Source organism: Dromiciops gliroides, chromosome 6 (assembly GCF_019393635.1).
Source record: "Dromiciops gliroides isolate mDroGli1 chromosome 6, mDroGli1.pri, whole genome shotgun sequence".
NCBI lineage: Eukaryota > Metazoa > Chordata > Mammalia > Microbiotheria > Microbiotheriidae > Dromiciops > Dromiciops gliroides.
The window spans coordinates 247,973,098-248,117,276 of record NC_057866.1 but is presented as its reverse complement, the minus strand read 5'-3'; the positions used below and the strand labels follow the sequence as shown (position 1 = coordinate 248,117,276).

General features: G+C 36.5%; 1 protein-coding gene and 1 pseudogene across 1 annotated transcript; one reads left to right on the top strand and one right to left on the bottom strand.

Moving 5' to 3' along the window:
- Positions 1-43,472: 43,472 nt before the first annotated feature.
- GPRIN3 (GPRIN family member 3) lies at positions 43,473-125,155 on the bottom strand. The gene is made up of 2 exons (XM_043971486.1): positions 124,667-125,155; positions 43,473-51,950 (listed from the first exon to the last, which is right to left on the bottom strand). Exon 2 carries the CDS (start codon positions 51,837-51,839, stop codon positions 49,767-49,769), a length of 2,073 nt encoding a protein of 690 aa, XP_043827421.1. The 5' UTR covers positions 51,840-51,950; positions 124,667-125,155; the 3' UTR covers positions 43,473-49,766.
- Positions 125,156-131,974: 6,819 nt separating this feature from the next.
- On the top strand, positions 131,975-132,530 carry LOC122732264 (annotated as a pseudogene).
- The last annotated feature ends 11,649 nt before the right edge of the window (positions 132,531-144,179 follow it).

Sequence of the window (144,179 nt, the reverse complement as noted above, 5' to 3'; positions counted from 1 at the left end):
GGTCACACAGCTAGTAAGTGAGAGACACAGAGTTAAAATAAGGGATTGGAGGAGAATCTGTTATGGTTTAGCTGAAGTAAAAAATATAGGGGTGGCAATTGTGACCTCAGAAAGGAAAAAAGTAAAAATCAAGCCAATTAAAAGCAATACATGTGGATATAACATTTTATTAAAAGGTACCATAGATAATGAAGTAATACCAATACTAAACACACACACACACACACACACACACACACACACACACACACACCCCTCAATGATAAACAGAGCATCCAAATCCTTAGAGGATAAGTTAAATTAGTTACAGCAGGAAATAGTGGGGGATCTTAACTTTTAACTTCCCCTCTCAGAACTGGAGAAATCTAAACATAAGATAAAAAAGAAGTAAAGGAGATGAGAATTTTAGGAAAGTTAGATATGATAGACCTATGGAGAAAACATTTTTCTCAGTTGTACATTGTCACCTCCACAAAAAGAGACTATGTATTAGGGCAAAAAACCTCACAAACAAATGCAGAAAAGCAGAAATAATAAATGTACCTTTTCTGACCATAAAGCAATATAAATTACATTCAGTAAAGAGCCTTGGAAGCAGAGATTGAAATTTAATCGGAAATGAAATCATCTAATCCAATAGAATGAACATGTCAAAGGAAATACTATAGAAACAATTGCATTAAAGAGAATGACAACAATGAGACAACATACCAAAATTTGGGGGATGCAGCCATAGCAGTACTTAGGGTAATATTTATATGTCTAAACTCTTACATCAAGAAAAGAATGAAAGAGTAGATCAATGAATTGGACATGCAATTGAAAAAAAAACTAGAAAAAGAATAAATTTAAAATTCCCAATTAAAGACCAAAATACAGATCCTGTAAATCAAAGAAGAGATGAATAAAGTTGAAAGTAGATACAATATTGAAATACAACTAGGATCTGGTTTTATGGGACAAACAATAAAATAGATAAACCTTTGGTTAATTTTAATAATAAAAAGGAAAGTTTCAAAAATGAAAAGGGTGAATACAAACACAATGAACATGAAATCAAAGTAATTATTAGGGACTGTTTTGCCTAATTTTATGCCAATAGAACTGACAATGTGAATTACAAAAATATAACTTGTCCAGATTAACAGAAAAGGAAATAGAATGCTTAAATAACTCTATCTTAGAATAAGAATTTGAATAAGTCATAAATGAGCTCCCTAAGAAAAAAATCCTTAGGACCAGAAGGATTTACAAGTGAATTTTACAAAACATTTGAGTAAATTAATTCCAATACTATATAAAATATTGGAAAAATAAATAGTTAATTGTTAATAGTTAATAAATTGCATCTATGACCCAAATGCAGTCTTAATATTTAAATTGGGGAGAGAAAAAAGAAAACTACAGAGGCCAATCTCCCCAATGAATACCAATGCAAAAATTTAAAATAAAATACTAGCAAGTTGATTACAGCAATATGTCACAAAGATCATACACTCTGACCAGGTGGGATTTATACCAGGATTGCAGGACTGCTTCAATATTAGGAAAACTATAAGCAGCATAGAACATATCAATAATAAATGCTTAAAAATAATGTGACTTTATTAATAAATGAAGAAAATTTTGACAAAATGCAATATCATTTCCTACTAAAAACCACTATAAAACAAATGAGTTAACTGATTTTTTTCTTTAAATGAAAAGTAGTATCTAAAACCAAGAGCAAGCCTTATGTGTAAGGAGATAAATTAGAAATCTTCGAGATAAGATAAAGGGTGAAGCAAGGGTGTTCATTATCACCACTATTATTCAGTATTGTAGCAGAAATGCTAGCTATATATTTTCCAGCAAGAAGGCAAGAAAAAGAAAGTAATAAGAATAGGCAATGAAAAAAACAAAACTATCACTCTTTGCAAATGATATGATGGTTTTCTTAGAGAATCTTAGAGAATCAATTAAAAAGCTATCTGAAACAATCAACAACTTTAGCAGAGTTACAGGATATAACCCACATAACCCACATAAACCCACATAAAACACTTGAGAGTTCACCTGTGATGAGAAACCTGGGAACTATATGAATAGAACTACAAAACACTTTTCACACAAATAAAGACAGATCTAAACAACTGGAGAAATGTTAATTGCTTCTATAAAAATGACATTTCTACCTAAATTAATTTACTGAGTGCCATACTAATCAAACTACCAAAGAACAGAAACTGATGATATCCTCACTAGAGGTGCATTAATTTTTTGTGGGATTATGGTGTAAAATGAGAATGAATAAAAGAAGGGAAGGGGACAGGGATATATAGGGGAATGTGTGATGTGAATAGGTCAACTCAAGGGCTAGTAATGAGGAGAAGATGACTTCTGTAGTGTCATGAAGAGAAAAATCTGAAGGGGAGTGGGTGAGGAGGAGAAAAGGAAGGATTTAAAAAGAAGTGGGAAAGGAAAAGAGGCTTTGCTTTTGTATTGGAAGGGGCTTCCACTGTTGAATATTTTTTTTATAATTCTTTTTTTTATTTTTTATTTTTGGTGAGGCAATTGGGGTTAAGTGACTTGCCCAGGGTCACACACCTAGTAAGTGTTAAGTGTCTGAGGCCAGATTTGAACTCAGGTCCTCCTGACTCCAGGGCCGGTGCTCTATCCACTGTGCCACCTAGCTGCCCCACTGTTGAATATTTCTATAAGTGAAGAGAGATGATCTGTAAAGGGAGACAGGAACCTTGTAATTGGTGTGGTCTGGGGATTTGGTGCTTTAAAAGAATACTTATCTTAGTTTGGGAATGGGGTGGAACTCCTGAGGGTACCTGCTTCCTGGGAGAGTGGGAGGCTTATGGACCCAAAGAGGAGATTTTGAGGTAAATGGAGAAAAGAAAGAAGGGAACATATAGATCAGTTATGGAAGATGTCCTAAAATGGGACCTTCTGGACAGCAATTGGCTTTGTTCTGGAAATAAGGTCCAATGGAAAAAGAATCATTGGGACCAGGTTTATAAGGCAGTGATAAAAACTGCCCAGAGGGGAAAGCCCAGAATGGATACCGTGGAAGTTCTGATTCTGTTAAGAATATAAAGAATTAAGAGAAAGCTAAAGAATTAAGGAGATTATGAAGCAGAAAATGAGGATCTAGCGTAGACAGAAAGGATGGATGATGAAGAGATTGAGAGAAACTTTCTGGAAAGGGGTACAAAATGAAACATAAAAGATTAATGAATTGGATGAGTTGAAAAGGAGAAAAGGAAGGGGGAATATACTCAACTGAGGTGGAAAAAAAGGGGGAGAAAAATAAAAAGAAAATCTGATAAAGGCAGGAAAGAAGAAAGACCTAATAAAGTCCTAAAAGGAAAGTAGTCACAAATGGGAGGCGGGGGGGGGGGGGGCGGGAATCAAAAGTAAGGAGAAGAGAGCTTTTGGGAATAGGAGCACTTGTAAAAAGAATAAACTAAAGTAATTGTTACTTTGTTTACTGAAAATGAGTTATTTTAGTCTCTTCTCTATGTTTAAAGAAGAGAGAAAAAAGCATAATTTGGAAAAGACACAATATTAGAGAAATGGAGGATAATATAAACCTAATATAATTTTAAATTAGATGTGGAGATCATTTTCCATAATAAGTCTTTTGGCATTGTCTTGTATCATTGTGTTGCAGCAAAGAACTAAGTCTATCACAGTTGATCATTACACAATGTTGTTGATACTGTGTAAAATGTTCTCTTCATCCTGCCCTTTTCATTCAGCATAGATTCATGTAAGTCTTTCCAGGTTTTTCTGAAATCTGCCTGCTCATCATTTCTTACAGTACAATAGTATTCCATTACATTCATATACCACAACTTGTTTAGCATGGGCATTAGTTTAGGGATCACAAACAAAAGACCCAGACCCAAATGGAGATTGAATAATAAAACCCTCACAATGAATAGATCAAAGAACAACAGTAAATATAATAACATTAAATAATTAAGTGAAAGTGAAACAATCAAGATGAAACAGGATACCAACATTTCTAGAATGCAGTTAAAGCAGTCATTGGGAAGAAAATCATCTCTCTATAAAGATATTTTAATAAAATGGAAAAAAGGAGATTAATAAACTCCATGTGAATTTTAAAATTATAAAACCAATAAATAAACTTAAAATAAGCATAAAGAGATATTAAAATTAGAAAACAAGGGGCAGCTAGATAGCACAGTGGATAGAGCACCGGCCCTGGAGTCAGGAGTACCTGAGTTCAAATCCGGCCTCAGACACTTAATACTTACTAGCTGTGTGACCCTGGGCAAGTCACTTAACCCTAATTGCCTCACTAAAAATAAAATTTAAAAAAATAAAAAAATTAGAAAACAAATAGATAAATTGGTATAAAAACCCAGAAATGATAAAGGTAAAAGCTGATTCTTTGAAAAGGCTAATAAAATTGACTAATCATTAGCTAATTTGATTAAAAAGAAGAGGGAAGAAAATAAATTAAAATAAGCAAATGAGCAAGATAAATCAAAACAAAAGAAATAAAAAGAATAATCAAAACATTATGCATATATACATGCTCACTAAATTGAAAACAGAAAAGAAACAGAGGAGTACTATCTAAAATATAAAATACCCAAACTATCAGAAGGCTAGATAGAGATTTTAAGTAACTAATCTCAAAAAAGGAAACAGATCTAGCTGTAAAGGAACTAGCAAAGTGGGGAGGAGGGACTTTCTGGTCCTAATGAATTCGCAGGAAAAATTCTTTGAACTTTTCAGGAACCTAATTAGTACCAGTACTTCATATATTCTCAAAAATTGAGAAAGAATGCACACTAGAAAAATTCCTTAATGATCAAAAGATAAAACTCAGGTGGAAAACTATTGGCCAATATAATAAATGAATATTTACTAAAATTTTTTTTAAACAAAATCTTGTCAAAAGAACTACTGTGATATATCCAAGAAATCACTAAGACCAAATGAGATTCATACTAGGGATGGATAGGAAAGCTATTGATTCTCATAAATTGTGTTAGACACCAAAACATCACAAACCATCTTATCTCAGTTGATGCAGAGAAGCCTTTGACAAAGTATAGCACACTTTTATCCTATAAGCATAGAGGGGCCTTAAAAAAATACCATGATATTCATCTAACTAAAACCAAAAGCAAGTATCATATATACAATGTGGATATACAAGAACCTTTTTCAATAAATATAGGAGTAGAGCAGATATCCTATCTCCCAACTACTATTTGATAATAGTTCTGGAAATCCTAGCAACAGCATAAGACAAGAGAAAGAAAAGATCTAGAATATCAAGCGAAATTATGAAAAGAAATAGGGACACAGGAGGACTAGCAATTCTTCTGTATTAAAATAGCAGTTATCAAAAACATCTGATTCGGTTAAAAAATTAAGAGCACATAATAAATGGTAGAATCAGGAACAATGGAACCCAATAAATCAGTGTTTGATGAATTACCTAGGAAAAATCTTATTTTATTAAAAAAGGTTCTGGGAAAACTGGAAATCAGTCTGGCAGAAATTAGACTTAGATGAACACTTTATACCATATTCCACAATACATTCTAAATAACCTTAATATTAAAGGTCACAGTTTAAAAAATCAGAAGAGTTAATCTCAGTTATTGGTAGAAATATATTCTTAACCAAAGAGATAAAGGCAATTAAAAAAATAAAACAGATAATTTTTATTACATGGAACTAGAAAACTTCTGCACAGAAAAATTAATGCACTTAGATAAGAAAGGAAATAGTTGATTGAAAAAAATTACATGAAGTTTCTCTGATAAGAGTTTGTAAACAAAAGTATAGAAAGAATTAATAATTATGCTTAATACAAATAGCCATTCTCCAGTAGATAAGTGGTCAGAGGATATGAACAGTTTTTAAAAGAAAATCTGCATATTGTTTATGACCATATAAGAGAATGCACTAAATCACTGATAATGAGAAAAATGTAAATTAAAATAACTCAGGGTTGCATGTCATACTATGTAAATTAGCAAGGAAGAAAAAATCAACAATAGTCAATATGGGAGGGTTTGTGGAATGATAGGTACACTAATACATTGTTGGTGGAGCTGTGAAATGGTACAGCCATTAGGAAAATATTTTGGAATTATGCAAATAAATTAACTAAAATGTCCATAATCAGAGACTTCATAACTGAGTTTATAGCCCAAGGAAACCATTAATAAGAAGAAAAGCACCAAATATGTCAAATATTTCTAAGGGAACTTTTTGTGATATCAAAGAATCAGAAACAAAGTAGATGCCTAACAGTTGGGGAATTGCTAAACAAATTGTGGCACATGAATACAATGGAATATTACTATGCATGAAGAAATATGAATGTGACAAATGAATCAATATAACAGAGCCAGAAAATCATATACATAATAATTACAACAATAAAAATCAAAAGAACCACTACTCACCAAAAAAATCAAAAGTGAATTTAACAAAATGTAAGTATCAAACATAATTCTACTGAAGAGATAAAAAAAGACACTTTGAACCCACCCCTTCATGAAGGTTGGAGGCCCACATACGTTAAAAATGTTTTCAGGCTTACATAATGTATTGATTAATTGTGCTGATTTTTTTCCTTTTTAAAGAAAAAACCCCATTTCTTATATTAAAATTTCTTCATTACATCATATATCATAATTTGTTCAGTCATTCCTCAATTGATAGGCATCCTTTAAGTTTCTAATTCTTTGCTAACACAAAAAGAGCTGCTATAAATATTTTTTGTATATATGGGCCCCTTTTCTCTTTTTGGATCTCTTTTGGGTGTAAATCAAACAGCTAGGGTGAAAAGGTATGGTGAAAGGTTTTAATAGCATTTGTGGGGCATACTGACAAATCGCTTTCCAGAATGATTAGACTAGTTCATGGCTCCACTAACAGTGCATTAATGTACTTACTGTCCCACATCCCTTCCAGCATTTTTATTTGTCATATTAGACAGTCTGATGGGTATGAAATGGTACCTCAAAGTTGTTTTAATTTATATTTTTTCTAATTATTAGTGATTTAATGCAGTTTTCATGGCTATTAGTTGCTTTGATTTCTTTCCCTGAATAAATTCATCCTCATATCTTTTGACTATTTATCATTTGAAGAATGGCTCTTATTCTTCTAAGTTTAACTAAATTTCCCTATATATTTGATAAATGAGACCTTCATAAGAAAAACTTGTTACAAAGAGGGTTTTCCGGTTTCCTACTTTCATTCTAATTTTAGCTGCATTGGTTTTGTTTGTGAAAAACCTTTTAAAATCATGTAATAAGATTTATTCATTTTACCTCCCATTAACCTCTTCATCTCTTGTTTGGCTATGATCTCTTCCTCTATTTATAGATCTGACATATTCTCCTAATTAGCTTATGATATCACTATGTCTAAATCATGTAACCATTTTGAGTTTATCTTCATATACGTTGTGAGAGATTGGTTTATGCCCTGTTTTTGCCAAACTACTTTCCAATTTTCCCAGCAGTTTTTTTTCCAAATAATAAATTCTTGCCCCAATAGCTGGGATCCTTGGGTTGATCAAACACTAGGTTACTATGTTCATATATTTCAGTATATTGTTTATCTAAATTGTTCCATTGATCAAACTTTGTATTTTTCATACAATCTAATAATGGGAATATAAAAAAGCATGAGTTTATTTTTCAAAGATAAACTATCTCCCTTCCTAGACATGTATTTCCAGTTTAATATTATGACACTTAAATAAATGATAGTGTTCATAGTCATACCACACAAGGTGGCAGCACATGATAACTTTATGACTTTTAATATAAAATTCAACCTGGCATTATGGATTTTATGTGTAAGATGTAAACTGTTTCAAAGAGGATACTGAAAAAAACTATTCTTAGTCTTTTCAACAAAACTAAAAATTTTTCTAAAACAGTTTTTAAAAATCATAACCCTTGGCTCATCTCAGCTAATTTTCATGCTTTTTAATAAGTAGAAACTATTTAGGCCACATTCAAGATTTTTATTTATTTTTTTTTTTTAGTGAGGCAATTGGGGTTAAGTGACTTGCCCAGGGTCACACAGCTAGTAAGTGTTAAGTGTCTGAGGCCAGATTTGAACTCAGGTACTCCTGACTCCAGGGCCGGTGCTCTATCCACTGCACCACCTAGCTGCCCCCAGGATTGTTTTTATTAAGTAAAAGAAACAGCATATTTTAAAGGAAAGGTCACTGGATATGGAGTCAAAGGTACTAGGTTGAATCTAAGCTTTGTTACTACTACCTTGTAACCTTTATACAAGTAACTTCACCTCTCTAGTCTCAGTTTCCTCATCTGTAAAATGAGATAATTGAAATCCTTTTTATGTTACTAATATTTTAAACTTTTTATTCTGGAATTCAAGCCCCAACAGTCTTGCCACCCTCCCTTTTTAGCCTTATTCCATACTACTTCCCTCCACATACTCTATGCTTTTGGGTAATGATACTACTTACTACTTTCCATTTTTCAGTCCCTGCCTTTCATTGCTCACATTTCCAGTGCCTGAAATGGTCTGCATTATTCTCTACCCTAGTTATTCCTTCAAGTATGGTCTTCCTTGATCTCCTTAGTCAGTAATGATCCTCCCTTTCCTCGCACCTCACATTGCATTTTGCTTCTAAGTCTGTTGTAGGTGCAGTTCTAAAGCCAATGAATGACCTCTTAGGTCCAGTTTGATTTTCGAATGAAATTACACACTTGCAAGACATTGAACATTTAATAAGGAAAAGTTTAATTTGTCCTTACACAGGAGATAAGGCACGAGTATACAGTGGCATTTAGCTTCCTTGGACACTCCCTCTTGTCTCTGTCTGGAAACGTGCCCTTGTTAGAAAGTTATCAGGATATAATGACTCATGTAGTATAGGGCACTGACCAAATCTGAGAGGTAGCAACTATGTGTACCTTTCATGGCCCAAGACCAGGAAGCTCTATCAGGGAAAGTAGGGCCACTTAGGTTGTAGAGGGAAAGGAATCTATAGTAGGGTCAGGAAAGTTGTGTTAGGAAACTGCTGTCGTACTATAACATCTGTTATGTATGTTTGTTTATTCTGAATTGTATCTAATTTAAATGTGATAAAGTCCCCCTCTACAAAAAAATGACCTCTGATGCCTTAGAGGCCAACTGAAATATGCCAGTGAATAGTAAGTCCCTTCAAGCTGGAAAGGTTTCAAGTATCAGCCTGGTTGGTGGACTATTGTCTACTGCTTGAAAATGATCCTAGATAAAGTGGGAGAGACTCATCATCAGCAGGTTTGCTACAGGGTATTTGTGACTATATGAGAGGTTTTTATTTGTTTTTATTTGGTTTTTGTTTATTTGTTTTTAGCTATAGCAGCTCTAAAACCAATCAAATTTTAGAGGGATAGTGAACACAGATTGTTGAAGGACTTCAGTACAGTAAGTCACAGTCCCTTACTTGAGTGTACATTGCATGATGAGAAGACAATGCCTTTTATAAATATTTGCCATTTACATCAAGGCCCTCACAACATGCTTTAGAGTATTGGGGCAGAATCTTAGAATAAGCATCTTATTAAAAATGCAACTGAAGTAGTGTCTGAAAGCCTTTCTTTTCATTTGAAACAATGACCCCTTGCCATGCTGGGATAGGGCCAAGCACTGCTAGAAAATGACATAGCCCATTAAAGAGACTCATAGAACAGATTCTCTCTCCTCACTGCTTCTCTTAACATCATTTCACAGAGGGAAGATACAGAAATGTACCCACATCAGTGAAGCTTCTCTTGGAAACCCAAACAATGCGGTTCTTTCCACGTCTGTGAGAATCACTGGGGTCTTACTGTTGCTCTGTGAAAAATCCAAGCTATCAAAAGGAAAGAATTCTCTCTAAATAGCCTCAGTAATACCACACCAGAATGCTTATGCTTTGATGCCATTCAGCTGTTAGGGGGCTCAGGCCTGTTTGCTATTTGAGTGATGATCAAATCATCTATGCTCAGCTACTCCATAACAGCTGGCCATGGTGCTAATAAAAACAGGTTCTAACACTTTCACCCCCAAGGCATAACACAGAGATTTGCATATGAAAGGACAACAACCATTGGTTGAATTGAATAATAGGGCCTCAGAAATAGTTATGGTCACATAAAATTGTAAGTAGAGAGAACCATTTCTCTTTCCACCAATGTCACTGAGTTATCAATCAAGCAGCATTGGGCTATCCCATAATGGAATTAAGTGGTTATTATGCTGAATGGCTGTTCTGATGTTGATTGTCAGATGACTCAGTTTTTGGTAGGGGATGTAAGATTTATTCTATTCTTCTTTCCTTTCTCCATTCTGTGATTCATGACAAGAAGTTCTCAGAGTTGCCCTAATGATAATTTCATTCTTCAAGAGGTAGAGGAACCAACAATTGTATATATATATTAGAACTGATTTACATTAATAGGAATTGATCACTGTGGTGAAAATGATGGGAACACTGGAGAAAAATGACCACTACGCCTTTAGAATTTGTGATAGAGAAAAAAGCTGGGCATCATTTCACATGAACGAGTTTAGGAAAACATATTTCAAAGTGTTCATGGGAAGGATAAGAAGGATCTTAAGGACTAAGATTCTATAGGAAAGGCACAAGAAAGGAGGGGAAAGTCTCAAAAAATGAAATTCTGAAGACACAAAGGGAAATAATTCAGTTGAGGCAAAAACCAAGAGTTGTCTGAAGAGACTTTTGTGGGTATATGAGCAAAAACCAACCAGCATAGATTTAAAAAATCTAAGTACCAAAGATGAAAGCAAGTGCAGGTAACAGAGGATTATATCATTCATTGATCTTATTAATATAGTGTTAAAACTCAGGATGAACTGAGGCTGTTGAGAGAAGCCAAGTAGAACCAAAAGGAATTTTTTTATTCATATAAGAATTGATTGATCAACTATCCCATCCTAGGTGATAAGATGTAATGCCCTGTGGGTAAGAATGTCTCTATTAAAAAATCAATCAATCAAAGGCTTTAGACTAAGTTAAAAATTCTCCTTGAAAGCTACTGGATGGGGACAGCTAGGTGGAGCAGTGGATAAAGCACTGACCCTTGATTCCAGAGGACCTGAGTTCAAATCTGGCTACTTGATAGCTGTGTGACCCTGGGTAAGTCACTTAACCATCATTGCCCTGGAAAGAAAGAAAGAAAGGAAGGAAGGAAGGAAGGAAGAAAGAAAGAAAGAAAGAAAGAAAGAAAGAAAGAAAGAAAGAAAGAAAGAAAGAAAGAAAGGTCTATTAAGTAGCAGTTTATAAATAAGAGTTTGGAGCTAGTGTTGAGCAAGGCGAGAGTGTTCCACCCAAATCCCTAAAAAATAATTATTTGTACAGGAGGTATAGGGGAGTAGGAGAATGATTCAGCCTTAGCCTGGGGTTCTTCCTCTTTGGTTTGAGGATTTCAATTTTTTATTGGCATCCTCATAGCAGTGACTGTCAGTAGTTTTTGTATGGGGAGCTGAAGATTATACTGCATATGATAAAGATTCAGTGCCCCCACGAGGAGACCAACAGAAAAGCTACAACACATCTAACCTAACTTTCCCCTGGACTCTGTCTGTACATGTAGGGGAGTGGTTACAGACATTATTTTTAGGGAGGGGGGAAGAGGGGTGTTGGCCTTATGTTTTATATCAGCTGTACCATTATAGTAAATACCCATTTCTAAAAGCTAATTAAATCTGGCTGACTAATTGATTTCACTGACAATCATAACAGTGAGAACACAGTGGTGGAGGCTCATTAGCTACCATACTAGAAAACTAGCCCTATCCCTTAGGAATACCCCTGGAATCTGGAGGTGGGATATAGTAGCCACCTTCTAGGGGACTGACTTACCAGTCTGCAAGTGGGTTGGAGACCAGCTCAGAATATGCACTTAGTATTATTAGGGAAAAGAGGAAAACATTTAAAAGAGATAGAATTATTCTTAGAATGAAAGAGAATGTTCATATTGTATAAGGACTATTTGTTCATATCCTTTTGACCACTTATCAATTAGAGGATGGCTTTTGGTCTTGTCAACTGAGAACAAAACCTAGAACTGAAATAATTTAGAAAGAAGTCTATTAAGTCATCCAGCAGAAGGGAGAGTCAAAAAAGGAGTGGTTCAGTCCCAGCAAGTGACTATAATTTACATATATTTAGGATTCAAACAAAGGAACAAGGAAATAGTCACTGATTAGCTAGTATGGAGACAGTTTGCAGATAAAACACTTGGATTTCTTGAGATGTATAATGGCAGAAACTCCTCACATTCCTTGCATTAATCTTTGGATCTGACTGGGTTTCTGGTCAGCATAACCTGAAGACCCGAGTTAAGCATTAAAGAAATCTGGTCTCTAAGCAACAGGTCTGGTTTCTCATCCAAGCAAGGTTAGGTTCAAACAATACCATAAAGTTTCTGCAGTCTCGTATTTCTATATATTTTATATATCAGGCCTTAATCAAGGAAATTTGATAAAAAGATTTGCTCACATTTAAATATTTCCTTTCTTATCCTAGTTGTCTTCATTTTGTTCATGCAAAAGCTTTTGATTTAATATAATCAAAATAATATATTTAATCTTTTGTGAACATCTCTATTCCATATTTGGTTAATAATTCCCTGCCCCCGGCAAAGCTAAAAAAATATGATCTGCTTCTTTTCTCATTTTATATCATATGATCTTTATTATTCAGTTTATATATCTACTTTGAATTTATTGTGATGCAAGATGTGGTCTAAAACTAATATATGCTAGATAGTTTTCCAGTTTTTCCTGAAGTTATTTTCAAATGGCTAATTCTTTCCTAGATGATTTATGTTTTGGGTTTATTGTACACTGGGTTGCTGAGTTCATTATTTCTGGCTCTTCCTGTCTAGTCTGTTTCATTGATCTACTTTTCTATTTTTTAACTAATGCCAAACAGTTTTGATGATTGCTATTTCGCAGTATAGTTTGAAGTCTAAGTGCTATTCCCTAGTTGTAGGCCAGGTCTGATGAAGTTGCTTCCAGTATGATTGGTTGAATTGGTACTTTGGGCTCAAAATTGGAATGAAATAGCCCACTCATAGTCCATCTAACAGCTAACAAAAGAAGGGTTACTTAGTCATTGCAGGGGAAGGACATTCAGAGCAGGGAAAGGGTATTTATTAAAGCAGTAGCCTTGATTCAGCTGATTGCATCTTTCCTACGCTAATATTAGTTATGCTACTGGCACTTAGCCAAAAACTTTAGGGAGGAGCTTTAGCCCTTTATGTCTTACTGTTTTAGAAAGGTACATTAATGTAGTCTCTTGATCCTATTAAATTCTTCTTTGGAGAAATGTTTGTCCAGAGGAACATAGCCAAGATATTGGAGAAAAGGCAGGGACTCATCCGAACTCTCCCAAATTCCTCTCCAAAGAACTTTAAATAATTCTGGAGCAGCAGAACCCACAAAAGAATTGAGTGAAAGTTTTCTAGCCCAAGACAACATAGGTCAGCAAGAAAGCTCTACATACTGGGGTAAGAGTGAAACACAGTACAGTGCAGATAGTGCCAATACAGGCCAAGACACAGAAAAGCAGTAACAGACCTTGCAGGTGACTGAATCAGTGGCTACTTTAGGAGCTCTCAGCCAAAAGATAGTAAGGGGGGGGGGGGTCAGACAATAGGTTAGAAGGAGATTACACAGGTTCCTTTGTTGGCACTGGGCTTAGATCTGTTGTATTATCCATATTCAAGGATAGTGCTATGTCCACACAGGGAGTAGAGCCCAACTTTAATATTATATTAAAAGTCAAGAAACAGGCTTGAAAATGAGCAACATCCCCCACCCCCTGGCAAACAACAACAAAAAAAGATCCTGACTATAGAAAGTTACTATGGTAACAGAGAAGACCAAAATGGAGACTCAGGAGAAAACAACATAGTCAAAAACTGATACACTCATAGCCTCAAAGAAAACTGTAAATTGCTCTCAGGCTCAAAAAGAATTCCTGGAAGAGCTCAAAAAGGATTTAAAAAAATCAAGTAAGAGAAGCAAAGGAAAACTTGGGAAAAGTAATGATAGTGATGTAAGAAAGTGATGAATAAAGAGTCACTAATTTGATAAAGGATGCACAAAAAAATACTGAAGAGAATAACACTTGAAAGAACAGACTAGGTCAAATGATAAGAAAGGCACAAAAATCCAGTGAAGAAAATAATTCCTTAAAAAGTAAAATTAGCCACATGGGGGGAAAAGATATAAAAATTCATTTAAGAAAATAACTCCCTAAAAAAATAGAATTCACCAAATGGAAAAGGAGGTACTTTTGTACCTCAATGAAAAAATAATTCCTTCAAAATTAGAATTGGACAAATGAAAGCTAATGAGTACAATCAAGAAGCAATAAAACAAAATAAAAAGAATGAAAAAAATATAAAATGTGAAATATTTCATTTGAAAAAGAACTAACTTAGAAAATAAATTGAGGATAGATAATTCAATAATTATTGAACTACCTGAAAGCCATGATCAAAAAAAGAACCTAGACATCATCATTCAAGAAATTATCAAGGAAAATTGCCCTGATATACTAGAGCCAGAGGGTAAAATAGAAATTGAAATAATCCACTGATCACCTCCTAAAAGAGATCCCCAAATGAAAACTTCTAGGCATATCATAGCCAAATTTCAGAGAAAATATTACAAGCAGCCAGAGACAATTCAAATATCATTGAGTCATAGTCAGGATGACACAAGATTTAGCAACTTCTACCTTAAAGGATCAGAGAGTTTGGAATGTGATATTCCAGAGGGCAAAAGGGATAGGATTACAACAAAGAATCACTTATCCAATAAAACAGCACAATCCTTCAGGGGTAAAAATAGACATTCAATGATATGGAGCACTTTCAAGCATTCCTGATTAAAAGACCAGAACTGAATAGAAAATTTGACTTTCAAAGATAATACTCAAGATAAGCATAAAAAGGTAAACAGAAAGGAGAAATCATAGAGAGATCAATAAAGTTAAATTGCTTACATTCCTACATGGGAAGATGATACTTTCAACTGCTAAGAACCTAATATTTCTTATGGCAGTTAGAAGACAGACATATAGAGACAAAGGGTATGGGTATGAGTTGAATATGGTCAGATGACCTCTAAAAATAAAATTAATGGGTGAGAAAGAAGAATGTACTGGGAAAAGGGAAAAAGGGAGAGGTATAATGGAGTAAATTGCCATGCATAAAAGAGGCATGAAAGAGCTTTTACAGTGGAGGGAAAGATCAGGGAGTTAGGTGGGAGTGCTTGAAGCTTAGTCTCATCAGAATTGACTCAAAGAGGGAAAAACACACACTCAGTTTGGTATGGAAATCTGCCTTACCCTGTAGGAAAGTAGGAGGGGAAGAGGATAAGAAAAAATAAAGGGCTCGTAGAAGGAAGGGTAGATTGGGGGAGATAGAGGTCAGAAGCAAAACACTTTTGATGATGGACAGAGTTAAGGGAGAGAGAGTAGGCTAAATGTGGAAAATAGGATGGAGAGAAATACATAGGTTAGTAATTATAACTGTAAATTTTTTTTACGTTTCTCTGTTAAAAGCCTCATTTCTCAAATATATGAAGAACTCAGTCAAATTTATAGAAATAAGAGCCATTCCCCAATTGGTAAATGGTCGAAAGATATTAACAGGCAGTTTTCAGACAAAGATATCAAAGCTATGTATAGTCATATGAAAAAAATTATCTAAACCACTATTAATTAGAAAAATGCAAATTAAAACAACTTTGAGGTACCACCCCATATCTATCAGATTGACTAACATGACAGAAAATGAAAATGACAAAGTTGGAGGGAATGTGGGGAAATTGAGATACTAATGCACTGTTCTTGGAATTGTGAACTGATTCAACCATTCTACAGAGCAATTTGGAACTATGGTCAAAGGGCTATAAAGCTATGAATATTCTGACCCAGCTATAACACCATCTGGTCTGTTTCCCAAAGACATAAAAACAAAAAGAAAAAATGAGCTATATGTACAAAAATATCTATAGCAGCTCTTTTAGTGGTGGCAAAGAACTGGAAATTGAGGGGCTGACTAGGGAATGGCTGACTAAGTTATGGTACATGATTATGATGGAATATTATTGTGCTATTATAAAAATGCTGAGCAGGATGACTTCAGGAAAACTAGAAAAGACACAAACTGATGCAAAGTAAATGAGCAAAACCAGGAAAACATTTTATATTGGTTTTTGTTGTTGTTGTTGTTGTTGTTGTTGTTTTTTGGTGAGGCCATTGGGGTTAAGTGACTTGCCCAGGGTCACACAGCTAGTAAGTGTTAAGTGTCTGAGGCTGGATTTGAACTCAGGTCCTCCTGACTCCAGGGCCGGTGCTCTATCCACTGCACCACCTAGCTGCCCCAACATTATATATTGTAATAGTAGTATTGTATGATGATCAGCTATGAACGACTTAGCTATTTTCAGCAATACAATGATCCAAGACAATTCTGAAGGTTATCCACCTCCAGAGAAAGAACTGATCGAGTCTGGATGCAGATAAAAGTATACTTTTTTGCTTTCTGTATTTTTGTGGGGTTTTTGTATGTTTTCTTTCACAATATGACTAATGTAGAAATATGTTTTGCATGACTGCACAGTATAACCTATATCAAGTTCCATGCCTTCTGAATGAGGAGGTAAGGAATTTGGACTCAAAATCTTTAAAATGAATTTTAAGAATTGTTTTTACATGTAATTGAAGGGAAACAAAATATTAAATAAATAATTTTTAAAATAAAAAGGAGAAATGTTTGCTCATATGATTGGCCATTTATCTATTTGGGAATGACATTTGGTTCTATATGATATTTATGAATAATGCATATGCACTATGCATATATACACATGTACATACACGTGTGTATGTATACACGCATGTACATGTTGTTCAGTTGTTCAGCTGTGTCTGATTAGAGTAGATTGCTATTTTCTTTTCCAGTGTGTCTCCATTTTACAGATGAGGAACTGAGGCAAATAAGGTTTAAATGACTTGCTTAAGGTCACACCAATAGAAAATGTCTGAGGCTAAATTGAACTCAGATCTTCCTGAATCTAGGCATGGTGCTCTTTCCATGGCAGCACCTAGCTTCCCCTAATTTGTATATGTATATCATATTATTAGCTGTATATATACATATATATTTATAAATATATATATATATGTAAAACATACCAAATTTCTCAGATAAGTGTTTGGTATTTATACACACACACACATATATATATACACACACATATACATACATATGTGTGTGTATCTCAAACATTGTATCAAATTTATTAGGTAAGTTTGTTATTAAATATACATATATACATATATACCACATATAATTGCACATAGCATGTAACATATTTATACAATCTTATATGATATAAGATATAACATGCAATTATAATACATATAATACATCATAATTATTGCACACATTATAATTATATATCATATATCTGTTGTATATATGCATGCTATATTTTAGAATAGACAGATATATTATGTATCTAAAGTATATATTTTATACAAATGTCTTTGGTGAATTTCTCCTTCCCAACCTTTAGCTAAATAAATTTCATAGATTATCTTCCTGACTCCAAGTTCAGCTTTTTATCTCAAAAAGTTTTCAAAGTATTTTATATGCATTAACTCAATTGATCCTTACCATAGATTATCTTTTACTTTCTTGTACCCTCAGCGCTTAGCACAGGGCCTGGCACATAGTAGGACCTTCATAAATGTTCATTGACTTACTAATAATGCTTTGCAAAATCTTGTAAATTTATCCTGATTTTTCTTCTCCTTCAGGTAGAACACTCCTATTTCAAATGTTCTTTCAATTTTAGAAACTGTTGCTTTTCCTGAGTGAATATCAAATCCAACTGTTTTCAGGAGTGTTAGAGACATCACATATTTCTAATAGTCTCCTTCCAGTTTTCACTTTCCCAGACCTCTAGCTCCTCTTCCTAAACTTTCTGTTCTCTAAGGCATCATAGATTTACAACTGTAAGGTACATAAAAAGTCATAAAGCTAAACCAACTCATTTTACATGGGAAAAACCTGATGTCCAGAGTGATTGTGAGTTTCTCCAAATCACTTTAGTAATAAATGAAATAGCTGGTGTAATGATTGGAATGACACCACCTACTGGAGACTTGCTGTGGAGAGCTCCACCATGAGGAAAATGCCTCAGAGGCATTGTGGCTTTTCCTTGGCGTCAGGAAATGACGTTTGCTCATGGGTGCTGTCTATCAAGTCTACCAGCCAATCAACTGGAGGAGCCTCCTATGGTCTGGGAGGAGACAGGAAGGAGGAAAGGGAGCCTGCGCAGAGAGCGCGGGCCTTTTTTGGCTTCCTGACTTGATGGTGGTGGCGGCAGAGGACTTCACAGGAAATTTGAGGAAAGATAGGAATGCCAGGCTGTTAGAATTCTGTTCTCAATCTTTTTCTTTCTATTTTCCAATAAACCCTTAAAAACCTAAACTCGTTTTATCAGTGATTTTTAGTCAGTTTCCCCCAAACTGGGGAACAGATTAGAATCCACATTTAGAATCTTAAATTACACACTGGGATTTAAATCCAGCCCTCTGATATCAAATCCAGTGAGCTTTCTATCACACTGATACTGTTTTTGAGTGAAAAGTTTGTTAAGAATGGAAATGTATTTACTTTCAGTTGGTGTAGAGAAGATTATTTTAAAATTAAGAATGTTGTGGAAAAAATTGAACTTTTACAGAGCTCTTTGAAGATCTATTACTATCAAAGGTCAGAAATCTCTCAGTTATATACATCCTTGAAGGTTCCAGACAGAAAGAATTTACAAGATAGACTATTTGAGCCAAAGGATCAGAGATCCTTTGGTTCGATGCACATATGAGGGAACTGAGGGTCTGAGAGGTAAAGTGATTCATCCAAGGTCACACTGGTTTAGGGACAAGCTTAACCTTCACAAAGTGAGGGGTGAATAGTTAAAAGTTGTATGTGAATATTGGGGAAAAGTTAGTTTACTCATCTTTCTGATATTGTTAAGAAAAAGAACACGAGGACTTCATTAATGTGCTTAGGAAAATCACTGCATGCAAATGTTATTAACATTTTCAAAAACTGAAATTCCTTAAGAACATGCAAGATGTGGGAGAGAAGCAACCTGAAATTATAAAAGAAGGTATTCTCAAAAGATCTGTCATATGTGAGAAAATTCCTCTGTAGGTTATTTAAGTTCACATATACTAAATGGGGACATCTTTGGGGAAGGAACATGACACTCATTTTGATAGGTATTTTGCTGGTAAATTGTGACATTGACAGATGTGAATTGATGTATCACCGTGTGACCTATTTTGAACTCAAAGGTAAATAAAAGACTTGAAAGAACATTATTAGAATCTCAAATTCTTTATATGAACTTCCAAAGGGACCAAAACTTATATCCATTCCACTATTTCCTAATATTTGGAAGACACCAAAGTTTAAAGTATTCATCATTAAAATCAGTTTTGTTTTATTATTCCCCCCATCCCATGAATAGTAAATATAAATCACAAATCTATTATTTTGAACTCACTTCGTAATTACGAATAGCTTAACCAGGTGGATATTGCTGGTTATTTTGGAGATTTTCTGCAAATTTCATTAAGGCAGTAAACCTAAATGTGTTAAAGTGTATTTTCAGAATTTCTATTGCTGTGAATTGGAAAGATGTCAGAGAACATAAGAATGAATAAAAAAAGATGACTTACTTTTCCACTGGCTAAACTACATTTGAAGGGGTTAGCAAATGAGGATTACTATAGCATCAAGCCTATAGAATAGCATCATTCATTGGTAAATTTCCACATAGTTGTGTGTATATTTCTGAATTGCCTTCAAATGACTGGGTTTAGTTCTTAAGTCTGATATTTTTCTTTTTTGCAATAAGCGTCTTCTGCAGAAACCTGTGTCTTACCTGGTTTTTTCAGTCACTGGGTTTGTGATGAAAATAGCAATAGCATTCACCATGTATGCTTCTGTGGCATGCCAGTATAATGAACACATTTGATGCTGTTCAGATGTAGAAGAAGGAAAACAAGTCTGCTTCTGGGAGAGTAAAGAGGGAAGTGTCAGGGACATCACTGGGAGATACACAGAAGTACATGTAGATATTCTGTAACTGGTTCTAGTTTTCTGGCCACACAATTAGAAAAAACCCCTTTCATTTGGTTCTTTAGCCAGAGATAGGGGTGTCTTCAAAAAACTCTTGCCAACAAGAGCTTTAGTCATTGTCTTTGATTGCTCTCTCTTAGTTTATTCCTTCACTGATTGCATCTGGTGAGAGACATTACTATAAAGGGGAAGGTCTTGGGTCTTCTCCCTTCTGAGGCTTCTATGTAATTCTATGAAAATACGACTAGGTCATTTCATCTCACTTTATTATTTTCTTTTTAAGGTGAAGGAGATTAATCTAGAAGTTCTGACCTTGTGAATTTTGAAAGATGAGGAGAACAAGACTCTGGGAGGATGGGATTCTGAGTACATGTTGAGTTTTTAAGCCATTGAGGAAGGAGTGACTTTCAGAAATGACATTTAGGGCTCTGCACAATGGTAGCTGAGACAAAAACTAGTCTGGAAGTCATCACATCTGGATTGAACTTCGTGGGTCAAATGCTATGTCAAGTCTGAGACCATGCCCCCCAGAGGTTAACACAAAACCAAGGAGAGCATGGTCTCAGGTTTGGGGGGGGGGAATGTCCATTTTTAAAATTGCTATATCTTTAAAGTAAATATCCATTTGTTGATTGATATTAACAAGTTCAATTCAATTCTACAAACATTAAGCACCTGCAATGTGCTAGGCACTGTGCGAAACACTAGGAATACAAAAAGAGACAAAAGACAGTGCTTACCCTCAAGGAGCTTACAGTGTAATGGGTGAGACAAAATACAAACAAATATATACAATGCAAACTGTATACAGGATAAATATGAAAATAATTAACAAGAGAAAACACTGAAATTAATCAGGGTTACAGAAAATTTCCTCTAGAAGGTGGGATTTTAGTTGGTACTAAAAGGAAGCCAGAGAGTTCAGGAATCAGAGCAGAGCAAGCAGAGGATTCCTAGGAAAGAGGGATAGCAAGAGAAAATTTCTGGAGCTGAGAGATGAAGTATCTTGTTCATAGTACAGCCAAGAGGCCAGGTAACTGGATCAAAATTGCGTATGTTGGAGATAAAGTATAAAATGACTGGAAAGGTAAGAGGGGGGTAGTTTATGAAGAGTATCATGAGGCAGAGCCAAGATGGCAGAGAAAAGGCAGAGAATCACCTAAACTCTCCCAAATTCTCCTCCAAACAATTTAAAATAATACCTCAAAACAAATTCTGGAGTGGTAGAACCCACAAAAGGACAGGGTGAAGCTATTTTTCTAGCTCAGGACAACATAGAAGGTCAGCAGGAAAGGTCTGTCACAACTGGGTGAAAGTGGAGCTCAGTCTAGTATAGACTGCAACAATGTAGGCCACACCCCAGCAAACCAGTAGCTGGCCTTGGGGGCAACAGATTCAGCAGTGTTTGCTGTGGCTTTTGGAGCCCTCAGACCACGGATGGCAAGGTGGTTGGTTTGACAACTGGTCACAAGGATATTATAGGGGTCCCTTTGTTTGTACCAGGTGCAGGACTCTATTTCATTGCCTATACCTGGATTCCAGTAACATTCCTGTGTTGCAATCCCAGGGTGAAGAGGAGCACTAGCACACTAGAGAGTACAGCTAAAGGGGAGAAGGACCCCTGGTCACAGTTCTGAGGCAGGAAAGAGTCATTCACAGACAAGAGCAAAGGCTAGGAGAACAGTAACAACATCTCTCCTTAGATCATACCACTTTGGAAGAACTGAAAACTCACAGTGCCTCAGAAGTAGCTTTGAAAATAGCTGCTCAAAAACCCTGAAACTTGGGACAGTTCCCCCTCTACCCTTTGAGCAGAGCCCAACCTTAACATCAAGTTAAAAGTCCTTACTAGGTTGGAAAATGAGCAAAAACAAACAAAAAAGATCCTGACCGTAGAAGGTTATTATGGTGATAGGGAAGATCAAAACAGAAACTCATAAGAAGACAACAGTCAAAACTACTATATCCAAAGCCTCAAAGAAAAGTGTGAATTGGTCTTGAGCCCAAAAAGAATTCCTGGAAGAGCTCAAAAAGGCATAGAAAAATTGGGACATTCATGACATTCATGTAAGAGTCAATAGGTTAGTAAAGGAGGCACAAAAATGCTGGGGAAAAGACTTAAAAACAGAATAGGCCAAATGTTAAAAGAAGCATAAAAATACAAAGAAGAGAAGAAGGCCTTCAAAAGCAGAATTGGCCACAAGGAAAAAGATGTACAAAAATTCACTGAAGAAAAGAACTTAAAATTAGAATTGGTGAAATGGAAAAGGAGGTACAAAAGTTCAATGAAAAAAATTCCTTAAAAATTGGAATTGGGCAATTGGAAGTTAACTCCTTGAGACACTAAGAAAAAATAAAAACAAAACCAAAAGAATGAAAAATAGAAGAAAATGTGACCTATCTCATTGAAAAAAACAATTGACCTGAAAAATAAACTCAGGATAGATATTTTAATTATTGGGCAACCTGAAAACCACAATCAAAAAAAGAGCCTAGACATCTTATTTCAAGAAATTAACAAGGAAAACTGTCCTGATAGTCAAGAACAAGAGAGTAAAATAGAAATTGAAAGATCATTAACTAAGAGAGATCTTGGAATGAAAACTCCCAGGAATATTTTGACCAAATTCCAGAGCTTCTAGGTCAAAGAGAAAAAATTACAAGCAGCCAGAAAGAAACAATTCAAATAACATGGAGCCACAATCAAGATAACACAATATTTAGCAGGTTCTACCTTAACGGATTAGAGCGTTTCAAATATGATATTCCAGAGAGGAAAAGAGCTAAAATTATAATCAAGAATCACCTATCCAGAAAAACTGCATGATTCTTCAGGGGAAAATGGATATTCAATGAAATAGAGGGGTTTCAAGCATTCCTGATGAAAAGACCAGAACTAAACAGAAAATATGATTTTCAAATATAAGACTCAAGAGAAGCATAAAAATAGTAAACATGAGGCAGCTAGGTGGCACAGTGGATAAATCACTGGCTCTGGATTCAGGAGGACCTGAGTTCAAATCCAGATTCAGACACTTGACACTTACTAGCTGTGTGGCCCTGGGCAAGTCACTTAACCCTCATTGCCCCACCAAAAAAAAAAAAGTAAACATGAAAGAGAAATCATAAGGAATTCAATAAGGTTAAACTGATTGCATTCCTACATAGGAAGATGACACTTGTGACTCCTAAGAACTTTCTCTTTTTAATAGCAATTAGAAGGAGTATACATAGACAGAGGGTAGAGGTATGAGTTAAATATGATGGGATAATCTCTACAAAAATAAAATTAAGAGGTGAAAAAGAAGAATGCTCTGGGAGAAGAAGGAAGGGAAAATACAGTAAATTTTCTCACATAAAAAGACACAGAAAAGCTTTAATAGTAAAGGTAAAGGTGGGTGAGTTGAGAGGGAGCACTTGAACCTGACTTTCATCAGAATTTCCTTAAAGAGAAAATAACATACTTTCTGACTTCAGTATGGAAAGCTATCTTACCCTACAGGAAAGTAGGAGGGGAAGAGAAGAGAAAGAGAAGGGCTCATAGAAGGGAGGGTAGATTGGGGGAGGTGGTAGTCAGAAGCAAAACACTTTTGAGGATATACAGAGTAAAAGGAGAGAGAGAGTGGTATAAATGGATGGAGGTAAATACACAGTTTGGTAATCACAACTGTGAAAAAATTACAAGTTTCTCTGGTAAAGGTCTCATTTCTTAAATACCTAGAGAACCGAGTCAAAATTATAGAAATAATAGCCATTCCCTGATCGATAAATGGTCAAAGGGTGTGAACAAACAGTTTTCAGACAAAGTAATGAAAACTATTTGTAGTCAAATGAAAAAAAAATGTTGTTAACCACAATTGCTTAGAAAAGTGCAAATTAAAATAACTCTGAGGTACCACCCCAAATCTATCAGAGTAATTGTTAACGTGAGGAAAATTAAAAATTTGAAGTGGATGTGAGGGAATTGAAACACAGATTCACTCTTGGTGGAATTGTGAATTGATTCAACCATTCTGTAGAGCAATTTGAAACTATGCTCAAAGGGCTATAAAACTCTGTATACTCTTTTTTTTTTGTGAGGCAATTGGGGTTAAGTGACTTGCCTAGGGTCACACAGCTAGTAAGTGTTAAGTGTCTGAGGCTGGATTTGAACTCAGGTCCTCCTGACTCCAGGACCAGTGCTCTCTCCACTGTGCCACCTAGCTGCCCCCTCTGTATACTCTTTTACCGAGCAATACCACTAATGGGTCTTTATCCCCAAAAAATATTTTTTTAAGGGAAAGGACTCATATGTACAGAAATATCTATAGTAGCTATTTTAGTGGTGACAAAGAATTGAAAATTGATGAACTATCCATTAATGGCTGACCAAATTATAGTACATGACTGTGATGGAATACTATTATAAAAATGGAACATGTAAAAATTGATGAGCAGAATGATTTCAGAAAAACCTGGAAAGACTTACATGAACTGATGCGAAGTGAAATAAACAGAATCAGGAGACTATTGTACACATTAACAACAATATTGTATGATGATCAGTTGTGAATGACTTAGCTATTCTCAACAATACAATCATCCAAGAAAATTCTGAAGAATTTATGATGAAAATGCTATCTATCCCCAGAGAAAGAACTGATAGAGATAAAAAATACTTTAAAGATTTTTATTTTTTTGTGTGTTTTGTCTGTTTTCTTTCAGAACTTGACTAATATGGAACTATGTTTTGCATGACTGAACATGTATAACATATATCAAATTTTTTGCCTTCTGAATGAGGAGGTAAGGGAGGGTGGAAGAGAATTTTAAACCTCTCAAAACAAAGAATGTTTTTTAAAAAGTTGTTTTAGCATGTAATTAGGGAAAAATGTAATTTTAAGTAAAATTGTAAAAAAAAATGAAAAAAATGAATAGCATTGCATGCCAATCAAAGCATTTTATATTTGCTCCTTGAGGCAATGGGAAAACCATTAGATTTTATTGAGTGAGGGAGGGGAAGTGATATGATTTGGCCAGTGTCTTAGGAAAATAACTTTAGTGGCTGAATGGAGAATGGATGGAAGTAGGGAGAGACTTGAGTAGGCAGACCCACCAACACACTATTGTAGCAATCAAGTCAAAAGGGCCCATTTTAGTGTAGTGGCAATGTTAGAGGAGAGAAGGGGACATATTTTAGAGATGTTGCAAAAATGAAATCGACAGACCTTAGCAATAGCTTAGATATACTGGGGTGGGATGGAAAGATAGTGAGGAATCTAAGATGACTCCTAGGTTGCAAGTTTGAGGAACTGGGAGGATGGTGCTGCCCTCTACAGTAACAGGAAAGTGGAAGTGGGGTGGGAGAGTTTAGGAGAAAAGATAATGAGCTCTGTTTTGAACATTTTGAGCTTAAGATGTCTACTGGACATTCTCTTTGCGATGTCTGCAAGGCAGTGGAGATGGGAGATCAGAGGTCAGAAGAGAGATTGGGACAGGAAAGGTAGATTTCAGATTCTTCATCATAGAAATGGTATTTAAATACATGGGACCTGATGAGATCATCAATAAAGTATTATAGAGAGAGAAGAGAAGAGGACCCAGAACAGAACCCTGAGGGACACCTACAGTTATATAGAACACAATATAGAGGAGGATCCAGCAACAGATCAGAGAAGGAGTGGGTAAATAGGTAGGTGGAAAACCAGGAGAACATGATGTTCTGAAAACCTAGAGAGAAAAGATTATCAAGGAAGAAAGTGATCAACAATGCCAAAGGCTGCAGAGTTGTCAAGACTAATTTGGAATAAGAAAAGGGTATTTATTTTGGAAACTAAGAGATCATCAATAATTTAGGAGAGAACAGTTTTAGTCATCATATATCTTCCTCTTTTTTTATGCCCTTCTTAGATTTTTTTTCTTGCCCTATCTCAGTTCTTGCTCAAGGAATTTGTGTGTGTATCTGAATAGTGCACTGTGTATTACAAGTTAGTACTTCTGGAGCCTGAACAACTCCACCATAATCAGAATGAGTTTTTTTACAGCAGCATTATACTCAAAGTGAAAGGATCCCTGCAGGTCTCATATTGATTAAAGAAACCACAAATGAACATTATCTATGTTGTATTGTATTTTTATTTATTTTGCTAAATATTTCCTGATTACATTTTGAGACTTGTAGCCTCTGAGCTGTGAATTTGATACTATCTTACAGGACCTATGCAGCCATGATCCTAACTAGTGACATATTTCAGACAAAATTCTTCAAAATTTTGAAATCCTCAGAAGTTTAGCACGTAAATTGGCCAGTGAGATGGAAAATCATTTAGTAGGGAATAGAGAAGTTTCATGACAAAGTTTCTTTGTCAAAGTCCTTGCAAAAGATTTTCCTGATCATCTTCACAGATCGGAGCAGCACTGCTAATCCACTTCTAAATACAGAGCTGTCAAATAGAAAGAACTGCTGAGCTACCCACTCATTAGGCATCTTTACATTTATGGCAGTTGAAACAACCACAGTGATAGTGAGTGATGTCAGCAAGCAAGTGGCAGTGCATAATCAATCACATATGTAATAGGAAATGGTGATAGCAAGCAACATTTTACTCATCAATCACCATGAACAAAGCATATCTCTTCCTCAGATTATGCCTGAATGATATAAGTGGCTAAATAGGATACTTACGTAAAAACACCAGGGGAAAAACACCAACATTCTTCATTTTCAATTAGCAACAAGGTCAGAGAGAGGATAACAGCAGCTCTTTTATTTCAATACCTGGTCAATTATTTTTAAAGCAATCTCTTTTCAGAATACAAACGCAACTGCAGAGCATGAAGGAAACAACTATATGACTATATTTGATTCAATTCAATAAGAAAGAAGATAATTCCATCAGCTATGTATTTACTAAAAATATCTGTCAAATTTTAGAATTGTTTTCCTTCACCTACATTTCTTTAAATTCTCAAATCAACATTTTCATTGTGTTTGTGTGTGTTTTATTGTTTTATTTTTTAATCTTAAGAGCATTTTATTATTTTCCACTTACACATTAGAGATAGTTTTCAACACTGGTTTTTATAAGATTGTGAGTTCCAAATTTTTTCCCCTCTCTTCTTTCCCTCCTCCATCTCCAAGACAGAAAGTAATCTGATACTGGTTATATATGTACAATCTGTATATGTGTTTTATAATTGAGATGCATGTTCACTTCTGGGAAAGAGAGCTAACTGGAAGGAGCCAGGCTTCCCAGATCATCTATATCAACTTCAACAAAAACCTGAAATTCACACCAGTCCAAATAATGATTGAGAAATCCATTGAGAAAATAGATAAAGTAAGTTCTTCTACCCCAGAGCTGAACCAAAAAATCTAGCAGTCTTCAGGAAATAGGAAAGAGAGCAACAGGAAAAAAAAATCAGCCTCAAGGTAGGCAAACAAGCCTACCCAGCACAGCCAGAGAAGGATAAGAGACAGTTATACTTTGAAGGGCTCTCTGTTTAGAGGCAGCAAGAGCAGAGGGTCCCTTGTGAAAGCTCTAGGGAGCATTAGTAACTTATGTGGGTGTAGCAGTGATCAGAGCAGCCCAGCACTCTGTCTGGGATAGCTCAAGTGGCTGAGGCTCTGAGATCCTTGCATTCATTCTATTCTCCATAGGGTTATGAATTTCTGGGCTATCCTGGGAGGTCAGAGTAAGAATCCAAGGAACCCAAGGTAATATCAACCAAGGCTAATCATACCAACTAAAAGTGTAGTAAGGAGCAGGGACTGGTCCTGTCACAAATGCTAAATTCAGGAACTAAAGAGATGAGTAAATCAGAGAAAAAAATATAAAAAATGACTGTAAATCTAGAAATTCTTTCCCCCTCCCTGCAAGAAGGAGTAATTCTCTGCAAGCAAAGAGGCTGAAACAAACAAAAATGATTTTCCACAAAGACTAAATGAATAGCAAAAATTAAGCAAGAGAAAAAAAAAGCCCTAAAGGAAAGAATTGAAAGAAGGATAAATACCTAAATAAACTTTCTCTTCTTAGTAATGAACTATGTATCTTAGTAATATCTATCTTAGTTAATAGACTCCATGAAAACTAGAATAGGCCAAGCAAAAATCAATACTTCAATTTCTCATTTTCTGAATCTCTTTACAGAGATAATTTCTCTTCATAATTCATCCTCTCTTTCTGTCTATTCTAGACCTCTGGTTCATGGCCCCTATGCTTATCTAGTCCCTCCCAGAAACTTTACCTACCCTCTACCCAATTCTGAAAAAGGATAAGTGGTCTCTCTAAGCAACAAATCCTCACAGGCAACACTTGGAACAAAGAAACCCATCTCCTGTCAAAGAACATCTCTTCACCCAATAGAAGCTATTATCAGTGGCATCAGCTTCTGCCACAAAAACAAGATCTTTCCATTCTCCCTCCTTTACACTCCTTCCTCCTGCTTTTTCACCCACTCTCCTGAAGGTTCTTCTCTTCCTGAGAGATCACAAAAGTCACTTTCCCCTCTTCACTAGCCCTTAACTAGACTAGAACAAACCAGACAGTCCCCTCTATCCTCCTCCTGCTTTCTTACATGTACGTATCCTTCCACTGTGTAATTTCATCATTCTCCTCCCCAAAACACATTGATTCATCTGTATGTGGGGTGACATGAGGTTTTTTTCATAATGCCCCAGGTTTGCCTCTCTACCATGATTTCTCTCTGACTTCTACCTTCAGCCCAGTCTCCTTATGTATATTTATAAAGAAGATCTTACTGGTCTCTCTGCTATCACTTTGTTGCTGTTGCTGTGCTTGATTGCTGCATTTGTTCACCCCTCCTGCATTTTTGTTGTCTGGTGTGTTTGAAAAAGAAATATTCTCTTCAGTTCTGGTTTTGAACACCTCTTTACCATTGAATGTCCACCTTTTTTTCATTTATGATTAAACTCAGATTTTTAGGGTAGATCACTCTGGGCTTCATCTTGAGCTGTATTATTCCTCAGAGAACATTATTTCATTCCCTCCTGCATTTTCTAACATGTTTAGAAAAGTCTTGTGTTATTTAAATTTCCTGTCTTTTCCTGGTCACTTACAGAATTTGTTTTTTCTCAAGAACTTGTTAAATTTAATGACTATGGAAGAGGCTTACATTTAAAAAAATATATACTGCAGGTTTATTTATGTATTATGTGAATCATTTATGATCATCATAAATACATAATTCAATAACATTGGCAGTGTGGGGCAGCTAGGTGGCACAGTGGATTAAAGAACCTGCCCTGGATTTAGGAGGACTTGAGTTCAAATTCGACCTCAGACACTTGACACTTACTAGCTGTGTTGTGACCCAGGGCAAGTCACTTACCCCTCATTGCCCTGCAAAAATAAACAAACAAATATATAAATGACATTGGCAGTGTAGAAATTCACCTCCTCTTTTATTATAAGAGAATATAACTAGTCATTGAGATGATTTTTTTTTTGTGAGGCAATTGGGGTTAACTGACTTGGCTAGGGTCACACAGCTAGTAAGTGTTAAGTGTCTAAGGCCGGATTTGAACTCAGGACCTCCTGACTCCAGGGCCGGTGCTCTATCCACTGCGCCATCTAGCTGCCCCTAGCCATTGAGATTTAATTACACATTTGGATTTCAGTTTGCTTGTAGATTAATGTCTTTACATCTCTAAGTTTGGGTCCTGAGTTTGCTATCTGTATGATCTTGGATGGGTCACTTGATTCTCTGGGGCCTTAGTTTCTTTATTTGTAAAATGAGATAGTTGGACAGTATATCTAAGGTCTCTTACAATTTTAGATCCTATTATTTCATGTACTAGCTTGTTTCTTCAAGTGATTTGGAATCACTTTAACATATATTGAATGATTCACATTGGGAGGCAGAGTCAAGATGGTGAAGGAAAGGCAGTGACTTGCCTGAGTTTTCCCAAGACCCCTCCAAATACCTTCAAATAAAATGCCATAAGACAATTCCTGGAGCAGCAGAACCCACAAAAGGAGAGGGTGAAATAATTTTCCAGTCAAAGACAACTTACAAGGTCAGCAGGAAAGGTCTGTTGCATGGGGGGGTGAGAGTGGAGCAAAGTCTAGCACAGGCCTTATTTTTTCCCAGCAAACTAGGAGCAGGCTTTGGAAGCCACTGAATCAACAGCAGCAGCAACTGCTTCTGGAACATATATTGAATTAAATTTGTCATTTCCCCGGAAAATACAATGCTTGCACTCCCTCCTCACCTATGCTTATTAGAACCTCTAATTTCCTTAAAAATTAATACCATACCTCCTGTGAAGCCTTTCATAATGCTCTCAGCTGTTAAACCTATTTTTATTTAATTACATACATTTCTATGTGCATATGCTAATCTCCTCTAATAACACATAGTGATTTTGAAGGTAGGGAATGTTTTTGTTTTTTTCCCATTATCCCTTAGGGATACAAGTGCCTGATGAAAAGTTTGTACTTAATAAATGATTATTCTAGGGGCAGCTAGGTGGTGCAGTGGATAGAGCACTGGCCCTGGATTCAGGAGTACCTGAGTTCAAATCCAGTCTCAGACACTTGATACTTACTAGCTGTGTGACCCTGGCCAAGTCACTTAACCCCAATTGCCTCACTAAAAAAAAAATTTAATAAATAAATAAATAAATGATTATTCTCGATCAATTGATTGGAAAAGCCAATGAACAAATAAATATTTGCAGATCTCTATAGGAAGAGATATGAAAACTATGTTGTTGCTAGGGCCAAAAAATTGAAAAGCAGTCATTAAATACCAGGTGCCAGGCTAGGTCCTGAGAAAGGCAAGGACAAAAATATCTGAAATAGTTTCCACCCTCAAAGACATTGCATCTTATTAGGGGAGAAAACAGGTACATATAGAAATCCACGGCAAACAAACAGGTTATTTTAAGGGGGAAATAATTAATATTTGGAAGCATGAAAGGAAGTATAGAGTTAACTTTTAAGGGAACTAGGGCTTTTAAGAAGCACAAGGAAAGGAATCACAGAGACAAAAATGAAACCAACTTTTATCTTCAAACAGCTTGCATTCCATCAGGGAGACAACATGTATAAAAAATATAAAGCTTAAGACAGAGTTTTGATCTCTGATTTTACCAGTACAGGGAATACCTACTAAGATAAGGAAATTCCCTTTACCAACGCAGGTCAGCACTTTCTCTACAACTTGTAGTCTTTTCAAGTTGCTTTAATTATTTTACTTTTCTCAGACTCTATTTCCTTATTTGTAAAATGGGAGTAACACACATATGCAATATATCTGTATGCCTATAAACACATATAATTTTATGGAGATATGTAATTATATTTTATTAAATAAATTGAGAAATAAAGGTAATTTATTCAGTGACTTTCACTAATGGTTTTTGAGAACTGAGGAAAACCAATGCAAAATTCAGATCTCTTGGCTTGCAGCCGAAATGACTTTTATCTTCTAACTATTTTTCTTGATAGGCAGCATTATATAGAAGGTAGTATTCTGGATTTGAAGTCAGAAAGAATTAGGCATGAATACTGATTTTCATGAGATATATAATTGTAGTCAGTCACTATGTAATGTATCTATATGTCTACATATACATAGTCATACAGATATATTACATATGTTATTGTGTGATAACATATATAAAGCCCTTTTCAAATATTTAAGTCCTATATGAATGCTAACAATTATTAATTAGTACTATTGTCTAGAGCACCGGGAGATTAAATGACTGGATCAGAGTCACATTGTATATGTCAGAAATGGTATCTGAAAGCCAGTTCTCAATCTATTGTGCCACATGCCTTACTAGAAAATGTAAGGGCCTAAAATTCTAGCTATGATATCTAAAATCTAATGAGTGGTCGCCTTAAATTAGAAAACTTATAGCACCAATTAGGTATTTATTAAAGTATATTAGGGGTTAGTAAAGAGAAACACGTGGATAAAGTATTAGATTTTTCTGTTCTCCCTAACCTGCCTCCCCTGCTGCCAAGGCGAAGTCTCCAACCCAAAAACCTGCTCGCTCCTCGGCTTCTCCCAGAAGCCTCCTGAGAAACCAGAAACAGGGCCATCTACACACACAGAAACAAGCTAATTGGCTGGTAGCTCTGATTGACAGGTCCCACAGGTGGTTCTATAGATGTAACTTCTGGACGCTAAAGTCACATGGTTTCTAAATCACATGTTTTCTCCTCATGGCGGAGCCTCCCTGCAATATCTTTCCCATCAGGGAGTGTCATTCCAATTCTCACAAAAATAAGCACAAGATAAACTGATCAACATGAGATTTCCTCAGACTCTGGTTTTTCATTTTGAATTTCTCTTACTGCCCCCATACCAACTAGTGTATAGTAATATGTTTTAATGAGGTACATCAGATGGTATGGGAACTAGGATCCTTTGTGTGTGTGTGCACATTCTTCCCCTGACTTGGAAAGAGGATTTGCTTCCATAATGCATTATCAAAATGCAGGTTGTGCCATGGCTCCACAAAGAAGCCCAACAAAGAGATTCAGGAGAACATCTCCTAAAAACTCCTTTGCCACATTGGATTTCTAAACTTGAGCTCGCTTTTCTCTGAACTCTTTAGTTGTAGGAGTCAGACCATGGGGGAGATAATTTGTAGCGATTTTTTCTACTACCTTAGTAAATATCTCTTTCTAAAAGCTACTTAAAACTGCCTTATGAAATGATCAACAAGTGATAATCTTGGGGAGAGAGAGGGGAGCATATCAGTGGAGTTAAGAGCCAATGAATTAAAGAAAGTCACAATATGAACTCTCCCAGACAGTAGCGGGCAGGGCAGCCAGGTGGCGCAGTAGATAGAGCACCGGCCCTGGAGTCAGGAGGACCTGAGTTCAAATCTGGTCTCAGACACTTGACCCTTACTAGCTGTGTGACCTTGGGCAAGTCACTTAACCCTCATTGCCCAACCAACACTCCCCCCCTACACAAACTCAGTACTATTTCTAAAAGTACCAAGTATATTAATTTGGGTGCTAGGAGAACCAGGCACATATCTAATCTGTATAGCTCCTACTTTAACTGATTATTGGGTAAGGTCAGGTAATATTTATGTTATTTAATAAATTTAGAAATAAATATGATTGATTTAGTGTGTGAGGGCCAAAATTTGATATACTGAGCATTATTTGGGTGACTCGCCTTAATATAGGGGTCCTGGAAATATGAGGGACCTTTAAGGTTTAACCTTCCCCTCTGAACAGCCCTTTTTTAGATATTTCTCCCAGGCCAATAAGAAAGCAGCCTCTAAGCTTTAGTTCACAAAAGGATGAGACTTTATTACTTGGGAATTAATTAAACAACAAAGGTGAAACTAATAAAAATCAAGGATAAGGAAATAGGAAAATAGAAATACAGATAGATATTCTTAACTCTAAGCTTAACCCAGACCCTTTCCAATTTAGCCAGTTCAAAGGAATTTAGGGTTTTCCGTAAGTAACTCACCAACCATCAAGACAGAGCGAACATATGCCACCACAAGGGGAGTCGCCAGACAGAGCGAGTGCAAGAACATGCGGCGCCAGCTCAAGGGCCCAAGCAGAAAAAACGAGAGTGAGCTTGCGTACCAGAAGTAGCCCACCTCCCTTCTGGGAGCATTCAATCTCCCCTCCCCCAAAAGGGGAGGTCCTTCAGAAAGCTGCCTTCATATCCTCAGGGTGGGCCAGGTGTGGCTCCTCCCAAATGAGTTAGCTAAAAATGGGAATATTAATCTTTGCCACAAATAATTTTTACCACAAATGACAATCATTAATATTTTTTTAAGAACTGGGAAAAAACCAATGCAAAATTCAAATCTCCTGGCTTGCAGCCCAAATGATTTTTAACTTCTAACTATTTTTCTTCATGGGCAGCATTGCACTGTAGCTAGAATTCTGGATTTGAAGTCAGGAAGAATTAGGCTTAAATGCTGATATTCCTTAGGTATATATAGTCAGTCATTGAAGCTCTTGGAGCATCAGGCAATTCTCCAAAGCCATAAGTATAAACTGATTATGATCTGCTGCAATAATTTTCATAGTCAATTAAATCACATGTTCTTAATATATTGATATATTTTCTTTCCACTCAGTAACTAGCATTTATTAACTACTTACTATTTGCAAGGTATTGCTCTGAGCACTTGAAGTGAAGCTTTCTTATCTGGGAAGTGGCTTTACTTATTTACATAAGCAGTTCTTTATTTGCTAAATTAAACATCTGACATCTCCAACCGATGATGGTCCATAGTAATTTCAGTGTGATAGAGGAAAACATAGGCATATCTTTGTTCAAACGTATAACCTAATAAATGACAGTGGCATTATTTGGCTCTCTCCCTTCAATGGAGAACCTTTGATACTGCCTAAGTTGTGGGCTCACCCCTACAGTAACCCTGGATCCCATAGTATTTCTTTAGCATGGCACAGAGGGTAGAGAGACAGCTTTGGGTAAAGAGATAGCCTTGGCTTCAGGAAGACCTGGGTTAAGTCCTGCCTCTGACAAACACTAACTCTCTGTCCTTTGGCAAGCCCCTTAACCTTTCAGCACCTCAGACAATTCTCTAAGATAGCAAGAGAGGTTGCTGATATATATTGATGGAGTTTCCTCAACCTAGAGGTCCTTATACCAATTAAATCATTGTTTCAGAGGAAGGAAGGAAGGAAGGAAGGAAGGAAGGAAGGAAGGAAGGAAGGAAGGAAGGAAGGAAGGAAGAGAGAGAGAAAGAAAGAAAGAAAGAAAGAAAGAAAGAAAGAAAGAAAGAAAGAAAGAAAGAAAGAAAGAAAGAAAGGAAGGAAGGAAGGAAGGAAGGAAGGAAGAAAGGAAGGAAGAAAGAGAAAGAAAGAAAGAAAGAGAAAACAAAGTAGCTATACACATAAGGGTGTAGGTCCCAATTGCTTACTCTAATTGGAGGGAGCTGCTTCTTTTTGGACAAGAATTGGTTCACCATCAGGGGGATGTTTGGGAAGTTACAACTATCTGCAACATTATGGGATGTTCAATTATCTCTTATAGGAGGCCAGATTAGTTTCTTTTCCCCTATGAATTATCAAAATTTCAGAAGAACCTCAAAGCCTGGGCCTGATAAAATTTTCTGCTACGTCAGAGTGAATAAATAGAGTTCATAACTTCATACTTCAAAATGGTGCTTGACATTCCAGGGATTGTGATGTCCACAGGAGGGGACATCTTGTTTATGGCCATTAGAAATTTAGTGTAGCCTAGGAGGTACTAAATCTTTTATTCTATTTTCCAATTCATGTTCTGTATAGCTATCAAACTTCTATTAGTAAAATGAATGTACCCCCCAAAACACAACTTTAATGGTTTTATATTAAAGCACTCCACAATATGTCTGTTACATACTATTACTACTACCACTACCACCACCAGCACTACTACTACTACATTACTCTGTCATTCAGCCCAGTAATACTCACCTGTTAGTGACATTCCTTGTCACTTCATTTCCTGCCTTTGTGTCTGTCTTTGTGACTGTTTAGAACGTCCTATTATTTCACCTTTGTCTCATAGAATCCCTAACTTCCTACTAAGCACAGTTCTCTTGCCTTCTCCTACATGAAGCCTTTTCTGATTCCCCAGTCATTAGCCCTCTTTCACCCTTGAATTTACTTTCCATCCCCCTAGTATAATGTAAACACCTTAGGGAAGCGGATGTTTCTTTTTTGTCTTATGGCATTAACTCAGTTCAGTGTCTTGCACATAGTACTTGATAAATGTTTGTTGAATTGAATTTGATGAATTATTATGTGGAAATTACTGTGGTTCTAATTTATGCATTGCATAGATATAAAACAAAATTCTATATAAAATTTTGAAGCAACATCATTGTCCTACAATCAAACTAAACAATCCTTGAAATTCATACTGTAGAAACACCTTACCTTTGCCTACATTGTCTTGTTAAAAAGGGCTTTTAATAATTAAAACCTCCTGGTTTGGATACAAGGCAAACTCATGAAATACTGAGCAGTATCATCTTGAATTTGCTATTCAGCACTTCCCTAAAAATTAAAATATTTCTTCTTAGATTTCAAGGAAGGTAATTAAAATTATACATATATGTATATTATATACACATTATGTACACACACATATACACACATATATCTATCATCCATCTATCTAAATATCAATCATCTATCTATAGCAAACAGAACAGAGAAATACAGATTAATATCTTATGTTCTGGTAATCATTCTAATTTTTTCTGTTTTTCTTTAGATGATAGTACTAGGTTGTGGATAGAAATTTAAAATTGAAAACACATTGGGGAAAACACAGACTTAGGCATATGGATTTTTTCTTATTAACAAAGTAAAAAATATAGTAAAGTGGATAGAAACATTTTATTTTCTACAAGAAATAATAACATGGGACCATTGGTCATCTTTTCTCAGGCCTTCTGAGCATTTGCAAAATATTCATATGAAAATAAATTCAGAGGATGAGTAGGTAGAGAAATTCAACAGACAGTCAAAATGCCTCCAAATTAAATAAACATATCCTTTGATATTTCATAACTACAACACAAAGATCAGTCAGATGAGGATAGTTTGGTGGAAACTAGGATTCAGGAGAAAGAAATTCTGACCCCAAAGCCGGTCAGCCATGGGGATATTTTCTTTAAGAAAGGACTCAGAAAGCTCTGGACTTGATGAGCAACAAATCATGTCTAAAAATTTAAATAGATTCTCTTTCATTATACAGGAAATGATTCATTATTGATGTGAGTCATTCCTAAATCAGTTGTGAACAGTTAGACCATAGAATTATTAGAGCAAAGATAAAAATTAATACAAGAAATCCAGTACAAAAAAAGAGATAAGGCAGGTCTGCTGATGAAGAAAGACATGATACATATATATATATATATATATATATATGCATACATATATGCATATATACCCACCTACTCATCCTCTGAATTTATTTTCATATGGATATGTACATATATGTGTGTTTCTTATACATATTGTAAGCATTTACTAAGGAAGTTAAAAAATTGTAAATTAATGGCCATGATGAAAAAAGCAAAAGAACATTGAACCCACCTCAGCCATTTAACACTTTTATTACCAATCATAAAGACGTGGACAGCAGCACCAGTTTAGAATAAAAATTTTATTTCACCATCTTATGGAGGCAATACTAAATAGCAGATAGGGATCTGGACTTAGAGTCAGGAAGATCTGGATTCAGATTTTGCCTTTACCACATCCTGTCTGTGTAACCCTGGGGAAGTCATCTAACCTCTCAGTGTTCTAGAGCAAAACTTAAACTGTGGCTTGTGATCCCATAGGGGTCACATAACTGAATGTGGGGGTCATGAAAAATTCAACAACAGTAAAACGTTATGTATACCTATTTTATATATATCTATATACCTGGGGTTGCATAAAAATTTCTCAGCTGAAAAGAGGTTGTGAGTAGAAAAAGTTTAAGAAGTACTGCTCCAGAGAATTTTAATATCAACCGACACTGGTTGAAATAGTTTATTTATCTGGGAGTTCCTTGAACCAATGCAATTTCAGGTCTACTCTAGCCCTATCCTCCAGAGGAAGACAGTGGAAGATTATGATCACATCTGATAAAAATGAGAAGGAATGGAGGGAAAATTAAGTTTGCAGAAACTTAAACTAAACAAAGTTAACCTGAGAGCATTTAAGGATGACACTGGAAGGACAACTAACATTAAACTAACAAAATGGGAGGAGTTTGTAAAGTTTTGTTTTTTTAATAAAAAATTTCATACTACCTGGAGTTAGGAAGACAGAAGTTTAATCCTGATGTAGACACTTAGCAGTTGTGTGAGCCTGGCTAACTGATCTGTGCATCAGATTCCTTGGATTTGATGAACTCTATGGTTTCTTCTAGTTCTAAATCTATGATCTTAGTGGATGGGTGGGGCTGAAATCACCCCATTTGGATCTGGTATCTTGACTGATTGAGAAGACTTTTTAAATGAATGGAAAAATCAGAGTCGAGTATGAACAGTGATGAATGGCTTTCCCTAAGCAATTCGGTTTTCATTTGTTTTGTTTTGTTTTTCACATTCAGTTTATTTTATTTTGTAATATTTACATATCGTTTCTTTCTCTGGGGGGTACATAGCATCTTCCTTCATAGGTCTGAATATTCACATTTCAGAATAACTTAGTCATTCCCAGTTACTCTTGGAACAATATTGCTATTAGTGTATACAACATCCTCTTGGTTCTGCTGGTTTCATTCTTCATTATTTCATGCAAGTCTTTCCATGTCTTTCTAAAACCAACCTGCTCATCATTTCTTACTGCATAGTAGTATCACATCATGATCATATACCATGTTATTCAGCCATTCCCCAATTGGTGGATATTGCTTCAGATAGCACCCTAGCCATATCCCAGGGGCAGTTAGCTACCAATTCTCAAGTCACTTGCCCTTCTTTTTTTTTTTTTTTTTTTTTTTTTGTGGGGCAATGAGGGTTAAGTGACTTGCTCAGAGTCACTCAGCTAGTAAGTGTCAAATGTCTGAGACCGGATTTGAACTCAGGTCCTCTTGAATCCAGGGCCAGTGCTTTATCAGCTGCACCACCTAGCTGCCCCCTCGCCCTTCTTCTTCTTCTTCTTCTTTTTTTTTTTTAACTGAGGCAATTGGGGTTAAATGACTTGCCCAGGGTCACACAGCTAGTAAATGTTAAGTGTCTGAGCCCGGATTTGAACTCAGGTACTCCTGACTCCAGGGCCAGTGCTCTATCCACTGCGCCACGTAGCTGCCCCAGTCACCCTTCTTTCTTAAGGAGTTCAGTACCAGGCTCCTTGTCTTCTTCACACTAAGTGTCTTGTGAAAAATATCTTGGTTCTGCAAAGACTTTATTATACCCTCTTTCTAGGGAACCTTTGAGTCATATTTCCACTTATTTGCAACTTTATCATTGCTTCTGGTTTTTTTTTTATGCTAAATATATCCATTTGATATACTGTAGTTCTTTCAATAATATGTCAATTAGATAAGAGTTTTTATCAAAAAGTAATGTTTATAGATAAACAAAAATCTCTGATTGTTATCACTTCCAGCCACCATCACTATAGAAACAGAAAGGGGATATATAAATCTGAGGGCAGTGTTTAATTTTGTTTTGTTTTATGTATTTTTTTTTTTTTGCAGGGCAATGAGGGTTAAGTGACTTGCCCAGGGTCACACAGCTAGTAAGTGTCAAGTGTCTGAGGCCGGATTTGAACTCAGGTACTCCTGAATCCAGGGCCGGTGCTTTATCCACTGTGCTACCTAGCTGCCCCTTGTTTTATGTATTTTCATGGTCAAATCACTATCAATGCATTCCTCCAAACTTAGTCCCGTTTTCAGATGGCACAGTCTGTCACTGAGACGGTACTTGAAGCCTTTCCAACTTGCTTGAATCTATGAAATCTTGTCTTTCACTGACATGATCTTTAAGATCAATGGACATCTACTTTTATGGATGGGTGAAGGGATAAGAAAAATAACTCTAATATAAATTTTGATATGAAACTTCATAGAATAGGCCCAAAGAGGCTGGTATAGGAAATTATGAGATACCATATATAAGTAGAAGGGATGAGAAAAGACTTCATGGAGGAAGTTGTTTCAGGACAGCATTCAGATTTTGGAAAGTTTTGAGTGTCAGGGTAATGCATTTTCATATTGTTTAGTAAGCAATGGGAAAATACCAGAAATTTTTAAGCATGAATATGGTCTTCAGATCTATGTAGGAGAGATATTTTTTTGACAGTGGTATGAAGGATAGATTGGAGAATAGGTGAGACAAGGGGCAAGGAAACCAGTTAGCGGTTATTATTTAAGTGGAAACTAATGGCCTAAGCCCAGATCCCCTAACTACTAGTCCAGTGCTCTTTCCAGTAAGTCATGCAAAGTCCTTTTTCATACTAACCCACTGTCCTAGGGAGAGAAAGTATCCTTTATCCCCATTTTGTAGATGAAGAGTGTAGGCTAAGAGAGAATAATGTGCTTGACAATTAATAAATAGCAGAGCTAGAACTTGGGGTAATCAACTTTTAGAGCTGGAAGGGACTCCAGAGATCATTTGGTTGAAATCTCTCATTCTATAGATAATGAACGTGTGGCTCAGAAGAGCTAAATCTATTGATTCAAGGTCTCCTGGTCTTGTTTCTATCTATTCATCCTGAATGAATAAGATTCCATTTGGCCAAAAAGAGCATATTTGTTGGAGCATTCTAGTAAATTATTTTAAAATATCAACAGAGTAGCCTCATTAGCTCTATGTTTACTTAATAATTCTTAAGACTTAATAATGAAATGGTCGCTTTATGAAAACTGGCAGTTCAATGTTAGTAAGTCTACTATAGCAAGTGGGTAGAAAATTCGTGCATGTGATGAGACTCAGTTTATATAAAGTCTAAGAATATATTCAAAGAGTGATATCCCCATTCTGTGCTGTACGGTTAAAGAGAAAACAAAGACTTATACCATTAATCAAAGGGAATAGACAATTGATATTTATTTAGCAGTGGGAAATTGACACTTTAAGAATCAAATGCCTGATTGCATAGCATAAATGATCACTGGCCTTTAAAATCAATTTATCTCAATGTCAACAAAATTGGGAGATAATGCACTTAATTTGAGTCAGAGGAACTGGGTTCAAATTCTGTTCCTGACATGGGAGCCAAGTGACCTTGGGCACGTCTTAAACTCTCTGATCCTCATTTTGTTTATCTGTTAAGTGAAAGATTGGATCAGATAACATCTAAGGTTCTATCCAGCTCCAGATCCATAATCCTATGTAGGATTATCATTCCATTTCTCTCTCTCTCTCTCTCTCTTTAGTGAGGCAATTGGGGTTAAGTGACTTGCCCAGGGTCACACGGCTAGTAAGTGTTAAGTGTCTGAGGCTGGATTTGAACTCAGGTACTCCTGACTCCAGGGCCAGTGCTCTATCTACTGCGCTGCCTAGCTGCCCTCTATTTCTCTCTAAATGGCATTTGGTCCTTGAGATATATGTAGCCAATTTATCTCCCCAATTCTGAATATGTAGTTACTCCTTTGTATGCAAACATTCATAGAAGATAACTGTATTGTCAGGAAACCATTTTATTCTTTTTTTTTTTTGCAGGGCAATGGGGGTTAAGTGACTTGCCCAGGGTCACACAGCTAGTAAGTGTTAAGTGTCTGAGGCTGGATTTGAACTCAGGTACTCCTGAATCCAGGGCCGGTGCTTTATCCACTGTGCCATCTAGCTGCCCCCCCCCCCCGAAACCATTTTATTCTTAAGAAGTAGTTTGGTAGGGAAAGAGACAGGATAAGAAATTGGCTGATTTCAGACAGAAGACATAAATAATCTTTTTCTCTAAAGAATAAAAGTTCCTTTTTTGATTAAATTTTCTTCTCTGTCTCATGGTTCTGTGCTTAGGATATTTAAAATAAAGAAATGGTTTCAGCAGATGGACTTTTAAAGAATTGACCTATAGAATTTAATGATTCTTAATAGAAAGTGTAATAAATGCTATGTAAAGATATGGAAAAATTACTACTTTTGATGACTAGAGTACATTTTTAAACACAGAAACTCCACCTTTTTACATTTCACTTTTCTCTTTTCAGATCAGAAACAGGTGTCAGTGGTTTAAAAGTTAGCTCATTATGTGTGTTTGTCTATGTCCCAAGTAAATAAACTAAGATTGATTTCCATTTATGTAATACTGCTTATTCCATTATATTCATAGTGGAAATCAGATTTAAAACAACATTAGATTCCTTAGAAGTTTGACTGTAATTTACTGAATGTTAGTATCATATAACTTTTTAGAGAGTTTTTGTTAAAATCACAGGTTTGGACCAAAAATCAAATCAACTTCTTTACATATATGTCAGAAACTAATTTTTCAGAAGGAAGGGAACAGTATATTAAGAGACTTAGGGGACAGCTAGGTGGTACAGTGGATAAAGCACTAGCCCTGGATTCAGGAGGACCTGAGTTAAAATCTAGCCTCACTTGACACTTACTAGCTGTGTGACCCTGGGCAAGTCACTTAACCCTCTTTGCCCCACAACTCCCCCCCAAAACAACAACAACAACAACAAAAACCCAAACAAACAAACAAACAAACAAACAAAAAGAGACCTAAAATTCTAACTTTGCAATGTGTGTCACATTCTATTGTTTTATATTAAATAAAGCTTCAGGATTATTGTTTCCAGCAGGAGGTTCATGCATTCACTCATCAAGCAATTTATCAAATGCTTACTACTCTTGTACCTGACTTAGCACTAGAGTGATTTAGACATTGGAGAGACATTGGACTTTATATTTGTAAACAGCACAGTATGGAGAAGATAAATCTTTCATCTGCTAATTATAAATAATGAGTTTGTGGGAATTGTCTGTCAGTGCACAAGTCAAGACGTTACCCTCATGATGCTATTTATCCTTTCTGAGAACTAAGGACAGAGAACAATAAAAGACCAAGTTCTGTCCTTTCATATACATGGATGCCTTTGTTGACTTCATTCATGGTCATATGCATATGTCTACCTGTAGACGGAACTTGGTTTGAACATGTGATACAATATTTTTTCTATACTTAAAAAAGTAGAGCAATCACTCTCAGACTGATCAATTCATTAAAAATATATTAGTACACTATTCCAAACTAAAATAGTACATATAACATATTGCTTCTATATCACTAGATTTTATATATGTGTGCGTATGCATGTATGTGTGTATGTATGTATATATGTATACATACATATACCCAGTATTACTGGATATATTTTGTATTTTTTTTTAAATTTCAGTTCTTTCAAGCTTCTCTGAAAACTTAGCAAGGAATTCCTGGATGATCTTATAACTTTTCCTCTTGTAGGGAATGGGAAGAATGACAACAATCATGTAATTTCTTGAGTTACAAATATGCTTTAAACTGTATTCCTAGGGGGCAGGTAGGTGGCGCAGTGGATAGAGCACCGGCCCTGGAGTCAGGAGTACCTGGGTTCAAATGTGGCCTCAGACACTTAACACTTACTAGCTGTGTGACCCTGGGCAAGTCACTTAACCCCAATTGCCTCACTGAAAAATTAAATTAATTAAATTAAACTGTATTCCTGATGCTGGAATGTGAAGGAAAACATACTGGGTAATTACCCAATGGAAAGATTTTGGCAAAAAAATGCTTTCTTAGCATTTAAAAAATCTAAAGTGTTAGTAGTTTTTTACTTTAAAAAATCCTTTAAGAAATAGTAATAATCAGAGTAATAATAATGCCTTACACACGTTCAATATATTGTGCTCTGTACACATGCAAAATGGTTGCATTTTATAAGAAGATTTTATGTGAATCAGAAAAATCAGCAACTGCTGAGGACTTTTGCAAACAAATAGATTGTTTAATTCCAAAATTAACAAATAGTAATAGCAACAGTGATGAAAAGTAAACATAGAATCCTCAGCCCAGAAATAGATGCAATCTTCCCTCCCCCTCCCCACACCAAAATCCCCATTACACATTAAAGATGCAAAGACAAGTAATCATGCCTTTCCCATTAAACCCTCTTGAAAAATCCTTCTTCATATTTAACTCACTAGAGCATTTTATCATAGGTATCATTGTGGTGGTTATTTGCTAGTAAACCCCTCCATAATGTCAAAATATGGGTAGCATCCTACAACCAAAGGACCAAGTCTGCACTTGAGTCCACAAAGACGTGGTGTTTAGGATAACTCCACTGCAATACTTTTTCCTTTATAGGGAATCCATCATGTGAGACCTTTTTAGATATATGAACTCACACATTTCCTCCCCAATCTTTAGGATTATTTTATTTCATTTTTTTAAAATTTGGAGACACAGATCTCACTAGTCCTATGTGGTAAACATTTGCAGAGTCAAATCAACTGTTTCTGCATTGGTGCTATACAGGACAGAAAATTAACTATGTGTTTAATGCTTTCATTTTCTTATCCTGTTATGCACATCCTTGGTTTTCATTTGGGGGAGCCATGGTAATGTTATACTTATCTTGGCCAGCATAAGGATCTCTTCATGCAGAGAGCTGACATACATGGCCACATCCTTACTAATTCTTTGTAGTGTTACACATCCTTATAGAATCTGTAAAGATAGTTTTCCAACTATGAAGGAGAAAGCATCACTTCAGGTAATTTATAGCATGGGTTCTGAGATTCTTAAAGTAAAAAAAAATTAAGTTGCAATGTTGTGTATGTAATACATACTCTTGCTGGTACCTTTTTTGGGGGGGAAACATTATTGCTTGGCTTTGACCACAGCAGTTATTCTGATGGTTTATGTCTTAGAGTTTTGTATCTTATTTTTTCAATATAATTGAGCGGCACCGTTCTGAATGCTCTGATCCTTTTACCAAGGCTTATACCAACACTTGAAAATGATCATCAGAAAGTATTTGCCTGATCATCAATCTCTTGTATTCTGTATTTTGTTGTTGTTTCTTTATACCTTTGTAAATATGTATTGGATTTTTACTACTTATTTAGAGAGGTTACCGAGTTGTAGTAAGAGGGTAGCTGAGCTGGTGAGTGTTCATAGTTAAAATGATTGCTGGCAGATGTTATAATTACTTGTGAAACAGATGAACTTCACAGTTCAGTCTATCTTGATGGTTCCTGGTTACTGCAAACCAAACACATTTGGTGTCTATGTCCAATGAAATTGATCGAGTTCATGGCTATTGATTTCCTCTTCCTTGAGAAATTTGGAGATATTCTTGACCTCATATCAATGCAAAAATGACCTTTACAACTAAGAAGTGCCTCATTTCCCCTTCCCAAATAGTCATTTAGCTTAATAATTTTGTTCAAAGGAATAATGAAACAAAAAAAGTCATTTTTCTGGTGGTGGTAACACCCACATTTGTGTAGAACTAACTAGTGAAGATACCAGTATCAATACCTAAATAAGAAGCTAATCCTTTTCTGCAAAACCACAAACACCAAAACAGACAGGGACTCCAACTTAATGGGTAGGAGAAGAGATGTGGGGGTGAACAGAGTTAAGGAAGGACAAGTTGTTAACTCATTTAACCTAGATACTGCTTATTTAATTTTATAACCATAACAAATGGAAATTCTCATGTCATTATTTAAATTAGAACTATAATATAAAATAAATAGCCTCATCAGTTTGGCGACATTTGTAGAAAATTACTATCTGGTAGTTAGTTATAAGTCTACCAAATAAAACCAATTTACCCTATTTGTTTAATACACAAATACAGACATAAAATGCATACATATTGACAAATTCTACTTATATATGATAGATTTTCTTTAAAATGTCAAGAAATGTGTGGAATCTTTGCTAGATTGAGTTGTTGTTAAAGGGAACTGATACTTAGCTCACTTTATAGAATCAAAATAAGAGGTGCCTAGCTAAAACAATGTTGAAACAACCTAAATTCACATCAAAATCCTTGAGTATCTTCTATAAAGCAATTTAAATTTAATGTGATACACTTTTGGTGCAAGTATTGATTATAAAAAGAGAAGAGAAATAACAAAATGAAAATGAAGAGAAAGAAATGAAAAACAGAAAATAAAAGTTTAAAAGTGATAACCTATTTCATCTTTAAGCTTTTTGGAGAAGTTTTAAGGGATAGCTATGGTACCTGTGATTAAATCATGTGCAGGATACCAAAATGACCAAAGTAAGTAAAATGTACTAAATACATTTTTTACAAATATCTCAATTTTGGTTAAAACTGAAAAGCTTTCTGGTAATGTTCCATTTCCTTTATACTCAAGTTAAAAAAATTAACTGTATTAATATACATAATTTGAGCCTATCTATAATAACAAAAATTATATTAATTCCCTTACTACTGAAGTTAAAAAAAATTAACCGTATTCATATACATAATTTGAGATTGTGGTAACAAAAATGAGACATATAGGAACAAAGAATTAGAAAATTCTTAAGAGAAGAAAAAAGAGATAAATGAAATCTTGATAGAAGACAAATCCATAAGATAGTTATTTTTTCTGTACCCAAATATTACTGTTATCATGAAAGCAGACAACGAAGAATTTAGATTTTTTAAAAATCCCCATTCACTTGCCAAGAAAAAAGACTATCCCAACAGTTTCTGTTTTATTTCCATTTTCTGCTATATACTGAATTCTAGCTCAATTCTTTCCCTTCTAGTTTAGCCAACATAAAACTCTATTACTGAAAATAAATTTTTAGGAAATATTGTTCATAAGAAATTAAATTAATCTCTTAAAACTTGCAAATTCAAACCTCTAGTAAAATAAGCTCAAAGAAAAAAAATCCTCACTCATCAAATATATTTTGAAACAACAACTATCAAAAATGTTGATCAAATATGAAATAAATATATTATTTTGATTTGAATGGTTGGTATTCATATATTCAATTATTGATACTACATTATTCTTCTTCAGTGAGTTCTGCATTGTATACCTATATTTATATTGTTTATTGAATCCAACAAAATTCTAAATAAAGGCTATTTAATAAAAAAGTCAATAATTTAAGAATATCATGAGGTAAGAATACTACTATCTCAAAGGAATCCCACACTACAAATAACTATTAACTACTATCATAATTCTGTTAGTTTTTTAAAAAATTATTTCTTTTTTTAGGACTCAATGATCAATAATTTAGTATCTAGCAGTGACTTTTACATAGCAGGTACTAAATAAATATTTGAAAAATAAATAATTATTGCTGTGTTCTGAAACACTTTATAAATATCATGTTATTATAAAAATAAAATTTCATAGGACAATGGCCAAAAAGACTATAGCATATGAATATAAACTAAAATTATTATGTAGCAATAAAAAGATAAATTATGGGAATTAAGGGACCTTGGGAAGCTGTATGTGAACAGATACAGAATGGAAAAGCAAAACCAAGAAAACAAGATACATAGTAATTACCACAATATAAATGAAAGACTAAAAAGAAATTAAACAAGTAAAGATTATGAAACATATCTCTCTCCTCTCTGTAACAGAGTGTGGGCCTACTAGGACAAAATGTATAAATTGTCAGACATGGTCACTAAATCTGGTATTTTTTTCTTAACTATTTCTCTTTGTTACAAGGAAAGGTTCAAATGAGAGGTGGGGGAGGAAAGTACTTACAGAGCAACACATGTGATGTGAAAATAAAAGGTATTAAAAAACAAGGTGGCTCAATCCCTACACCCTAGTTTTGTGCATTTTTTACTCCTTTAACTGTATATTAACTGTGTAGAAACCAGGGTTCTGGGTCCTCATGCAGACCAAGAGCCTTGGTTCCAATTTGCTTCTGGAACCTCATGCATTACTAAATAAATTGTTGTTTGGGGTGGGAGAGAAGCTTATTTTGAAAAGAAGATAACAAAAATCCCATAAAGTAGTTTGGTGTCAGTATCAGATAATCAGAACTGCTAACTACAAAATATTTTTAATTAAAAAAAAAGTTGTCAAAAATACAACTCCGGTTCCAATATACCAAACGATATAACTTGGTTTCTTTGGGACATATGTTCCCACAAACATTTGGGATTCTTCTTCATTTAAATATATATGAATGATATTTTCATCCTCTGCAATTTGTGTGTGGCATTAAAGTTAGGCATTGTTCTTCTCAAGTTCAGATCTTGCAAACCAATAAAAAAAACACCAAATGATTAAAAATCAACTGGAGGACTTACTGGACACAAAGCACTGTATCAGGTGCTGAAAAATGGTCTGTGCTCAGAGACCTGCACTTTAAGGAGAAATTAACATTTTACATCAATTAAAATAAGTGGTCTTTTCAGCAGCCTGCACCCAGTTAGTGCCCTACACCTAGGGGCAGGCCAATGCTCACCTCAGCAAGAAACATTGCAAAACATGCCTTCTCAGTGACATCATGTGTGTATTTTCACCAAACTGGGTGAGATGACAATAGAGCTATGTTATCACTGCTTAGGCCCCTTAAAAACTTATATGTCCTAGCTGTAGACTATCTTACTGTATGAGACCCCAAAACATAGATGTACCCAAAATAGGAAACTACTGCTTAGAAAAGGAATATTCCTTTCTTTTCTATTTTTCTGATAAAATGTATAATAGTGCTTTTCACACTAAATTAGTTAGTGAGGCCACTTCTTTTCCAGGCAACAAACTAACCATAAATCCAAATTAGATATGGGGAAGAGAAGGCAATAAGAATTCATATAGCACCTATTAAATGCCAGGTACTGTGCTAACAGTGAGGCTTTCATTTGAGACTCACAAGAAACTTGCAAGGCAGGTGCTATTACTATCCCTAATTTACAGTTGAGGAAATAGAGGCAAACAGAGGTTTTTTTGTTTTATTTTGCTTAGGGTCACACAGCTAGGAAGTATCTAAAGCCAATTTGAACCCAAGTCTTCCTGCCACCTGTCCTCAGCACTCTATCCACTGTGCCACTAGCTGCCACTGAAAATATTGTCCCAAGGGAGCTCAGGCTCAACAAATATTCAGCACATTTTCTTGAATTAGGCCTGGGGCAGATTAAATGGAAGAATAACTTTATATATATTTGTTTATTTATGTAATTATTGAATCTGGAATCAGCAACTGAATGTAGTATTCTTATTACTCATATGGTTTTCCAATAGAAAACTATATGATAATATGTGGACATTTACATTTACTGAGAAGCGTTTTAGATTTTTTTTTCTTATTGAAAGTCATAGAAAACTCCTTTCATGAATTCAGACCAATAGACTTCCTAAAGGCTAAGAATGTGAAATTGTACCAGAGAAGATCACTGACTAGAATATTTCCATATTCCTACATATGTGAAAAAACTTCAACATCTCTAATAAAACTTGTTTGTGTTTGCCAACTATTATAGCAAAACTGATATGCTTGAATGCCTGCATATACATGTAAACATTCATTGATATGGGATTCTTCTATGCATTTTAAGGATTCTTTAATTTATAGAATCTGTCTTATCAATAAATGGAAATTCAGTTTCATGGTTTTTATTAGTTATCTTCTACTTAAAGCTTTTGTGTGTTGATACCACCCTTATTGAATGAAGATCATAGAATTTAAAAGCTACTAGGGACATTGAAGATGGTCTTGTACAGCCCCACCCCCACCCCTTTCCCCATTTTCTGGATTAGGGATTTGGACAGGATATTTATGTGTTTGTGCTAAATCCCTACTTTTTAATACAGAATAAAGATTTGAATACAAATAAATAACTCCAGTTTGGTAAAGTGAGGAAACAATATAAAAATGAAATAGCTACAATGTTTTTTCCATAAATATTTCTGCATCTGCCTATTATTTTTACTTTAATATGTAAAGCTACACTGAAATGTGATTCTATTGCCTACATTTTTTCTGTAGATATGACATTCAAATGGACAAAGTCCTCATAAGATATTGAAGCAATTTCCCGAAATTAACAGTTTCTTGTGATTAGCCGCCTTCCACATAAAATATACGTAACCTTCGTCATCGACCAAGATTCATGTTGCTACTAAGTATACACACACTCTTCTGTACGTTTTCTCTTTTAATCTAACACAGACGAGGGAGCAGGATGGACACAACAGTTGGGACGTCTAAAGTTCTGCATCATGGCCTGGAACATATTGTGTTGCCTCCCCTTAAGCTTTTTACTTGAAGATGTATCAGAAGAAATGGATTTCCGGTTCTGATTGCTTTGAACCTTAATCAGTTTCTCATGTTCCCTGATTTGTCTTTGTAAGTGGTTCTGAATAGCAATGCCGAGCGACTCAGGGTCTAGGGAAGCACCATACACTTCCCACGTCATGCCTTGCTCATCCCATATGACATCTCTAACTTGCTTGGACTGTTTGAACTGGAGCTTGGCATCAGCTCCAAGCTGCTTTTTCTTTTCTCCAGGAGTAAATCCAACCTGAGCAGCAGCTGCTGTGACATTTAATTTTTGTTCCTTTAAGAACTCACTGACACGGCTGGCACGACGTGGGCTTGCTTTGACTGACCGAGAGGGTGTACGTTTACCAGAATTCGGACTGGATTCCCCCATCAACTCTCCTGGTAGTCCCAGGCTTGTAACTGTCTTTGCCTGCTTACTTTCTTCAGAGGCTTTGTCCTGGTTCTTTCTGCCTGTGGTAGGAGTAAACACAGTTAGTCCTTCTGCATCAGGACAAAGCAATTCTGGTTTTGTCTCTGCTTTTGGTTTTATGTCTGCCTTGGGATCAACAGTCTCCCGTTCTTTGACTACCTGAGTAGGCAAAGCCTTCTCAGTTGCACCATCTTTGTCAGTGACATTCAAGTTACCAAATTTGTTCAGTTCATTGTCAGGGCTGGGTGGTTTACAAGATGGATCACTGGGAACACTTGCAGCTTGGTTGGCATTAATGGTTTTCATTGACAACTCAGATGATTTGGTTTCAGCTTTCCCTAAACCATGACTCATATCATCTTGATGGGTAGAAATCTGATCAGTTGGTTTTACATTGGGTGGGATGAAAGTAGTAGGTTCTGGTTGTGTAATGATCTGACTTTCTCCTTTAGTGATCATTTCTACTGCTTGCTGTTCCTCTTTGCGTGTGGTTTTGGTATCATTTGATGCTTGTAGGAAACAGGGGCCAGGTATTCCATTGTCTGATGCCATTTGATAGACTGTGGCTGCTGAATATGTTGGCTTTTTTTCCACTTGGAAAGTTGGTATATTTGAAGAAGCCCCAGTAGCTGCATGGGTGTGTATTTCTGTCTTGCTACCAAAGTGGCATGGTGCTTGGCTTGGACCTCCCAACTTGTCAGAGAGCTCTGATGGATTGTTCATGTTACTGTTGCTCTGGTAAATAACACACAGCTGCTCTTGTTGCTCCAGAGTCTCAGGAGGAGGAATTTTCCTTAAGAATGTAGCAAGGATACTTGGGCTGGTAGAGACAGATCTACTCTCCATATTGGTTACCGTCTGAACCTCAGCATCTTGCCAAGTTCTGTTTGCCCTCTCCTCTGCCAAAAATCCACGCTCATCTAGGCTTGTCATTGTACCTGTTTCTTTGAATCTGGAAGACAACTTCACTGTTTCCAGAGTTTTTTCTTGCTCTATAAGGCATACTGAATGTTTGCTAGTGAAGTTAGACTGCTGAGATGTCCTGGAGGACTGGTCCGATATAGTCAAAGAAACAACATCTGTCAAGATCTTTGGCTCATCACAAGGTGTGGGATGGCAGGCATCCTGGTTGACTGGTACTTTAACCACTGAGTGTGTAAGGCTCAAATCTACCACTGGACCTGGGATTTGTGCTACATGTTCACTGCTCCCTTGATGTTGAGAGCTATCTTGAGGGCTGCTATATGTGGGGGGTAGTTTTTCTTCCTCATTGGAGATGCCAGAAGACATGACGGTCTGGGTGATATCATGCTCAGAGTCTTTCATTATAGCCTCTCCTGGTCCAGGGCAGCTGAGGTCCAACAAGCCAATTCTAACAGATTCAGAAGGAAAGCATGGAAGACTATTAGAACTGGCATAGGCAATGATTGATGTCTGCTGTGGAACAGAAGGATGCTGTTGAAGCTCTTCTGCCTCTTCTGGAGCTGCAGACAGGGAAACTTTGGTTAATCTCAATGGGTCAGGCACAGTCCCCATGGAAGATCTCTTTAGGACAATCTCTGGGGACTTCCTCTGATAGTGTCCCTGCAGAGTGACAGCTGATCTTCAGAGTGAGGGCAATGAGGCACAACTCCGACACAAACCAATCTTTGAAAAAAGGAAAACAGTGTCAATAATAACATATTACATAAATAATGAAAACCCCCTAAATTATTTCTTAAAGAGGGATTCATTTTCTTCAATTTCAATTTTATCTGAATAGGCTAAATTCTAAACTTTTTCTTCTTGTGGCTTTCCCAAGAAGCCTTGAAGCATACTAATAAAAAAGATAGACCTTTTCATTAATTTTATTATATGTTTACTTAGATATTAGGAAACAACTTCCAAAATAATTGTTTTTCCCACCAAGAGGTAACTCACATATAGGAGAAATTATATATCTGATGTGAGGTACTATAAAATCTCTTGTTCATTTAAAGTTTATAATAAAATGTTAAGTATTCACACAAAGTAAAATATTTCATTTCTTGGAGAAGGAGTGACTATAATATTCTGATTCTAAAGAAGAAAATGAAGAACAAAACTGAAATTACTGTAGGGTAATTAAAATAATTGATTGTATCATCGAATGGCAATATGTTATAGGCCAATTAATACATAAAGACTAACAGCAAGTTTCACTTTGCTCTGGAATTAATGCAAATGTTAATTTTCATAACTGGCAGTAAACAACCTAATATTCTTTTTTATTAATAAAGAGACAGAATGTTATAGCGCATATTGGGCCAGTCTCCATGTGAGGCTGACCTGCAGCCATTTATCTAAAGTTTCAGCCACTAGTCTTCTTATTTATGCTTGACATTCTTCTTTAAATCAATATTTTGAATTAAAAATGCAAGCTATAAAACATATAAGTATAAAGAGATTTTTGTTACTTAAAAATTAAATAAATCTAGTTATATGTTGTTTTCTAGTCTAAATTTACTCCTGTATCTAGCCCCTATACCCTCCCAGAGAGTCAAAGCATATACCATTGTTTAAAAGAAAAAAAGAGGCAGAAGAGAAAAAACAAGCAGATAATACATTGAAAAAAAAACCAACAACATGCAACAATATTCTATACATGGACTCTCACTTCAGCAAAGCAGTGGGTGGAAGTATTTTCTCATATCTCTTAGTGGGGGTGAAGCTTATTCTTTGTAATTTTGCAACAATCCTTTCCAGTTGTTTGTGGTAATTGTTTTTCCCATTACATGCCACTGTTTATATGTTTTCTTGGTTCTTTGTGTCAGCTCTTGTTAAGTCTTGTTATACATTTCTACTCATCATAGTCACATTTCTTACAACACAGAAAAATAGATATAGATATACATATATATACATATATACACACACATATATGCATATTTTTCAGTAGGCAAAGGCTAAAGTTTTGTTACATCAGTGGACAATTTACCTTAAATAACTGAATATTACAAGAGAATTACAAGAATTGAATACTACAAGAGAAGAAAAGGAACTTTTAAGAGAACAATACTTAATATATCCATGGCCAGAATCTTGAGCTACAAAGTTGTTGTTTTTTAAATAAACTGTAGGCCATCTAAAGAAGTCAAGGCACCACACTCAGTCTCACACAAGACTATCCTATTTTAGTGATTTTATTCACATAATTCCAAAATAGTTGTATTAATTAACAGGTTCATCCACAATGAATTAGTGGGCCTTTTTTCCCCCAACAAGTCTTGCAACATTGATTATTCCCATCTTTTGTTAACTTTGCAATTTGAGGTGAAACTTCAAGGATATCTTGATTTGGAAGTCTCTTATTATTAGTGATTTGGAGTGTTATTGTATAGTAGCAAATGGTTTGTAATTAATTTTTAAAAAACCATTTGTTCATATCCTTTGTCTAATTAATTATCTGCTCAGAAATGGTTTTTGGTCTTCTGTTTGTGTTCTATAAATCTTGGATTCTAAACCCTTATCTGAAAACCATTATGCAAAGCTTTCCCCTCTTTGACTCCTTCTATTCTTATCCTAGATGCACAAAGTTTGTGCAGAAGCTTCTTAATTTCATGTAATCAATATAATTTATTTAACCTTTTATAACTAGTTTGGCAAAAAATCCATCATCTATCCATAGTTATGAAAAGCATAAAATCTGCTTCTCTTCTATTTTTAATGGTATGACTGTATATTATTAAATATTGTACTGGAAACTTTAACAATAGCAATAAAAGAAAGACTAATTGAAGGAATCAGAGTAGGGAATGAGATAATAAAACTATCTCTTTTTGCAGACCATATGATGACATACCTGGAAAGTCCCAATGGCTCAACTAAAAAGTTAGTTGAAATGATACTTTTAGTAAAGTAGATACCCATAAATTTAGTAAAGTAAATCCTCAGAAATCCTCAGCATTCCTAAATATCACAAACAAAAGCTTGCAGGAAAAAATAGTAAGAGACACCCCATTTAAAATAACTCTAGACAGTATAAAATACATGGGAGTCCACCTGCTAAAACAAACCCAGGATCTATATAAACAAAATTATTTTTAAAAATCCCAAATTTTATACAAAAAATCAGATTTAAATAATTAAAGAAATATTAATCATTCACAGGTAGGTGGGGACAATATGATGAAATGACAATTTAAAATAAACTAATTTATATATTTAATGCCATCCCAATTAAGTTACTAAAAATATTTTATTGAATTAAAAAATGAGAAAATTAACTTGAAAGAACAAAAAGTCAAGAATATCGAAGGAAGTAATGAAAAATGTAAAGGAAAGAGATTTAGCTTTATCAGATCTTCATCTGTATTATAAGGCAGTAATTATCAAAACTAACTGGTATTGGCTAAGAAATAGAAAGGTAGATCAATAGAACAGAGGAGACATACAATTTATAACATACAATTTACAACATCAAATAAATGTCTGTGTCAAACATCTTTTCTCTTTCATTCTTCTTCTGCTTCTCAGTTTGGGGAGCAGTTCTCCCAAAGTATAATTTTGGCTGAAGTCTTCCCACTGTCTACCTGATCTGAGGTTTGCAATTTATTAATCCTCCTTTGTGCCTATTGGCGGTCCATTGGAGAAAGTTTAAATAGACTACTGCTTGACTTAGCTGTGATTTGCCCAGAGTGGCTCTGCAGCTTCAGAGAGACTGAATTGCAGTAGCCAGGTTTGTATAGGTCTCTTGCACCAGTTTTTTCAGTGAAGGCTTAAGCCCATCTTGGATGGCAGAACTGAGTCCCTTCTCTGCTCTTGGTTTGAGAACCACATAGCTACTATTTGCTTCTGAAGTTTTACTTGATCAATACACAGGTAGCACACAGGTTCCCTTCTTTGTCTACCTTGGAACTCATCTGACAGAGATGCCAGATAGAACCCATTCATATACTCTGCACTATTTCAAGAATCTCCTGTGATCTCTTCATGCCCTGGTATTTTCTGTCCCAGTGCTCAGACTTGGCCCTTTTCTTTCCCCAGTACATTTTACTCTGGTGTCCATTTTTGGTTCTTTTTCAGTTCCTCAATGCTGGAATGTTCTAAGTATAGCATACTCATGGCAAGACCCTGTCCAAGGTGTCCATGGAACTCTGTGTCTCCTTAAGCTTACCTGTGCTTGAAAAATAACTTTTGATATTTTCTTGAAATTCCCAATCAGAATTCTGTCTGATGCATTTTTAGATTTTAGTGGAAGAAATATTCTTATGAAACTAGGCTGTACTTCTTCCTGCTACTCTGCTGTCTTGAGCGCTTCCAAAGTTACATGTTCGTTTTTAATGTATTGTGAAATATGCTGTAAGGTATTGGTCTTAGCCTAATTTCTGCCAGACTCATTTCCAGTTTCCCCAGCAATTTTATCAAATTCCATCTATGCAGGTATTGAGCATACTTTGGTAGATTGATTCCCAATCAGTTTATGCATTCTGTCATTATTTTATGTGAGGGCTCTCTTTCTATTATTATGTCTTGGATTTGGTTATTATTATATAAAAATGCTATGGGCTTTGTGGGATTGTTTGTAGGCTGAAACATTACTTGGAGCTATGACTTCTCTCAATAAGTTTATTTGTTTATCCTCTAGCATTTTATAAGCAAATCATCATGTCATCAGCAGATAGGGATAGTTTTATCTCTTCGTGGTCTATCTTCACATGTTTATTTCTTTATATTTTTATTGCTATTGCTAGCACTTCTAGAATCACATAAAATAATAGCATGGAAAGGACACATCATTGATTTACTCCTCTATTGGAGAAAACATTTATATTATCCTAATTTCATATAATTTTGGTTTTAGGTAGATAATTTTTAAGATTGAAAGAGATGTCTATACTTATATTTTTATTTTTTAAAACATGAATATGTGTCATATTTTGTCAAAGGATGTTTTCTTCATCTGTTGAGATAACAATGTACTTTTAGTTGTTTTTATTTTTAACATGATTATGTTGGTTATTTTCATATTGTTGGACCATCCCTATGTTTCTGTTATAAATCTGTGCTGTAATGAATGCTTTGTTGGATATATTTTGGCAATCTATGACAATTTTATTTAAAATTTAAAATTAATAGTTATTAATAATATTGTTCTACAGTGGTGAGGTTTTTTGTTGTTGTTATTGTTGGTGGGTTTTTTGTTTTGCTTTGTTTTGTTTTTGCTTTATCTTCCCTGGCTTACATATTAGGGTTATATTTTTCTCATAAAAGGATTTAAGTAGAGTGCTTTCTTTTTTATTTGTGGGAATAATTTGCGTAGGATTGGTAGTATTTATGTGTTAAAAGTTTTATACAATTATCCAGTAAATACATTAGGACAAGGAGCTTTTTTTCTTTCATAGTTTCTATATTGTTAATTCTATATCATTTTCTGAGACTGGATTATTTAAGATCCCTATTTGATATTTCGTTAGCCTGAATATTTTGTATTTTTAAATAGATCTTGCATTTCTTTTGAATTTTTTTTTTGTTGGCTTGTAATTGTGGATGGTTGGTTCCAATAATACTTGTTATTTCTTCTGGTTTTGTCCTGATACCACTTTGTTCAATGCCTAAATTATTTAATGTTATGTACTCTTTTTTCTTTCTTTTTTTTTTTTGCAGGACAATGAGGCTTAAGTGACTTGCCCAGGGTCACACAGCTAGTAAGTGTCAAGTGTCTGAGGCCAGATTTGAACTCAGGTACTCCTGAATCCAGGGCCGGTGCTTTATCCACTGTGCTACCTAGCCACCCCCCAATGTTATGTACTCTTTAAAAAATATAGCTTGGCTAAAGTAATCAATTTTATTAGTCTTTTCAAAGAACTACCTTTTAGTTTTTGTTTATCACTTCTATAGTTTTTTTGGTTTCTGATTGAACAATTTGTTTCTTTTTTTTTTTTTTTCGGCGGGGCAGTGGGGGTTAAGTGACTTGCCCAGGGTCACACAGATAGTAAGTGTCAAGTGTCAAGAACTCAGGTCCTCCTGAATCCAGGGCCGTTGCTTTATCCACTGTGCCACCTAGCTGCCCCCTGTTTCTATTTTTTAATATCTTTCTTTTTCTATTCATTTTTTGTTTGCATATTTTATGTGTTTCTACTTTTTTAAAGAAATTAATATTCAGTTCATTAATTCTCTTCTTTTTATTTTATTTTATTTTATTAAAGCACATTTTTAGGGATACAATTTCCTCCCTCAGCACCATTTTAGTTGTATCCCAGAAATGTGATATGTTGTTTTATCATTATCATAGTCTTTCACAAAATCATTTACTGTTCTTATTATTTGTTCTCTGACCCACTCACTACTTAGAATGTCATTAAATTTCCACATGTTTCTTTTGTTTGTGTTACCTGAACGAATTAGTATTTTTATTTTGTTAAGCTCAAATAAAGTTGTGTTTACAATTTCTGCTTTTTTACATTAATTTAAAAAATCTGTGTCCTCTAAAATACATAGTAATTTTTGGAAAAATTGCATGAGGTGTTGCAAAACACACATATACACATATGTATCTACATACAAACACTAGAGGGGATGTGGTAAAATTGGGACATTAATCCACTATTGGTAGAGCTGTGAACTGGTTCTACCATTCTAGAGAACAATTTAGAACTATACACAAAGGGAAATAAAACTCTGCAGACTCCTTAACTCAATAAACAGAAAAGGGGAAAGGACCCATATGTACAAAAATATTTATGGCAGCTCCTTTTGTGGTGGCAAAGAATTGGAAACTCAGGAGATGCCCATGAATTGGATAATGGCTGAACAAGTTGTGGTATATGACTGTGATGGAGTACTATAAGAAATAAGGAGCAGAATGGAGTCAGAAAAACCTAGGAAGACTTGAATGAATTGATTCAACATGAAGTGAGCAGAGTCAAGAGAATATTGTACACAGTATTATAAGGAAAAACAACTGTGAAAGGCAGCTATTCTGATCAATACAATGATCTAAGACAATTCCTAATAACTTATAACATGCAAAATGTTATCTATGTCCAGAGAGAACTCATGAACTTTGAGTGAAGACTGAAGAATACTTTTTTACTTTCTTTTTTCCCTTATTTGTATGTGCGTTTTTCTTTTGTAATGTGGCTAATATGGAAATATGTTTTGCTTGACTTTGCATGTTTAACCGATATGTTGCTTGCCTTCTTAAGGCATGGTGGGGGGAGTTGGAGGGTAGGAAAGAGTTTGGGTCTCAAACTTTTTGTTTTTGTTTTTTTTCCGGTAAGGCAATTGGGGTTAAGTGACTTGCCCAGGGTCACACAGCTAGTAAGGGTCTCACAGCTAGTAAGGGTCTCAAACTTTTAAAAAGGAAATGTTAAAATTTTGTTACAAGTAATTGGAAAATATTTGGTGAAATAAGTACATTTTGGAAAAAGAAAAAAGCATAAAATGGGGGAAAATCTTTAAAAACCCGAAGGAAAGAAAAGGAAAGGAGATTTTCAATTAACTGCTTTACCAAGAAAGGGGAAAAGAATGAGGAAAAGGGGGGGAGTTGCATAAATAACTTCAAAATTGGGAAAAGATTGACAGATTGGAAGATATATTTGAAGGTCAATGGGAGAGAACCAATGGTAAAAAGTAATATAATGCTTCATAACTTTCAAAGTACTTTACAAATATCATCTCATCCATCGATTGGAAACCGGCTGAACAAGTTGTTGTATATGATTGTGATAGGATATTATTGTGACATAAGACATGAGAAGCGGGATGCTCCTTGGAAAGACTTATATGAACTGATGCAAAGTGAAATGAGCAGTAATATTGTATGATCATCAAATGTAATTGACTCTGTCATTCTCAGTAATGCAATGATGCAAGACAATTTTGAAGGACTTATGATGAAAAAATTCTATACATCTGAAGAGAAAGAACTGATGGAGTCTGAATGCTGAATGAAGCATGCTTTTTCTTTATTTTTCTTGCTTTTTATCTGTGTTTTCTTTTACAAAATTACTAACATGGAAATGTTTATCTTTACTGCACATGTATAACCTATATCAAATTGCTTGCCTTCTCAATGAGAGTGGAATGAAAGGGAAGGAGGGAATGATTCTTAAACTCAAAATAATTTTAAAGTAATGTTAAATTGTTTTTACATGGAATTGGAGAAAAAGAAAATATTAAATTTTTTAAAGTGAATTAAAGTACCAGTCTTCCCATAGTCATGCCAGCATTTGTTATTTCTCCTTTTGGTCAACTTAACCAATCTTATGGTGGTCCCCCAGCATTATTTTAATTTGTACTTTTCTAGTTCTTAGTGATTTAGAGCATTTTTCATATGGTTATTGATAGTTTATATATCTTCCTCTGAGAACCAGCTATTCATATCCTTTGATGATATGTCATTTGGGGAAATTGCTTTTATTCTTACACATTTAACTCAGTTTCCTATACATCTTAGAGATGAGACCTTTATCAGAGAAAATTAGTGCAAAAATTTTCCTCCATTAAAGGCTTTTCTTCTAATACCAGCTGCATTTGTTTTGTTAGAGCAAAACTTTTTTAATTTTGTGTAATAAAAATTATCCATTTTATCTTCTGTGAATATTTTCATCTTCTACTTGGTCATGAAATCTTCCTCTGATAGGTTACTTTCTTTCAACATCCTCTATTTTTTTTTATGATACCACACTTTATGTGTAAGTCATATTTGGAGTTTGTCTTGGGATAGAGTATGAGATGTTGGTCTATATTTAGTTTCTTCCAAAGTGATTTCTAATTTTCTAATCACAAATACCTGAAAGTCCTCTTTTTCACTGAAGTCCTATTTTTACCCTGAAAGATTATACTCAGTGTTTTTCTGGGTAAGTGATATTTGGTTGTAATTTCAATTCCTTTGCCTTCTGGAATGTCATATTCCATGCCCTCTGATCCTTTAATGCAGAAGCTGCTAGATCTTGTGCTATCCTTACTGGGGCTCCAAAGTACTTGAATTGTTTCTTTCTGGCTGCTTGCAATATTTCCTCCTGAACCCAGGAGCTCTGGAATTTGGCTATAATATTCCTTGGAGTTTTCATTTTGGGATCTCTTTCAGGAGGTCATTGGTGTATTCTTTCAATTTCTATTTTACCTTCTGCTTCTAGAATATCAGGGCAATTTTTACTGACAATTTCTTGGAAGATGATGTCTAAACTCTTATTTTGGTCATGGTTTTCAGGTAATCCAATAATTTTCAAATGATCTCTCCTGGATTTATTTTCCAGGTCAGCTGTTTTTTTTTCCAAGGAGATACTACACATTGTCCTTTATTTTTAATTCATTTGGATTTGCTTTATTGTGTCTTGATTTCTCATAAAGTCATTTGCTTTTATTTGCTCAATCCTAATTTTTAAGCACTGATTTTCTTCAGAGAGCTTTTATACCTCCTTTTCCATTTGGCCAATTTGGCTTTTTAAGCTGTTGACTTTTTTATGACCCTCCTTCATCACTCTCATTTCTCTTTCCATTTTCCCTTTACTTTTCTTACTTTTCCCTCTACCTCTCTTACTTTTCCTTCAAAGTTCTTATTGAGCATTTCTATGGCCTGAGACCAATTCAGATTTTTCTTGGAAGCTTTGGATGTAGGAGCCCTGATGTTGCTATAATCTTCTGAGGGTGCACCTTGATCTTCCTTGTCACTAAGTAACTTTCTATAGTCTGCATCTTTCTCTGCTCATCTTGGCTCTCTTTTACTTGACTTTTAACTCCTTCTTAAAATAGGGCACTGCTTCCGGGATGTACTGTCCCAAGCTTCAGGGGGTCTAAGGTGGTATGATTTAAGGAGGGGAAGGATCTTCATTCACCTGGCCTGTTCTCTGGTCCATATATAACCCCAGGCCAACTTGCTAATTAACCAGGCAGCAAAACTTTGTGTGCTGTGGTTGTTAGCTCTAATGAGCCTGCGCCCCTCCCTGACCTGGGCCACTGTCACTCAAGACTACTTCCTGGTTCCCAGCAGAGGTGAAAAACCCAAGTTCTGCCTCAGCTCCAGCAGAGACCTCTGTTATTGCCCCCCCCCCCCCGGCCAACTGCTCAGCCCTCTCACCAGACCATGAGCTTAGTTCCAGAGACATTGGTGCTGCAGCTGATTCAGAGGCTCCAGGGGTATCTTTCCCTGGCTCAGCCTGCCTGGCACTGGATTTGTGTCAGTGTGACCATAGGGTTGGGCTCCAATCCAGCCCCAGCACAGCAGCTCCCTCCTGTCCTGCCAACCTTTTTTTTTTTTTTTTTAGTGAGGCAATTGGGGTTAAGTGACTTGCCCAGGGTCACACAGCTAGTAAGTGTTAAGTGTCTGAGGCCAGATTTGAACTCAGGTACTCCTGACTCCAGGGACGGTGCTCTATCCACTGCGCCACCTAACTGCCCCTCCTGCCAACCTTTTAAGCCTTCTTTGGATGGGAAAATCAATTTCTAATTTTCTCAAAAGTTTTTTTTTTAATACTTAGTTCTTTCACAAGACTGTTAGATTTATCACACACAAGGCCACTGTACTCTTTTGCTTGAATATGTCGCGTACCTAGTGCTTTCCATTGATCAACTTTTGTTTCTTATCCAATACCAAACTGTTTGATGATTACTGCTTTGAATTATTGTATGAGATCCAAGACATCTTCATTCACTTTTTTCATTAATTCTCTTGATATTCTTACTTTTTTGTCCTTGGATAAATTTTATTATTGTTTCTGGCTCTATAAAGTAATCCTTTGGTAGTATGATTGCTATGAATAGAATAAGTAAATCAATTTAGGTAGTATGACCATTTTTATTATATTGGTTCAGTGTACTCAAAAGTAATTGTTGTCATTTGTCTCTTATTTTCAAAGAGGACGAATGACATCATAGGGTGATGTCTTGACTCCATCATGAATTCCATTTAAGTGAGACAGAGCTGCATAAAGTTGTCAGCCTTACCCTCTTGTCTTAGAGTCATTGGAATCCAGGTGCATGACCAAAGTCAAGATGATGGGAAATGGCCTGGAATGCAGTGGATTCCCTTATCATCTTTGACATCTGACCAAGCTCTAAGCTCTCCACATCATGTTCTCCAGTTTCCTTCATGGCCATTGGAATATTTCTCCAATCACCTATTATTTGTGTAATAAATGTTTTGTAATTATGTTCATGTAGCTCTTGTGTGTTACTTGCCAGTTAGTCTCTGAACTATTGCATATATACTGTTAATTTTAAATGAAAATTTAAATGAAAATGAAAATTTTCATTTTATCTCTTGGTAATCAACAGTATCAAATCCTGATGGCTTCCTGTGGATTTATTTTATATCCTGTAACTTTGCTGAGGTTAATTGTTTCAATTAGTTTTTTTAGTTGACTATGGGTTCTCTAAGCAAAGCATCATATCACCTGCAAAAAGTCATCATTTTGTTTCCTCTTTGTTTATTTCCTTACATTCTTTCTTGTCTTATTATTATATATAGCCATTTTAGTACAATATTGTATAGTAATGTTTGTAATGAATATCCTTCACTACTGATTTTATTCAAAAAGTTTATCACCATTACAGGTAATCCTAACTCTTGGTTTTAGATATATATAGTATTTTTGACCAAAAAAGGAGGAATAGCTAGATGGCGCAATGGATAAAGCACTGGCCCTGGATTCAGGAGTACCTGAGTTCAAATCTGGCCTCAGACACTTAACACCTACTAGCTGTGTGACTCTGGGCAAGTCACTTAACCCCAATTGCCTCACAAAGAAAAAAGAAAAAAGGAGGAATAGGTGTTCTATTTTTGATAAAAGCTTTTTTTCTAGCTATTAAAATATGTATGTATATATATACATATACACACACACGTGTGTGTTTTAATAATGTGGTCAATTACATTTATAGTTTTCCTAATCTTAAAACAGTTCTAAATTTCTGGTATAGTCATCACCTGAACATAGGGTATGGTCTTTGTAATATATTGCTGCAATCTCGGTGCTAGCATTTTATTTAAATTTTTTTACATCAACATCCTTTAGGGAAATTGGTCTGTAGTTTTATTTCTGTTTTAACTCTCCTTGATTTAGATATCAAGACTGTATTTATATCATAGAAGGAATTTGATAGGATCCTTTTCATATTTTTTCAAACAGTTTTTGTAGTATTGAAAGGAATTGTTCTTTCAATGTTTGATAGAATGCACTTGTAAATTCATCTAGTTCTGGGTTATCCTCCACCCCTATCCCCACTGTATTAATTTATGTGTTGTTCAATTTCTTTTTTTCTTTTTGGCAAACAAAATAAACTTTTATTCAGATAGTCACAGTGTACACACTTTCCTGCCTAAGGAGAAAACATACATTTTAAGACAGGGATAGATGGATATCCAGTAAACATGCATTGCATTCTCTCAGAGCAGATTAAATTCTGCTTTAAACATCTGCCTTGAGGTGACACAGCAAAGGGTAGATGATTTCTTTAATAATTTGTGATTAAACTTGCCTAATAAGGCTCATTTTCTGATTGGTTTATAATTGCACCATTTTGTGAAACAATAAACATCTAAGCAATAAGATTTAAGGTGATCCAGGTTCTTCTGGTTTAACTGCAAATTCTTAGGTAGGATTTATATCCTTTGGCAGATCCTTTAAACCAAAATATTCACAGATCAGCAACATCCTACCACCTCTAAAACCTTCCCAAAGGGAGAAAACAGAAGAGTTGCATGTAATATTTTAAAATGTCAATAAGACCATTTAGTTGGGGCACAGTGGATAGAGCACTGGCCCTGGATTCAGGAGGATTTGAATTCAAAATTGGGGCTCAGACACTTCACAAATTACTAGCTGTGTGATCCCGGGCAAGTCACTTAACCCTCATTGCCCGCGCCACCCCCCCCAAGCCATTATGTTAAATGGGATTTTGAGGCAAATTGTTCACACTTAGAAATCCCAAAAATTATTTCCAGAATTTTAAGATAGTTCACCCATTGAAAAAATGATTAATAGTGCATGTCTTTCAGCTTGGTCCCTCATTGGCCGGTGTGTTGGTGTATCAGCTAGTTTGGGCTGGCATCTTGTAAAGGCAGGTGCCTTATTTTTTTCTGTTATTCTGATGTTTTTGTACTTCTACCTTTCATGATATCTTCTTAAAACGCTGTCTCCAAATATCATTTCAGGAACATCCACCTCCACTGACTTCATGATTTGCATCTTGACCGCCATTAGCTTCCAGCCTGAATAAGTCCTTGCGGGCTGCTTGGAAGCCACTAATCATCATGGCCTTGGGAACTGAATGTGAGAAACCAGCTCCTTCCTTTCCCTTCCCCACTCCCTCTGATCAGATCTGTACCTCTGCCTAGCCCACACCTGAGCCACCTAGACCTCCCTCCCCAGCCTCCTTCAATTTCTTTTGTAAGGTAAATTTATTAATAAGTATCCTATTTCCTATCCTGTTATTCTGGACAACTTGTACTTTTGCAAATTTCATCCACTTAATTTAGATTGTCATGTACTTGGGCAAAATAGATCTCAATGACTGCCTTTGTTTCTTCTTCACTGTTTGTGAATTTACTTTTTTTCTTTACTGGTAATTTGATTTTCTTCTTTTCTTTTTAAAATAAAACTAGTTAATACCTTATCTATTTTATTTTTTTAAAACCAGGGAATTTTAAAATTTGTTGATTTTCTAATTTTATTTAGTTGCATGTCCAATTCATCAATATGCTCGCTCTCTCTCTCTCTCTCTCTCTCTCTCTCTCTCTCTCTCTCTCTCTCTCTCTCTCTCTCTCCCTTTAAGCATTGCTTGGCCTGCATCCCACAGATGTTCAGTGTTGTCTCATTATTGTCAATATCTTTACAGATTTATTGTTTCTATGATATATTCTATATTTCTATGATATAGTTTCCAATTTAAAATCTTTGTTTCAAAGGACTTTTGCTGAATGTAATTTTTGGCACGTTATGCAATAAAGATGCATTTAATAGTTTTGCTTCTCTACATTTTTGACATGTTTTTATGCTCTAATACATGGTCACTTTTTGTGAAGGCATCATGCATAGTTTAGAAAGAGATATTCTCTTTACTATTCTCATTTAATATTCTCCAGCAGTCTATCTTGTCCAACATTTCTAAAATTCTTTTCAGGAACAACTTCTTTCTCGTTTATTTTTTTTAGATAGATTTATCTAGGTATAAGAAAGTGTTCTCCAACCATCATAGTTTTGCAATCTATTTCTTCCTGTAACTCATTTGACTTTTTTTAAAGTAATAAACATGTTTATTTATAGTTTTGGGTTCCAGTTTTTATCCATCCTTTCCTCCCTCTCCTCCTCTCTCCCTGAGGTGGTAAGCAATCAGATATAGGTTATATATGCATGATTATGTAAAACATTACCATATTAGTCATTTTGTATATGAAACCTGAATAAAAGAAAAAATGAAATAAAGTGAAAAATAGCATGCTTCAGTCTGTGTTCCATCAAAATCAGTTCTTTCTTTGGAGGTGGAGAGTATGTTTCATCAATAGTCCTTTGGGATTGTCTTGGATCATTGTATTGTTGAGAATAGTTAAGTCTTTCACAATTTTTCATCAAACAATATTGTATTTCTGTGTACAATGTTCTCTTGGTTCTGCTCTCTTCACTATACATTAGTTCATATAAGTCTTTCCAGGCCTTTCTAAAATCATTCTGCTTGTCATTTCTTATAGCACAATAATATTCCATCACCATCATATACCACAGCTTGTTAAGCCACTTCCCAATTGATGGGCAGTAGTTTGATTTCCAATTCTTAGCCACCCTAAAAAGAGCTGCTAGAAATAGATTTTTTTTACAAAAAGTTCTTTTTCTCTTTTTTGGGAATGTCTTTGGGATATAAACCTAGAGTGGTATTGCTGGATCAAAGGGTATACACAGTTCTATAGCTCTTTGGACATAGTTCCAAATTGCTCTCCAGAATTGTTGGATATTTTCACAACTCCACCAACAGTGAATCAGTGTCCCAACTTTCCCACATCCCCTCCAACACCCAATATTTTCCATTTTTTGTTATATTTGCCACTCTGATAGGTGCGAGGTGATACCTCAGAGTTGTTTTAATGTGCATTTCTCTCATCGATAATGATCTAGCGCATTTTTATATGATTATAGATAGCTTTGATTTCTTTGAAAACTGCCTCTTCATTTCCTTTGACCACTTATCAATTGGGGAATGATGTGTATTTTTATAAATTTGACTCAATTCTCTATATATTTGAGAAATGAGGCCTTTACCAGAGGAACTTATTTCAAGAATTCTTTCCCAGTTTTCTGCTTCCCTTGTAATCTTGGTTACATTAGTTTTGTTTGTGAAAAACCTTTTAAATTTCATATAACCAAAATGATCTATTTTACATTTTGTTTTACTCTCTATGTCTTTTTTGGTCCTAAATTCTTCCTCTGCCCATAAATCTGACAGATAGATGATTTCATACTTTCTTAATTTGTTTATGGTATCATCCTTTATGTGTAAATCAGGTACCCATTTTGACCTTATTTTAGTATACAGTGTGAGATGTTGGTCTATACCTAGTTTCTGCCATACTGTTTTCCAGTTTTCCTAGAAGTTTTTGTCAAATAATTAATTTTTGTTCAAAAAGCTTGGATCTTTGGGTGTATCATATACTAGATTACTATAGTCATTTACTATATTTTTATTTCACTGATCCACCTTTATATTTCTTAGCCAGTACCAGATTGTTTTGATAATTACTGCTTTATAATACAGTTTGAGATCTGGTACTGCTAGACCACCTTCTTTTGTATTTTTTCGTTGATTCCCATGATATCCTTGAACTTTTGTTTTTCCCGATGAATTTTGCTATTATTTTTTCTAGAGATATAAAATATTTTTGACAGTTTGATTGGTATATTAATAAATTTGTATATAAATAAATCAACTTAGGTAGGATTGTAATTTTTATTATATTGGCTCAGCCTGACCATGAGCAATTAATATTTTTTCAATTATTTAGATCTGTCTATATTTGAGTGAAAAGTGTTTTGTAGTTCTGGTCATATAATTCTTGTGTTTGTCTTGGCAGGTAGTCTCCCAAGTATTTTATATTGGCCACAGTTGTTTTAAATGGAATTTCTCTTTCTATCTGTTGTTGCTGGACTTTGTTGGTAATATATAGAAATGCTGATGATTTATTTGGGTTTATTTTGTATCCTGCAACTTTGCAAAAGTTGTTAATAATTTTGAGTAGCTTTTTAGTTGATTCTCTAGTATTCTCTAAGTATAACATCATATCATCTGCAAAGAGTGATAGTTTTGTTTCCTCATTACCTATTCTAATTCCTTTAATTTCTTTTTCTTCTCTTATTGCTATAGCTAACATATATAGTACAATATTAAATAATAGAGGTGAAAATGGGCATCCTTGTTTCAGCCCTGATTGTATTGGGAAAGCTTCTAGCTTATCCCCATTATAGATAATGCTTGCTAATGGTTTTAGATAAATAGCACTTATAATTTTAAGGTAATCTTGTATTCCTATGCCCTCTGGTGTTTTTAATAGGAATGGGTGCTGTATTTTGTCAAAGGCCTTTTTCTGTGTCTATTGAGATACTCATATGATTTCTGTTGGTTTTGTCATTGATATGGTCAATTATCCAGACATTTTTCCTAACATTGAACCAGCCCTGCATTCCTGGTATAAATCCCACCTGGTCGTAGCATATGATCCTTGTGATATATTGCTGTAATCTTTTTACTAATATTTTATTTAAATTTTTGCATCAATATTCATTAGTGAGATTGGTCTATAATTTTCTTTCTCTGTTTTGGCTTTTCCTGGTTTGGGTATCAGCACTATATTTGTCTCATAAAAGGAATTTGGTTAACCACTTATTTTTTTAAATAATATATGTAGTATTGGAATTAATTGTTCTTTAAATGTTTGGTAGAATTTGCTTGTGAATCCATCTGGTCCTGGGGATTTTTTCTTAGGAAGTTCATTGATGGCTTTTTAAATTTCTTTTTCTAAAATTGGGTTATTTAAATATTTTATTTCTTCTTCTGTTAATCTGGGTGATTTATATTTTTAGATTTTCATCCATTTCATTTAGATTGTCAAATTTATTGGCATACATTTTGGCAAAATAGTTCATATTAATTGTCTTAATTTCCTCTTCATTGGTGGTGAGTTCACCCTTGTAAGGGCCAAATTCAGTATGGGGAGAGTTAATTGGGTGGCTCGCCATAATATTGGGGTTCAGAAAATAATGAGAGACCTCTAGGTCCAAAGTTTCCTCCCTTCCAAACTGCCTTTTAAAGTTATTTCTCCCAGACTAATAAGAAAGGAGGATAATAGCCTCTTTTCCACAAACAAACCAGGTTTTATCAATGGGAACAAAATTTACAACACAGGTGAAGTTAATAAAGCCAGGGACAACAAGAAAGGGAATAGGGGAAGAGAAAAAAATATGGCCCACTTTCCAGATGATTAGAATCTAAATCTATGGGGTTAAAAAGCCCCCCAGGGACTTCAAATAATCTCCCTGGCTCTAGGAAAGACTGACTCAAACCCCAAACTTGCTTCCAGCTCAGTTAGCCCAAAGAGCTGGCCTTGCTTCCATAACACAAACTCACCACCACCTAGAATCTGTAGTTATAATGAGAGTCAGCTGTGCAATCTCTCCTGGTTGAGTCCTAAGGTCAACCACCACCCAGCTCCTCTTTCCTTTTTTCTTCTCCTTCCTCCTGGAGTTCTCTCTTCCCCCTACCTGCCTCTCCCACAGGAAGGGGAGGTTCTTAGCCATGCTGAGTCACCAATTGGTTCCCCATACCCCCTGGGCTGTCCCCATTATAATTTGGCCAAGCCTATGTGGGTGTAGGGGAACTACTAGGGGAGGCTTAGCTACTTAGTTTGATACTTTGACTCAATAAGTGTTCTTTTCTATAATCCCTTCAAGTACTCACCCGTCTTCTTTTAGGCTTTTCAAGATTATATCTTTTCAGTCTGATCATAATGAGGCAAAGATGTGGTCATGGAAACCCCAAATTACAATTAATTCCTTACACCCCTTTCATTTTTTTATACTAGTAATTTGTTTTTCTTCTTCCTTTTTTTTTAAATCAAGTTAACCAATGGTTTATCAACTTTATTTTTTTCAATGAAAACAGCTTCTAGTTTTGTTTATTAATTCAATGGCTATCTTACTTTCAATTTTATTATCTCTCCTTAACTCACTTAACTTTTCACTTAAGAACTTAGATACTATGCCATTTGGTATATACATATTTAGTATTAATTGTCATTCATTGTATATGGCAAAATGTAGTTTTCCTGTTGATCTCTTTTAATAAGGTCTATTTTTGCCTTTGCTTGGTCTGATATTATGACTATTACCCTTGCCTTTTTTTTTTTTTTTACTTCAGTTGGAGTATAATAAACCATGGATTTTTCTGTTTCTTTGTTTGCAAATAATATATTTTTGGATTCTGATTTCTAACTCATTATGCTATCCTCTCCTGGTTTTTTTGGATGTGAGTTCATCTCTTTCGCATTCACTGTACTTTCTTTTTCTTTTCTTTTCCTCATCTTGCTCCTCCTTCTCCTTCTCCTCCTCCCCCTTCTCCTCCTTTTCCTCCTCCTTTTCCTTCTCCTCTTTTGGAGTCTCAGTGTATTTTATTGTTGCCTGCTAAGTATGAAGGCTTTTCAAATTTAATCAGAGCTTCCTTGTCTATGTATACAATTTTTGCTAATGATACATATACACTTAAAACAAATGTGTTTTTCCACATTTCTCTCTTTAGATGACTTTGTATTTATTCAATAAAGTTGACTAGTTTGTCATTTCTTTTTTGCTTGATTTAACATATTTATAAGTGTAGACATTGCATCTTATTAAATAATTAAGAAATACACACATAGAAACTGTGGTTTTGGACTTCAGCTTATCTTGTTATCTGACGCATAAAAACTTAACATTGTTTAGGTTTTTAAAAATTTATTATTCCTTTTGCCATAATCTAGTATTTTTAACTTTTCTTAACTTTTCCACTTCAGCTTTATCTGCTGCAATCATTGTTATTCCTTTTCTTGAACTGGGCACTTCATGATAAATTTTTGTCAAGCTTATATAGTCTTAGTCTTCATATATATTTGTTTTAGATGTGCTTACTAGTGCACTAGTGCTTACTAGTGCAACTAGTGATTGAATCCATAGTATTTAGCACATTCCCTGTATTTTCTATATTCTTCCCTCCATCTTAGTCTTTTATTTTTCTTTCTCTTTTTCCCCCTGCTACCCTTTTCAGGAGTTTGTTTTGCTTGTGACTATTGCCTCCTTTATCTTCTGTCTTATTCCCACCCCCTTTCCTTTATTCCTTTCCCCTCTTATTTCCCTCTTGGATAAAATGTATTTCTTTAACCAACTGTATATGTGCTTTATTTCATTCTTTCACCAGTTCAAATGAGAGTGTGTCCTGCTTTCACCCCAAACCAAAGCTGAGTAGAAAATTTGACATACAAACACAATCGTGAAGGGAAGCATTAAAAAGGTGAACATGAGTGAGAAATCATAAAGGACTATACAAGGCTAAAGTGTTTACATTTTTATATGAGGAGATGATATATATAGAACCTCAGAAGTTTATCATCACCAAAACTCATAGAAGGAGTCTAATTCAACAGAGTGTTTTAGTGTGATTCTGATATGTTTGGAAAGGGTGGGAAAGAGGAATGCACTGGGAGAAGGGGGAAATGAGAGGAAGAATGGGGATAATTATCTCACATAAATGGGGTGTTCAAGGAGGTGTTTATACAGCAGTTTATAACTTTCGGAGCCCTTGGGCTGGTCATTAAAGTATTCTGGGGAATAAAAGGACATTTAGCAACCTAACTCAAATTTAACTTCTGGAGGGACAAAATCGGTCCCATTTGGATGGCAATCCACTGACCTTCAGGCCTGGTGCATATGCCTTGTCCTAGTTCCACCTTTTTTTGCATTCTCTGACTGAGTACACTCCTCAGTCTTAGAAGAATGTGGCCACCTATACATTCCTCTCCTCAGCAAATGGCTGGGTGGAGCTGAAGTCGGCTTTTTGTTGTGATAGCATTGTGGTGTGAAGGCAGAACGCACAAGCAGAGACTGCTGCAGTAGCAGAGGAGAAATCGCACAAACAGTGGGTCTGATTTACAGAGGCTGGTGGGGGCAGTGCTGCAGATTTGAGTTCTCCCATATGAATTCATGAGACTACTAATCATTTCAAGCCTCTTGCTTTCTTGCACTGTGGACATAATGGGGATTGGAGAAAATGTCTAGTCTTCCATTTTATTTGCCATACAACATTATCTTTTATTCCTACATTAACTCTTACCTCATCGCTTAACAATCAAAATATGGCCATATAGTCAATTTCAATAATATGATCAAGTTCACTGGCTGAAAAGCAATATGGTCTACCCATTGCTAGATTATATAGCTGGGTCTGCCCTGAAACCTAAAGATATACAAATTTTAGAAACAGATGACTCTGATGAAAAACATAAATACGAACAGAATGGATGAGTACACATTTTCTCTGATTCTCACTACCTCTAAGAATTCTCTAAAATATGTATAATGGTTAGGATGTAAAGTAATTGCAGCTGTCTCTACAAGTTAAAATACCAAGAACCCTCAATGTTACAACCTGATAAATAGTACTGAAGGCTATTTACCCCTAAGGTGCTCACTCAGCACCTACTCTTCCACCAGTTTCCATACTCTGGCAGGACTCCACAATCTGGTCTATTCAACAATGCCCTGACTGTTACTGTCATCTCTACCAGTACACTCTTACCCACCTCTACCCTAACCCCATCATTCTGTGACAACAGGAAACAGAACCCAACTTCCTCTCTCTTCCCCAACAATCTGTGCAGTGAAGGTGAAAGTATATTTAAGCAACTTTGTTCTGCTTGAAGTGATAGCTAGTACACCACAACAATCAAGATTCAGTCAGTGAACTAAGGAACGGAGGAAACTGGGGGCAAGGAATCAGTGGGTGGCAGGGTTCACCAGGGAACAGAATATTAATACCATAATACAAAATGGCACTGCAACACCACTACAAATAACAATAATTCATATTTATATTGCACTTTAAGGTATCAAATTCACTTTATATTTATATGCACTATTTAATTTGATCATCACAAAAACCTTAGTTATAATGAGCTATAAACATCAGAATTTAGATTTAGGATTAGTTCAGTAAATATAGGGAGGAAAGTGCTAAGGTTCAGAGTGAGCTGATGCTGGTGAAGGCACCTAGGAAATAACATTAGGGAAAAAGAGAGACTCAAAGAAGCAAGATGAATTCCATGTGGAAAGCCAATAGAAAGAAGCCAATGGCTGCTCAGTTTTGATTTTAGTTGTTTTCTCTGCCCACAAAGAATGTATTTTGGATGGAACAAAAAGTAGATATTAGGTATTGGAAATCAAGGTAAGTAAGGAGATTGTAAGAGAGGACTTAACGAACCTAAATAAATTCAAGTCACTTGGCACAGATGAACTATATCTTAGGATGTTGAAAGAAGTAGGTATGATTCCTGAGTCAATGACTCAAAGACTATAGCGAATGAAGAAGTATGGGATTAGCTGTCAGTATGTGATGATGGGGTTTTTTTTTTAAAAAAAGGAAGAGAATAGGTTCTGAAATGAGAATAATGAGCTTGACTTTGATTTCTGGAAAAAATAAGCATGTATAAGTACTTAAGGAATGTTGAGTGAACATCTAGAGAAGGAGATAGTGATCACAAAGGTAGGTGATGTCACACTATTTCCTGTTTTGGGAATGACTCCTATTCTGGTAGACAAAGAGTTCTGTAGTTATATTTTATAGATAGAGATATGGATAGAGATAGAGACAGAGATAGAGATAGACACAAAGATAGATAGATAATTTTAGCAATTTGTTTAACAAAGTAATACACTATTCCTGCAGAAATTTTGTAAAGAAGTGGGCTAGATGATAGTATGATTAGAGTCATTAGTTAGCTAGTCATACTAGTTATCAGACTCAAAGAGTGGTCATTAATATTTTGATATCAAATAGGTCAGCTATCTTCAGTGGGATGTTTTAGACATCTTTACTTCATCAATAGATAGGATACGGAAAGTGGTTTAAATTTTATTTCAGCCAAAACATTGTAACAGAGGTATCCCTGACTCATAAACTGGGTTCTTCCTCCTTCTATATATTCAAAACAGGCTGGATAACAGCTTGTTGATTATGTTGTATGGGGACTCATTTCTGGGTGCTGGTTGAACTAGATGGCCTCTGAGGTCCCTTCAAATTCTAAAATTCTATAATCCTATGGTCAAGAAGTTTCAGTCATTCCCTATTGCCTCTTTGATAAAATAATAATTCTTCTGTTTGGCATTTGAAGCCTTTCACCATTTGTTTTGTCCCAGGCTGATTTACTATTACAACCCTTCAAGAACTCTATATTTCAGTCAACCTGTCTGATTTGATATTCAGTACAGCCCTGGCACATAGTGGGCATTCAATAAGTGCTTATTGGATTAATCAGATGATATCTCTTGGCCACTGTTAGTTTGCTTTTGGTAAGAACAGGTTCGTTGATTTTTTTTCTGACAATTTAGCATCCTCTTCTCTTACAGATATGTTGAAAAATACTTTAGCACCTGCAAATAATGCCATCTCCATCATGCTCTTCCTCTAAGTATAGTTGGTCCCTACTGGGAAGCTGCTCTCACCTTCTCTGCGACATTTCTACTTCTCATGCAGAATATCAGGGACTGTGATGTTAAACTATACATGCGCACACATATATACATGTATATACACATATACATGAAACATAAATACATATATACAGACACACAATGTGGTTCCACAGTAATTGATGAAGACAAGAGTTTGTTACAGAAATCTTTACAGATTTCTTTCTACTTTGTTTTTCATGTTTGTTGTCCTTCTAATTTCATCTTGAAAAGCCTTTGGGATAATGTGGCTTAGTTGTGTCTCTTGCCAAATCTTCTGGAGACTTCTTATTGTAATTGATCCAACCCTCAATAAAATGAGGAAGGATCAAAGAGGGGGGACAAAAATGGAAAAATCAATAATCCATGCCTTGAATGCCTTGTTAGGAAATCATTTTTCAATTATAGCTATTAGGATAAGAAATAATTGTATGATTTGCCCTAAAGATATAGTCCCAGGTAGAAAAACCTGTATGTAACCAAATTTTGATAAAGTTCCAGAAAAATTCCTGTGTTAGTTAACCTAAGGAGTATAACTATATTAATTATGAGTATAATATTAATCATTATAAAGAGTTCAACTGTAATCACTCTAAGAAGTATAACATTGTACCCATAATCATTATAATAGTGTGTGACTATATTAGTCATCTTGACAAGATTAATCAACTTTTTATAAAAATGTAGTTGTTTACTCTGATTTCTTGTGAAAAGACACCTCCCTTTTTCCAAGAACCTGCTGGAAGAACAAATGTACATAATAGCAGTTTTTTCTAATAGACAGGGACAAAGAAAACTATAAATACTTGTGAGTTTTATAGGGAGGTGTCTCAGACCATATGGGGTAGACTGCAAGCTACTACCTTTGCCCAGAAAGCCTCCTGATTTCTTTTTTACACTTATTTCCACTGCTTCTTGCTAGCTTGTAAGGGAATACTGCTCAAATATTCTGCCATCTTTGATATTTTTCAAAAGAATTTCTATTCTAAGCTACTGTTGTCTTCGCCATATCTCGGCTTTCAAGGATATTGTTTCCTGGTGAGTTGGATTCTTTCAATCTCCTTGAAGGAACTGATTTGCATCAGTTAAATTTCCTTATTAATGATTTGTAACACATATAATAAACCCAAAGCTGGGGGTTGGAGTCATGAATTATATGGGGGGGGAGGGTACTTCATCACTGGTTTTGAATCATTGACTTTAGTTTGTGCCTATAGAAACATAAGAATTTGGTATATTTTACTTCACTCCACTATGATCCTTTCTTCTCCTCATTGCATCAAAATATATCACATTCCAGGGTCTCTACAGAAAAGGAAAAAAGGAGGTCCCATGTTCCTATGCAAGTATTTAAATATATATTTAAATAAAAAATATATTGAATAAGATACTGCCCCAAAGTATATGCATGTTGGTTGTAGGACAGTCATAAATTATACATATTTTGTATCTACAATGAAGATGAGGAAAAGCACTGTAGATGTACATTATGTTTTTCTGTGACTAAATTCTAGACAATTCCTCTCTAAAAAGGAAGAAAAACATGGGTCAGCTACAAGTCCTACATCTTTGGGAGTTCTTTCTATATGTAGTTCTCTTTCTCATCCCCCTGTGATTCCCTCAATTTATAATCTTAACTCATTAAGGAAAAATGAAAGAATGAAATCTACTTGAGCACATTAATCTGAGATTTAGTTTTCATACTAACTCTTATTTATTTATTTATTGTGGGGCAATGGGGGTTAAGTGACTTGCCCAGGGTCACACACTTAGTCAGTGTCAAGTGTCTGAGGCTGGATTTGAACTCAGGTCCTCCTGAATCCAAGGCCAGTGTTTTATCCACTGCACCACCTAGGTGCCCCCTAACTCTTAATATTTTTAAAAGCATAAGAAAGATGATAGAGACACATTTTATGTAAATGGTATGATGACTTGTAATTCTTTGGCAGAGAAGGAGAATATTCCTACATAAGAAGAGTAATTTGTCTTATTCAAATAAGGTGAACTTTTCATTTTGATGACCAAATTAGATGCCTAAATTATTTGTATTTTAGAACCACCATGATAAGTATTAAGACTGATTTTAATCAGACTCTCTTTTGCTAACGCTTTTGTTTATCAACTTGTTCCATTAAAGTGTTAACATCTTTTCCTTTACTTTGATTCTTTGAATGGGAAATACTGACAGTTTCTCTACTAAAGCCAATAAAAAGGATCATAAAATCAAATTAAAGCTACCAGGAATCCAGAGTTAGGTGGATGAGAGCAAGAACTATAAAGGGAAAGATAAAGGGAAGGGGAAGAAGAGAAAAGAAAAAGATTAAGGAGATAGGGAATCAGAGTAAAAATAAAGTAGAGAAGAGGGGTTAAAAGGATGAAGGAGGAAAAAAGGGAACGGGAGAGATGGAGAGAGAATGGGTTAGGGTTAATCCCTTACTAATCTCTGAATATACTCGTGGAAGATTCAAAGATATCTCCTTATTAAAAATTGTATGACAGGGGAAAGAAGGTAAATTAAGAGATTGGAATGTCTACATTTTAGAGTCCTCCTTATTCCAAATTTTTGGGAAAATAATCCTTTTGTGGACAATCATTACACAATTACCTATGTTCCTTATTCCTTGATGTATTGCAAAGCTCATGGTCAAGAGATCCTTTAACCTTATTGGAAATTTTACAGTGTATATTAAATATATAACTACATTAGTCACTTCATAATTCACATAAGAGGAAAATGAGCTAATTTTCTAAGCAACGTATTTTATTTTAACGATTTAAAAGTTATAGATTGACACTTACTAGCTGTGTGACTGTAGGCAAGTCACTTAACCCCCATTGCCCCGCAAAAAAACAAAAACAAAAAGTTATAGAGCTATCAAAAGGAAGACGCTAAAAGAAAAAAAATCATTAATTTAATGTAATATTATTAGTTTCTAAAGGATTAGTAAGAGAGTCCACAATAACACAAGGCAAACAGACATGTGACTTTGGCAACAGCTTTAATTTATAAAGCTTTTATTTATGAATACCTAAATCCATGAATACCATTCACTAAAGATCTACTCTGATGTCTGTGTTGTTCAGAGGAACTTTAGTTCTCAAACATTAAATCAGTAGACTATGAACCCTAGTAGGTCCTACCAATATGGAAAGAACTTCAAGAATGGGATTGATATCAGGCAGTATGTCTGAATTTAGAGAATGGTCACTGGGTGAGGATTTTTTTTTTTGTCCAATTCCTGAAAACCATCACCTAAGTTATAGAGGATGTTTAATTTGCTTCACTAGAGGATGTGCCCACCCCACAGAAATTTGAGGTCACTGAAGTACATAAATCAGGTATCAATCTAGCCTCCTGATGCCTCTGGGATAGGCACAAATAATCATCATTTTCTTCATTTTATAGATTAGAGAACCAGACACAATGCCTCCCTAGGTTCATGGTAAGTGTATATGAGAGAAAAAAAAAACCCACAGGGAACTTTTTTTCTACTTGTGAAAAGAAATTATTTCTCTTATCAAACAAAATATGGTGAAAAGTACTAATGGTGGCAAATAATGTAATAGATAATATGCTATACTTTCCAACCAACTTAATTTCTTAAGACTACTGAAATATCAGAGACAGTATTTGAACCCAAATTCTTCATCACCCTGCCTCTCTATTTAGTGCCTTTTAACTTTCACCTTTTAAACGATGATTGATGTGAAAAGGTCATATCTAAAATCTTTGATAAAATGGAAAGATCACAGAATTATATTCTAAAAGCATCTTTGAAAAGAAATATATTACAATCTTTGTTTCCAGGCAAGTCAATACCTAAAATCAGTGAAAATAATAACAAAGGAGGATGTTGGACAGTTTCTAAATCCCGAAAACAAAGTAAAGACAGCTACCTTTTATTTAAGAAATAAATGTCTCAGGGCAGCTAGGTGGCATAATGGATAGATCACCAGGCCTGGAGTCAGGAGGACCTGAGTTCAAATCTGGCCTCAGACACTTAAACACTTACTGGCTGTGTGATCCTGGGCAAGTCACTTAACCCCAATTGCCTCACAAAAAAAAATTTTTTTAAATGTCTCTAATGTGGTACTCAGGAAAAATTATAGTTTAATAATTCTCAAAAGAGTTGGAACTTGCTGGCCCCTGGCTGAGCCCTCCATATAATTGTTCCCAACTCCAAATTAGACCTGTATGTTCTTCTCTACAGTCATGTCTGAGTCCTTGAAGAAACTGGTGAAGGAGAGCTGGGTGAAAAACCAGTCCAAGTTGGTCATGTGTGAACAGGACATCTCTAACATGCTAGATGTCAATGGCTGGTTTACTTTATTCGACAGTACACACGTGGCTCTCATTGACAAGCCAATGATTATGCCACCAAACAGCAGAATTGGAGGCTCGGGAAGTCATGAGCTTTTTCAATAATAAGACTGAAAAGCTGCTGACACAGATGAGCAGCCTTCAGATATTTAAACAACTGAACCTTGGCATGAACAAGCTAAATACTTTACCTCAAGGATTTGGCTTTTTACCAAAGAATCAGACATGACTTAAACAACTCAACAACACAACAAAAGGTCCTTGATTTGATTTTAAAAGACTTGAATGAAAATTCTTTTCCTGGAAACTTCCACCTTACCATCCTGCATGCATGCCATAGGTTTTATTCTGTACAACCTTTAGGCAGATATGACTTTTAGCCCTCTCTTTGTTATGCTAAACATTCCTGGTTCCTAGAAATATTTCTTGGATAATTAAGGTCACCTTCCTCTGGGTAAACATTACATTCTCAATGTTTCCTTAAAATACAGTGCCCAGAATTGAATATAATACACTCCAGGTATCACCTGACCAAAACAGAAAACAAATCATGTTAGTATTAGGGCAGCTAGGTGGCACGGTGGATAAAGTTCTAGGCCTAGAGTCAGGAAGTCAGGAAGATTCATCTTCTTGAGTTCAAACCTGTAAAATGAGCTGAAGAAAGAAATGGCAAATCACTCTAATTTCTTTGCCAAAAAAAAAAAACAATCCAAATGGGGCTACAAAGAGTCAGACATGAGTGAAACAACTGAATAATAACAAAAATGTCAGTACTGGCTCAAGAGGGAGCTTGGCAAAGGAATAGGCATGGACAAAAGCAGCCTATAGACAAGGTGTCACAAATAAAGTAGAGGGAGGGCAGTCAGTTGTTCTTTAGTTATACTTTGTATTCAGCCTACTCCTAATAAGTTTTGGAGGTGATATGATCTCTTTGTATAAGACAGGTGGAATATGCAAATCAAAAGGTTAAAGTTGTGTCAGAAACCACGATAGTAAGTCAAACTGGAGGAAAGAGACCAAGTGTAGAATTCAGTTAAGTGAGCAAGGATTAGCATTTCAGGATCCATACTAGACAAGAGAAAACAGGCAGAAAGAAAGCTCATTTATAAAGGGAAGAAGAAGTGGGATATCCAACCTAGCAGAAGAGAATTAATGACAGGAAACAGTGACTCACATCCAGCATAAGCTGGGGAAAGAACACAGTTAAATAATGCAGTGGAAATAGGATTGCCCATCATAGGACAGGAGCTCTCACTCCCGTTTGATATTATGCACCCTAAGAGGTATGAAAAGCCACTTTTGTTCAACTAAGATTTCAATTTTTTCTCATGAACTGTCTTTCCCATCTTTTACTTATGTAATTAATTTCAAAAATCTAATTGAAAGTCTTTATAATTCTCTTTTAAATTTTACCTTTTTTGTTTGAGCTTAAGCAGTTAGAATTGCTTTAGTCTTAATTCATATTAATTATCCTCTTTATGTCATCTTCAAATCTAGCTTTATGTTATCTTCAAGTTGATAGATGTTTCTTTAATGGGAGTTATAGAATGGGGGAAAGAGGACTCATCTTGGAGTAAGAAGACCTAAGTTCAAATCCCAGTTCTGCCACTTATTTTGTTACATCGGGGAAATCATTGAATGTTTCTGGTACTCAGTTTCATCTGCAAAATGAGGAGATGGACCAGGTGACTTCTGAGGTCCCTTCTAACTCTACACTTATGATCATACTTGTTTATTCAAGCCATTGACAAGGATGTTAATGATGACAAAGGGTGAACACCCAGGACATTCTGTAAAAAACAACTTTTGAAGGTCTTTCCGAAAAAACCGTCAATCCCATTGACAGTTGTTTATTTACTTATGATTCCATCCACTAGTACTATCACCCGGCTCTATTTTCATCTTATTCATAAAGATATTATGTGATTTTATTATGTTTTGAAGAAACCAAAAATCCATTTTGTCTAGAGTATGTATGGCCTGATCTACTAGTAACCCTATGGAGAAAGGAAGTGAGGTTGATTTGTTATGATTTTTTCTTTTGTTTTAATATTTCTTGTCTCACTGAGTTGTTTTATATTTGCAAAATTCTACTTTTCATATAATTCAGTTTTAGGGTAAGTTTTCTGTTCTCCATTATAAGGCATCAGTTCTTCTTGCCATTCTTTCTTCCCCTAGAGCCATTCATTTTTTGTATCTCTTGTTTCATTTCTTCTAGGCACTCTTTTTGTCCTTGTGCCCAGGATATTTTTTTCTTTTCTCTGAGGCTCTATGTTGATTTGTTGTGGGATTACTTTCTTATTCTGTGAATAATACCTTATAAACAGTGATAAGAGATAGAGGGAAAAATAAATTAACTGAAAGTATAGAAAGCTCTCTAACTAAACTAAGTAAAGGCACCTCAAAGATATTTAAGGATTAAACTGGAAGAACACACAGAGACCAAAAAAAAATGTAAACAATTACCTGTCTTCTGTAGCAATCAGTTCACTTTGGTGGTAAAGGGATATCTTGAACTATTTAAATAGTCTATGGTTTATGCTATTAGATTGAATGTCTCTGTTCTTATTTATATTTTTAGTGCCTGTTACCATAACTTGCACATTTCAATGTATATTTAGTGTTGTTCAATTTAAATTCTTCTGTGTTGAATTCTTTATGTTATAGAATTGCTGAAAGTATCACATAATAAAGAATCTAAAGTAAATCAGTGGGAGTTGATTTTGATACTACCTACTACATTGAGCCTCAAGGCCAGGAAGTTGGTGAGGAGAAGAATTAACTAAAGGAAAAATTCATTTGCTGTCAAATATAACCATAAAAGTCACAGACAGTTCCCTCAGCTTCTCTTTGTAACTCCTGATCATGCTATGGGTAAGAGCTCAGTGTTAACACTATCAAAATGTATCTCCTAGACATTCCTTATTAAAATCTTTCCTTTTTGAGCCCCAAGTCCACCCTTCTATCTTCAGGCTCAAATCACATTGAGATCAAAGCCCACTTGAATTTAAGTTCCACATTTAATATCTGCTGACAATTACCTGGGTGACTCACTTAATCTTGATGAATGGCAGCATCTTTAGAATGTGTTGGGTTTTTTTTTTTCCAACGTGGTTGTGTTCATTTAAAATTTCTCAGCAATTTATGGTTGCATCATCAATCAACTCAGTTCAGCAAATACTTCCAAAGTGCAAGTTTCAGTGTGGGGACAGGGCCTCTATTTATCTTCCAATTTTCCAGACTTAGAATAGTAACTTTTCTAGCTTCAAGGAAATTGTAGGTTCTGGCTACAAAAGGAGTGCAAACATGGGCATGAGCTCCTTTCTTGAAGACCCAACAAGTATCTTTTCAGCCTCTTCTTGACGACTTCTTGTGATTAAGAATTCAGTACCACTCAAATGAGCCCATTTCATTTAGTGGCAGCTCTCATGGTTAAGAAATTTTTCCTTAATTGGCTTGAAATATGTTTCTTTCTTAATTCTGCTGTCTAGCAACAAGTGAATAATTTACTTTATCCCCTCAAAAATTTTTGTAACAAACTCATAGTACACACACATATATATGCACACACACAATTCCCATACTATAGTGTACAGTGTATCCCAAAAGTCCCTCCTCCACAGAGTTCTAATGAGAAATGAATAGGCCAAAGGGGACAGAGAAAGAAAATCTAAGATATAAATTTATTTTAAATGGCACATTAAAAAGAATTAAGTATTGACTATACCAAAGAAAATTAGGAGCAATCTAAAGAGATAGAAAATTTATTATTAAGAGTAATTTCAAAGCTTATGTATAGTACACATGTGTTATGAAAATTCTACGCCTAATAAACATGTAGAATGAGAAATATCTGCCTCTATTTATAGATGTGTCTATAAAAATATGTATACGTACATAAATATACAAGCATATTAAACATATAATTTTAAAGAATGGTTACTCTAAAACTCCTTGATATTTCTTTAAAATCCCTAGTAGTATATATGAGAGAGAAAAAAATCAGTCCTCAGAAAAAAAGGCCTTGTCTTATTAATTGAAACAAAATTTTTAGGAATTCTGTTCCCTTGAGGTGGAATGGGTCAGGAAACTGTTCCTTTAATGACATTTGAGAATCTTTCTGATCTGGTCTAACGAGAGGTATTTGTCACCCTAGAACTGAGAGTTTCCCATAAAAGTTATTCGCAGTTGTTACTGGATAAATAGACCAAGCTTTTCTTTCTCTCTTTTATTTCTTCATGAAATGTAAATATTAACTTGCCAGGCTGGGATCCCAGATTACATTCCAGTGACAGAGTTCTCATTGTAGGTGATATGAATGAGAAGGCAAACAAAGGCCTATTTCATGAAGGAAAGAGAAAATTATACCTAAGGACAAAGTGCTACACAATTATATTTTAGCACTTCCCCCTGCAGATGGTGGGAATTGGGGAAGATGATGAGGGGAGGAATAGATTTTACTTCTGCTTCAGGAAGTGATATGCAACTTGACCAATAAGTTTTATCAGACTATAGAGAAATTTCCTTCTGAAGAAGGAAAATTTTTTTGTCTCTTCACCCTATTGTAGTTCCTTCTATAGCTTGCAGTGAACAGGAATAATTGTTTGTTGTCTTTGATTGGTTAATTAGTTGTTTGAATACTTAGTATAACATCAAAGAAAGAATTTTGGCCCAAGAATCCTGATTCTGTGGAGCACCAGAAGTCAATGTTTGCTCATAAATGTGGTTAACTGTAATGTCACCAGTAGGACAGTTCATTTGCCTCTAAAAAAGTATCATTTAACTCCATCAAAAGTAAAGTACACAGGGGGCAGCTAGGTGGCGCAGTGGATAGAGCACCGGCCCTGGATTCAGGAGTACCTGAGTTCAAATCCGGCCTTAGACACTTGACACTAGCTGTGTGACCCTGGGCAAGTCACTTAACCCTCATTGCCCCACCAAAAAAAAAAGTACAAGCAAATTTTAGAAATGCAGGGTTCTTGGCTCAGTAAGAAGGCAGATGAGATTATGCTGTTATTATTATGTTATATTATGCTGATGACAACAATTCAAAGCACTTCTATAAGGCCCTGAAGGCTATTTATGGGCCAAAGACTTTTGGCCCATCTCAGCTACTCAGCAATGATGGAGCCACATTGATCAATGATAAGGATTCCTAGATAGATGTGCTGAACACTTCCATATTATTCTCATTAGATCATCATCAACAAATGCTGAAGACTTTGACTATGTACCTCAGGTTGAAGTCAATCCTTTTCTAACCAAACTGAAGAAGAGGTTTGAATGTTCTTCTTATGTGGCAAAGTGCCTGGTGCTGATTCCACTCCGGTAGTGATCTATGAGGTCTTAAAGGTCCACTGTTCATACAAAAGCTGACTGAAATCTTCCAGGTAATATGGCAAGAGGATGTTATCCCTTAGGAGATCAAGGGTGTCTCCACTGTCCATCTCTATAAAGAAAAAGGAAATAGATTTTCCTGTGACAATTACAGATCTCTGTCTCTCTCTGTCTCTCTGTCTCTCTGTCTCTGTCTCTCTGTCTCTCTGTCTCTCTCTCTGTCTCTGTCTCTCTCTCTGTCTCTCTCTCTGTCTCTGTCTCTCTCTCTGTCTCTCTCTCTTAGTCGCTGCTAGCAAGATTCTTGCCAGACACCTCCTTAAACATCTGATCCTTCACTTGGAAGATGGTCATCAACCTGAGGGCCAGTGTGGTTTCAGAAAGGGCTGAGGAATAGTCGACATGGTGTTTGCTGCCCAATAACTCCATGAGAAATACGAGTAGAACAGAGGTCTGTGCACAACATTTGTCAACATCACCGAGGCCTTAGTTGTGACAGCCTGTCGAAGATCATGGTGAAATTTGGTTGTCCGAAGATGATCATCAGTATTGTATGCCAGTTTCATGATGACATGCTTGTACAGGTTCTGAATGAAGGATGATACTCTCATGCATTCCCAGTCAACAGTGGAGCAAAGCAGGGTTGTGTACTTGTTTCCCATGCTTTTTAGAATGATGTTTTCCCTGATATTGTCAGGTGGCTTCAGTGAGGACAAAAACAAAATTAAGATCAGCTACCACACTGATGCAAAGTTATTTAACTTATTTGCTTTTTGTTTTTGTTTGGTTGTTTTTTTTTTGCAGGACAATGAGGGTTAAGTGACTTGCCCAGGGTCACACAGCTACTAAATGTCCAGTGTCTGTAGCCAGATTTGAACTCAGGCCCTCCTGAATCTAGGATTCAACTATTTTTTTGTTTTATTTTTTATTTTTATTTTTTTTTGCAGGGCAGTGAGGGTTAAGTGACTTGCCCATGGTCACACAGCTAGTGTCAAGTGTCTGAGGCCGGCTTTGAACTCAGGTCCTCCTGAATCCAGGGCGGGTGCTTTATCCACTGCGCCACCTAGCTGCCCTCCTCCTGAATCTAGGGCCAGTGCTTTATCCGCTGCACCACCTCCCTGCCTCCCAAAGTTATTTAACTTTAAAAGCCAGGACTAAAGTGGAGGGAGAGCTGGTGCACAACATTTTGCTCATAGATGAGTGCATTCAGTGTAGCCTCTGAGGTTGGGATGCAAGAGAAGATGGATTGATTCTCTGCCTCTTGTGTAAATTTTGGTCTAACAATCAATATCAAGGACCAACTGGTATCAGAATGCTTTCTCCCAGAATATATACAGGAAACCAACAGGCCCTTTTGATTGCTCCATTGGTTGTCATTCATTCTCATTCTCATTCTCTCTCTCTCTCTGTCTTTGTCTCTGTCTCTTTCTGTCTTTGTCTCTGTCTCTGTCTCTCTCTGTCACTGGGTCTTTCTCTGTCTCTGGGTCTTTGTGTGTGTGTGTGTGTGTGTGTGTGTGTGTGTGTGTGTGTCTCCCTCTCTCCTTCCATCTCTCTCTCTCTCTCTCTCTCTCTCTCTCTCTCTCTCTCTAATGATATTCTATAATTCCTGATTGCACATGAAACTGCAAATCCATTATGTACAACTTGCTATTCCTTTTAAATATATGATAAAGCAATCATGCAAATTTTTTCTTCCCTCCCCCTCCCTACAGGTGACTACCATATATACATACTTCTATTTATCAATTCTTTCTCTGGAGGCAGATATTGTTTTTCTTCATGTGTCCTTCATAGTTAATTTGGGTATTTTTAGTAGTCAAAATGACTTAATCACTCAAAGTTGTTCTTAAGTTATCTGTATATTTTATTTGTTTTTAAAAGTATTTATTTTATTCTGAACTAAATGAAACAAACATTTCCATAATGCAGTAGAATAATATGAGAAAATAATCCCTCCCCTACACCCTCCTGAAGCAGTAAACAATCTGATATGGGCCATACTTGTAAAACATCACCATACTTGTCACTTTGTACAAGCAAACTTAATCATAAAAAATTGTAAGAATGTGAAAAATAGCATGCATCAGTCTGTTCCATCAATATCAGTTCTTTCTTTGGAGGTGGAGAATATGTTTCATCAATAGTCTTTTCAGATTGTCTTGTATCATTGTATTGTTGAGAATAGTCAAGTCATTCACAGTACTTCATCAAACAATATTGCTGTCTCTGTGTTCAGTGTTCTTTTGGTTCTGCTCACTTCCTAATACATCATTTCATACATGTCTTTCCAAGCTTTTCTAAATTCATCCTGCTTGTTATTTCTTATTGCATAATAATATTCCATCACCATCATATACCACAGTTTGTTTGGCCATGCCCCAGCTGATTGGCATTCCTTTGATTTCCAATTCTTATCCACCCCAAAAAGAGCTCCTATAAATATTTGTACAAATAGGTCTTTTTCTCTGTTGGGGGATGCCTTTGGGATATAAATCTAGTAATGGAATTTCTGGATCAAAGGGTATGCAAAATTCTATAGCCCTCTGGGCATAGTTCCAAATTGCTCTTCAGAATGGTTGGATCTTCTCACAACTCCACCAACAGTGGATTAGCATCCCAGCTTTTCCACATCCCCTCCAACAACCAATATTTTCTGGTTTTGTTATATTTGCCACTCTGATAGGTGCAAGGTGATACCTCAGATTTCTTTTAATTTGCATTTCTCTGATCAATAATGATCTGGAGCATTTTTTCATATGAGTATAGATAGCTTTGATTTCTTTTTCTGAAAACTGCCTGTTCAAATCCTTTGACCAGTTATCAATTGGGGAATGACTTGTATTTTTATAAATTTGATGCAGTTCTTTATATATTTGCGATATGAGGCACTCATCAGAAATATTTGTTTAAAAAATTCTTTCCCAGTTTTCTACGTGCCTTGTAATCTTGGTCACATTAGTTTTGTTTTTGCAAAAGCTTTTTAATTTTATATAATCCAAATGATCTATTTTACATTTAATTTTATTCTCTAAAATCTTCTTTGGTCCTAAATTCTTCCCCTGTCCAGAAGTCTGACAGATAGACAATTCCATACTCCCTTAATTTTCTTATGGTATCATCCTTTATTGTAAATCATGTACCCATTTTGACTTTCTATCCGTTGTTGCTGGACTTTATTGGTAATATATAAAAATGCTGATGATTTATGTGGATTTATTTTGTATCCTCTAACTCTGCTAAAATTGTTAATATTTTCAAGTAGCTTTTTAGTTGATTCTCTAGGATTCTCTAAGTTTAACATCATATCATCTGCAAAGAGTGATAGTTTTGTTTTCTCGTTACCTATTCTAATTCCTGTAATTTCTTTTTCTTTTCTTTTTGCTATAGCTAACATTTCTAATACCATATTAAATAATTAAGATAATCACATGATTTCTACTGCTTTTGTTAATTGTCAATTATGTTGATAGTTTTCCTAATATCAAACCAGCCCTGCATTCCTGCTATAAATCCCACTTTGTTATAGTGTATGATCTTTGTGATATATTTCTGTAATCTATTTGCTAGTATTTTATTTCACATTTTTGCATCAATAGTCATTAGTGAAATTGGTGTATAATTTTCTTTCAATGTTTTGGCTATCAGCACCATATTTGTCTCCTAAAAGGAGTTTGGTAGGACTCCTTCATTTATTTTTTCATATAAATTTATATTGTATTGGGATTAATTGTTCTTTAAATGTTTGTAAGAATTCACTTGTGAATCCATCTGGCCCTGGGGATTTTTTCTTGGGAAGTTCATTGATAGCTAGTTCAATTTCTTTTTCTAAAATTGGTTTATTTAAATATTTTATTTCTTCTTTTGTTAATCTGGGTAATTTATATTTTTGTAGATAGATTGTCAAATTTATTGGTATATAATTGGGCAAAATAGTTCCTAATAATTGTCTTAATTTCCTCTTCATTGGTGGTATGTTCACCCCTTGTCATTTCTTATTACATAATAGTATTCCATCACCATCATATACCATAGTTTGCTTTATCCACTGTACCACCTTTTTGTCCTATCACTGACAAAGATCTTAAAGTTCCTTTATTCATTAAATTTCCAATTTTTCCATGCAGGATTCCACTCAGCTGTGCCGGGCAAGTTATTCTTGACAGCAAATCCTGCTTGTTTGCTCTTCAGAATGTCATCTTCCATGCCCTTTGATCTTTTAATGTAGAAGCTGCTAAATACTGTGTTTTCCTGATTGTAACTCCACAGTATTTAATTTGTTTCTTTCTAGTTGCTTGTAGTATTTTATCCTTGATCTGGGAGCTTCAAATTTAGCAGCAGTGTTCCTGATCTCACTATCCTTTTCAGATGGTGATTGGTGGATTTTTTCTTTCTATTTTACCATTGGGTTCCAAAACTTCAAGGCAATTTTCCTTAATAATTTCTTGAAGAATAGTGGTTGGACGTTCCCCCCCCCCCCATAGCTTTCAGGTAGTCCAAAAATTCTTATATTGTCTCTCCTTGATTTGTTTTCCAGGTCAGTTTTCCTCATGAGATGTTTCACATTCTCTTCTATTTTCATTTTATAAAATTATGTTTTATTGTTTCTTGGTGCCTTATGAAGTCATTAGATTCCTCTTACCCAATTGTAATTTTTAAGTTGTTTCCTTCTATGAGTTTTTGGATCTCTTTTTCCAAATGGTTGACTTTCTTTTCACAATTTTCTTGATTTTGTGCATAACTCTCATTTTCCCCTAATTTTTCTTCAACCTCTCTTATTTGGCTTTTAAAATCCTTTTTAAGCTCTTTTGAGAACTCTTTTGGGGCTTGTGAGCATTTTACATTTTTCTTTGACATAGAAATAGCTATTTTAATTTCAGTGTCTTCTTGGTTTGAACCCAGAGCACGCTCTCTCTCTCTCTCTCTCTCTCTCTCTCTCTCTCTCTCTCTCTCTCTCTTTCTCTCTCTCTCTCTCTCTCTCTTCCTAGCAGTTTATTTCTTTTTCTTTTTTTTGGGAGGGGGTGAGACAATTGGGGTTAATTGACTTGCCCAGGGTCACACAGCTAGTAAGTGTCAAGTGTCTGAGGCTGCATTTGAACTCAGGTCCTCTTGACTCCAGGGCCGGTGCTGTATCCACTGCGCCACCTAGCTGCCCCTCTAGCAGTTTATTTCTTAGCTCTCAACTTTATATTACAGTCAGGCTCTAGTCCCAAGTTGTGGGAGATAATGTCTCACTTCAGGTTTTTCATGCTATTCTTTTCTGAGCTCTATCTGGAAGCCTGACCTCATGTACTCTGCTCCATTCCTGGACCATGACCAGAACCCTCAGCAAAGCTGTCGCTTCCCCCCTTCAAACTTGCAAACAGTCTTGCTCCCTGTGGTCCCTCCTGTAGCTGCAAGTTTGGGCTCACCCCTCTGCCCTGGGACCAAAACCAGGTATTCTCTTGTGAGTAACAACAGCCAGAAGGATCCCCACTCCCAACCCTCATGACTGCACTCACTGGTGTGGGCTCACTCCTCTCTGCCCACAGCCACAACTTGGGACCCTGTCTGTTCAGCATAACTGGGCCCCAAGTCCGGTGAACTAGCAGAGGGTCCTACAATCTTCCCTTATCAACCATCTGACATTCCCTCCCACTGTCCACGGGGTGAAATTTCCTGAAGTTGAGGCTGCCACCTACATAGATGCTCCCAGGGCTTCTCTGTTGATTCTTAGGTTATCTACTTCAGTCAGACCAGACCCCCGCCCCCCACCTATCCAGAATCTTCTCCCAATATCTCCCTTAAACATATGCCACGGCTACTTTAGTATAGGCCTTCATTACTGTAACCGAGACTTATGCAATAGCCTCTTAATTGGTCTCCCTGCATTCAGCCTCTCCTCAAGGAGAGGTTGTGCAATGGTTAGAATGCTGGACCAGAAGTCAGAAAGACCTGAGTTCAAACCTAGCCTCACCTGTGTGACCTTGAGCAAGTCACTCAACTTCTCTCTGTCTCAGTTAACTAGGTTGTAAAATGGGAATAATAAGAGCATCTATCTCACAGGTGTTAAGGGCTAAAATTCTAGCTAATCTGTCTAAAATATTTAATGAGTGGTCGCCAATAAATTATAAGCTTTAGCAAGAGTTAGACTTTTAAGCATTTATTAAGGAGAATAAGAATTTGGTAAAGAGAGAGAAAGGCCTAGATTCCTATCTATTAAAGGGAGAGCACATTTCTAGCTCCGCTCTCCACCCGAGTCCAGAGGAAAGAGAGCGAGACTGAGCGCCAGTCTCTTCCTTCCTCCTCCCACTAGCCCGCCTCACTTCCTGACACCAAAGAAAAGACTCCTGGTCTTGCCCTCAAAGACCTTCGCTTCATGGGCAGAACTCTTCTACAGTAAGTCTCCAGCAGGTGGCGTCATTCCAATCGTTACACAGGGTTGTTGTGAGGATCAAATGAGATAATATTTATAAAGTTCCTCTAAAGTGCAATGTGCACAGTGCCTGTAACATAGCAGATACTTCAATACTTATTCTCTCCCTCCCCTTTCTCTCTCTCCACCAAACTATATCCTTTGAAGCTTCCACATTGATATTCCTAAAGCACACACATGGCTTTGTCATTCCTCTGATGAAGAAACTCTGATGGTTTCGCATTGCCTTTAAGATAGAATACAAATGCTATTTGGCATTTAAAGCTCTTGCCATTTTTTCCAGCCTAACTTTCTAGCCTGATTTAACATTACTGCCTTGATACCCTACTTGTTCCTTTATTGTGACATTACCTCTCTCACCTCTGGGCCTTTTTTACAGGCCACCTAAGATAAAGATTTTCCCTCTTGGGCAGCTAGGTGGTGCCGTGGATAAAACACTGGCCCTGGATTCAGGAGGACCTGAATTCAAATTTTACCTCAGATGCTTGACACTTACTAGCTGTGTGACCCTGGCAAGTCACTTATCCCTCATTGCCCAACCCAAGAAAAAAATAATAATAATTTTCCTCTTTAAACCATTACTCTTGGAACTTCCCACCCCCCTTCAAAGTTCAGCTCAAGTATCACTTCCTTCAAAGGTCCTTATTCATTTCCCTGAAAGTTAGTGTGTCCCTCCCTGCCCCAGCCCACTTTTCTATGTATTCATTTTGCATATATTTACTCATATACAACATATAACCCTGTAGTAGAAGGTAAAGTCTTTGAGGGTAAGGAGTATTTTATTTTTGCATTTTTATCTGCAGTGGCTGATAGATGGTGGATTTTTAAGTAATGCTTACTGATTGATTAGTATAAACTAATTTCTCAGACAACAAACAAGCTCCCCTTGTGATTTTCCCCCCTCAAACTTCACAAATTTTCATGATGGCTAACTAGAATGCAAGTTATGATCATTAGATAGAAATATTCTTCTCTGCACAAGTACCAGACATCTTGCAGGGGATTAGAAACACTGGCCTAATTAATATGTTTAATTACTAGCAAGACCCACAGAGATTTTACAATTTTTCCTCCAGTCTCAATTATCCAAATGTTAGGTGAAAGTAATAAGCACTAAATGACTTCAGACTCTCCTTTAGAGAGTCTTTGGGGTCTACCTGTTTTTTAATAAAGTATATCCAATTATCAATCCCAGAGACCAAAATTGTGCACTATATCTTGCACTTCATGACTTCGCATTCATCTTGTGCATTTTGCATAACCTTGACTTTCTTTGAACACCTTATTTTTTACATGGAGGACATTCATATTTGGGGGGGGGCAATGAGGGTTAAGTGACTTGCCAGGGGTCACACAGCTAGTAAGTGTCAAGTGTCTTAGGTCGGATTTGAACTCAGGTCTTCCTGAATCCAGAGCCGGTGGTTTGTCCACTGCACCCCCTAGCTGCCTCCTCATACGTTTTTTATAATGCAACAACGGACAATAATGAAAAGTGCTCAGAGAGCAGGGGTATACTCTTTTTTTTGCGGGGCAATGGGAGTTAAGTGACTTGCCCAGGGTCACACAGCTAGTAGGTGTCAAGTGTCTGAGGCCGGATTTGAACTCAGGTACTCCTGAATCCAAAGCCCGTGCTTTATCCAGGGTGCCACCTAGCTGCCCCAGGGGTATACTCTTTACAAATCCTATGTCCTACAATGCATACCTTATCTAAAGAAGGAAAGAATTCCCCATCATGGAGAGGCAGCAGTGATAAATCAGGAAGAGGTCAAATTTTGCATCCAGCATTTACTTTCATGACCATGCCTGGGTTGCCTCACCTTTCTGATCTTTGGTTTTCTTTTCTATAAAAAGGAGACAATGACTGCCCCAGCATCTATGTCACATCTATTGCATCATCTATCTGCTGTGAGCCTCAAGTGAGATGATGTGGTACTTTGCAAGCTTTAGTGTTACTTAAATGTCAGCTGCTGTTATTCTATCCCCAGCACCTTCTAGATATTTATGGGACTAAATCTGCCACCCAAGGCACACTAAACACTGGCAAGAACATTGCTTTTGGAGAACCAGTGCCCTCTAAGTATATGTGAATGTTAATTTTAAAGAAAGAGTTGTTTAAAAATATTTTGGACAGGAAGCAGCTAGGTGGTGCAGTGGATAGAGCACTGGCCCTGGATTCAGGAGGATTTGAGTTCAAGTCTGGCCTCAGACACTTGACAATTATTAGCTGTGTGATCCTGGGCAAGTCACTTAACCCTCATTGCCCTGCAAAAAAAAATACATAAAACAAACCAAAAATAAACACTTCCCTCAGTTTTATATATCCCCTTTCTGTTTCTATAGTGATGGTGGCTGGAAGTGATAAGAATCAGAGATTTTTGTTTATCTATAAACATTACTTTTTGATAAAAACTCTTATCTAATTGACATATTATTGAAAGAACTACAGTATATCAAATGAATATATTTAGCATAAAAAAACCCCAGAAGCAATGATAAAGTTGCAAATAAGTGGAAAGATGACTCAAAGGTTCTCTAGAGAGAGGGTATAATAAAGACTTTGCAGAACCAAGATATTTTTCACAAGACACTTAGTGTGAAGAAGACAAGGAGGCTGGTACTGAACTCCTTAAGAAAGAAGGGCGACTGGAGCAGCTAGGTGGCACAGTGGATAGAGCACTGGCCCTGGAGTCAGGAGTACCTGAGTTCAAATCTGGCCTCAGACACTTAACACTTACTAGCTGTGTGACCCTGAGCAAGTCACTTAACCCTCATTGCCCAGCGCAAAAAAAAAAAAAAAAAGAGAGAGAAATCACTGCACAATAACTATAGCAACCCTCATTGCTCCACAAACAGAGTCAAATACAAATATAAATGATGAAGGAATCCTTATTCGTCCACCTGGTACTGGAATGCACAAATGAGTTAGGAGAATGATTAGAACTTCTTATTGAAAATGTATCCCTCAAAAACCTCAAGATATTGCTTCTGACAGGTCCAATTCTCTTCTATTCCCACGTTCAGAGTGGAACCAGGAGACAATGGGAAAAACATTTTTTCCCATTCCTCTCTTAGACTATTCTCTTAAGTCATTCATGGTATGGAAAGACTCACTCCTCAAAATGACTAATGAGGGATTTTTTTAGATTACTTTAGAGTGACATGTACTTAGGCAACAGAATAACAAACATAACCCCCAGTTTCGCCCTTGATCATATTTTTGTTAGTCATTACCCTGGGTAGGGGGTTATTGCACAGCTATTTGAGCTAGACTGCTAGCTCAAGGGGCAAACCCCAGCTCTACCACTTTCTAGCTATGTGAGGTTGGGCCAGTCACTTCATCTTTTGTATCCTCAGATCTTAGATGGGCATTTTTATAATGTCTGCCTCACAAGGTCTGTGTAAATGCTTGAAGACTTGGAAACACTTACAATATATAAGCTAGAATGATGAGCATGGATTTTAAACCATGGCTGTGCAGATAAATATCCTGGCTGGGGTCAGAATATTCAACACAATTCTTTAGCCAAATGACGGTATGTGTTAGATACTGTGCTCTATCCTGGGGATATAAAATAGACAAAAATGAGTCTCTGCTGTCAAGGAGCTCACATTCTGATGGGAGAGATTAACATGAAAATGATTATGTCCCTACAAGATATATATAATGTAAATGAAGGTAACAGGGAATCACCTTTGGGATGACATGATAGGCCTGGGTTCAAGTCCTTCCTCTGACACATATTGCTTGAGTGATCACTTTGCATCCCTCCAAACAACTCTCTAGTACTATAAAATTGCAGGGAATTTGATGGTCTACACATCAGGGCTTCTTAAACTTTTTCCACTTGCAACTCCTTTTTGCCTGAGAAATTATTTGGTGATCCCAGGTATATAGGTATATAAAATAGGTATACATAACCTTTTACTGTTGCCAAATTTTTTTTAAAGTGAGGCAATTGGGGTTAAATGACTTGCCCAGGGTCACACAGCTAGTAAGTGTTAAGGGTCTGAGGCTGGATTTGAACTCAGGTCCTCCTGACTCCAGGGCTGGTGCCCTATCCACTGCGCCACCTAGCTGCCCCACCAAATTTTTTTTTGACTCCCCCTCCCCACATTCATTTACACAACCCTATATGGGGTCAGAACTCACAGTTTGAGAAGCTTTGGTCTTCATGAGAAGAAAGAATTTCTTCAACAGGGGACTTACTATACAAATAAAATCACAGGGCCTTTAAGAAGATTTTGTTGTCCTGCTTTTATAAATCAAACCCACTTTATTATTTCATTTTTATCTTCTTCACCTCCCCCTTTCTTATTTCACTAGTCTTCTTGTTATTTCTATAACTCACAGGCAGCTATTTTGATGATACTTTTTGTGGGCGAGAGTCCCTCAATCCTTTCTGTGCTTTGCTTAGTTAATATTCATTTATATCATATTTTGTTTTCTTTATTCCTGCTTACAGTTTGCTAAATTTTGCTGAAGAAAGTTAAAAAAAATCAGTAATTATAAACATTTCAGCGATCCAACCTCAGTTGACTTACCAGGGAGTCCTGTGGCAGCTGCAGATTGAGACCATCTGCCTCCCAGTCCCTATTTCCCCTAAGGGACTTCTCCAGTCCTCTGGAGGCTGTTATCAAACAAGCCCCACCTGTCAGCTCTTGCCCATCCAGTGTTCCCCAGGGCACACTTTCACCTGCTTCTGCTTGCCATGTGTGTGAGGCGGCCCCACACATAGGAGGTTGGAACTCAGGGTATATTCCATTAACAATTTGTATTTGGCTGCTGCTTTCCTAGTTGCCTCAAAGGAAGCTGGCGGTGCAGTGGATGGAGTTTTGGACTTGGAGCCAGGAAGAACTCAGTACAAATCTGGCATCGGACGCTTAATTGCTGTGTGACACTAGGGAAGTCAACCTCTATCTGCTTCAATTCCCTCTTTTATAAAATGGAACCTATCTCCATACTTTCCTATCATGCCCATATGCTTCTATAAATCCTTCAGAGTAGTTCACTCTACATGCTAAGTGTCTCCTGGTCGTTTCCACAGCATTGTGTGAATGCCAGTGGCCACAAAAGCTGTTCATTGGTTACTCCTGATTCTTACCATGTCACTATCCAGTACTACTTTCCTTTCTGGTCTATATCACTCTCTACCTCTTGGTTATGAGGACAAAACAGGATTTAATTTGTTAAAAAATACTTCTCAAACGTTAAATAAAAACTAGCTATTTTTATCATCTTGATAGGCTTACAGTAAATAAAAGGAAATTAAGGCTAAATAGAAGGGTGGCTCACAGATTCTCCTTGGAGACATAAAAAGAGTCGGTTCAGTTGGTTTTATCATGAGTCAAAGAACAATAAGAAACATAGTTTCATAGGGTACTTGGTCAACTTGTATTGAGATACTCATGGTAAGGTTTTACCAGTGAATTAATTTGAAAATAATTGTAGCTTATGAACCAATGTCTTTTTCAGTGTATATGAGGGTACAAAAACTCTAGATAGAACTTAGCAAGACTCTTTACATTAAATAAATCTAGATTTTAATACTCAATGATTTCATTGTGAGGGAATTAAAACAGTGAGTGGTAGTTGGGAATTGAGTGAACCCCATTGACCCCACCTTGTGACTCCATTCTGGAGATAGCTCAGTTCCTTTTCTATTCAGTTGTTGCTTGCTGTCTGTCCTTCATTCTCAAAGAGGACCATGACAACAGGGTGAGGTCATGACTTGCTCTGAATTGCAGTTAAGTGAGGGAGGGCTGTGCAAGGTCACCCACCTCAATCTCTCCTCTAGAGCCATCCAGGTCCAATGGCAAGAGATATAGATATAGATATAGATATAGATATAGATATAGATATAGATATAGATATAGATATAGATATAGATATAGATATAGATATAGATATGGATATGGATATGGATATGGATATGGATATGGATATAGATATAGATATAGGCATAGATATAGGCATAGGTATAGATATAGGTATAGATATAGATATAGGTATAGATATAGATATAGGTATAGATATAGATATAGGTACAGGTATAGGTATAGGTATAGATATACATATACATATAATATACATATACATATACATATACATATACATATAGATCAGGATGACTGGAGATGGCCTGGATGTTTAAGGCAATTGGGGTTAAGTAACCAGCCCAGAGTCACATAGCTAGTAAGAATCTGAGGTAAGATTTTAATTCATGTCCTCCCAACTTAAGGGCCAATTTTCTATACACTGTGCTGCCAGCTTCCCCCTCTGTTGACTTATGGGAATGGTGAGAAAACTTACTTGCATTGTTTGAACCTAGCCCTGGATGGCTGGAAAGCTGGAGCACCTCTACCTGTTGCTTAGAGATTCTGAACTAGGGACTTAGGTTATGCCAACCAGAAACACAGTCAGATCTGAAGATTGATGCAAGGAGATTGTCACAATTATACAGCTCAAACGACCTATTTGCCTTGTCTGAAAACTGGTCCAGGGGCCAATTACTTGTCCATTAGTTATCGTTTCCATGATTCTTTGATTGAACGCAGATAGTTCAGGGGAATGGGACACCGCTTTTTCTGATTTCAGGGAATTGCATTTGTTTGCTGTCCCCTTCCCAACTTGGACAGTTCCTAATTTTTCTTCTAGTGAGAAATCGGATTAATTAATTTTGTATCGTGTTTGTTTTCTTTTAATTAATTGGTATTATTTAATTGTTTTAATGCATAAAATGGACTCTGTATTCAGGGTCCATTGCCAAAGCTAAGGAGGCACCATCCCAATTCGTTATGCAATTGGCATGCGTTGCCTAATAAAGTGATATGCTCAGAAGCTTAAACTTTTGTTTCCTCAATCATTTCATCTTTTACCCACCACAATTGCATGAATTGGTAAGGGAAGCATGAAGATGTTGTTTGAAAATGTGGTTTAGGGCAAAGAAACACCAGAAGTTTCAACAACATAAAAACTTCTAGACCATAGAGAAAATCCTCATATTTATATCATGAATACTTTCCTCAAGAAAAGATGGTAAGTCAGGGATATGACAACTATTAAATAACATCGCAAAAAAGAAATCTGATTATATTTTAACATACCAGAAATGACTGGTTAATGCGAAAGTCATTTTTATATTGGCTATGTGTATAATCATTTAACCAACTTGTTAGAGCAAAGAACAAAATCAACATCAAGTTAGGAGGAAGAACCAAAATGAGGAGATATGGTATTGCATTGAGGGAACTCCAACATGACCTTTTAAAACTAGGTCATGGGGCGGCTAGGTGGCACAGTGGATGAAGCACCGGCCCTGGATTCAAGAGTACCTGAGTTCAAATTCGGCCTCAGACACTTGACACTTACTAGCTGTGTGACCCTGGGCAAGTCACTTAACCCCCATTGCCCTGCAAAAACCAAAACAAACAAACAAACAAGAAACAAAACTAGGTCATGATGCTGAAAAATGGCAAAAGCGTGAAAGAACAGCCATCACCAGAGGCTTACGATTTCCAAACAAAGTTTAATGAATGTAAATCAATTACCACAGAAAAGAATCTAGAAACCATCTCGCAAGACAAGAACAATACTGATTTAAGCTATAAACTTACTCATTAAGTTTTATGGAGATAAATGACAAATTATGAGAAAAATCACCTCATAAATTAGGGTTAAACAGAGTAGAGAAAAACAAGGTTATAGGAAGCTTGGCAAGAGACCCAACCGAGAAAGTCATCCCTAGGGCAAGTAGGTATGAAATTAGAAAAAAGAAAAATGAACTGATCAACAAATAACAACAAAAATGAAAAGTAGACAAGATCTGTAAAGATTTCTCATAACATTTCTATTCTTACATAGTCCCTGATATGTTAAATGAATAAGTAGAAATGGCACAAAAAATAAAATGGAAAGAACAGCTGGACTAAAGCAATTTTACAGAGAGGGTATGAACTGAAGTGGTTGCAACTGTGAAAACATTAAGGATTGATTCTTAATGCATTCGAAAGAATGGATGATTACAAATATTTTTGTGTCCAAAATAAAAAATAAAAGGTGATAAGATATTAATAACTATTTAACACTATCTCTTTCTCTTCTGTACAAAAATTTTATTGCAATAAATTTCACATGTATTGAGAGCTTCTTCAATAAAGGCATGAGAAGAAAAGTTTCACAAATAATAACAACTAGCTTTTATATAGTACTTTAAAGTTTGTCTTATTTTATCTTCACTATAATTCCATGAAATAGGTGCTATTTCTTTTCCCCATTTTATAGATGAGGAAATTGAAGCTGTAAAGGATTACATGACTTGCCCAGGGTCACAGCTAAAAAGCATCTGAAGGTATATTTGAACTCAGGTCTTTCTGACTCTAAGTTTAGCACTCTATCCATGGTATCACCTAGCTGTCACAAAAGGAGATCATAATTTTTGGTGAGGGAAGGGAAGTATATACTATATATTCAGTGAGTCTACTGAATTTATTTTTTGTTGATTATAAAAAATAATTTGCTTCTACAGATCAAAATGTCACCCTAAATGCTCTCCTCCAAAGAGATCTCTTCCATGCATATCAAAATTCCTTAAAAGCTTTAACAGTAGTGATAACTTTGATGATTATCTGATTATTAGTTTAATGTAAAACTGGAAGACAAAACTTGCCAGATATCTGCCTTTGTAATGGAGGATGTTCAACAGAGTCCAAATGGAAAAGGAATTCTCTATAAATGAGTTTTCTAGATAATCCTACCCACAGTTCACATTGCACCAACTGTTTGAAGCATTATAATACTGCAAGAACATATTCACTCAAAAGAGTGTTGTATACAAAAAACAAGTATATAAAGAATATTTTCTAGAATGTCACATGCAGTTGTATACATGATATGTGGTTGTGTTTAATATTAATATTACACTAATATTTTGTACAGACATTGCAAATAGACAATGAGCTGAATATAAAATCGAATAGAAAGAGATCAGATGGATTGCCTTTGAGAAACTGTACAATGAATTTAATACCTCCATGTTTCTTCCTGAAATAAAGGACCCTCTTTTTCACAGTAGTATTCTTCTGGTTTTGTATGACTATGTGTGAAAGAACAATAAAGGCTCAAAAGAATTAAAGTTGAGGAACATTCAAAGGGGAATAAAAAGGTACATGGAGGGCTTGAGTAGTCTATACAACATTATCAGTAAAAAATGTGCAAGGAAACATGCGCAATTTTCCTCATGTCAGTGAGATATATGAGCAAAAAAAAAGAAGATGGCACTAGATTGTTAAGGGTAACCAATAGACAGCTTACATGACCATTGGCATTCACACAACATTGTAAAAACTAGAGGTAGATCCCCTGGCATGTTAAAGTGAACATATGTCTGATGGATTTATGGGAAAACATAGAAAAATGGGAAAGTACTGATGGGTTATGATCTGCATTCATTTAAGGGATTATCCAAAATCAGATTGAAGAGTCATGGAACTTTAGAAGTTTTCACTATATGCAAGTCATTCTTCTTTGTCCTAAACTGGAGAGAAAAAATAATGACTCCAGTGTTGGACGGATTGAGTTTAGGATGTATCCAGGACATACATGTAATATTCCATAGGCAATTGGTGATGAGATAATGAAGCACAGGGTGAGATTGGGGCTGGATATATAGACTTGGGAGTCATCTGCATAGATATGATGTTTAAACCCAAGGGAACTAATAATGTTACCAAGAGAAAGAATATAGAGGGAAAAGAGTAGAGGACCTAAGAGAGAACCTTGGGGAACAGCAATAGTGTGATATGGTTTATTATCCAGCTAGCAAAAGAGACTGGTCAGACAGGTAAGAGGAGAGTCATGAAAACCTCTAGAGCAGAGAATATACAGGACACAACGAACAACTGCATCAAATGCAGCATATAGGTTGAGGATAAGGACTAATAAAAGACCATCAGATTTGGCACTTAAAATATGAGTAAGTTTGGAGCCCTTAGAATATACTAAGTGCTGCATAAATTATTATTGCCTGTGTGTATTTAAATATATTGTGTACATGTGACAGGTAACAGTAATATTCTAATTGCATGTGGCCATGTATGCAATTATAGAGAGAATTTCTTCACTCTCTGCATGTGTATGTATATAAATATATATCCACATATGTATATATACATTATATATACATAATAATGTCTTGACCAAAATGAAATAGGTAAATATTACATTTCTGCCATTTTTCTTGTACAAAAGAAACAGATTTAGCTCTGGAAGGAACTAAATTATGAAGCAATTATGCACTATCTAGATGTGGAAACTGAGGCATAGAGAAGTACCCAAGGCCCATTGTTCTGTTCTGTTTTTCTCTTTAAAGAATAAACTCTTGGGGGCAGCTAGGTGGCACAGTGGATAAAGCACCGGCCCTGGATCCAGGAGGACCTGAGTTCAAACCCAGCCTCAGAGACTTGACACTTACTAGCTGTGTGACCCTGGGCAAGTCACTTAACCCTCATTGCCCTGAAAAAAAAAAAAAGAATAAACTCTTGAGCCCAAGGGCCATGTTATGTTAAAACATTTTAAATTTTGCTTTAATTCTTCATTAACATATGCCCCCCCAAAGAACATTTGCATATACAAAGCAGAATATAAATATAAATATGAAACTATGAATCCCTATTCCATACAGCTTGCTTTAATAAAAAGATATAATAAATTCAATATGTTCCTTTCAAAGCAGTTCTCCTTCTCTGCTTACTTCTGAATTTCTTCCTATTATCATCTGTGAGTTTTTAATGCCACTGGCCCTTTATGTTCTTTTGTTCTTTTTTATTAGATTTTCTGTTGTTAAGACCACATATTGTTACACCCCCAGTCCCCCCAAACCAAAATTGAAAATAAAAAACCTTGAAACAAATAAGCATAACCAAGGAAAACAAATCAACACAGGGGACATGGCCAATAATTTATTATCTCTGTGCCTTGAGAGTTGGGAAACATATTTCTTCATAGGTCCTCTGGAGTTGTGGTTGATCATTGTTTTGATCAGACTTCTTAAATTCTGTAAAGTTGTTTTTCTTCACAGTGTTGCTGGTATTATATAAATGCTTCTGCTTCCACTTACTTTCCTCTGAATCATTTCATACAAGTAAAATAAGTGGACTCCCCAATGTGAACCCCCAGAATATGAGCAGAGGACTAGTCTTTCTGCCAGTCAGATAGAAAAAGTCATGAAACTTGCTTCCATCGAGGCATAATGAGCTGTAATGAAGAGCTCCAGTATCCATTTCCCTGATATGCCTATTTTCCTACCCAATAGCCACCTGGTGAAGGAATCTATTGTTGATTGGCTGCTGGTCTAGAACATGGAGTACATAAAAAAGATACCATGTGGCCAATTCCTTTTTTTCCTTCTTTGATGTACAGAGCAGAGGATAAGCTGCTGTGGGCTTCCAGGAGTGAGAGGTGCCTTCTCTCACTTAAAGCCAATAATGAGCTATGACCACATGGCCACTCTGTTTCTTTTTATTTGCTGTTGTGTCTCTTCTTTCTTGCCTTAGATGAAGGACGTTTGGAGGTAGGATGGACTCAGCTGCAACTCTATAAGCTTCAAAAGGTCAGAAGAACAACCAGAGCCCCAAGAATAGGACTCCGTATCAGAATTTGTAGACAGCAAAGCCCTAGGGAGTGACTGGGACTCAGCCTAGCAGTGGACTGACCTCTTAATCAAGACATTGGATCCTATGAGAGGGAAAGGTATATCCATCATATATTCCACATACAGAAGTGTGATAATATAAACTTGATGGAACAAATGCTTTGAAGAAATTGTTTTTAGTGTGAACCTACTTTACCAAGGAACTGTGGTGGTATAGGAGAAAGTGTATCCTTGGAAATTGGGGAAGTTGGTAACTTCTATTATTACTAAATCTCAGTAAATATCTCTTGGAAAAGTTAATCGTTCTTAAATAACCGAGTGATGCTGGAGTGCTAATGACTGGAGGTTATCCATGATTTAATGGAGATACTGGTTAAAACTGGCAAGAGCTATTCAGGGAGCTACCAAAATGGTGGGGAGCCACCCAGTAATTCAGCCTTGACTTTGGGTCTGAGAATATCTGAGTCCCTTTTGTAACCTACAAAAGGGACTTTCCAAGAAAGCCAGGAATTATTGGCCCTCCCTGTCTCTCTGTCTCTCTCTGTCTCTCTGTCTCTCTCTCCCTCTCTGTCTGTCTCTCTGTGTCTCTCTCTCTCAACAGGTGAGAACACACCAAGAATAATCCTCTATGCAAAACAAGGGGGTTTACAGGGATCAGGGAGAAGGTACAAGTGGATGCCAGGGATGCATATTTCTGGAGGTCAAGAATTTTATAAGATTCTTCGGTAAATGATGTCATTGTATGGGTGCTGATCTTGGCTGAGAATAATACAGTATGCAAAGATTGGTTTTTCAGAAAACATTGTCGGTGAGCATCAGGGACACATAGCTCAAGTGGGTCGAGTTCAAAGTCCTACTTATTTATCCCTTTCCCCTCCTATTTCTCTATGGAGTAAAATAGATTTCTATGCCCGACTGAGTGTGTGTGTGTGTATTCTTCCCTCTTTGGACCAATTCTAATAAGAATGAGGTTCAAGCATTACTTGTCATAATTGCCCCCCCCCCATTTTCCTGTCCACTATAAAACTTCTTCCTTGTGTGCCTCTTTTACGTGAGAAAAACTTCTCCATTCTGCCTCTCTTTCTTCCCCTTTCCCCAGAAAATTCTTCTTTCTCATTCCTATTTTTGTTTTTTTTGGAGATCATCTCAACAGAATCAACTCAATCCCTCTATCTATGTAGACTCCTTCTAACTTCCCTAATAATGATAAATTTCTTAGGAATTGTATGTATCATTTCTTCATATGAGAATAGAAACAGTTTAACTTTAGTGAGTCCCTTATGATTACTCCTTCATGATTGTATTTTTATGCTTTTTTTGAGTCTTCTATCTGAATGCCAAGTTTCCTGTTCAATTCTAGTCTTTTCATTAGGAATGCTTGAAAGTCCTCTATTTTATTCAACATCCATTTTTCTCCTGAAGGATTATACTCAGTTTTTATGGATAGATTACTTTTTACTTGTAATCCTAGCTAATTTGCCTTCCAGGATATCATATTCCAAGCCTTCCACTTCTTTAATGTGGAAGTTGCTAAATTTTGTGTGAACCTGATTGTGACTTAGCAATATTTAAATTGTTTCTTTCTGGCTGTTTGTAACAGTTTCTCTTTGACTTGGGAGCTCTGGAATTTGGCTAAAATATTCCTGGGAGTTTTCATCTTGGGATCTCTTTTAGGAGGTAATCAGTAAATAATTTGGATTTCTATTTTACCATCTGGTTCTAGGATAGCAGGGTAGTTTTGCTTGATAATTTCTTGAAAGATGGTATTTATGCTCTTTTTTCGATCATGGCCTCAGGTAGTCTGAAAATTATTAAAGATATTTCTTCAATCTGTTTTCCAGCTGAGTTTTTTCCAATGAGTTATTTCACATATTCTTCTGTTTTTCCATTCTTTTGACTTTGTTTTATTGTTTCTTGTAGTCTTGTGGAGTTATGCTTCCACTTGACCAATTCTAATTTTAAGGTATTATTTTTGTCAGTAAGATTTTATACCACTTCATTTTTGCCAATTCTTTTTTTAGAGGAGTTCTTTTCTTCAATTAATTTTTGTACTTCTTTTTCCATTTAGTCCATTCTACTTTTACAGGAATTCACTTCTGCAGTGAATTTTTATGCCTCTTTTAACATTAGGTCAAATCATTAGGTCAAATTTGTTTAAGGTCTTATCTTCTTTAGTATTTTTTATACCTTTATACCTTTCCCTCCAACCGGTTAACTCTCTTTTCATAATTTTCTTGCATCACTCTGATTTCTTTTCCCAATTTTTCTTCTACCACTCATATTTTTCAACTTTTCTAGGAATTCTTGCTGGCCTTGTGTCCAACTAGCATTTTTCTTTGAGGTTTTGCTTCATGGTTGTCTTTTAAATTTATGCTTTGGTATTCCCTTTCACTGTAATAGCTTTGTATGGTCAAGTCTTTTTTTTTTCTATTTACTCTTTTTTCAAGATGATTTCTTGACTTTGGAGAATTATTTCCCTTAAGTTATTCAATCTCTCTGACTACTTCCTTTAAAGCTTCTTCTTTCTCTGTCCAAAATTGAACTCGAGACCTCTTTGTCTGATCATTATCCTAATCCCTTAGGACATGAGGAAAATGGTGCCTGTCAACACAGCATAATGAATTTCCTTGTTTAATCATCTTTTAAAACATCTAGTTTTAATGTTGACTTCTCTGAGATAATTACTTCTACTCTCACCTTTCTGAATTCACTTGAAGCATAATACCTATTGCTCAGTCACCTTATTGTTAATCTCTGAATTCTCATGCTTCAAGTGTATCTTTTTTTTTTTTTTTTTGCGGGGCAATGGGGCTTAGGTGACTTGCCCAAGGTCACACAGCTAGTAAGTGTCAAGTGTCTGAGGCCGGATTTGAACTCAGGAATTCCTGAATCCAGGGTCGGTGCTTTATCCACTGCGCTACCTAGCCGCCCCACTTCAAGTGTATCTTATAAACAACAAATTATTGGATTCTTCTTTATAGAATTCTCCTACATACCTCCATTTTATAGGTGAGTTCATGCTATTATAATTGCTAATTGTATATACTTTCCTGCTTCACATGTTCATACTGTTAAGTTTCTCTGAACCAAGCCTTTGCCTTCCTTATAAAGATAAGGTGGTAAAAAGGAAGAAATATGATGGACAAGAATGGTTTGTTATTGAAACAATCTGCTTCCAATATATTTTTATCTTCTGATCCCTCAGACCCCATTTACTGGTTCTTACTTTTTCCTATTTTTTTTCTACCTTCACTTCAGAATCCACCCTCCAAAGTGTGTTTGTTTTGTTTTTTGACTACTCTTTCCCCATATTATCCTCTTCAATCCTTTTCCCTCCCCTTCTTCTTTTCCTACTGATCTTGATATAGTTTTATAACAAGCCCTCTGTGCATGCTCAACTCTGCTTTGTCCATTTCATAGAACATTTAGGTTGATGGTTTATCTTCACATGTTCACCTCTGTGCCCTGTTTGTATACTCTTCTTACATATTCCATTTACAAGAATAGCAAGTTCTACCTTCTTCCTCCTTTCTACACCAGTGTTAAGTCTTCATAAACTCCTCTTTTTTGCATCTTAAAACTTTCACAAGAGATCCTCGATATAATTTTAATATAGTATGGTCCTGAAATAACATTTGTTTCCTTTCCCTTTCTAAGAGTAGGGACCCTATTTTTCCTGAACTTACCTTTCTAAGTTTCTCTTTACTCTTGTGTGTGCATTTTAAAGTTTTATATATAACCCTGACATTTTCATTAGTAATTTTTAAAAAGAATCCTCAATTCCATTAAAGTTCCTTTTTCCCCCTAGAGAATTATATTAAGCTTTGTAGGTTAAAATATTCTTACTTGTAAGTCTAAAACTTTTTCCTCTAGGAATACTGTATTCTAAGATCTCTTCTTGTTTATAATAGAAACTGCCAGGGAAATCCTGAATATCCTGAATGAGGTTCCTGTGTATTTGTACTCTTTCTGGATACTTACAATATTTTTTCTTAGATATGAAAGCTTTGAATTTTTCTTGTGATGTTCCTAGGATTCCTCCCCCCACTCTCCCCACCCCTGCCCCAGGAGACAGTTGATTCTTCCATCTTCCACTTGAAATAGATATGGACAATTATTATGGTTTCTTGAAATTTCATGTCCAATTTCTTAAAATTTCATGTTTGCACGGAGTCTGATTACTCTTAATTTGTCTTCCCTTGACCTATTATCCATATTGGTGCTTTTGATAAATTTTCTTCTTAGACTTTCTTCTACTTTTTATATTTTTATTTTCATTCTAATATTGCTTGTGTTCTCATGGAATCTTTGATTTTTGGTTTATTTTAATTTTCATTGATCAGTTACTTGGGTATGATTTGCCCCCCTTTTTTTCTACACTATCTATTCTCCTTCAATTCTGTCATTCAGAGCTTGTATTTAATTTCTTAATCCCTTGCTTCCTCTCTTCCAGAGATTCCTGTCATATTTGTGAAAAATCTACTTTTTTTCTATTTGAATCTATGCTTACAATGGTTGTGGAATTACTTTCTTCTACTAGGTTGGATTTGGGGGTATTTGTCCATCCATAATAATTCTTTGTATAGTCAATATCTTTTTTCCCCAATTTACTCACATCTCTAGCCTTAGGGGATGAAATAGGACTTTGTACTAGGGCTAGATGCCACTACCTTTTGGATGGGGTGGTCAATACTGCTTTACCTCACCCTATTTCTTTTTCCCCCTAATCATTCATTCATTCATGTATTTGTTCAGCCATTTTTCCTATCTGTTTGTTTATTTATTTTTTGAAGTAATAAACATTTTTATTTATAGTTTTGGGTTCCAGTTTTTATCACCCCTTCCCTCACTCCCCTCCCCCTTCCCTGAGGTGGTAAGCAATCAGATATAGATTATACATATATGATTATGTAAAATATTACCATATTAGTCATTTTGTATAAGAAAACTTGAATAAAAGAAAAAATGAAAGAAAGTGAAAAACAGCATGCATCAGTCTGTGTTCCATCAATATCAGTTCTTTCTTTGGAGCTGGATAGTATGTTTCATCAATAGTCCTTTATGACTGTCTTGGATCTTTGTGTTGTTGAGAATAGTTAAGTCATTCACAGTTCTTCATCAAACAATATTGCCACCTTGGGATGTTTCTACACCAAGGTAGCTGCTAGGATTTTTAGGTACTCCTCAATCTTTAAGGTTTAGAGTGCTGGATCTTCACTGGCATCTGAGAACATGCTGTTCCAGGGAGACCCTGGGACCACAGTGTCCTAGTCTTAGTGCTGCCGTGCCTATACTGGCTGAAGCTATTTCAAGTTGCTTCCAAGGTTCACGATAAGATTATACAAACAACTCTGGCACATTCCTGTTATTTCTTGCTCTTCACACTTGATATCCCTGCAGACTATAGGTGTCTTGGGTCTATCTCCAGTCATGGCAAGAGGTTTCTGTGTTGGATTTTTTTGTTCTTTCCTATTGCCTCTGAATCCCTGGCTGACTTTTTTGTGTAGTTCTGAAATGAATAAAGATACATACTGTATATATTCTCATTAGATTTCTTGATCATTATTCAGTATGCTGCTATTTTGGGGTTTATACTTGAGTAGGTGTGTAGGAGCTGCTGCCTCTCTTTATTTAAGCAGCCATTAAAGCCAGAATTGCTGAAGAACATCCTTTTCAATATTCAATTTCTTTCTATTCAACCTACAACTCTAGAACTCTAGAGGGTAGCTAGACGGCACAGTGGATAAAGCACTGACCCTGGAGTCAGGAGGATATGAGTTCAAATCAAGTCTCAGATACTTGACACTTACTAGCTGTGTGACCATGGACAAGTCACTTAACCCAATTGGCTCAAATATCTGGGACCATCTCCAGTTGTCCTGATGTATATCTTGCCACTGGACCCAGATGGCTCTGGAGAAAAGAGTAAAGCTGATGACTCTGCACAGCCCTTCCTCACTTAAATCCAATTCATTGCAAGTCATGACATCTGTCATGGTCCTCTTCAAGAACAAAGGACAAGCAACAACAAAGTGGACATTTGGGAAATGATTTTAGTGGTTATGATGAAGAAAGGGAGTACACATAACTGTTTTTTAAAAATTAACTCATAACTGATACTTTAATATTGAGAAGTAAGTTAGAAATGGTGTCATAATGGGCAAAGGACCATTCTTAGAATCAGGAAGGTCAGGATTAGAGTCCTATTTCTGACATAATGGCTAGGAGAACATGGTCAATTTACTTCACATCTTCTCCCATACTCCCATACAACTCTCTAAGGTGAAAAATACACAGTAGTTGCTGATCTATTTTGATTAAGGGAGTTTCCAAATCAGGATTTCTCTAAACTAACAAAATCACAAATATGAACAAGAACAACAAAAAATTAAAGGAAAGTAAGACCAGGTTAAAGCACCTGGATATGTTGGGGTGTTTGGGTTCAACTGAAAAGAAATGTTTGTGGACTTCATTTGACTCCTACAAATGAAGAAATTGTATGTTATCTATGAGCATCTTAAAAAAGAGAGAGAGCAACTTCATTCCTACAGCTAGGAAGCAGTTTAAAACTGTACCCCTCCATTCACAGATACTGCCAAAGTAATTTAACTTGGAAGAACCTCTTAGAAGTTATGATATTGGATGAAAACAGGAACATATCTCTCATAAGAGTTTTCTGTTTTTATATGGTAGTTGCTATTACTATTCTTTCCAATCAAGTTACAAATGTTATACTGAATGTCCTATCCTTCCTAACCCAATAGTAACAACCTTCTCCAGTGCATCATAATCATGTGAAGGTGAATTTGGGCTCTTGAAGACAATACCAGAAGAATGCAAGCTCCTCTAGTTCTCCCCAATATAGAAAGACTTCAAGACAGTGCCTGAGAATAGGAAGCATATTTTCCATCTGAGGACCAGTGTAGGTACATCTACGGATCATCACCACAAAGCTGGTCATCAGGTCACACCTTTTTCAGCCACTGCAACTCGCAATGAGGAAGCCTAAGAAAGGATATATCATGACTGGCCATCAACACAACACTTTAAACTGTTTTTGTAGCAAGGAGTGGACTTTGTGAATCCCAATCATCTTACCTTATCTCTGCCTGAAGTAAACATTACACAATTTTTAAATAGCTGCATTTTTTGCCCAATGTGTCTGTGACCATGGAACAAATGAAGCTAAGAGGTACACAAGGGAACTGGACCTATGACTGCCTTCATTAGGGCAGTCTTTGACCCATTGGTCTGGTTATCCAGTAGTTCAAAGCCATTTTGAATGAAAGTTATCTAAAAATGAAAGTTATCTTTCATGACTGTTTTTACTGTTTACATATTCTGTGGATTTGTTCACATTTCATTTTAACAACCCAACTTTTACCAATATTTATATGGATCAGAAGTAAATGAAAATTTCCATAACAGTCTCAACCTCAGTATTTGCATTCATATGTTCCTAATTGTCATGTTCTAACATGCTACAAAGCTTTTCAATATCGTGTGGCAATAATTTGTTTGTGCTTCCTGTGGATCAGCCTCACTAAGTAGGCAGATAAATGAATGAATACGTATATGAATGAATGAAAAATATTAATAAGCCCTTTCTATGGGCTAAACACTGTACTAAAGCGCTGGGAATACAAATAGAAAACTTGAGACAGTGCCTTCTTTCAATGAGATCTGTAATCATTTAGAATTATCTTATCTATACAGGGAAAAACAAGTCATTGAAAAGCCTATTGGGGGCAGCTAGATGGCGCAGTGGATAAAGCACCGGCCCTGGATCCAGGAGGACCTGAGTTCAAATCCGGCCTCAGACACTTGATACTTAACTAGCTGTGTGACCCTGGGCAAGTCACTTAACCCTCATTGCCCCACAAAAAAGAAAAAAAGAAAAAAAAAGAAAAGCCTATTGGCCCAGGTGAGTGTTGTAATCCAAGTTACAAAGCCGATTGGTCTGACACTGTGTCTTCATTGGGGGAAATAACAACCCTGTATCTATATGAGGGACAGGACAAAGTTGGCATAAGCCCGAGAGAGGAGAGCTCCAGTCTCTTCAGGATCTTCATTTACTTTAAAAGTACTTCTGACTTCCAGCTTCAAGAGAGAAACTGGGTGATGCTTACCATACTTCAGGGCAGCAAGGTGGTACAGTAAATCGAGCACTGGGCCTGGAGTCAGGAAAATCCGAGTTCAAATTCAGTCTCAGACACTTGCTATTGGTATGACCTTAGGCAAGTCATTTAACCCCTAACCTCAGTTCCTCATCTTTAAAATTAGGAGACATCGGGCAGCTAGGTGGTGCAGTGGATAAAGCACCTGCCCTGGATTCAGGAGGACCTGAGTTCAAATCTGACCTCAGACACTTGATACTAGCTGTGTGACCCTGGCCAAGTCATTTAACCCTCATTGCCCTACAAAAAAAGAAAAAGAAACAGCAACAAAAATGAGGAAACATCAGAGAAGGAAATAGCAAACTACTACAGTATCTTTGCCAAAAAAACCCCATGGACAAAGTCCAAGGGGTCATTTAGAGTCAGACACAACTGAACAACTCAAGAACAACAATAACAACCACACTTCAGATTGCTGCTGAGGAGAGAATAAGACTCTGGGAAAAAGCTGAAATGAGAGTAGGAGCTGGAAGTCTGTATCATGTCTCCACCCCAGTTTGCTACACTAGTCTTCAGGGAAACTGCCCCTTTGGGTGAGATCTAGGACTCTCTGTCCCTGTCTCTTTCTCTGTTTCTGTCTCTGTCTCTATCTCTCTATCTCTCTGTGTTTCTTTATCTCTCTCTGTCTCTCTGTTTCTATCTCTGTCTCTGTCTCTCTCTTTGTCTGTGTGTCTGTCTCTCTCCCTCCCTTCCACACCCCCCCTCACGTTGAACAGAGATATCTATCTCGCAACAGGAGAGCTCCTTTACTCTGCATAGTTTGATATATATTCTCCTATGTGCACTCTTTTTCTGCTTTTTACTAATTGACTTAGATAAATGGGCTGTTTAACTATTTAATTTTTTTTTTAAAAAGATTGCCTATAGACTAGACTCTGATATGCAGTTAAATAAGTATTCCATAGAGCTACACCATCAGTACATACATCTTGGATATGCATTGAATAGAGACAATGAATCGGGCCCAGAGCTGAATGAGAGATAACATTAGAGGTACTCATTCCTTTCTAGCCTGCACTGTTGAATGTCCCAGTTTTCTCCGCAGTGTCCTCATGCTAGGTACCTTCATCTCTGCCATACCACAGAAACCTCTTCACCCTGTAAGCTCACTCCACCCATGAATTTTACACATTGGAATACCCTCTGTCCCTGGTTGTTCCTCCTAGATCCTCCATTTTAAGTAGGACACCAAGGCCAGTCATGTCTTCATTCCTCTGCAGGCATTTTTCTGAAATGCTCCCCTGCCAAATACCTTCACTTCCTCTCTCCTCCCATTTCACAGTAAAAGTCTCCTATTCCCTACTCATGTTGTTTAGAGGGACCATCCTACCTCATCCAAATCCTAATGAGTAACTCTTGACAAAGGGCAATTGTATGACCCTAAGCATCTGTTCAGTATCAACTAAGGCCCTAATCTCAGCAAGGCTTAAAATATTCTCCAGCAAAAACTCTAGGTTTTGCTCATATTTATTATTATTATTATTTTAGTGAGGCCATTGGGGTTAAGTGACTTGCCCAGGGTCACACAGCTAGTAAGTGTTAAGTGTCTGAGGCCGGATTTGAACTCAGGTCCTCCTGACTCCAGGGCCGGTGCTCTATCCACTGCGCCACCTAGCTGCCCCCTCATTTTTTTTTAATGACTACATAAGCAAAAACATTTTTTTTTAAATATAAAACTTTTAAAAAGCAATTTATTGTAAATTTCCTTACTTTGGTCATCCAACTTTTAAAAAACTCTTAAAAGGAGCGAGGAGATATTTTATCTTTTGTATATTTTATTTTCTTTAATGTTCCTTCATCATCCATGAGACTAGCCCTACAAAGTCAGTGATAGTTCATGGATGGTCCCACCGAGAGATCTGCACCTGTCTCTAACAATGCTGCAATTACAGTCTGCTAGGGCATTATGTGTGACCATCCAATCACTCGAGCGTCCATCTCTTCCACACCTCAATCGCCCCACTTCAACAACGAATTTAACCAAAATATTTTGCAATCTATTTGTCTGCTGACTATTGCTAAACATTCTGAATCTGGCCCAATTTGTTCAGTTCAGTGATTCAGGTTTGGGATTGTGATGCCATGAGATAGATGGTGGAGTAGAGGAAGCTTTACAGCTGAGCTTTTTTAATATTCCCCTCTAAACAACTTTAAAATAACACTTCAAATTGAATTTTGGAGAAACAAAGCCAACAAGAGCTCCAGGTGAGATATTTTTCCAGCCCAAGATTATTTAAGAGGTTGAAAGGTGAAGTCTGCGACACTGAAGTTGGGGTTGGCCTGGAGTGAATGCAACAGCGCCAGTTGTGGACAAAAGCAGTAGCAACAGCAGCTTTGGAAACTCTCAACCCAGAGACAGTAAGGGAATTAGACAACTGGTCAGAGAGATTAAAGGGGACCCTTGTGCTAGCACTGGGACAAGACTGGGTGCTGTTTGGCCAGCTCATTGCCCATATTCACTTCTAGGTGTAGTTCTGGTGGGAGAGGAGCACTTGCAGTTTCAAGGAGCAGAGATGCTGAGAAGGAATAGGATTTATCTCTAGAAGGGATCAGGGATCTTTCCTGGGAAAGGATCAGAGTGAAGACCAAGAAAACAGTCAAGATTTCTAAATGCTTAGATTCACAAAAGAGAGAAAGAATACATTTAAAATCTCCAATTAAACACCAAAATGGAAATCCTGAAAGTCAAAGGAGAGAGCAATAAAATTTAAAATTTAAAAAGCAGTTTTATGAAAAAATAAATAAAATAGATAAACCATTGATTAATTTGATTAAAACAAGAAAGAAGAAAACCAAGTTACCAATATCCAAAATGAAATCAAAGCAATTATTGGGAGCTATTTTTCCCAATTATATGTCAATAAAATTGACAATCTAAGTAAAATGGATGAATAATTACAAAAGTATAAACTGCCCAGATTAACAGAAGAAGAAACGAATACTTAAATATCCCTATCTTAGAAAAATAAATTGAAGACATCCTCAATGAGATCCCTAAGGGAAAAAAAAATCCTTAAAGTCAGATGGATTTACAAGTGAATTCTATCAAACCTTTAAGGAACAATTAAGCCCAATACTATATATAACCTATGTAAAAAAATAGGTAAAGAAGGAGTCCTACCAAATTCCTTTTATGACATAAATATGATTTTGATATCTAAACTGGGGAGAGCAAAAAGCGAGAAAGAAAACTATGGACCAATTTCCTAATGAATATAGATGCAAACATTTTAAATAAACTACTAGCAAGGAAATTATAGCAATATATCACAAAGATCGTACCATATGACCAGGTGGGATTTGTATCAGGAATATAGGAAAACCCTGAGAAAAACTAATCAAATCAATAACAAACCCCCCAAAATGTACAATCATATTAGTAGATGCAGAAAGAGGTCTTGACAAAATACAACACCCATTTCTACTAAAAACACCAGAAAACATGGGCATGAATGGATATTTTCTTAAAATGATGTCATCGAATCAAGAGTAAACATTATCCATAATGGGAATCAGCTATTCTATCAAAATGAGAGGTGAAGCAAAGATGTCCATTACCACCAATATTATTCAGAATTTTATTAGAAACCCTAGCTATAGCAATAAGACAAAAAAAAAAGAAATGGAAGGAATATGAATAGGCAGCAAGGAAACAAAGCTATCATTCTTTGCAGATGATATAATAGCATGCTTAGAGAACCCCAGAAATCAATTAAAAAACTAATTGAAACAATGAATAAGTTTAGGAATGTAGCAGAGTATAAACTAATCCCCCATAAATCATTACCATTTCTATATATCATCAACAAAACCCAGCAGGAAGAGATAGGAAAAGAAATACCATTTAAAATAACTGCAGGCATGTCTCATGTATAATTTGATACACTGCTTGCCTTCTTAAGGGATAGGCAGGAGCTAGAGGGAGGGAGAGAATTTGGATCTAAATTTTTTTAAAAAGGCACATCTTAAGTTCCACCTTCTGCAGAAATAATTTTCTGATTATGTCCAGCTACAGGTGCCCTCCCTCCCAAAACTAATTTGCATTCATTTTTTGTAGACAATCAGTAAAAACTTGTCGTGTTCATTTCTATCTATTGTGTGATGATAAAGATAAAATAATTAATAGTGGCATTATTTGTAATAGCACAAAATTAGAACATATCTAGTAATTAGAAAACTACATCCAGTGATTATTAAAAAACCATCAGAATTAATTAATGGCATATTAACAAAAACGAATATAAAAGAGATAAAAATAAGAAAACCGACACCATACACATGAAGAATTCCTTGAAGTCTCTTTACCTTAGCTTCCTTCAGGGCTCACCCTACAAAAAGTCTACCTGATCCCCAAAGTTGTTAGAGCTATCTCTCCACTTCAACGTAAATTGCATTTACTTATGTGTTCAAAGCCAAAAGAATATGCTTCTTAAATAAGCTCCAAAAATGCAGGTCTTGTGCCACTCCTATACTTAAGAAACTACGGTGGCTACCCATGAATAACACCTCACCATGGCAATAAAAGCCTCATGAAGTGGCTCCAATCTTCCTTTATTTCACATTACTCTCCTTTATTCACTCAACAATCAGATCAAATTTGTCTTCTTACTGATTCTTACACAAAATCTTGCATTTTCCATCTCAGTGCTGCACAGGCAGGCACTCATGCCTGGAATTCACTTCCTCCTCATCTCTGACTCTTAGAATACCCATTTTATCAACTTTTATGTGTTTTGTACGTACATAAAAATATGTTTAATATCTCTCCAGAAAGAATATAAGTTCCTTGAGGTAAGAGGCTATTTGATTCTATTTTTTTTAAAAATGTAACATGGGAGCAGTTCGGTGGTGCAGTGGATAAAGCACTGGCCCTGGATTCAGGAGGATCTGAGTTCAAATGTGGCCTCAGACACCTGACGCTTCACTAGCTGTGTGACCTTGGGCAAGTCACTTAACCTTCATTGCCCCAGCCCACCCCCCAAAAAACAAACAAAAAATGTAACATATAAGGTTATGATTTTATGTGATTTTCTTAGATTGTATGTTTATTTTTTGTTGATGCTTATGAATTATCATGATACTTTTAATATAAGTAAAAGTAAAAAGTGATCTCCAAAAGGTAATATCTAATTTTCTTTCCCTGGCTATAAACATATATATTGACCATGAGAAAATGTGCCTAAATCTTAACCACAAATTGAAAAGAAGATGCCACAGATTGTGTAAATAGACAACATATCTAATATTCTAATTGATACTGTTATCAGGCCTCTGTGTCATCTCAGAGCTATGGTGAAGTATCAAAGATGTTCTGGAATTAATAATTAGATGAGAGGATGTTTTTAGAATTTCAGTAGGCGGCACAGAGTGGGGGTGGCAAAGCAATTAAGTGTGTGTCTGAGGAAGGATGAGGCAGCAGGCAAGTAGGGATATTATGGGAGATTTAATAGAACTATTCCTAGTAGTTTGGTGCCAATAGAGTTGTATTTGATATGTCCAACTTGTTAAGTCAAATGGACTCGTCACTTCTCACACGAACCGTCATAATAGGTTCTTAACTCATATGTTTGCCTCCATTCTTTACCTTCTCTATCCAGACCACACAGAGCTTCTGAAGTGATATTCCTAAAATACAAATCTCACCATGTCACTAAATAAAATCTTGTGCCTACCCATCATCTCTAGGATCAAATGCAAACTACTGCTTAGCATGTAACGTCCCTCATGACCTAGCTCCAGTTTTTCTTTCTGGGCTCATCACACCTGATTCCCTGGCATGCATTCTCCCACCAAACTGGTCTTTTTCAGTTTCTCACACATGACACTCTGAACTCATCTCCATGCCTTTGCCCCAGGTAAATATCTGGAATGATTTCTCTTTTCACCTCCTCAGTTCCCCTCCAAATTTAGCTAATGTAACACCTCCTATCTGGGGTCTTTCCTTGTATATATTTTGCATGTATACACAGATAGGTATATATAGAAAATATATGTATTTATGTATATGTATATTGTCTTCCCTGAAAGAAAGTAAGCTCTTTCAGGGCAAGAATTTCTTCCCTTTTGTCTTTGTTTCTCCAGTGCTTAACAGTGCCTGACAGAAAGTAAGGGTTTAATAAATTCTTGTTGATTTTTATCTTGCTTATTATGTCTTGAGCTCTGTATTTACATGGCATGAGTCTGAAAGAGGGAAACAGAGTCACACTTTAGTTCTTGTCCTATTTATTAAGTAGTTAAAGAAATTCTGATATTCAAAATCTCAGAAAGTCGAAGTTGAAAAAGAAATAAATGATCATTTAGTGCAAACTATCACTGAACAAGAATTCTCTGTATTCAGCAGTTTGGGACAGAAATATATGACTCCAAGAAAGATGTCTGAATGGACAGGTAGTCATGGGATATGAACTGGGAAATAAAAATCAAGACGGCTTTGAGGTTTCATCTCAGACCATGCAAATTGGAAACAACAAAAATGTAAATTTTGGGAAGGCTGTGAGAAGACACGTCCACCAATATGCTGCTGGTGGAATTATACTATGGATATCTATGGAGAATTTCGGAAGAAGAGTGAATAAGCTATTCCTACTCTTTGCTTTTACCCAGTAATCTTATTACTGTTCATACTCGCCTAATAAAATAAAAGATGATAATAAAAAAGATTATATGTTGATTAAATGGTTGATTAATACCATAGCAGCACATTCTTTGGCAACAAAGAACTAAAAACAAAGTAGGGACACACCGATTAGAGAATGGCTGAAAAAACACTGATGTGTAAACATTATGGAACTTTATAGTATAGTAAGACATGACTAATACAAGGACCCCAGAAGAACACAGGGACTGTATTTTATGAAGTGATACAGACTGGAATAAGCCGAATCAAGAGAATAATGAGACAATGACTATAACAATGTGAATGAAAGAAAAAGTAATAAAAGGAAATTTAACTCTGAGTAATGGAAAGACCAATGAGATCCCAGAAAATAGAATGAAACACATTTCCTTCTTAGTGTCAAAGGACTACTTATGAATGTGTTCTTTACTAATGAGTAGATCTTTTTCCGAACCCCCAAAATTCAATCCTCATAGAGATATTAGAAGGTAATTGAGTTGGGAAGAGGTGTAATAGAACTTAGAGAGGGATTAAATTAGCAGGCTGGAAGGTACAACAAAGCTGGAGGATCTAAAACTCAATTTACCCCAAGGCATGTCAATTGATACAAAAATGACTTTGAAACAAAAAATTTTAACCTGTTAGCTAAATTTTCTTTAGCATATAGATTTTAAAAGTATGAACTATAATTGACAGCTTGGTTCTTGAAGACATTTTTAAGTACTGGTCTATTGATAAAATATATTATGAACACAATAGATATGTATAACCAAGTCATTTAACTTTTCTGAGTCTTATTTCCCTTATTTGTAAACAAGGGTATTACCTACCTCAAAGAACACATACACACACACACACACACACACTACATATATCATATATATCCCCAGAGCATTTACTATATTGATATTTTATATATCAATATATAAAATATATATACATATTTATATTTACATAATTTAGAATAGTTTAGTATAGTATATGCACATTTGCATATACATACATATATAAAATTAAAAGTTAAGTACTTTTTAAACTTTGAAGCATTGGGGGCAGCTAGGTGGTGTAATGGATAAAGCACCGGCCCTGGATTCAGGAGGACATGAATTCAAATCCGACTTCAAACACTTAACACTTACTAGCTGTGTGACCTTGGGCAAGTTACTTAACCCTCATTGCCCCATTCCCCCCTCCAAAAAAAAAAAACACTTTGAAGCATTATTTAAAGGTCAATTATTAAATTCTATACTAATGGATTAAAGATTGAAATTAAAATAAAGGTAAGCTACATCTACCACATTTCCTATTATACAACAAAAAAGCGATGAGCTCTCTAGCATGTCTAGCTGTCTAACTTACTCCTTGTGATCATTGTTTCATTTTCTCCATATTTACCAATCATACCTTTAAACATTCTAGAATTTTAGCAGGAATCAAAGTTAATCTTGTAGGTTTATATTTTTCAATTACTCTTCTCTTCCATTTTATGAAACCGAGGGTCAGCATTTATTGCAGTCCTATAGTATCTCTGTTCTCCAATATGGTTCTAAGATCACTAACAATGATAAACATATGTCAGTTCTTTCTGTTCTGCCAGACAGATTTCATTTAGATCAGGTGACTTGAACTTAATCAGGGCAACTAAGTACTCTCTCACTATTTCCTTATTTATCTTGGGTATAAGGTCCCTATTAGTCATTTCATTTCTTTTATTCCAGTCCAGAGATCACTTTCCTTGATAGAGAAATAGGAGTGAAATAAGAATTGGACAGCTCCATCTTCTTTCTAGTATCAGTTATCATCCCAACCACCTTAAACAGTAAGCTTTTTTTAATATTCTTTTCTTTTTTCCAATATAATGAATTTTTGATTAACAAAATGTTTTCATTATCCACAGCTTCCTGTCACTCTATTTATACAATAAAGCCATTCTTTTGTATTCAACCTTTTTTACAATCCCTTGTTTCTGTCTTCTATACATTCCCTTTTAAAATCTAAGTTGGTTGGGAAGTTCCATGAGAATCCACCTGGGTCACATTAGACAACTATTCCTTTCTTCTTCATTGCAATTGTTTCTCTTAATGTCTTCTGCTTTTCATTCTTGAGAACTTCCTATCCCTCCATATTAAGCTCCTCTTGTCCTCTTTAGAATTTTAGGCCACAAGATCACACCTATCTTGGTGTTGTTTTTTTTTTTTTAAATTAGGCTGCACATCTTAATATTCCCAGGTTTCCTTTCCTGTGATTCACAAATTCTAAGATACAGTGGTCATTTCCTCTCAAAGCTTGCCTCCATTTTCAATCAGTCAATAAGCATTTATTAAGTGCTTACTCTGTGCCAGGTGCTGTGCTAAGCACATGTTGCATTTCTGTCCATCATTCTCGAAGAGGACCATGACATGCGGTGATGTCATGACTTGCAGTGAATTGGATTTAAGTGAGGGAGGGCTGTGCAAAGTCACCAGCCTCATACTCCCTTCCCAAACCATCTGGGTCTAGTGGCAAGATAGATGTCAGGATGACTGGAGATGGCCCTGGATGTTTGAGGCAATTGGGGTTAAATGACTTGCCCAGGGTCACAGAGCCTGTCAAGTGTCTGAGGCTGAATTTTAACTCTGACTTCAGGGTCAGTGTGGCACGTAGCTGCTAAGCACTACAGATATGAAGAAAGTCAGAAGATAGTCCCTGCTTCGAAGAGTTCACAATCTAATGAGGGAAACAAGATTATATATATATATATATATATATATATATATATATATATATATATATATATATATATATGTGTGTGTGTGTGTGTGTATGTATATATATACACATACATATACACCCATACACATACACATACATATATATGGATAGATAGGAAATAAGCAATGAATTAGACTTAAGAGGTAGTATTTTAGCTGAGATTTGAATGAATCAAGGGAAGCAAAGAGAAGGAGAAAAGGCGAGAAAGTGTTCCATACATAAGGGACAGCCATAGAAACCCTTTGAGTTGAGAGGTGGGGTGTCATGTTTGCAGAACAGCGAAAAGGCCAATGTCATTGGATCAGAAGAGAGATGTGAATGGAGCCCTGTAGAACACCAACTGTCAGTGAGTATGACCTGAATGAAGATCTGCAAAGGAGACTGAGAAAGAGCCATCAGATAGGTGGGAGGAGAACCAGGAGAGAATGGTGTCCCCTAAACCTAAGAGAGAACAGAGTGTTAAGGAGAAGAGGGTGATTTGACAATCAAGAGATCATTGGTAACTTTGGAGAAAGCAGTTTTGGTGAATTATCAGATCAGAAGCCAGATTGTCAAGAGTTAAGGAGAGAAGGAGAAGAGAAGGAGTGGAGACACTTATGGGTGACCTTCTCAATGAGTTTATCCACAAAGGTCAGAAGAGATATGGGATAACACTTAATGGGAATGAAAGAATCAAGTGAAGTTTTTTTTTTTAAATAGAGGATACATAGGGTTGTTTGTAAGCAGTATGGAAGGAACCAATAGAGAGAGATTAAAGATAAATGAGAGAGTGGAGAGGGAGCAGAGGGAGCAGTCCTATGGGAGGAGATGTGACATAATGCAATCTCTTGTGCGGGTGAAGGAGTTTGCCCTCCCAAGAAGCAGGGCCATATCTTCATATGAGACAGAGATAGTGGCAAAAGGCATTTATCTGAAATGAGGCAGAGGGGAGAAGAGAGCACCCTTAGCAAATAACCTAAATTTTGCTTTCAATAAAATGAAGCAAGTTTCTCAGTTTAGAGGTTAAGTTGAGAGTTAACCCTCAAACTTTCAGGATTAATGAAAAAGTTTGAAAGAGCTGTTGTGGAGAGTGAGAAAACTTGATAAGTCTAGAAGCATTGTCTAGCAAGATTGAGAGCCCAAATGAGGTTATGTAACACATATCGTTAGTGGACCCAGTCAGCATGATTCAATGCGTTTTTTCTACCTTTGCTCCTATAGATGTGCTGTTCCTCAGCAACACATCACAGAAGCAAAGGCTGAGGTTTGAGAGGGCATAATTGGGAATAAAATAAAGAGGCAACAAAAAGGACAGTGTAAAATTGAACTGATTCACTAAGGGGTCAAAAGTGGAAAAGACAAGAGATTGGCTAGTGCAGGGATGATGGTCTGGGGTTAAGGAATTGGTCACAGCGTGGTCAAAGAGTAGGGATTGTTATGAGAAGGCAGAGGGAGAGGTGGAAAGGTAGACTGTGTTTAGATAAGGTGATTTTCAGAGCTCTTAAACATGAAGGGGATGCATTTGTACATGATGTTAGGACCAAAGTTTTGACCAACTTTGTATATGGTTGAGATGGAGTGGAGGAATCGGTCAGGGAAAATGAGTAAGTTGTGAAACTGTGAGGTTAGAGCATATAAGGGAGTATATTGAAATCCCCCACTATGGAGACAGAAATTAAGGAGAAGAAAAAATTGTAAGCCAGGTACAAAACTCATTGAGGAAGGAAGGGGATTGTTTTGGAGCTCTATGGACAATAGCTACCAGGATTTTAATTGGGTTGTAGATATAGATTGTATGGATTTCAAAGAAGATATTAGTGAGTTATAATACTAGGGAGAGAACCTGTAGTAGCAATGGGGAAGCAAGAAGTATTCCAACTCCTCCACCTGGACCAGTAATCTGAAGAGAATGAGTGACAGTATAGTAAGTGATGGAAAGGATGACCAAAGAGGCAATGCCATCAGGGGAAAGCAAGGTCTCAATGACAGCCAGAAGATGAGAAGAGTGAGAAAAGACCAAACGTGAAAGCAAGGTTTTTGTTGTCTAAGGAGTAGGCATTCCAGAGGCCATAGTGGAAGGGATAGGTAGCATTTGGTTGGGACTTCTGGGTAGGTGGGTTGAGGAGCATAGGGATAAGGAATTGGGGAGTGGGGTTTGGAGAATAGGGTTTGGAATATGACTGATGGGTTTCAGGATCAATGTATAGGAAGTTTGTTAATCATTAAGTGAAAGGTCCCTCTCCTCTTTTCAACAGAAGCTAGAGACAAGCAGAGCATGAAATGTAAGGTGAGTGGTCAGAAGGACCCAGTTCCTCCTTTCTAATGACCTTACTCATGTCCTTCCTCTGAACCCTTTGAAATCTTCTCTCTTAAGATCTAGGATGACTATCATACTATTCCCAGCTTTCTTTCTCTATCACAAATTCTAAATGGGGTGGTGAGCACAGTGTTCAATTAACATGTCATGATCAATTATCAACATTCATGTTGGTCAGTCCTAAACATTTTCCCTCAGTCTTAGTTTTCAATTTCCTAAGTTATCTTCAGTTTTCATTTGTTTTCATTCACTTGCCATGCTTCTGGAAATTGAAAACTATGTGCAATTATTAAATGCTAGGAATATACTTTTTTGCACATCTTTTTATCAACTCATGTGAACTAATCAGAATAATCCAAGAGCTATAGGTTTATTTAAAACTCAAATTTCACATTCTCGCGTTTATTCTCACAACAGTCCTTGTCGTAGGAGACATTTTACAGATGAAGAAACCAGGGTACACAAAAATTAAGTGACTTGCCCAAGGTGATAGTTGTCCCTCCACCTAGGTACCAACATTTGTCATTGTTAGTTTCATGAGCTTCCAAGACCAAAGAATACAGCCACCTAGTAGGTGATGAGTGTCACAGAAGCAAATAAAATAGATGAAAGGACAATTATATACTTAAAATAATTTATCCAGGTTAGCTACTTACTGTTGAAATTAGTTGGAGAATTTGCTTAGCTTCACTTTAGATGGAGAGATATAGCTTAAATGTAAACTAGAGCTGAAATGTGCTAACCTAACCTGGACTTTATTGGTTTATCCATTAGGCTGTAATTTTTCTGACAGGAAGCGCCAAAGGGTACAGAGGTATACAAATACCAAAATACACCCATCATAGAATTTAGAACTATGAAGCATCATTTAAATGAACTTTGAGACAGAGATGAGGGAAGAGAGAGTGGCAGAAGGCACTTATCTGAAATGAGGCAGAGGGGAAGAGAGGCCCTCAGCAAATGTCCTCTTTTTCCAGGAAAATAAAGCAGGTTTATCAGTTTAGAGGGTGGGGTAGGGAGAACCCTCAAAATTTCAGGAGGAATGAAAAAGTTTGGAAGAGCTGTTGTGAAGAGTGGAATAAGTTGGTAAGTAAACGCTAAGATTGTCTAGCGAGACTGAGAGTCCAATTGAGGTTACGTAACATAAACTTATAGTGGCCCCAGTCAGTGCAGCTCCCAAGATTTTTTTCCACCTTTGTTCATATACACATGTTGGTTTTTTAGCAGCATATCATAGGAGCAAAGACTATGGTTTGAGAGGGCATAGTTGGTGAGAAAATAAAGGGGCGATCACTCTATCACCAGCCACTTCATTTGGTCCAGAAGCAGAAAAGTTAAGTGACCTGCCTGAGGTCACACTGCTAACAAAAGAATCCAGAATTTTTTTCTCTCAATTAAATTATATTAAATGTATGGTTGACATTTAAACTTAAAATATGGGGCAAAAATCTCAGAAGTATTATGAAAATTTTTAAAAAACCCAACATATTATGAGTCTCAGAAACATTCTTTAAAATCCAAAGCCTGACATATAAGTGAAATAAGAGAGGCTTGCTTAGCCTGAATTATTTTTTCAATTACCTTAGTTCTTTACTTCAACTACACAAAACCCACATGTATATGTCATTTTAGTTTTCATACAACCTCTGCATTCAGAATTTTAATAATAATCACGGTAAGGTTTCAGCAATGTCAAAGCAAAATCTACTTCCTTCTTAACAAGTATTTTCCTCCTACCAAATATTCCTTTTAAGTAATAAAATAAAATACAAGAAAATTGACCATACACATATTGTCTATAGAGCCCACCTATTCCATATATCTGTCCTAAACCCATTCATACAATGTAATACTTGGAGCCACAAATGTTTTTATCCTGACCCTCATTGTTAGACAGTAAACCAATCACACACGGAGACCATCTAAACTGGTTTTGTACAGTCAATCTGAAAAGAGCCTATTGAGATACAAACTTCTGTCTTTTACAGATTTAAATTTTTTAAGTAATTCTTTTTAAAAAACAGTTTTTATTCCCTTTGCATTGACTCATATCTGTATCCCCATTTCCCAAATAGTGAAAAACCTAAAATAGGTGTAAGTGACAACAAAAAGCTCATAGAAACCGTGTGTAAGTATTTCATATGGTTGAGTTTATAAACTCTTTCTTTACATGTCTCTCAAAACCTTTCTAGTGGATGCGAACACTTCAGTTTCTTTAAGTCCTGCCATGATTCAGATTTCTAGAATTGAAACAAAAAAATGAGAATAAGGGGGAGCTTGCTTAGAAAAAGATTTTGAAAAATATGTCAATGTAGTATCTGCAATTCTGGAAAAGAATTTTAGAGGAGAAAAAAATGGAGTCTGTCTCTAGAGTCAATAACCACTCCAGGGTTCTATTTCTTTCTTCCTATTGCATTTGTATTTTTCCCTTCCACATTACACATCATGAATTCTTCAAATTCATATCCCTAACCTTGAACAGCAAAAAAGCTCACACTTCTTCAGATACCTCCCCTGGAGTCCTTTTCAACCTTTTACAACCATTTCAAAATAATACTAAAATGAATGATACTAACGGCAACAGTGATAATAAATCATACTAATAAACGTGCCGGGGTCTATTCACGTTTGTTGAATGTAGTGATGAGGCCTCAGTTTTCCCAAGATTTTTTTCATCGGCCTGGAGAACACAAAAAATCAGCCTCTGCCATTGTACTTTTTGGTTTACAATTCTCTTAAAAGCTTTATCAAAAGCCGTCTCCAAAGGACACTTTACAGCCTGTGTCTGGCACCCTGATCTCATGTGGTTCCAAAGTTTACCTGCAGAACAGTTTCACAATCTTCTCCTCCTAAACAATCCCCGACTCCGGGGAGAAAAACACAGACCCGCAATTTGCTTTAAAGGCAGAAAAAGATCCCATTAGTCACATGCGCTTTTCCACCACTGCAACACACAATACACACCTCTCCTTACAGGCACGCGGGCGCGCGCGCACAAACACACACACACACACACACACACACACACACACACACACAATGTGTGCACACTGTGGATATATAAATTTCCTCCAGGAACAAAGGGGAGGGAACGTTCCCTCTTTCTTACCTTTTTCAAAGCCAGTAAGAAGGCAGGAGACTGAAAGCAATGACCTTGCAGAGAAATTCATCACCTGGTAGCCGCAGCCACTACTCCTTGCCCTTGAGTGTTGGGTAGAAGATGGGATCGGAGCAAGCTCCGAGATAGCACAGGCTGAAATGCGGAGCCGCGCGTGAGTCCCATTAATAAAGGAGGGGGGGCATCCCGCACAGCCACAGGTCACCTGCTTCCCTGGAACTGGGGAAGCTGCCCCCTTGCGTCCTGTAGGGGGCCGTGGCTCCAATGGCAGAAAGGCTCAAGGCTGGCTCTTGCAGGTTCGGGAGTGTGTGTGTGTGTGTGTGTGTGTGTGCCCGTGTGTGTGCGTGCGCCTTTGTGCGTTTGTGGGGAGGGGTTCCCATCGGCTGTCAGAGCCTGGCATGCAGCGACTGAAATGACCGAGGGTGAGGCTGCGGCTGCTCCCAGCTCCCTTTGCCTCCCTCCGCCTTTCCCGCACAGAATTAGCGCAGAGGTGGATTTTCCACGTGCCCGCCTCCAGATCCACCTGGCAGGAACCTCGTCACCTTACCCCCATAAGATGCCCCCCCCCACCTCCCTCTGTCCTACAGTTGAACTCGCCTAGTCAAGAGCATTTGGAACATTTGCCGGCCAGCGAGGTAAAGGCAGGCTCCTCCTCCCAGCTAAACCCTTCCCCAGACTGTTCTTTCTTCTTCTTTCCCCGAGAGTCTTATTCCCGATATTCCAACAGCAGCCGCTCGGGTTCGTGGTTAAAGGACCTGTGACAGCCACCAAAAGTGTGGTTGTAAGAGACAAAGGGGCAGAGACAGCCTCAGCAGGGATTCCGTCCTTTGCCACCTCCTTTCTGTCTCCAGACTTCATGTCTGGGATTTTCTAGCAGGCAGGATACTTCTCATAGCACCCTGTGCACGGAAACTCTAGAGAGGCCGCAGGTTGGGGGGAGCAGTGTTGGACCCGGGGTCAGGAAAATTGGGTCGGAATTCCAGATAGGCATGTCGGGCTAAGCTTACTGAGCTTCAGTTTCCTAGTCTATAAAATAAGGATTAAGATCTCACCGGGTCGTTGTGAAGAATGCGCTTGAAGAAGTGTATAAATGTGAATTATTACTCACCTACACTGCAGTGCTGAGTTTAGATGGCTTTGATAAGCAATATCATAATCACTCCTGGATGAAAGGATTGCTGCAAGATCCAGATGTCTGCAGATCTGGTTCTCCTGGAGGATACATAGTGTTTTCTGATTAACCAACTGTAACCTGTTGTTATGTTTATTACATAAGGAATATCTCTGAAGTTAAGATTTCTGTAAGACTTCCAACTGACGTTTTTTGTGTGTGAGGCAATTGGGGTTAAGTGACTTGCCCAGAGTCACACAGCTGTCAAGTGTCTGAAGTCAAATTTGAACTCAGGTCCTCCTGAATCCAGGGCCGGTTCTCTATCCACTGCACCACCTAGCTGCCGCCCCCCCCCCAACTGACTTTTGAGAAAACATACATACACACACACACACACACACACACACCTATTTCTTACCTCTTTCAGTATTCAATAGATGAATGGGTTTTATCAGGGAAGTAATTTGATGAGTGTCCCCAATTAACTTACTGAGATTATAGGGTATGAGTCTCTTTGAAGGCATCTGATGGGCACCTTGCCATTGAGAATGTGGAGTTCACTTGGCTGCCTCACTAAATAATGATAATGATAATGGTGAAGATGCTGATAATGCTCATGTATATAAGCTTAAAGATTTGCAAAGGGCTTTATTATATTTTATTTTATTTTAACAACAATCCTGAGTTGTTGTGGTTTTATTATTTCCATTTTAGAGAGGAAGAAACAGAGGCAGTGTATATCACTTCTTTCCCAGCTCATAGAGGCCTGGACATGAATAGAGCACCTGTAGAATAATGTGGAAGAAAGGGGTTTTTTTTGCTTCTGTGGACTAAGAGAGATGTAATTTGACAGTATTGCCGAATGCCAACTTCCTGCCTAGAAGCTGATATTTCCTAGGTGGTGTGGTGTCAGAGGATAAACTTCTAACCAGAGAATGGATTTTCAATGCATCCTTGGGGAATTGCCTCCTGAGTATTCCCCCAGTTCAACAGTACCCAAGTTCAAGAGTTTAAATATCAGTTAGACTTTACAAAGAAATAAGGATTATCCTAGTATTTCAGAACTGCTTTAGTGAATGTGAGGTCTTAAAAATATTTTTTAAAGTAATAAATGTAAAATAAACAACAGGAGTGAAAATAGACATAAAGGGAAGCTTATCTCCTCAAAAGGACAAACTTTCAGTTAACATATCCAAAGATGCACTTGGGCAATACAGTGTTTTCCCTTTCCCTTTTGTTTATATTTTTAATCAGAATTTTACAATTAAAAGAGGTATTACTATATACATAGGAGAACAGAAAAAACAAGATCACACATGAAACTACAGATTTCTATTATGTATGAATGGCTTTTCTTTAAAAAAAACAACACACACATAATAATTTCAACACAACTTTCAAAGCAGCCGTATTTGCCTCTGTTTTTTTCCAGACCTTCCTTCTCTTTTCTTCTGTGAATTTCTTCTTCGTCTTCTTCTTCTTCTTTTTAGTGAGGCAATTGGGTTAAGTGACTTGCCCAGGGTCACACAGCTAGTAAGTGTTAAGTGTTTGAGGCCAGATTTGAACTCAGGTACTCCTGACTCCAGGGCCGGTGCTCTATCCACTGCGCCACCTAGATGCCCTCTTTTATTTCTTTAGTATATAGACCCAAGTGGTATTGCTGATTCAAACAGAATGCATACTTTGATAGTTTTTTTTTGGGGGGGGGACAAGTTTTCTTGAGATGTTTGATCTTTGGTTCTTTCAGAAGAATTTCATGATTATCCAGATGTATAAAATAATTCTTTGGTAGTTTGATGGCGGTATTCATTACAGCTAATTAGGCAGTATTGCCATTTTAATTTTGTTGGCGTGACATATATACGAGCAATCAATATTTCTCTAATTATTTAGCTCTATCTTTATTTCTTTAAAGACTGTGTAAGGGTGAAGTCAAAACCACCCCTACCTAATTTTAACCTGATTCCTTAACTTGCAATCAATCAATCAAAAGACTTCAAGCTAAGTGAAATGGAGATCTGTTCTAACTGGCTATGGGATTTCATGACGTCACCTGGGGCCTGTGTAAAATCATCAAGTTAGTTGGGATGGGAGCTTTTCCACACATTGAAGTGTGTGGATGGTGTGACACTGAAGAAGAATAGCTCAGGGCGTGAATGAGAGGTCTCAACTTTGGCCACGCTTCGTTCCCCTTCCCACTTTGACCAGAGAAGGACTTTATGGATTCAAAGGGTCTGGAGGATATTGGAATTCCCGTTTCCCCCCATCTCTGTTTTATACATTAATATCTCAGATGAGCTGGCAGCAGTGACTGAATCATCAGGAGTCAAGCATATATCAACTCATGCTCGTGTAAGAAGTCCAGCAAAGAAATGAATCATGCTTTAGTGGAACTTTTTGAGCAATTCATGAAAGTGAGAAAAAGACTTCTCAAAACCAACTTCAAACATCAAAGAGAATTCTTTACCATATGTGCACTCTAAGCTTGAGTCCACTTTTCCCCTGGAATCTATATGTACTTGTAGGAGGATGTGTTGCAGACTTTGGGGGAGATGTTTGCATCAACTATTCTTAATATAAGACATTAGTAAATATTCACTTTTAAAAGTTGTTTAAATCTGGCTAAGATGATACTCAACTATTAAACATGGTTAAGAAGTCAATGGCAAAGGAGAAATTCTAAGAGGGAGATGTAACTGGGCTAATTCTTACATTTTAACACATTAGTGAGAATGGGAATTGAAGTAAAGATCTCCAGAGATTACATGGACTATTATTGTCTCATAGTTGTATTCATATAGTTCCTTTATGTGTCTTGGTAGATAATCTGTTCAATATATTATTGTTTCTGTAGCAAATTTGGTGAAATTTCTCCTATCTCTTCCAACATTTTTGTTGAATACAGAAATTCAGATGACTTATATGGATTTGGTTTATATTCTACAATATTGTTAGAGACATTAATTTTTAAAAATAATTTTTGGTTGACTCTTTAGAACAACATGCCACCTGTAGCAAAACAAAACAAAACAATAAAAGCAATAGTTTTATTTCCTCTTTCCTATGCTTGATCCTTTGATTTCTTTCTTTTTCTTTCTTCCCCCTTCCCTTCCTTCTTTCCTTCCCTCCCTCCCTCCTTCTTTCCTTCCTTCCATCTTATTGTTATAGTTAGAATTTTTAGTTAAGTAGGAAGGATTTACACTTGGAAATATTGGATTAAGTAGACCTTTCCCTAGGTTCATTAGAATCTATCTTTCTATAGCAGTGTATAGGGTGTCCAAGGATTACTAACACCTCTGGTATGAGGGCTTGCTGAGTGCTTTTCAGACCTGCTCATCCACCTTTGGTGTCTACTTCGCATTCAACTTTCACCCATGGCTCCAAAAAGCTATAACATGTGAAGTAACTACACCCCCAATAAAGCATCTTGGCAGATGGGCTACACCAGGTGGAGGGTAACTGACAGGCTTGAATATGAGTGAGAAGTTTTTCCAATAAGATAAGGGATAAAGTAAAGTTCCACTGTTTATGTAACATTTTGTTTAAACTTCTTTGTATTCCTGAAGGTGGGGCAGCTAGGTGGCACAGTAGATAGAATGAAAGACCTGAAGTCAGGAAGACTCATCTTCCTGAGTTCAAATCCAGCTGCAGACACTTACTAGCTATGTGACCCCGGGGCAAATCACTTAACCTTATATGCTGCAGTTTCTTTATCTTGTAAAATGTGTTAGAGAAGAATATGGCAAACTACTCTGGCATCTTTGCCAAGAAATCTCAAATGGGGTCAAAAAAGAGTCATACATAACTGAAAAATGACTGAACAACAGAAACAATTCCTCGAGGAATTAAAGCTTCTAAAGGCAACACGTTTCAGTTCTTTCTTCTAAGCAATTTCTCTTTAATTGCCTTCATAGATATTGTCCCTTCACCTCTCTTTTAGAAGTGTCAAAAATAACTCATAAGGCATTCACTTACAACTCCTCCTCCAGCCAATCTCATTACTCTAGCTGAACCTACATACCAACCCACTGGTTTATGAGTTGGGACAAAAATCAGGTCCTCCTGCTTTAAAGTCAATGTGGATTCTAAGACTGAAGGACAACAAAAAAGGAGACAATGTATCATCCCATATCTCTCCTTCCCTTCTCCATGACAAAGCCAACTACACTAAGTGCCTCCACTTCTCTTCTTCCTCTTTTTAACCCTCTGCTTCTACCTTCATCATTTAACTGAAACTGCCCTCTTCATTGTTACCAATTATTTCTTAAATAACAAATCCAATGACTTTTATTCAATTATCATCTTTATTGCTCTCTTTGTAGCATTTAATATTAATAATGGTGACCTTCACTTCTTCTTCTTCTTCTTTTTTTTGCAGGGCAATGAGGGTTAAGTGACTTGCCCAGGGTCAAACAGCTAGTAAGTATCAAGTGTCTGAGGCTGGATTTGAACTCAGGTGCTCCTGAATCCAGGGCCAGTGCTTTATCCGCTGTGCTGCCTAGCCGCCCCCAACCTTCATTTCTTAAATACTCTTTCCTTTCTAGAGTTTCAAAACACTTCTCTCCCCTAGTTCTCCATCAACCTCTCTTACCTGTCCTAAATCTCCTTTGATAGATCTTCCATGTCACACTCACTAACTTTGGTGTCCCCAGAACCTCTGTCCTGGGCCTTCTGCTTTCTTCAGTCTATACTATCTCCCTTGGTTGATCTCATCAGCCCCCATATATTAGGTTATCATCTCTATACAGGTGATTCACAGATTTATAGATCCAGCTCTACTCTCTTTCCTCAACTCTAATTCCACTTCACCTCAAAATATAAGCATCTCAAGGCCTAACGTATCCAAACCAGAACTCATTATCTTTCCCCCAAACCCTCCCCTCTCACCTCTTACTATTGAGTATACCATCCATCCTCCAGTCATCCAGGCTTACAACCTTAGTGTCATGTTCAATTCAGTATCTTTACTCACCCCGGATATTGAATCTTTTGCTCTCTTATTATTTCTATATCTACAATATAGCTTGTATATGCCTTTTTCCACTGAGTTGACCGTCACCCTATTTGAGGACTTCATCACCCCTTTTCTAGATGGACTACTGTAATAGCCTTATATTTGGTCTCCCTTCTTTGTGTCATTCCCTGCTCCAATACATCATTCATTTAGCTGCCAAAGGGATTTTCTGAACATGCAAGTGTTACTATGTCACCTACCTATTCAATAAGTTCTACTGGCTCCCTAATACTTCCAGTATCTACTATAAAAACTCTGTTTGGCATTTAAAGCTCTTTACTACTTGACCCCTTTCTCCTTTTCCAGACTTCTTACACTCAATATCTCTACAAACTGTGATGGCGCTATAATGACCTACATTCTATTCCACATAGATGACACTCTATATCCTGATTTTGTGCATTTTCATTGGCTGAACCATTTTTAAACATCAGTGATTAACATCTTAGTTTCATGTAACCAATTAACATTAATTAGCTTTTAGAAAGAGACATTTACCATGAAATTATAGTAAGAAAAGAAGTTCCAAAAAATTCTTCCTACCCTCAGGGACACACTATCCCCATACCACCTTGGCCTATAGACGCCAAATTAGTAAAGTTTCTATATTGCATTTAGCTTACTAAATTAATTTCTAAATGTGGATGGCTGATGGAGGGATAAGCCTACATTTCTACTACTGCTGAACTGGACAGTTCCCAGTGGCTTGGGTTCTTGTCTTTTTAAAGCTCACAAGTTTGTAGGCACAACAGAGATAGAAGGAATAGTAGGTCCATGAATTCTTAGCATAGAGCTTCTGGCTCCAGGTGAGAGAGGACCCAAGTCCCCAGGCTCCTGGAGACCCAGGGCAGATCAACTTCACTATCTAATCCAGCCAGGCCAGAAAGAGTCCAAAACAAAAGTTCACCCTAGCTGACCAGTGTCTTTTAACATACCTCAATTCCAGCTACATAGCCACCTCAATATGTGATCTTCACACAGAAATACAAATGGCAACTCAAGTTGTCATGGTATGAACCACAGAAGGAAAGGAGGAGCTATGAAGGATAAATATAAAATAGCACCATGTTTAAAATGACTTGAAAAAGCCTTTTAAATGTTGGGAATCCCTCTCCAGCTGCTGCCCTGTGGTAAAGATACACACATCAACAAATACTATCTCAGAAAGACCATCATGGAACCTGTTTATGGACTGAGCCATGAGGTAAAGAAAATTTAGAAGCAGGATGAGCAGATTCTCATTCAGTGGATTACCACACAATGCCACGTGGATGTTGGGCTGGCCAAGTCTGGGCAAAAGAATTTCTAGAACTAGTTCAAGGATGACAGGGTCCTGTGTGAGCTCATTAGTAGTCTGTACCCTGAAATCCAGGGCCCAGTGAAAAAGATCCAGGTTTTAGGCATGGCCTTCAAAAATCTGGATGTTTTCTTAATTCCTATAGACATTCATTGGAGTGCTATGACATCAAAAGGGACCTCTGAGAAGGAAAGAATATGGCCTGTGTGCAGCAGACACTGATGAACCTTGGTGGCCTGGCAGTAGCTTGGTGTGATGAGTTCTTCTCTGGAGATCCTAACTGGTTCCCTAAAAGTCCAGGGAGAAACACTAAAACTTTACAGACAGCCATCTGCAAGAAGGCAACATTGTCATTGGGCTACAAATGGACGCTAACTATGGAGTACAGCAGGTGGACATAACAGGTAATGGAAAGCCATACCAGATCCTCTGATCATCTGTCCTCCTTATCCTCCCTTGAATGGTTGACATATTTTAGCAGTGGTGTTCCCAGGAAACCATGAAACTCTCAAACCCCTTCTGTTCCCAAATCTTTATCGTCTCCATTTTCTAACCAGTGGTGGATCTACAGGTACTAAGTCAGTGCCCTTTCACCATGAACTAGCTGTAATACACTACTTCTTCCCCCAGTCAGCAAAACTGGATCACCCACACTATCATCTCCCTCTCCTGGACCAAAACCAGTGGGTAGTTGAACCTTTTAATATCTTTATTCATTCCCCAACTGAGAGGACATGTCAGGGATGGAGAATGTCCTTATGGACAAGAATGTTCTTCCTGTTCCTCCTACCCTAAAACTTGCTACTTAATTGATAGAGAGGTCTATGGTGCATATAGCTGGACTTTGAAAACCACTCATCTGGATAGGCCTCTCCTTGTCAGGAACCTAATTTTCCTTTGGTCCCTCCCTCCTTGGAATGCCCTTCCATCTATTCCTCTCTATGCCCAGTAGCCTGGAACATAATGGGGGGGGGGGTTGGAGGGAAGGAGGTGAAGAAAGGTGGATTGACCTTCTCTTCTCTCCTTTTTCCTTCCTCAAAAGTCCCACCTGAAGTCTGGGGCTTGAGGAATGGGAGTTTGAGAAGTCATTTGAAGTAGGAACTGAGACTGGTGAAAGGTAAATTTGCCAGTATGTGTGTGTGTGACTGATACAATTTTGAGTTCCAGCAATCAAAGAGGAAGGAGTCAGAAGATGAGCAATAGGGAAATAAGGAAAAAAGACTGAAATCACTGAAGATCCCAGGCAGAAGAAAATGCCATTAAAAGCTCTGAGATAAACCAAAAAGGAATATATTAAAAATGGAAGAGAATATTGCTTCCTGGACATATAGATGAGATGAAACAATGCTAAACAAATAATGTAAGACAAAGGAAATGTAACCAATATCTGATGAGACAGAGCAGAGGTATCAAACACATAACTCTCCTGAGTACTGAACCAGATTAAAATGTAATTGAGAAATATTTAACAAAATAAAAATATACTAAAACATAGATAATGTTAAAAATGTCTTTTTAAGCAAATATGTGACCCATGGAGATACTTATTTATGGGTTAGTGGCTCTCATTTCTATCTGAGTTTGACACCACTGAGGTAGAGTCTTGTGGATTCCCAAAAGAACATAAAACTGCATGTAGCAGGATGATGGTTCAAAAGAGATTTTATAATTGTAAAATCAGAATTTATGGCTTGTAGAGCAGAAATAATTCTTGGATTAAGGAGATAAAGATGGAAACAACATAAATAGACTAAATGGTGCTAGAGAAAGAAGCTTGAAAAGAATACAATAAACCTCACAACCAGCCCCGTTCCCAACTTTAGTGGAACTAATGTGCAGAATAGGAGGGAAGAGAGAAAGTAGAAAAGAAGACAATGTGTGATATGCCCTAATGAAGTCAATGATAAACAATGAAGTGAAAACTCCTTGAGCAAGATGCGGAGTGACAGGAGAATGGATGAGATGACAAAGGAGAGAACTAAAATAGCAGGAAAGTAAGGGGAAAATCTCAATTTAGTGTGAGAATTCCACTGAAAACTATGGATTCCACTATGAAAAATTTTGTGCTCCTTTGGAGAGAGAGATGTTTTGTTATTCTAACTGGGCTCCTTAAAAAGGTTATAATCTGAAGAGATTTGCTGCACCACCTTAAGGAGAGTATTGTGCCTTCATGGAAAGCATTTTCCTCAGGGGAATCAGAGTTCCTGGCAGCAACTGTCATCCAGAATAGAAGGGTATAAATATAGAGAGATTTCATATTAAATGGGAAAGAAAATGATTGTGGGGTAGAATGTGCAGTACAATTAAAAAGGAAATTTTCTACCATGGATCAATACTTCTATTCTCTCTATCTCCTGTAGGAATTGATACTTCCAAGAGTAAGGTACTACAGAAAGAAAGGGGGGAGGAATGCATGATCTATAAGACAGTAACATTGCAATTGTTTAAAAGAAGATATCCAAAGTAGTTACTTAGGAAACTTTAATTCCAGAAGGAACATAAAGACTGAAGATGGAAGAAAAAAAGTAAAAGGTCCATGAATCAAAGAGTAAACGGTAAGAATAGACACAGAAGGAAGAGAATTAATGAAGAGAATGGGGTAATGAAATCCTTTTAGAAAAAGGCATAGAAAATGAAAAACAAATTGAAAAACAAAAGAAGTTGAAAAGGAATGAGAATTTTAAATCACTACATGGAGAAAAAGGAGAAGAATTACATAATGATAAAGTAAAATTAAACTCAAAAACTAGAGGAAAGGGTAACAAACAGAAGGGAGAGTGAGGGGAAGAGAGCCTGTGCTAATAGAGTTGGCTTAAAGTAGATTGAAGAAAAAAAATTTGAAAAGACAAGTACTTTCTTTACAAACGAAAAAGAAAACAATCTCAATTTACAAAAAGCAATATTAGAAACAAATGAAGGAAAACATAAACCCAATTATCATAACTTGGAATATGAATGAATTCTAGTGTTTCTGAAACTGTGCTACAAGGAACATTGAAACACCCCCTTTACCTTATATAGTAGATTAATAGTCATTGATACAATAATATTTGTTTTGGCGGATATAATAATTTTAAAGGATTTTGCTACAAGGGTTCTGCCAAAGTCTTTTTCCTTTCCTCTCCTTTCCTTTCCTCTCCTCTCCTCTCCTCTCCTCTCCTCTCCTCTCCTGTCCTCTTCTCTCCTCTCCTTTCCTTTCCTTCCTTCTTTCTTTTTTCTTTTTTACTGAGGGGTTCTATGATTTTTATTGAATTAAAAAATTAAACAATTCAATAAAAAGAGTGACAAATTGGATAAGAAAACAAAATCCTGTAATCTCTGTTTTGTGAGAAAGACACCTAAAAAGCAGAACCACACAGAGAATAAAAATGAGGGGTTATAACAAAATCTATTATGCATCAGATGAATTTAAAATAAAAAAAATGTGCTTTATAAAGCCTTTTATTTGGGATCACAGGACCTCACTTTAAGTTCTGGACCTTCCACACATATGGTCTTAGACCATTCAGCTGCTCTGATGTTCAGCTTCCCTGTCCATTTCTAAGAGCAGAGCACTTGGGGCAGCTAGGTGGTGCAGTGGATTAAGCACTGGCTCTGGATTCAGAAGGTCCTGAGTTCACATCAGGCTTCAGACACTTGACACTTACTAGCTGTGTGACCCTGGGCAAGTCACTTAATCCTCATTGCCCTGAAAAAAAAGATGTAATGAAAAATCATAGAAGGCATCTTCTGAACATTATTATTAATTATTCCCATGTTTATTCCCAGCTTGTAATTTGATATCCCCAATTTGAGCTAAACTTACATTTGGAGCCCTGAGACAAATGCTAGAGGAAAGAAAAAGATCATAAAACTTCTTCATGAAGATTACAGTCTAACGAGGAACTATGATACATACACAAATAACCATAATATAAAACGATATGGAAGTGCATGGAAGGTTATGAAAAGTCATGTGTAATGTAAGATCAGTACTGACTAGGGCTTCAGGTAGAAGAGAAATGCTCTCATTTTGGACTCCTTAAAAACTCTGTTACAACTAATCAGTTCAATTCAATGAGCAGAACACCTGGAAATACCTTTGGGGGCCATCTTGTTCTGTAAACCTGAAACTAAGCAGGGCTGCAGATGCAAATTGGAATAAACTGTGAAGTACAGGCTCAACCCTTTGTAAAGGAAGGCTTTGAGTGGAGTTTAAAGCCCCCCCCCCCCCAGTCCTTCAGTCAAAGGGCAGAGGGAGGCTGAGGGAGTTGGAAAAGTCCTGAGTATGTCCCAGGCAGAGTTAACACCATAATGAGATTTCTGATGATTGGCTTGTCCTGGAAGGGTCATCTTATTCCATGGAGTTAAGACCAAACAGGACTGCATATGCAAAAATCAGATGAGTAATCTTCTTCCACTACTTAATCTGCATTTGTGAAGGTCCTTAAAAAAAACCCTAGATATTTCTTGATTTGCAGGTTCTCTAGCAAACAAGGGAATGCATACCATTTCTACACCCTGCTCCTGGAGAAGTCCTGAAACTGTTTAAACACTGTATAACCTGTCATTCCCCTGTCACCTCCTTGTCATCCCCTACTCACCTCCCCTTTTGATTTTACTGTGAACAGAAAGCACTATCAGATGTATTTTGGTCTGTACAGTTTAAAATTTGGAAGGATGATCTTGTGAGTATGTTGTTTTTCATCAGTTGATCTATTTATTGACAAAGAAAAATTCTCATTACTTTAAACATATTATTTGTTTTTAACTAAAGATTCTCTTTTTTTGTTTGAGAGTTTATTAAAAACACTAAATTGGTAACTTCTCTGTCATCTGTTGGATTATTCATACCCAAATTTGTTTAAGATATTTTTCTCGGGAGAACATCTACAAAATGAAACCCCAAATACAAATAACACATTCAGACAATCTGATGCAGTGTTAACAAGATGCTTATGAAATGTTGTGTGATTTGGTTCTTTTGACACCAGGCTGCAATTTTAAAACGTTAATGCCAGATCAAGGAAAGCTGTTTTTAATTAGATCTAATAAAGTATCTAATTAGAAACCATTTTATCCAACAGTTTTTGAAACACAGGCCAAGAACAGATACGATTTGCGGTTTGTTTGTTTTTTACAGATATATTTGCAAATTCATTCTATAAGTGCTTGCTGACTTACAAAAACCAAACAAACAGATTCTGTCCCTCTCCTATATTTCCAGTCTTCTTCCACCTTTTTCAAGCCAACACACTCTGTCATTTAGTACTGTTGACTTTTTTTGTGTTCCACAAATGAGACTCTATCTCCTGGCTCTATGCATTTTTTGGTTTGTTTTTTTTTTCGTGGCAATGAGGGTTAAGTGACATGCCCAGGGTCACACAGCTAGTAAGTGTCAAGTGTCTGAGGCCGGATTTGAACTCAGGTCCTCCTGAATCCAGGGCCGGTGCTTTATCAACTGTGCCTCCTAGCTGCCCCTAGACCTATTTACAAAATATGCAAAGGAAAGATATTTTAGGTGAATGTTACTATAAATATGATTAAAATAAATATACTGAATAATAGGTGGTATGATAATTCCAGGTCCTTTGTTATTTCCAAAAGATATATATATTAATACAACAATTATAAAATAGCACACAATGTAAAGATAGAAACAAAGTTTGAAAATTCCTTATTTTCTTCTGTTTTGACAAGTATGTGAGAGAGCTGAGTTTACCTGTAATGGTGAAATCAAAGGCAGATACAAAGCAGTTAGAAAGCTACAGTAATGAAATAATCTTTTTTAGCATATTCTTAGGATCTCCTACCCAAAGTTGTGAAAGGTTTATTATGATCAGCTTCTCTTCTTAAAAAAATCTTCCATTTAAAAAAATGATCTTTAACATTCAAGTCATGCATTTATTTTTGATTTATTGTGGGATAAGGTGACAATATTGTTCTTAGCTTATTTCTGCCAGACTGCTTTCTAGTTCTCTTAGTAATTCTTGTCAAATGGGTAATATATATTTTTAGGCTAATCAAACAAACACTGGGTTATTAAGTTCAATTATTTGTTATTCTTCCTTGTATAATCTCTTCTATTGATCTACTTTACTATTTTTAATCAAACAGTTTTGATGATTAATACATAATAACAGTTTGAGGTTTAAACATGCTACTTCCCCCTCCTTTTTTCCCTTGATATTCTAGATCTTTTATTTCTCTGAGTGAATGTTATCATTCTTTTGTATTTCTCTGTAAGTTTCCCTTTTGTAGTTTGATTGATATAGCACAAATCTGTAAATTAAATTTGATAGTGTTGTTTTATTATATTGGCACAACCCAATGATCAACACTGAGAAAAAAATATTTTAAAAGAATAAAGGAAGCATTAAGTTTGATTTATTTAAAGCCACTAAAATGTCTACATGATTTTTCTCAAAGGAATAAAATAAATTGTGTGGGCCCCTCAAATGTTGAGGTTTAGCCTAGAAAATTCTAAAGCATTTAGCATAGCGCTTACAATGTGTATGCTTAATAAATGATCATTCTGCTTTGATTCCCCTTATCTGCATATAGTTTTCTTTTAAATATTTTTAAATTGGTGACAGATATTCAAAGGAAAATTCCTTTGTAGTAGAAGAAAAGTCTCTGAAATGAACTTGTGGAAAACACAAATGGCAAATTATGTAAAAAAGATAAAGAAATGTCTATATCATTTTTTTGTCTAAAAAAACTTGCATAGTAATAATACTAACAAATGAAAAATAACGTTATCTATGGATTCTTCTTTTTGTCTTCTATGCATCATCTTTGATCTAAACAGTTAAAAAACCTCACAAACCCTCATAGCAAAAGTGACATTAAGGGGTGTCCCAGGTGACACACAAAGGATTGCTTTAGCAGTTGCAGCCCACACCTATTTTGTTTCCTGTTTTCTACAAGCCAAATGAAAAGTAGGTTGACAATTAATCATTAATGAAGTGACTAGCAAGGGAGGAGAGCATATAATTTTGCTACCAACTGGTGATACACTTAAACATCAAGTCAAGTGGTATCTTCAGAGTTTTGGTACTTTAGCTTTCCCAAGGTCTACATGCATAAATCCCACATCTCAACAAACTGTGCTCTCCTACAATGTCTCTACTCCATCCTATTTTCTACCACACTGAATTTATGTGGCTCCAGACCCAGTTGTGTAAGCTCTGCTTCAATATTGTTCAGAGGGTATAGAAAAGAAAATGGATTATTGCTATTAATTACTGAATTTTTTTTACTCTTGCTCCATGTCTGGAAGATTTCTTTCAACCTGACTAACCCTTTCTCTTCATTTCACTTTTTGGTCACATATTTCATTGTACGGGGGTGGCTAGGTGGCGCAGTGGATAAAGCACCGGCCATGGATTCAGGAGTACCTGAGTTCAAATCTGGCATCAGACACTTGACACTGTGTGACAGCTGTGTGACCCTGGGCAAGTCACTTAACCCCCATTGCCCCACTAAAAAATAAAAAACATATTTCATTGTACAAAGAAATTGAAACAGGAACTAGTTGAGGAGCTCCTCTATAGAATGTTCCACTGAATCTCTTCCTATCAATCTTCTGACCACCAGAAGTGCATGGACACCAGAAGGTGCCAGGGTTTGAGAAGATTAGCAAAATGAGATGCACGTGGGGCAGCTAGGTGGCGCCGTGGATAAAGCACTGGCCTTGGATTCAGGAGGGGACCTGAGTTCAAATCCAGCCTCAGACACTTGGCACTTACTAGCTGTGTGACCCTGGGCAAGTCACTTAACACTCATTGCCCCACAAAAAAAAAAAAATGAGATGCACATTTGGGTCCTTGGAGGTCAAAGGCAAAGGTGTTATTGCTCCCACATCCTCCATGTTCCACAATAGCAGGCCATTCCCAAAACAAACACTCCAACCATTCTTGGACACAGTTTACAACCCCATTCCAAATGGCAAATGAGATCCTTTTGAGAAGAATCATGAAGACATTTTAGTGACAATAGGAAATATTTCAGATGTCTACTACCCCAATAGTAGTCAGCCAATTAATAATTATTAATCTCTTACACTGCACTGGGTTAAGCACTGAGGATAAAGAGAGGAGAGTCCTTGCCCTCAAGGAGCTCACAATCTAATGAGGCAAACAGCAAGCAAATATACACACACACACACACACACACACACACACACACACACACACGTGTGTATGTATGCAAGCTACATACAAGATTTGTTTTGTTTTGTTTTGTTTCATTAATGGGGCAATGGGGGTTAAGTGACTTTCCCAGGGTCACACAGCTAGTAAGTGTCAAGTGTCTGAGGCTGGATTTGAACTCAGGTCCTCCTGAATCCAGGGCCGGTACTTTATCTACTGCACCACCTAGCTTCCCCCTACATACAAGATTAATAGAAAATAATTAACAGAGGGAAGACACTAGAACTAAGAGGGGTTGAGAAAGGCTTCTTATAGAAGATGAGCTTTTTATTGGTACTTGAAGGAAGCCAGTTGATGAAGAGAAGGAAGGCAATCATTCTAGGCATGGTGGACAAAGAAATTCCCAGAGTTGAGAGATGAAGTATCTTGTTCGAGGAAGAACAAGTTGGCCAGTGTAATTGAATGAAAGAGTGATGGGAAATAAGATGTAAGAAGAAGGGAAAGATGGGGGAAGATGCTAGATTATGAAAGTCTTTGAATGATAAACAGAAAGTTTTGTATTTAAGACTAAAGGTGGGTGCAGTGGATAGAGCACTGGCCCTGGAATCAGGAGGACCTGACTTCAAATCTGGCCTCAGACACTTGATACTTACTAGCTGTGTGACCCTGGGCAAGTCACTTAACTCCAATTGCCTCACCAAAAAAAAAACCAAAAGACTAAAGGTAGAGTTTACTGAGTATGGGATGGAGGTGGTGACATGATCAGGCCTGTGCTTTAAGAAAATCACTTTAGTGGCTCAATTGAGAATGGATTGGAGAGGGGAAGGACTTGAGGCAGGTAGACACACCTGCAAACTATTGCAATAGTCCCTATGAGGTGATGAGGACTTGTATCAGTGTGTCAGAGGAGAGTGGTGTCATATTTGAAAGATGTTGCAAAGGCAAAATTGACAGGTCTTGGTGACAGATTGGGTTATGAGATATGGTGAGGAATAAAGAATGACACCTAAATTGCAAGACTAGGGGAATTGGGAGAATGATGTTGCCCTTATCAGTAATAGGGAAGTTAGAAGTGGGGGAAGACTTGGGGAGGAGAATAAAATTTTGGATATGTTGAATTTCAAATTTCTGCTAGATATACATTTAGAGATTCCTGAAAGGCAGTTGGAGATGCAAGATTGAAGATCATCAGAGAGATTACGGCAGGATAGGAGATTGAAGCAACACCACCCTAAAGATCGTAATTCTTTCATGGGAGCTGATGAGATACTCTAGAAGGAGAAGAGAGCTCAGGACAGAACTCTATGAGACACGTAGGGTAAGAGGGCATGACTCACATGAGGATGCAGTAGAGGAGACTGAGGAGTAGTGTGATACATAGGAGGAAGAACAAAGTGAGAGCGGTGTTCCAAAAAGCCTTGTTGTTTGTCCTTTGTTTTCAAAGAGGACCATGACAGATGTCATGACTTGCACTGAATTGAAGTGAGGGAAGATTGTGCAAAGTCACCAACCTCACTCTCTCCTCCAGAGCCATCTGGGTCCAGTGGCAAGATACACATCAGGATGACTAGAGATGGCCCTGGATTTTTTTAGGCAATTAGGGGTAAGTGACTCTCCTAGGGTCACACAGTTAGTAAGTGAATCCTAGAGAGAAGAGAATATTAAGGAGAAGAGAAATAGCAGCCCTAGAGGCAGCTAGGTGATGCAGTAGATAGAGCACTAGCCCTGGAGTCAGGAGGACCTGAGTTCAAATCTGGCCTCAGACATTTGACACTTACTAGCTGTGTGACCCTGGGCAAGTCACTTAACCCCAATTTCCTTACCAAAAAAAGAGAGAGAGAGAGTAATAGCAGCCCTAGACTGCTATTGCCCCCCCTTCTGATTCTCTATGTGCTTCTCTCTGTGACTATGCATCTGCCTGTCTCTCATAGAAAAGATCAGTGAAACCAATTACTTGGAAAGCCTTTGTGGGCCAGCAATCACCCTATAGAGTGATACCTGTGAAAATTTGAAAAAGGAGGCAGGGCTGAGATCTCAGCCTTCACATAAAATCTCTCCCAATTTCTTAACCTCTCATATAGCTTCATTCCAGTCCCACTCAGTCCCTCTTTCCTTATCCTGTAGACTCTTTTTCCAGAAGTTGCCTTTCTCCCTCAGACTTCCATAGAGATGAAATGGATTGAAGACTGTTGCACACACGAAAAGAGAGTGTGGAACATCCTTTCTTGGAGAACCTTGATGTATTCAAGAACATAGAAATGACACATTCTGAAAAGGTTGAGGTACCTGAATCACTTTATTTGGGTCTCTCACCAAGCTTTCTCTAAGCTTGTTTTTCTCTTCATTGCTTGATGGTGCATCATGAAGTCATAATAATTCATCATCTTTCCTCCATACCATTGTACAAGCGAGTATTTTTTAAATAGTGTTCCTGCTGACTTTTCTGTGCTTGACAAGGAGACTGTTTACTGGTGAAGGTGGTTTGAGGGCAATTTTGACCTTTTCCTTGCAATTGATTTGTATTTTGTAAGCTTCTTTAGGAATTAAAGATAATCTCTGGCTATGTATTTCCTTCCTGTGTTTCCTTCAGATGGCACGGGGTGGGGGGTGGGTGAGGGGGTCAACAGACTTTAAATGGGTCAGGTTAGAGTTGCTTCAGATGCACACCTTAAAGAATAATTAATGCTATAGCGTACAGGTAGGAATTTAATTTGAAGATTTAAGAAAATTAACTGGATCCAGAAATAATATCCTCCTGTAAGCTTACTATGAAAAGCTTTAGTAATTTACCAAAAATGCCTAAAGTTGAATTATCCTTTTCATATGCCCTTATAGAAAACTGAAAAATATCTCTAAAATCCTGGAGTTTCACTGAACAGAGTTGGAGGGGCCTAGACCAAATGACCTTCTGGCCCTTAAGTTGCCTGTTTCTGCAATGGCTAGAACCACCGCATAATTGAGAAGTCAATGTTCTTAGATAGCATTATACAATGAACGGTTTTTAAGAGGCCAATGATACATCTCTCATCTTCTGAGTCCTTACATATACCTTATTTTAGCCTAGAAGTTACTTCTCTGACAGCTCACACTTAAATATCATTAGGTATACAGGTAAAATTATACCCAAGCTCCACTCCCTGCCTTCTACACCCTCATAACCGCCCACATTCTTTTTATCTTGTTAAGTATTTCTGAAATCTCTTTAATCTTATTATTTCCTTTGTTTTCTTCTCCCACTCTTTACTGTCGTTAATAACTTCTTTATTTCTCCACTTTTTTTGACTTGAATATTATTCTGATTAAGAAATGTCAAGCCTCAACCTTCTAGTTTTCCTTTTTTCAAATGTATTCTTAAAACCCACTCAAATGCCTGTCTCACCAAGGTCCCTAAATGCCCCTAATAGGTTTTTTTCCCCTTTTCTTTCTTTTTTCTTTCTGGAGGCAGCTAGGGTAAAGTGACTTGCCCAAGGTCATACAGCTAGTAAGTGTCTGAGACTGGATTTGAACTCAGGTCCTCCTGACTCCAGTGCCAGTGCTCTATCTATCCACTGTGCCAGCTAGCTGACCCTGCCCCTAATAGTTTTTTTAATCCCAAGAAAATAAACTATATTTTACCTTCTAATAAAATGAATAAATATTTGTGTAGTATATAAAAAAGTTCTCTGATAAAGCCTCATATTGGTATAGACTTGACCTTTCTTTCCAAATCCCAGGCTATCACAGTGTGAACTTTTGCAGGTTCCGCCAAGGTGTAAAGGGTTCAAGTACAGTTGAAATAACAGACTTGTCACTCAAAGGCTCTCTACTGGTAGAGATTCATTCCTGTATAATTGGTTCCTAGGCAATGATTTTTTTTCAGTGGCTGTAACTTAATAGCACTGAAGTTAGAATGAGTGTTTCTGGTTTGAAATCCTGGCTGTGCCACTTATGTGTGAGACCATGGGGAAGTC

What these genes read in the sequence shown, in the direction of transcription:
- GPRIN3 (XM_043971486.1), bottom strand. Translation starts at nt 51,839, where the DNA reads ATGGGGACTGTGCCTGACCCATTGAGATTAACCAAAGTTTCCCTGTCT.